Below are 114,377 nucleotides of genomic sequence, written 5' to 3'. Positions count from 1 at the left end.
CACACATATTATAATATGTATACACACACACACGTTTGTTTTTGTGAAAAGTGGTGACATCCCATAGGCGTAATGTTTTTTATACTGTACAAACTGTATATTCTATCACCCTACACCAACCCTACACCTAACCCTATCCCTTACAGGAAACTTTGTGCATATTTACTTTCTCAAAAAAAAAAAAAAAAAAAAAAAAAAAAAAAAAAAGTATGGTTTATAAGCGTTTTGAAAAATGGGGACATGGGTTATGTCCTCATAAGTCACCCTCTCCTTGTAATACCTGTGTCATACCCATGTCATTATACAAAAGCTGTGTCCTGATATGTCACTAACACACACACACACACACACACACACACACACACACACACACACACACACACACACACACACGTTTGTAGTTGTTTATGCTACATTGTGAGGACCAAATGTCCCCACAAGGATATTGTGAATATATTGGATACTGTGATAACCTGAAATTTGTGACATTGTGGGGACTGGCCTGTGATCTCCACAAGGGAAAACAAATATATTATAAATAGTAAATTATTTTTATCTGAAAGTGTAACAATGCAAACAGGTTTTCTGTAAGGGGTAGGTTTAGGGTTAGGGGATAGAAAATATTGTTTGGTCACTATAAAAGTATTAGAAGTCTATGGAAAGTTCCCACAATTCACAGAAACACACTAACATGTGTGTTTATGCGTGTGTATATCTACTGTGTATACCAGTTTAAGTGGACCAGTGTACTCACTCTTGAGTTACTCTTAATAGTCAGCTAGATTTATGACTGTTTGAGGAACTGTGGTCCATCTACAAAAAAAAAAGCGATGATCATGTTTTTTAATGGCTGATTTACTGATTTTTATTTTAAATTAAGCAAGAGCAGCTGTTTGAAGCAGTTTTTTTTTATTATACTGAATAATTTCAAGATTTAAAACAAACAGAGCTGGCTGACTAACTTTGTGAAATTATGCTAGAATTGCAAATTCACTCTCTGACAGCAGGTGGCACTATAGTCAGTTCCCTTCAGAGGTACATTTATATAAACCACACCCCCAATTCGATATTTAGAATTTTAATCAAATTTTTAGAGCATTGAAAAACAGTGAGCTTGCTCCAGTACTTTCTCTGCTGACTTGTCTGTTCTCTCCTCTTGAAGTTCGTGTTTATCGTGTCCCACCTCTGGCCTCTGTTAACGCCCTGTTTACAAACTTTCTAATATTTCCACAGGGTTGGAGCACTAATCTATTAAATGATATAAAAGTACAGTAAGAGTGATTCGAAAGCATAAGGAGCCATCTGTTCTGTAATCACTCTCAAGGTACTTTGATGTCATAAACCAGGGCTGGGAATCTTCAGTCCTGGCGGGCCACTGTCCAACAGAGTTTAGGCCTGCACGTTATCGGTCATACTACTTTTTGTTCATTATTTACTTTCAATCATTACAGGAGAACAAAGCCAAAACCTGGATATTTTAACCAATATAAAAAATCCTGGCCAGGATGTGTCCAGGTAAAAGTGGGTGTATGGTCACTGTAACGGAGTCCGTAGTTTGGGGAAGAAGGAGGTGGGAACCGGCAGACATTTAACAAAAATTACACCAACATAAACAAAACAACAACATAACTAGTCCAGGCATGGTCCTCTCTCATTTTGCGCTGTTGTTATTCCTCCTTTTATCCTTCCAGAAGTGAGTGCCGCAGATGTAGCTCATTATCGTTTACTACACCAGCCTCACTCTGCTCCCATGGCTCTTGGCCCTTCCTGACTCGTCACATATACCCCCACTGCACCTTTCAGGTGATGGTACCCTCAAGAATGCACTCTGCTCTCAACCCCCCCACCCTGGAGTAAGGACCTGGGGTTAAGGACAGACAAGGCAAGAGAAAAGGAGACGGAAGGATGAGGAGAGACAGAGGGGAGAGAGGAAAAAAAACTTGGTCCAGTTCCCTGAACACACTGACACTTGGTCCTCAACCAGCTGAGAGACCCTCACTCATGGTGCCCAGTGGTGGCCTCCTGATGGCTGGCGATGGCTCTTCCCGCAATAGGCACCCAGCAGTGAGCCCCCCCGATCCGTTGCTCTACCTGCTCCTCCCCATCATGTCAGATGGCAGCAGGCCTTGGCCTTGTAAGGAGTGAAATTATTTCCTTATGAAATTAATTCTTTGTGAAGGCAGACTTTCAGGAACTCTCGCAATGCAAATGCAGATGCACCAAAACAATGGGCTTTGATCTCCTCGTGGAGCCAAACAAACAGATAGGAAGATCTGGAAGAAAGACCATTTGCTCTTTGGAACCTTCACCCATCCTTCCCCCCAGGGCACATGGTCCAGGCATCTAAAAGTTGTTATGCTCACATAAAACATTTACTATATCTTCAGGATTCATGCTTGTAAACTTTTCATGTTTGGTGTCATTTTAAAGGTCTTTGTGCGATTGGTAAATTGGTCTCAATTTCAAAGTAGTCACTTATATTATGAGAAAGATTGAAAACTTTTGTAGAATTGTGTTCTGCTGAGGAGGGGGTGTGTCCTCCTTTAGGGGTCTGTGAGAATGTTTATCTCCAGCCAGGTGTGACCCTGATGTTATCACAGGAACCTAAAGAACCAAAAGGTCTTTTATGTTTTTACAACTGATTTGAAGATTTCTTTGTTGTCAGGTCTGAGTATTTAAGGGAAGTGACTAAACACTACTGCACGATTCTGTAGCCAGAAAGCCCGTAGTGTTGAGTGTATTTCATATGCCCCATACTATGTATCTTCCTGAAGTCAGGTATAATATTATGTAATTGTGTTAAACACATTGTGCCTACAGAGCACACTGTATAGTTGTTTGTGCTACTACATGTACACATTGGCTAGTTAAGTTTATTCTCTAAAACACCTGAGTGCTTTGCTATGCATTTTAGACCATGTGTCTTAAATTAGGATAACTGTTACATGTGGGACTATGTTAAATTTGTGTGCCTCCTGCATGGATCACTTGGCCGTTCCCAATATGGCTACAGTGTCTTTGTGCAGGAGCAAAGTTGCAACACAACTACAATGTGATTTACAATTACACTATCCTTTCTTAAATTGGCTTCTAATTATTTTCATTATGTAATTGGCATGATACAATTTTACCTGACTGATAATAAATTGTTATATTTGATTTATTCTGCATTATTCTTAATTCATTATTACTAGTAGATTAAAGCGAAGGTATTACCTCAAATCTGTGTTCAGGATAGTTCATACGAAAGGTTTAATAGATGGAGCATGGGGCACATCAATTGAGTCCATTTCGATTTCTGACTATCACTGTCTTAAATAAGTTGCAGTTTTCGTAAATATATAAAAACTATGCTTTTTGTACGAGTAAGCAGGGCGCGACTGACTTAAAGGTAGATATTTACCCTGCATCCAGTGTTTAAGATCAGACTGATGAGTTTGTGTCCGGGAAGAGCATTCCATCGGCCGAAATGTTACTTCTAAAGCAATACCGGGTCTGCAGTGAACGAATAATTGAAAGTATGGGATTTTCAGAATACTCAAATATCTAAATTAATAAACAATAAATATCTGTGATCAGCTTTTGATAGAAATATTGCTCAAATTTAATGATCACGTGAAATTGGAGTCAGATGTAAAATAAATTAATTTTAAATAAATTTTTAAATCATTTTCAAAGTTTTAAATTCGTTGTTTTATTTTTGTGATTATTATTATTTTTTTCATGATTATTTTACTTTCTTTTATGTAAAGCACTTTGAATTACCATTGAGTACGAAATGTGCAATATATATAAACTTGACTTGCCTAAGCTAAAACATAGAGGGAACAGAGCCTTTGCAAGGGTTGGCCCCAAACTATGGAACAGCTTACCCGTGTCAATTTGAACGGTATCATCTCTTTCTATGTTTAAATCAAAGCTTAAATCTTATTATTTTTTATTTTGTATTTTTTATTTTTTATTATTTTTATCTATGGTGTTTAACAACAAATGAATTTTACTGTGTGTATTTTACTTTGCTGTTTGCAATTCTCTTTGGTCAACCTTTTGGTTGTTTATGTATGTGCTTTATAAATAAATAAATAACTTACTGATTTGATAACTGTTTTGTTTTCTATTTGGCTTTATGTATATACTTTTATTTTTTAAGATTAACTATTTTTTCCAAGCCATTGTTAGATGCCAGTGTTTCCTGTCATACCTATGTAAAGACTTGATTTAAAAAACGGTATCATACAGCAGCTAAATAATTTCTTGTGTTGGTTTTAAATCTGTATTTAACCTCAGAATGATCTCAAAGTATTTAAAATTTAATTATTATAATCTTAATTCAAGTGATGAAGAATTTTGAAAGTCTGACAGTAATCAGTGTTGAATGCTACTGTAAGGTTAACCTTGCCTGCTTTACATGTTTAAAAATTATTAATAGTTGGAAGCATTAGAAATTTAGAGAAGTAATCCGAAAGAGATTAATTAACTGATAAGTAAGTGAAATAGTTACACTACTTTTGCAGTGCACAAATAGGGTTACATTTTAGTAGGGTAACTTGTAATCTGTAACCTCCAAAGTAACCTTCCCAACACTGGAGGCATGTGACTTGGATGCTCCTCTGTCAAAACAGATGTTCAAAGAATTGACATCATGGAGAGACTAAGTGCGTATACCCCCAACTTTCTCAACAATACACACAGAGAAAATAAATGTGTGTTTTTCTATCACTGCCATTGCTGCTGTTGCCTATTACAGTTTCAAGACTTGAGCTATAAGCAGCACTTTTGAGCTATAGTTGGAAACTAGGCTCATTGGAAATACGAACATATACATTTCTGCAAAACTGAACAAAAAAACAAAAACAAAACAAAACCAAAAAAAAATTACATTTATATGTACAAATCACTGCAGTTTCCAGTTAAAATTAACAACAGAGGCAGAAAACTCTGAAAACTTTTATTCCTTTTTACACAAAGTATGATTTACAGGTATAGAGTTTTGATTAATAAAGCAGTTACTTGCAGAATATTATGTTATGACTTCAAAACAATTTTATCATCCTGTGCGATTTGAAAATGTATACTTTTGAACGTTGTCATCACATATACAGCTTCATATGCATGAGTTTTTTAATTCAGTTGGTTTGCTCAGTAGCTCACACAATATTGTGAAGCACATAGGCGGAGTTTCACTTTTATGCTTGGGGGGGCACCCACTGGCAGATGAGCCACGAACACTTTTTTTTATTTGTTCTATATTTCATATATTTATATAATATATATTCGACAGTAAAATACATAATAAATAAATAAATAAATAAAACATTTTTTCCCGAGGGTACGCACAGAGTTTTATTTTATTTATTTTTTTATGGAGGACCAAATGATCAGTGAGAGCAGAACGAATGTGCACACACGTTTCAAACTCAACTAAATGGTAAAATACATATATCAAGAGCATGCTCACAGATGAAAACAAAGAACAAAACAGCATTGGATGAAGTGGATTAGAGCCCTGCAGGGTCCTCAAATATATGCCCTAGCCAGTCTTTTTTCCCCATTTCCCCAAAACCTTATACTACTCTTTCAGCTATTAAAGTAGTTCAGTTTTGTATGTAATGTAAAAGTGAATATATTTAGTTTAGTTTTTTTATAAATTTAATTTAGATAAACGTTTGGAGCATTTTTTTGTTCCTTAAATGTAAGCGGCCAGCGGCAGACAGTGAATTGATCATAGCCTATATGTTTAATCAATTTAGCCTTCTCAAATCATCACATCTTATATATAAATCTATATTTATAACAGTTCAAGCATATTACAATGTTAGTTTAAATGTTTAACCTAGATAAATGTGCGCTGTTAGATGCTTATCCAGTCGTTTGTGTGGAGAGTGGAAGCCGCAGGACATGGAGGCGCCAGCGCGATTAATAGTATTTTTTTCTAGCAGTGGATACAACTTAAAATACGCAGTCATTTTTGCTCATAAAGGTAAGAGTAATACATCATTTTAAACTATAAAGGGTCTAGTTTTATTTGTGTGCACTCACAATATCAACACAAACGTTGTGCTTTTATAAAATAAAGAAAACAAATGCTTTCTGCAGTCTCGGTCTTGAACAGGAGTACTTCACAATGATTTTTTTTTTCTTAGGTTCAATTATGAACCTAAACTCAGTGAATTGCCTCACAGAAATGATAAAAAAAATATATATAGAAAGCTTTAAATTACTTCTTTAAAATGAAATAATTTAAATTGAAAATAGAAACTCTTTCATTGTGTAATCTGTGCATTTCTCTCTAAAGGCACATCCAATGAGAGTCATTTTTTTCATAACCATAATTGATGGATGTCTAAAATCTAAGAATAAGGAAAAAGCCTAAAACAGGCCCGATTATGATTTGAATTTTATTTTATAATTCTGTACAATAAAAATAAAAAAAAAAAAAAAATCATATATATGGCATATGTAAAACTTTGTCCTGTAATTGTATAGAAAATTATAAAAAATATTTTTTTTTTCTTATTTTTTTTTTGTTGTTTTGTTATTAATTTCTTAAAATTTGGAATTGCTTGATGAAAAATTTTTTTTTATATGTGAATTATTTATTATATCCTATTTAACAAAACAAAACAAAAAAATATTATTCATTCAGCAAATGCTTTAAAAACAGCTTTAAAAACACTTTATTGCATTCCAGATGCTTTTAAAGTACTTTTCACTATACATTTTATGGGCAGCTTGAATTTTAAATATTGTCATGAATTATTTGTATTCCCATTTGTAAAATAGCCAACAAATTAATTGTTGCGGGCTATCCCGATCTCATGATGAAATATAGCACGGTTTTCTGCTTCTATTTGGCGTAATATGTATATGCAGAAATTTACTAAATTCATAATTAATGGCATGGCTGGTTCAGTCGACAGAAATGCGGGACACACGGGCCTATAATAACTGCTGAAATGTTTTGAGGGGCAAATCTCAGGTCAGTCTGAGCGCTCATGGTATGCACAGTCATCTTTAAGTTTCTAAAGAGTAATCGACGATGCGATCGCACATTTCACAAGATCTACTTCAGCTGTCACTAGCCAAGGGTGAATAAGCCTTGTGTATGTACTTTAACTAAATGCTGAATCACGCGCCACACTCAAGGCCATCGCTTCAAATCGCCTGTCCAATTCAGCCAGAAATGACTCAGTCCACCACATTTTTATTAGCGAGTTTATAAAGAAAACAACGAATATTTGTTAACTTGCTAAAGCTGGAAAAAATAACGAAAAGAGAGAGTCCTCTCATGTCCTCTCAAGTTAAGAACCATCCGCGACTCGGGAGGATATGGGACTTAAATAATTCATTTAACCAAAAACGTACTTATTCTAACCACTAAAATAATAAAATAATACAAATAAAATGAGAAAATGTTAATTATTTAATTTTTATATTTTATTCATAGTTCAGACAAAATCATTATTGGCTCTCGTCTGCAGCCCCCCCTAAACTCCGCCTATGGTGAAGCATATGAGTGATAAAGAGCTCTGGTATGAACCCCATGAAACTATGGTTCAACAAAACAGCTCAAATCCGCGTGAGGAAGTTAAAATAGCACAGTTGCTTCAACAAATGCATTTTTATAACACCTTTGCACTTGTTTACACTTTAGGGTTGGGTCTGGTGTAGGGGATTTTTCCAACACGATACAGCATTAAACATTAGCGACACTCACCTGATATTTGAATTCTGAACAGCCGCAATATGTAGCCTACTTCAAGCAGCATAATAAAAACGCAACAATAGCCTACATGCCTGTACAAAAATAATAAAAACGTGCCAGGGTCACATCTTGAACGTATGTTTTAGCACCACTCTCTGGACATTTCACTTTGAAACTGCCACAAAACGTGCAGTAAGGTGTTACAGAAATGTATATAGAGGCACGTATTTTCATGAGCCTGGGTTGGAACAATATATAAAAAAGATTTATGTCCTGCAGTGCTACCAGTAAACTTGCTCTGGGACTACTTTCAGTTTCAAATTGTTGCCTGCAATGCCCTAATGCCTGGTAATATCAAACTGTATTTAATCTTTCAGTGGTCATACTTGATCTGAGGTGACTGGGTTTTATTTGCATATACTGTTCTGACATGGCAAGGATTTACATACAGTACCTAGGTCTACCTGTCACAAGTGTTCACTTGCTAAGAAAATGTCAAACACTCTAAGGTTACCTGAGGGCAAGTTTAACCATGTCAGCATATTATGCAGTGCAACAGTAAAATGGGCCAATATAGCCATAATTTATAGACATATACATCATGCATAAATTATTTGCTGATAATATCAATTGCAATTCATGATCATTATAATGATGAAACGTGAGTAGAACGCAACATTCAAAGCAAGTCCAGGCATGAGGAACTGGTATCTGCTGCATAGAATGCATTTTTGTAGGCTTTACATAAACGCATACTGTAAAAGAGTGCTAACATAAACTGTGATAGTATCCTAACAAGCTGCACACATTTTATAATGCTGTGCACATCTGGCCAATTTTTGTTTCTTCTGTTTCTTGTTTGTTTCTTCAAATAATAATTTACATACTGTGAAACATGTTGGACAGCATTTTTTTTTCTGTGGCAAATGTGAAGGATTTTAGTTTCTCGGAATGACAAAGACTTTCTGCCAGTCATTTCTTTGTTAATAAACACAAAAGCTGGGAGTTGGGTGGGGCTTCTAATGTTTTAAAAGTATAAAGTAGGGCAAACGTGTGTAAAAGCCACTCACAGACAGAGAAGACAACCAGGCTTTTGGGTAAAATTCCTTGTTCCAGTGATTTGTTGCATCATTGAAGGTACTTTTACATTTTATTCAATTCAGTAATGCAGTAAGTTAAAGTTCATTAGTCTAATAGGATGGATGGTCTATATTTTACTTGTAGATTCAAACTAGTTGGTGGAAAAACACTTTATACTAATGAACACTGACTGAATTGTATTAATGCTTGTATGAATTTAATTACATTTAATTTATTCGATTATTCTGTAATCTTTGCAAAGTAAAGTACTTGTGTGCTAGTGTAAATTTACTGTAAATTTCTGTAAGAAGTTATTACACACTGTGTGTGCATACCTGAAGCATAAACATTAGAGCATGGCACTAACAGTAGATCAAATGTGTACTATGAATGCAGTGTAAGTTGCTTTGGATAAAAGCTTCAAGTGCCAAATGTAAGTGTAATGTAAATGTAAAAAAAATCAATAACTCTATGGAATTTGTTTAGCTTTAATAGAAAATGTAGACCATTATATCAAAAGACTAGAACAGCAAGACTGCAAGGTGCGATAAGCTGTCAGAGTATATGCACCTCTTAAATGATTTTAAAATGAAGAGAAACAGTTTGGGGCTGGGATTTCTGGTGGCAGGGAATGTCATGTGGTAAATTTGCTGGACATGAATGTGACAGAGGTAACTTTTATCAAAGCATTGCAATATATTTGTATTGTTATTGTGTTTCCCTCTTTTTAAAAAAATCCAGACAGATTTAAAAATGCCTCCTCCAGCGGTTCCACATGGCATGTGCTTAAAAGTTATAAACAACCGCAGCATGAAGGGTGGCATGGGCTCTGAAACAAATCCTCTGAGGTTCATGGATCAGGACTTCAACGTTTTACAAGACTACTGTCTCAAGACAAAGCAGAGATTTGTTGATGAGTTTTTCCCACCAGATCCCCGTTCTATTGGTGAAGGGCTGCTGGAGCCAGATGATATGGCCAGGGTGGAGTGGATAAGACCAACGGTATGTAGGCAGACCTGTGTTTTGCTAGAGGCATTTGGCAGGTATTCTGACAATATTGCACAAAAACGTAGAAGGAGTATAAAATATACAACTTTGTTGAAAGCTAAAAAGAGTCTTATTTTAAAGGCAGCTGACTGTGACAATTTAAATGCTTAAAAAATGTAAAAGACATAATAAACTTGACCTGTAGTTACATATTACAGCAGATTCTGGTCCTATTCAGAAAGATGAAAAAGAAAATAGCATTACTAAAACACCATCAGTCAAAATATCTCTTTCACAGAGTGGATCACTTGACCAATACTGAAGGTGTATTGCTTTTTTTCTTTCAGGTACTGTGTCCAAATGCAGCTGAATTGATTGTAGAGACAGTGTCCAGGTTTGACTATGCCCAAGGAAGAGTAGGTATGTCTGGGTAACCACAATATTGATGATTTAGACCAAGGGTTTCCAACCCACATGTCCTGCAACACACTTGACTAGAGCAGTGGTTCTCAAACCTGTCCTGGAGTACCCCCAGCCCTGCACATTTTGTATGTCTCCCTCATCAGCTCATTAGTAGAGATTGCTAGACCTGAAGTGGGTGTGTCAGATATAGGGAGACATACAAAACGTGCAGTGCTGGGGGCTACTTCATGGAGAGGTTTGAGAACCCCTGGGCTAGAGGTTTCTAGTGAATCTGTAGACACTGATTAGCTGGTTCAGGTGTTTAATTAGGGTTGGAGCTAAACTCTACAAGAGCAGGTTTGGACACCCCTGCAATCAGACAAATCATAAATAAATAAAAAAACACTGCTTTTTCTAACTACTTAAAAAAAAATCTATACAGCAAGTGTTAACTCACTTTGAAAAAAAAAAAAAAATTCTCTTGAAAACAAAGTAAATACGTTCAATAGCAAAACTAAAAATTCAGATGCGAGTTGAGATATGAAAATATCAAATTCACTGTGGCAACTGGTGTTTTTTTCTTCTTCTTCTTTTAAGGCAATTGTTGGTTTCTGGCCTCTGTCGGGGCTCTAACATTTCAAACCAAGTTATTACTTAAGGTCGTTCCAGATGGACAATCATTCAGCCACAATTATACTGGTTTATTTCACTTCAGAGTAAGTTCCTCTCTTTTCCATGACATAATTGACAGCATCAAAACCCCAAGCAATAGCACTTCCTGTATTGTGTTTCATTGTATCAGTTGTTCTATCACAGTTCTGCTAATATGAATTTACAGTTCTGGCGGTTTGGAAACTGGTATGATGTTGTGATTGATGACAAACTGCCGACAATCGGCCGCCAGCTGATTTTTGTGAAATCAAAAACATTTAATGAGTTCTGGCCTGCCTTGGTGGAGAAAGCATATGCCAAGTAAGTGCATGTACATCTTTTTCTGTGACTTTATAAAGTCTCATCAAAAAAGCAAAACAATAGTGCTGTTGTATTCAGTATAAGCACGGCTGTAACTCGACCTCTGGTTCATGTGCAGTAATTGTCCTAAAATTTATGTCTGTTACACTGTGGTAAACGATTTTGCGTTATAATGACTGTTCCAGGGTGTGCGGCTCCTACGCTGACATGCATGCTGGTCGAGTATCTGAGGCCCTCTTGGACTTTACCGGTGGGGTTCATATGCACTATGAACTGAAAACAGCTCCTACTGATCTGTGGGAGATAATGCACCGTGCTTACCAGTCAGGGGTCCTTATGGGTTGTGAAACTCCAGCAGGGGTAAGCAAAGTATTTATTAGTAATTATATCTTACACACATGATCATGTTAAACTAAAAACATTAATGTATTAAAGTAATAATTTAAATAAAGGATTATTGTGATTTCTTTGATTATACAGATTACATTTAAAGATGCTGTAAGCGATGTTAGCCATCTCTCACTAATTAGATGTTCACTAACTAGACCCCAAATTCCCCTACTTTAACCACACACATACACACACTCTCCAAAACCCCTCAAAAATCTTTTCTCTTGTATGCCTAGACAAAAAAAAAAAATTCACAAGGGATTACAGCAACTTTAAACACTTTTACACAGTGCCATCTGTCTCCTGATAATTTTTGTATGTTTTCACATAATCAGAAAGAGAATCGGTTACCAAATGGCATAGTTGTGGGCCACGCTTACACTGTGACAAAGGTTTACCAGGTAAGACTGCACAATTCAAGTCTCAGCATGCATCAGATAATGTCATAAGATCCCAAGACAAATATTTTAAAGACAAAAGATAAGGCCTGGAGTCCAGTCAGAGATTTGACTTTTTTGCTTAAGTCTTAGTGATTCTTAGTGTTCTGCTAAGACAGTAGTGAGAAAGGTAAAATCTATTTGAATGGCTTGTAGAACCATGGTCTGCAGTTTACCCATGGAATTGGTCTATTTTTACACTATTGCTGTGGGTAGTTTTTTTTTTACTCCACAGGTTAAAGCAACCCCCCTCCCCCAATTAAAAAAAAAAAAATAAGAAAAAATGCATCTGGCCTAGTTATGACTATGATTGGCCTAGTCTTAATTAGCATTTGGGAGAATTTTGTTACTCAAACCTGGCAACCCTGACTATTGCCAGCTTTATTATTTTATGTATTAAGATCCATTTATACTGTGTGAAGAACATATTAAGCATGGACTTTAACCACAGGTTGCTTCAGAGAGATTTTTCAGAATCCTTTATAGACTTCACAAGCTTGTTCCTGTTAGAAAGTGTGTGGGAACTTGCTAGGAAAACTCTTTTACCATCCACTCAATGCAACAAATAATTGAAAATATGCATTTTACTTCAAAATTCTTGTAAAAGTATAGCAAAATTGTAAAATTTATCATTTTGTTTATAGTCTATTAAAGATACAATTAAAAATATTAAAAATGTCTGCCACATTTATATACCACTAAATATCTGCAGTTGAAATCATGCTCAACAGGTCATGAGTGGTAGAAACCCAGTTAAGCTGGTTAGATTGTTCAACCCATGGGGAGACAGTGAGTGGAAAGGAGACTGGAGTGACAAGTAAGCTCTGCTTTTATTCTACATTATAGCAGATAACCAACTAGCAGAACAACTGACAGTCATTTTTTTTCTACAAAAAGCAAAGGGATGTAGACATGCAGTCCTTAACACACAAAAAATGTGAAATTTTATAATTGTCAAAGTTATCCTTTGTCCTGATGTTTATTTTGCATATTTCTTTCAGATCACCTTTGTGGAACACAGTGAGCAATGAGGACCACAAACAACTCCTTGTAAATGAAAATGGAGAGTTCTGGTGAGCATGAACCATGTTTTCATTTCCATTCTTAAAATGTACTAAAATACAAAATACATTTTGTCTAGGATACATTTATTTTATTTATTTATTTATTTATTTATTGCAGGATGTCAATGAATGATTTCCTTAGAACATTTGACAACATGGATATCTGCTGTATCTGTCCTGATTTTCTGGAAGGGAAGTCTGCTTGTCACTGGATTTCCAAGTACCACCATGGCAGCTGGATTTCTGGGAGCACAGACGGAGGCGGCATAAGTTATGCAGGTGCTTTTCCTGAATTATAAAGCTGGTTATGAATGTAAATTTGCTTCTAACACCCCTCTTCTGCGATTGTAGACAGCTTCTGTAAAAACCCCCAGTTTTGGCTGAAGGTTAATGAGTTTGATAAGGCCTGCGAACAGGGCCAGAACAATGTTCTGGTGACTCTCATACAGAAACCTGACAAGAGACACAGACGCCACTCTGCACACCATGGCATCGGCTTCTATGTGTTTGCAGTCAGTATTAACAAAAAAGGCAATAAATATATTTGTACTGTGCATGTATGATGTCTTTGTGTTTGAAGAGTAATCTTTATTTTTATTTTGATCTTTCACAGATTCCACCCGGGGCAAGTAAAATATATCAATTATATCACAGTTTCTTGTGTTAATCACATTGGTTTAAAAATATACTGTGTATTTCAGGTTGTATCAATAGATATTATTTGTTATACCTTTCTGACTCATTCATTTTGCATGTTCAGGGAAACTAAATTTTGTATTATTATCTATTAGATGAGATCTGAGGGAAAGCTTGGATCAAGCTTTTTCCTTGGAAGAAAGCCTGTGGTAACAAGCGAGCCCTTTCAACGTGCAAGACAGGTGATGAAATTCTTCAGGCTGGAGCCGGGAGAGTATCTCATCGTACCATCCACATATCAGCCCAAAACGAAAGGAGAATTCATCCTGTCCATTCTCTGCAAAAATGAGATCCACATTCAGTAAGTTGCACGAAGGACTGATATACTGACTTTTTATTTATGCTTGGAAAAATATGGTTATTTTTTTTTTCTTTTAGAAAGGACACAGAAAGAATGGAGAAAGATTTTCTTGTGGATCTTTTAGGCGTGTCTGAGGTACTAATACACAGAATCATTGTGTAAAAGTATTAGTATTCTCTTGTTATTGTTTGAGTTTGTCATTGTGCAATCAGAGAATTAAACACTGAAATAGTTCATCTTTCAGCAAATCTGCAATTATGGGCACCTAAATACATATATTTTTGTTAATGCACCTATAAGATGAAAATAAGACCATCTTTTATAACTTAGCTTTAGGACTCTAAACTCTATTTTAATCTTTACAACTCTTGGTAGATTTCAGCATGATGATGGATATGACAATGTTAATGTATTTGGTCTTGGCGGAATAGATCTGGTGAGCTGCTGGTGCTGTTGGTTATTGCTGTAGTTGTAGATTATTGCTGCTGCTGCAAGCAAGTACAGGAACTTGCTACTGCCAATACATACGGTGATATGGTGCCGTGAGTATTTAAGACATGCATATAATAGCTGCACAAATAGCATATAAAATAACCCCCCAACAAAGCTGGAAGAGGAAAACAATTAAATGTGTATTCTGCTGCTATAAAATATTTAATATAAAAGGTAAACCCCCCAAGAACAAGCAGACCTATTGCCAAGACATATGTACTGCTGCTGCTCCCGAGAGCCGTAAGACAGTGAGTTTGCTATATATGTGAACCTAGGCCGGCATTGCCGAATGGCTTAACGCTATTGAACTATTGCTGTGCGTACCTGATTGGTTGACCAGATAGCTCAAACTAGTAACCTGAGTTAAAAGTGTTTCTGGGCTAATGGAGCCCAGATACATTAAATAGTGGCTTAACGATGTGAACCTGGGTGCTGTACCCTTAGGTTTATTTAACTAACAACTTAAATAACTATGTGTGTCTGAGCCAATAGCTCAAACTTACCTAGGTAGAAATGCACACTGCGTGTTGTTAACAAAAAGGAGTCCCATTGTAGGCTGATAGATTAAGTAACTCCTAGCAACCACCTGGCTCAGGCTCGGGCGGCCTGAGCAAATAGTTTTAAATTTGTCATTCAAGAGATGCAATTAATTAATTATTTTTTCCCATTAACGTTCATCAACGTTGCTGCACTGGGAATACTTACCTTTAACTTATTCATAAGCTAACAAAATATTTGGCAAAAGAATAAATCACTGTACACCCTGTAGTTGTGGTGTTATATGCCCAGGACTAATTCTGCTTCAAAAGCAGCTGCTCATTTATTTTGAAAAATGAAAATATTTATATTGCACATTAAGAACAATAATGTTTGCATTGTATGAATACATCATGCTAAAGGCATGGCTCATTCCAAAATGGTCTTGAGCAGGACACTACAGTGTGTTTATTTTGTTGTTGTGGTGACCCAGGACTAATTCTGGACTTTATTTAAATGCAGTTGTCTACTTTTATATTAATTGTCTAAATTAAGACTTGCAAATTAGTGATTGTGTATGCAAGCTGCTGCTGCTGCACAAGAGACTGAACTGCTGAGGAGATCCATAAATTAGGCATAAGTAGCTTGGCGAATGCCTATTTTACTCGAACACGGTGTCTATGCCAGACAGCTAGAAGCCATCTGAAAGAGTGGTACCTCCAGTCAGAGAGCGGGGCCTGAAAGGACACCCTGCGGAGGCCTGACCCCTTTTTCCCTGAGGTGCACGATGAGATAACAAAGTCATGGAACTCACCGCTCACCAGTCAAGTGCACAACCCGGGATCCTTCCTCTTGTCTTCTGTGGACGGCACTGACCAAGTTGGGTATGTTAAACTCCCCCACCTGGAAGAAGCCGTCGCTGGCCATCTCTGTCCTTCGGCCGCGGCGAACTGGAGAGTGAGAAACAACTCCAGGTGTATCAGGCCAAGCTGCCCAAGTCTCTGGATGAGGACGGGCCGGATCCTGAAGTGTAAAAAGATCTCCAAAGTTCCACAGATCTGGCCATCAAAGCGACGAAGTTGACAGCTCAAACAATCGGCCGCAACATGGGGAATCTTGTGGTCGCCTGTGGCTTACTCTGACCGAGTTAAAGGACTTGGAAAAAATGGCCCTTCTGGACATTCCTGTAAATCCCTCAGGTTAATTCTCCTCCTCTCACTCCCATCTCCCCCATCAATTACTCGTGTGGTATTAAACTCCCCTCCCTCCAATGGTGAGTTATCCCTCACAGTGTGCAGCCCACCTCGCCTGCTATCACATTTCACAGAAGCGTGGCAGGTACTGACAGGGGTATCAGAGTGGGTTATGAAATCAATAAAGAGTGGCTACATGCTTCAGTTCTTCCGCAGGCCACCCTGTATGTTAATGTCCACTGCACGGGAGCATAATGCCTCAGTTCTGCAAGAGGAAATACTCAACCTCCTTGCAAAACGCGCTTTAGAGACAGTGCCCCTAGCAGACAGCGAGAGTGGTTTCTATAGTCGCTATTTTCTGGTACCAAAGAAAGACGGTGGATTCCACCCAATCTTGGACCTGAGAATGCCATCCTGAACTGTTTCGATGATTGGCTAGTCTTAGCCCAGTCAGAGATTGTGCTGCTCAAACTCCTCGCTCATCTTCAGAGCTTTTAGGGCTGACTGTGAATACGCAAAAGAGCATGCTGATACCGAGCCAGAACGTCTCCCTTTTAGGAGTGGAGCTGAATTTAATCAATATGCGAGTGTGTCTGTCGGAGGAGCACTCACACAAACTGATCAGCTCTCTCGCAGTCTTAAAGGTAGGGCACTCTCCCCCACTGAAATGCTTTCAGAAGATGCATGGCCAGATGGCTGCCGCCTCGACACTGTGCAAACTAGGGCTCCAACATATGCGACCGCTTCAGTTCTGGCTAAAGGGCCAGGTGCCACAGAGCACATGGCACATGGGCACCTTGCGCAACGGCAGACCAGCCTTCGGGATGTGGTCAGAAATGGAGAAGTTGTGGCACATAAATTGTCTGGAGCTCCATGCTGTACACCTAGTGCTTGAGTGCTTTCTCCCGGACATTCTCCACCATCATGTTCTCATCAGGACAGACAGCATGACAGTGGTAGCGTCTATAAATCACCAAGGGGGCGTGAGCTCGTGGCCGCTGCTGCAGCTGGCGAAGGACCTTCTTCTGTGGGCAGATCGACACCTCCTCTCCATCCAGGCAGTACATGTCCACAGACGCCTGAATTATGGTGCATACTTACTGTCGAGGGGCGAGGTCATCTACGGGGAGTGGAGATTACACCCTTTTAAAGTCAATACGATTTGGTGTGTATTCAGCAGGGTGGAGGTGGATCTCCACATCAGTGCAGAACACTTACTGCCCACTGTTTTATTCACTGACACACTCTCCCCTGGGAGTGGATGCAATAGCTCCCAGCTGGCCGAAAGTACGCAAGTATGCTTTTCCTCCAGTGAAAGTTCTGCCTCGTGTGCTTTGCAAAATCAGAGAGGAAAGGAAATCTGTTCTGTTAGTGGCACCGAAATGGCCCAATGCTGAAATGCTGGTAGGCCTCGCCCATGGAACAGAGACCTCCACTCTCAAGCACAGTTAACGATATACCATCCAAATCCAGAGTCATGGAGCCTTCATGTCTGGCCGCTCGATGGAGCTTGCCTGTAACAGATGCACTTCCTCAGCGCATGTTGAACACTATCTTTGAGGCTAGGGCTCACTCCACTAGACGTCTTTATGCACACAAATGGAAAGTTTTCACAAATTGGTGCAGGTCATGGGGCGAAGACCCATTCAACTACCCAATACCAATAATTCTTGCCTTTAAGAGCAGAGCAAAAAAAAGGCCCGTTCGAGCCCAATCAGCGAGCTTGCCTGCGCTCTCTCTAAAGACAGTGCTCCTGCTCGCGCTGGTCTCTGTTAAGAGAGCTTGTTACCTGCAGGCACTGTCAACTGACGACTCGTGTATTGAGTTCAGGCCAGATGATTGCAGACTCAACTTAAACCTAGGAAGGGTTATGTGCCTAAAGTGTTTTCGACTTTAAAGCGCATGTCATAACACTGGCAATGCTGAAGCCATTTAATACACTTTTGCTGTGCCCTGTACATGAGGTGCGCATTTGTACCGAGCGCTTTAGACAGTTAAGGCTCTCGGAGCAGCCAGTTGTATGCTTTGAAGGGCACACAAAAGGCCTGCCTGTGTCCAAGCAAAGGCTGTCACACTTGACGCAATTTCTTTGGCTTATGGCTCTAAGGGCGTGAAATGTCTTATAGGGGTTTGGGTCCACTTAACCTGTGGACTCGCATCCTCATGGGCCTGGGCAAATGGCATATCTACTCAGGACATTTGCATGGCAACAGGCTGGTCATCCAGCAATTTTGCTAGCTTTTATAACCTAGATGTGTTGTCACTTGCCTCACATGTGCTGTCATACTCAGCCTTCGTTATGATCTGAGCTGCTTGCCTCAGTGGTTTCGATTAGGTCGTATACACTCCTGTATTGACGTACCACTAATTTAATGCTGTCCCTATCAGCTTATCACATCGTTATGATATTGTTCATCACGTCTTTTAGGACATGATCACCATCATACTCGGTACGGCCGTTGCAACATAACACATAATTTCATTGAAATTAAACAAACTTCGACTAATCTATATGTGATGGTCCCTGAGACGCCGCCATTTTACATTCTTTGTTTCACTTGCGTTAACTCATCTAGTTGCCGTGCCCACTTTTACTTTTACATGGTTTTGATTAGGTCCTGTATGCCTGAGCTGTGTTTAACAAGAGAACAAATATCATTGCCGCTCTCATTACGGTTCCGTGTGTGAAACTTGACATACTTAGTTGAGCCAGGCTCCATCCGTAATTCCCATAGCAATGTCTCGTTCCCTCATCTCAGGGAACCGAGGTTACGTGAGTAACCCAGAGCGTTACGTTAACCTCCCATCAGCCTGCGCCATCTAGAGTTTCATGACTAAACTATGTATTTATTTATTTATTTGTGTGTGTGTGTGTATATGTGTATGTAACTTATGAAACAGTTCAGTTCTAGTTGCCATTTTAGCAGTTTTCTCTTCATTATCTTTTCCCACATCCAGGCCCATTACACTGAAGAGGTGGATGAAAGATCAAAAACTAAAGCACTGTTTCGGCAATATTCTGATCAAGTAAATATGAAAGCTAATATATTATAAAAAATTATATTAAAAACCACTGCTGCTGTGCTTAACAATATAGCTTAAAGCTTTAAGCTCTTTAATGTCTTCTTTGGAAACAGTATGAAGTTGTTGATGCTGAGAAGCTTCAACGGCTTCTTCATGAAAACCTACTTGGATGTGAGTGTTTTAAAAATCCTGTCCATTCTATGTGAAATATACTGTAGCTAGTTTTGAAATCTTACAAATGTATTTTTTTGTGACTAATACCTTTTAGTGCATAAAAACCCTGAAGGATTTGGCTTGGATTCCTGTAGAAGTATAATAGCCATGTCAGATGTATCCTTTATTCTTTAAGCATGTAATTCAAAAGGTAAAAATAATTTGTTGAACGATGATCATCTATATCCCAGGTTCAGCTTGTATTTGCAGTCATATTGTAAAGAAACATGTTTTAGCTCGAGAAATATTCCATGACTGTAACAATAACAATAGTTCAATGTTACTGGAAGACTCCGGGGACCAGAATTCATTCGTCTATGGAACCGTATTTTGACATACAAGGTGAGTGGATTTGAGTCAAGAATTTAGCTATGGATTTTTATTGTATTTAGACAAGAAATGTAGCTATGTATCGAGTTATATTAAGATTTTTTCCCCCCAGTTTTTATCAAGAATAATTTTTCAAGTTTTTTATTTTTATTTTTTTACAGAACATCTTCTACGGAATGGATTCTTCCAAAGATGGTGTTCTTTCTTTCAACGAACTTCAAAATGCATTAGAGAAAACAGGTTGGGACTTAAAAAGTTCATGCTTTGCTCTGGTGAACCATTGTTGAAAATATTTTAATTTTCTTATTAGGTTAGTATCTAATATTTGCATGACCTTTAATATCGCTGTAAATATTACAGCCTGCATAATAGCCACCCTCTGTGTCCAGTGACCCATGAAACTGAACACAGAGGTATTGATATAATATTAATATATGGATATAGCATGTTCATTCACACATTGCAAACTGTATTTACTGTATATCATGGTTATTGTACCCTAGGCCTGCATCTAAATGAAGACATCCTGAATCTCATGTTGGTGCGGTATGGTGGTGCTACTGAACAGATCTCTCTGGAGGGTTTCATATGCCTTGTCATGCGTTTGAACTGCATGGCCAGTGAGTAGGACTCCAGTGTATCGGACAGAAACTGTACAGTATATATATATATATATATATATATATATATATATATATATATATATATATATTATATATATAATGTATGTATGTATATTGTTCCATCCTTTCATGCTCCTGAGCTACATACTCCTGGGTATTATGTTTTGGATTTATCACATATAAACTGTCTTTATTCTTTTCATCAGGAATATTCCAGAGACTGTGTGAAAATGGAAAGATAACTCTTGATGAGAGTGAGGTAATCCTTGTGTAAACATTTTATAATTTCTTTTCTTTTGTTTTTCTTTTTTTTTCATATTTCCAAACACATATACATACTTAATAGTTAATACATTTACAACCTGCTTCTGTGTATCTGTGTTTTAGTGGATAGGACTCACCATGTACTCATGAGGGAATGTCTGCTTGCCAGGAGGTTTGCCAACAAATGCAAGAAGCAGTGTGAAAAGAAAACATCAGTTTGGTGATCAAAAAAATTCAGAGATTTATGAGATATTTAGGTTTTTTTTTCTTTTTTTTTTTGATAAACAAATTGTGATTGTTATACCATTTCTTGTCCTTTTATCCCTCTATTAAAATGCTTTTCTCTTTTTCTTAAAATTCATTTGATTTTATATGATCAAACTGTTTGTAGTAATGACAAAAAAATCTGTCTATTTTTCCTATTTGAAAAGTTATGCATGTAATGTATGTATTTCTCATTGTATACACTTGGAGTCACTGTTGGTGTAAAGAAAAGCATATTCAAGCAGATGCTATTTTAATACTAGTTCTGATGCTATTGTGAAGTAGGAGTATTATTTTTTATAGGGGTTTTTAGGCCACGTGTACTTTAGGTCTAATGTATGTGTAAGGTTTTTTGTATTTTTTGTCTTTTTGTTTTAATTTTCATTTGATTTGGATATTGTAGAACTTTGAATCATTATTTACATGCTAGGAAATGTGTTTTGGTGTCAGTTTGTGACCATTGTTTGTCTGATATCAGCCACATTGATAACATCCATACAAAAGAAAATATTCAGCTGTCTTTTGAACATTTCTAATGTATACTATACTCTATTTTTAGATATAAACTATTGATTTTAAAAACACTTACATGAAAATTGTTCTGCAGTTACATTTACCTTTGCTTGTGAACATTTCATTTGGTCAGTCCTGACAAAGTCATAAAATATTTTTAAAATCTCAAAATTTGCAGATTTAAACTACTGTAGATTGTAAATCTTGCTGTTTTATGAGGGTTGTTTGTATAAGCGAAAGGCAAATGTTAGACTGTTACCTACTTTAGCCAGTCTTTCAAGGAGATCGAGTTTGGAATGTTGTAATTCTGGATCATGACATCACATACCGCAGGTGTCAGGCATTTGAATATTGTTTACACACTGACATGCTTAACCTTATGAAGTTGCCTGAATTCAGGAAAAACAATCTCTACACAAAGTAAGGGGTGGGATGAATGCAAAATGAAAATAAAACAGTATTCCACAGGTGTCAAGCACAAAACCAGACACAGGGAGGAAAAACAGTCTTTTACCATAACTTTCTGACCAACCAGATCCTTGCAGGTGCGATTAATAAAATAGAAGAATATGATTAATTGAAGAACACTAGATAAGCTTTAAAACAGTTGTATCTTTTTTTTTTTTAGTTTTAAGTTTTGCTTTATTGTACTGATACTTGAGTATTATAACACTAAGTAACAGAGACAGGATAATATGAAAGTAGACAGTCACATCTCAATTCAGGTAAATACCTTTAACTTTTTAAATATCAAATGTGAGACCATTTTTGTTTGTATATTTTGATGAGAGTTCTCCTACCAATCCTGTCAAGTTCAAGGGTCAGGACTATCAGAAGCTGATCCAGAAAAAGAGAAATGAGCTGTACACAGATGAGTTATTCCCTCCAGACAGCAGCTCTATTAGCACTCTGAATAAAGAAGCTGATCTGGATTACAATAATGTAACATGGAAGAGACCATCATGTAAATAATAATGTTTGATAAAATAATTATGCACGGATATTTCACTTCAGGGTTTGTGATGGATTGGGGTATGAGCAGTTATGAACAAATGAATGAAACACATTTGTTTGTGTCCCGAATCTCGCTCACGGAAAGCGGACAGTGTCTCTTCCACGGCTCGGTACGCTTTCAACTAATTTTTTTAGTCTTGGGCAATACTGTACGACATTCACATTACATGATTTTACAGATTTTTACAAAAAAAAAAAAAAAAAAAAGGGTGAAAGCGCACCACATTAAAAGAAATGATCATTCATGGTTTTATAAACGCTGACCAAATTCAAAAACAAAACTAAAATTAAATCATCTTTGAGAGCAAGAGGGCCTCCTGGTGTTTTGGGGGACCTACACAGCTTGCGTATTTTGCGTATAGGGATAATCTGAAGCTAAAATGATGTCAAAAAGATGTGCATACGCAGGGCAATATTTGTGGAAGTGTACATAAGACTGTAAGCGTAAATTAAATTTGCATGCACAAGAGAAGCTTTGTAAAGGTGAAAATCGCATTTCAAGCATAAGAAAAAATATTTGCAGCATTTTACTGTTACTCATAAGTGTAATTCATGTATTGTGAAACTGCAGCTTAATGCTAACGCAAAATAAATATGATCTGCATGCTTCTGACTTCCATTTTTCCACGCTTTTTTTACATGCACAACAAGTTATTTAGACATTTGCGAAGAAAAAAAAAAAAAATGTGCCAAAAGTGTAAATGCAGAAAAATGGAAGTCAGAAGGATGCAGATTATATTTATTTTGCTTTAGCATTGAGTTGCAGTTACGAGTAACAGTTAAATGCTGCAAATAATTTTTTCTTATGCTTGAAACATGATTTACACCTTTACAAAGCTTCTCTTGTGCATGCAAATTTAATTTACGCTTACAGTCTTATATACATTTCCATAAATATTATCCTGCGTATGCAAATCTTTTTGACGTCATTTTACCTTCATAAGAATCGGCTCAGTTGTAACGTAGGGAGGGGACAACGGAGGTGGAGGATCCAAATGCAAGGCTTTATTCTAAAGAGCCTGGTCAAAACCGACAGGGTCAAAATATCACAAAACAGTAACATCCAAGGCACAGGTAAAAGAGTAATCCACAAAACAGGCAAAGATCAGGGTAGGCAGCAAACAATCAGAATCAAGGAACCAGTCCAGGGTCAAAAACATTAAGGCAAGGCAAGAAAACAGGAACTAGAAAAACACAGGGAAAACACTGAATCTATGTTAGGAGTGAAAGCAGTTAATTTTGGGACACAGCTTGTGTTAAATTTTCCTCCTAATAGGAAACGGGAGGAGTCTGAGATTGGTTCCTAGGCAGGGGTTATAGGAAATTGAGTCCAGGATGGAGTGGCAAAGGTTATGGGAAGGAGTGCCCTCTAGTGGAGCTCATGTGCAATCTAGTGGAGACGCTGTGACAATCTTACAGTTCTGTCGGTTTGGGAAATGGATTGATGTTGTCATTGATGATCTGCTTCCAACAATTGATGACTAGCTCATCTTTGTGGGTTTGAAAACATCTAATGGGTTTTGGCCTACCTTACTGGGGAAAGCTTAAAAGTAGGTGCCAGCAGATGCTGTGATATAAAGACGGAATTAATTTACTTTCGTTTCTTGTCTCTAAAATATTGATATGTGAAACATATGCCTGATCTTAACTTTGATCTGTCCCTCTTAATAGATTTGTATGTTGTTGTGAGAAGGAACACTGTAACATCTATAAACATTGACAGTGCACATAACATCATATTCACTACATTACATCTTGTCTGTGACATTGTAGCATTTACACTGCACCATAAAATGGTTTTGGATTTATAGGGTGTGCGGATCTTACGCAGTAGATGGCGGATTCATGCCTTGAAATGGGCCTGAAATGTTGGCAAACATTTTTTTTTTCTGTGCAAATGAGAAGGATTTCAGTTTCTCACGATGACAAAGACTCAGGTGAACTACTGCAAATAATTTCATTGTTAACCAACATATAAGACGGGAGTTGGGTGGGGCTTTTTGCAGGTGTATTAAAAGCATAAAATAGGGCAAATGTGTGTAAATGCCAGTCACAGACAGAAGACTACCAATCATTTGGTTGAAACTTCTTGTTCCAGTAATTTGTTGCATCCTTGAATGTACATATACATCTTATTCAATTCAGTAATGCAATAAGTTAAAGTTCATTAGTCTAATAGGAATGGATAAACTATATTTTTATTGTAGATACAAACTAGTTGGGTGAAAACACACTTTATACTAATGAAAACTGATCAAATTGTATCAACACTTGTATGAATTGAATTACATTTAATTTTCAATTGGCTGTAATGCTGTATGCAAGGTAAATTACTTGTGTGCTAGTGTATATTTACAGTACACCTTTATATGTTGTTTTCTAATAATTTACTTTGAAGCATAAACAGTAGAGCATGGCACTAACAATAGATAAAATTTATCTCTGAGGTTCATGGATCAGGACTACAACTTTTTACTAGAGGTGGAAAGTAACTAATTACAAATACTTTCGTCACAGTACTTGAATGCATGTTTCCTACTTTCTTGAGTATAATTAAATTGTGGTACTTTTACTTGAGTAAAATTTTACTAAAATATTCAACTTCGCTACATTTATACTTTTCACTACATTTCGCACTTTTCAAACTTTTGGGGTGGAGCCCTGTGCTTCAGCTAATAACAGACAGGTCTGACTCGGGTGCAAAACCAATCAAAAGTTCCAGTTCAGCTGCGGGGGCGGCCCATTCAAACCGTGCTTTGCTTTGACTGTCAATCGCCGTCGTTGTAGTTTTGAATCAGCATCATTAGCGTTTCAGTATTCAGTATTCAGTATAGAATGTGAGCTATGCTCTGGTTTTAAATCGTAATTTTGCCAGCTCTTGAAATGGATCATACCGTTGATATTACCAGAGCACACGGCAGTATAAGTAAATAGAAAACTCGGTTGATAGAAGGACACAGTTATTGCATGGATGGAGCAAGAACAATGTAAGTGTCTAAAATACATGCAAATGGTTCAGTTGAATGTTCAGTTGAATGGTAAAAATCTCTTTAACAGTGCAGTTAAACTAAATGTACTAGGTTAAAAAAAAACTCAACATTAACAACAACACTGAAATAAGAGTGCATGCATTTTAGGTGTATCTGTACCATGATTTATCTATCAACCAGATGCATGTAAAATCACTTTTTCTGTGTGCATGATTTGGATATGTGTGCACATGGGCGTATAAAAAGATAGTCTATGTATGCACCCTGCCACATTATGGAGCGCTAAACACTCTCATGCAGTGCATGTTTAATTCACACTCAGGTAAGGATGTCTTTATCAAGGAGGGATTGCGATATGGCGCAGTATTAGAAATAGGCCCAGTAGAAGAAATAACTCAGGGGGGCAGGGTTTCATATTTTATTGAAGCATCCCTGGGCGCCGCCATTGGCTAGTGGACCCCCACCCATTGTTAGCATTCCATTGTCTCCCATTCATTTTGGCGTCACTTTGACAGTGAATAACTTTACATCTGAGGCGTTTAAAGACTCCATTTGTCCATTCATTATTTCTAAAGAAACAAAAATGTATAAAAGGCCTCATTACCTTGTATCTTACGTTATGGCCCCGTAGAAGCAGTTTTTGTAAAAATAGGCTAACGATTGCGTCATAACATGCGACTCTCTGTCGCACAGTAGAGAAATTACCGTATGGACAGTAGGAGAAGCTCGCAGGCAATCTTTTACTGTCTATGAGGCTATCGGGGGGACGCAGAGGCATGAAGTCAAGGGAGAAGCCCATAGAGAGTCCATAAAAACAACGGGACAAAATTATTCAACAACGTCTGCAAGATTTGGTGGGTGATTCAGGTTTCTCTTGGCACAGCGGTTAGAAGACTTACAATCGTCAGACAGGTTGCTCACGTGACATTTACGTCATCAAGCTGCGTTTGAGTCTGCACAGTACGCTCGACCCCCAGGAAGTGCGTGCTTCTAATTGACTTCACTTGTCTCCGTTGAATCCAGCGGGGTCGCTGTGTCCATTTCTTTCTCTAAAATGGGGATTGGGGAGTCATCTCATTTATCACCAGTAAAATATGGAGTGGCACAAGGATCTGTCCTAGGTCCTCTGCTATTTTCAGTATACATGTTGGCCCTTGGTAATATTATTTGAAAATATGGGATTAGTTTCCACTGTTATGCTGATGATACTCAACTATATAGCTCAACGAGACCAGATGAAACTTCTAAATTATCTAAGCTAACAGAGTGTGTTAAAAATGTAAAAGATTGGATGACCAATAATTTTCTCCTTTTAAATTCAGATAAGAGAGAGATATAACTTATTGGATAGGGCTGTGATAAGCATAATACGAAGTTTTGATGGACCTTGTTGGGCAACCAAATACTACATCACCAATCTGGAGCCATCTCCATTCATGTCACTCATCTGTGTTTTACAAGTTCCTGTGATCGCAAATGCCTGGCTGGTCAGGTTTGGTGAGGCTTTCTCCAAACTGGCCAAATACAAACGAGACAGCGATAAGTAACAGATGTTAAAGGGGTCATATGATGCGATTTCAAATTTTCCTTTCTCTTTGGAGTGTTACAAGCTCTTGGTGCATGAAGAAGATCTGTGAAGTTGCAAGGACTAAAGTCTCAAATCCAAAGAGATATTCTTTATCCAAGTTAAGACTCTGCCACGCCCCCACATCTCTACGTCACTATGTGAAAATATTTACGTAATGCCACCAAATGTTCACGCAAAGAAAGAAGGCATGGTTTCAGTAACCGAAGTTAGTGTTGAAGCAGCCATGTCAGGGAGATGCTGTGTGTATCTAGGCGAATGCAAAAGCACTTTATTTGGCCTTCCGAAAGTAGATGTATTTAGGAATTTTTAAGATTACTTACAACAGAACAGCAACGCATTTTATGGATGACCGTTTTGTGAACCTAGGAGAGGAGGTAATTCTGGCGCTTCTGAATCAGCTACTGTAAGTATGTTTTGTTATTAGTTTAAGTATTTGCTATTGACAGTTCAAATGCAGAGTTTTGAGTGTCGTGTGTGTGTGTGTGTGTGTGTGTGTGTGTGTGTGTGTGTGTGTGTTTGTGTGTGAGAGAGAGAGAGAGTGTGTGGTGTGTGTGTGTGTGTGTGTAGACAGGGTCAAACAGTGGAGTCAGCTGTCTTTACCATCTGGGCTTGTGTACTGCAAACACATACGAGCTTCATCACTGTATCTGTAACACGTTCCCCTTTCAGGCTTGAACTGATGGTAAAACTAAGGACATTATTAACTGTCTTTACATTTATTTTGAAAGATGAAATTTGCGGTTATGGAAAGGTGCGTTACATTTCCGACAAGTGCTTGCAGTGTTCCGCCAGTCACAATGCATTGGGTCAGTTGGCCAATCAGAGCAGACTGCGCTTGTCAGAAAGAGGGACTCTGTAGAAAACGATGCGTTTGAAAGAGGCGGGGCATAGAGGACCTACAATAATGTACAGTATTTGAAAATAATGTGTTTTTTGTACATTAAAGCATGTCAGCATATTCTGTTACACCAAATACACAAAATAATGATCTTTAAAAAAGCATCATATGACCCCTTTAACAAGAAATGTGGCAACGATTCCTATTTCAAAGGGAGCACGTGCCGTTGAGGAGTTAATGCGCCGCTTGCTTGGCAGCGGAACAATGAACCGTGTCTACACTGGACGCGACACAGGTTGAGTCTGTCTAGTGTCTACACAGGACATTTGAACTCTGTGTCAGTACCTCATAAACAGGACAAGGCTGTTTACTGTCGGGGATTTGTCATGTCGTGCCGCATTCAGTGTAACATCACTAATTATAATGAGTTTTAGTTATTATTTTGCCTCCCTGTTCACGTCTGGTAGACAAGGTGTAATTAACTTTCTTATTTAGGCTACTTTCTTGTTTAACTGTATTATTTCTTTGATATTTATTTTAGTGTTTTGCAGGCAGCATATTCACTGAAAACATTACATAAACAGCATTCTTCCATCTTAGAAACATTGCCAAGCTATGAAAAATGTTACCTATTTCACTGCATGAAAAGAGCTGTATACGGACAAATACGGGATGGGAAATCTCTGCTAAACTGTAGGTTTGCCAGATAAATGAGGCAGAGTGCTTGGAAAGGTAATACACAGAAGTAAACTCGTGAAACATCCAGAAACCTTACGTATGTGGATGTATATAGGGAACTGGTGGAAGTTTCCAGGAATCCTTACAGCTGGTTGTGAGGAGGGGGGGGTGTGAGGTGTGTTGTGTTCTGTGTTGTGTGCGTGATGTGATGTTGTGTTGTGTTGTGTGTTTTCAGAGCTGGGGGGTGGGGGTTGGGGGGTTGGGGGGTAAAAATGTCTCGTAGAGACAGCACATACAGTATTGTGGAACATAAAAACTGTGTTTGCTAAATACGTTTATTATTAATATAATTTAATTAGTCTATTTAAGAAACTTAGCATTATTCAAATTAACTGAAATTCAATCGACACAATTACCATTTTAATATGTGAAAATTATGTCTCTGACTTTTTCATGTTTAATGTAGTCTAGAGGAATGCAACAAATGTTATTTCAGAATATATATTTCCAACACTTTGAAAAAATGTCTCCAACTGCCCTATGTCAGTATGTTGTGCACGTATCTCTCAATGCTGCATTCATTGTATAAAAGAAGCAGTTCAAATGAGACATTTTGTTTCAAAAACATCATGTAACACATTTTGCTAGCTAGGATGTTGATATTCAGTACAATATTCATAAGTCAGTGAAATTTAAAGCTGCTTGTTTTTGCTGATGGTCTCATGATTTGAAGTTCACTGTTTCTATTGTTATTATGATTCTACCCTAACATTTCATTAAATCTTTTAAAATAGAAACAAAGAAAATCAATAGACAGGTCCATAATCTAAAAGTCTTTCACATGTGAATGCAAAACATGTTGGGTGATACAGACTGACAAACTCGGGTAAAAATATCTGCAGATACCTGTCAGCTACTGTACTTCTAGTCCAGAGGGTGCCGAAACTAGGGCACGCAGGCCAAAGTTGGTCTTTTATAATATATCCGTGTCACATTTGACCCTTGGCCACAAAACATAAGTAAACTCATAAGTAGCACATGTAGGTTATATTTGTAGCATTAGCAATAGCCAACAATACATTAAATGGATCAAAATAATTGATTTTTCTGTTGTTAAAAAATATTAGGATATTAAAAAAGTTCCATAAAAAAATAATAGTAATGTAAATATATTTATTGGTGTTTGTGTGAAGATCACTACATTTATCAAAAATATATTTATCATTAGTAGCCTAATATTTGTTGCTAAGGACTTAATTTGGACAACTGGGGATTTTCTCAATATTATTTTTTTTGCGGTTTTTTATTGTTGTATCTCTGCCAAATATTTATAAAGTAAAACTCAAAAAAAAAAAAAAAATGTACCCGTATGACTTGTTATGTGGTCCAGGGACACATATTATAAATTTTATGTAAGTTTAATTGCTATATCAAAATAACTTATGGTATATCATATCAAGGGACACAGCCAAGCGACTTTCCGCAACACACCTTATCCCCTAAACACGCTTGTTAGTAATATAATTTAATTTGTTATTTTGACTGTTGCAAAAATGTTCTCAAATAAACAAAGTCAATAGACATGATTACCTTTTTAATGTGTAAAAATTACTTTATATGTCTGACTCTTCATGGGTTACATTAGTCAAGAGGAATACAACAAACATTTTTTTAGTATATCAAGAAAAAGGTTTATTGTAAAGGTTGACATTTACAGATAATGACAAAAATGAAAATAGACTAACAATGACAAAAACAAATTTCTAAATCTCTACCACAGTGCATAGTGGAATTACAACCGAGACCTTCTCTTTAGTGTGAGGTCTCAAACGCTCTTCCATGATGACATGCAACATATCAGACAGTATCATTTTCCTACAGATATAAAAATACAAACCATATGGAAGCGGTGGGCGGGGTGTCGCGGAAAGCATCCAATGGGGAAGGTTGTGTTTGTAAAGTATCCACTCATAACAGAGTTACGGCCATTATGTCGGTGACGTAAGGGAATGCAACCAATGACATTACAGTATCATTCGCGCGAACACAATTTAAAGGGGTGGTAAAACACGATTTTACTTTTCTAACTTTAGCTAGTGTGTAATGTTCCTGTTTGAGCATAAACAACACCTGCAAAGTAACAACGTTCAAAGTTTTAAGCAAAGGGAGATATTTGCTTTTAAAATTAAAAATCAATTTCTAAGGACTACAGCAAACGGCCGGTAGGGACTACACGACATTCCTCCAGGGTTGCTGACGTCACTAAGCCCAATATTTACATAAACCCCTCCTCCGAGAATAATAGATTAGGTGGGGGGCGAGGCCATTTTATATTGCTGTGGAGAAGATTTTTTGTGGTTTATTTAGTAGGCTGGAGTGTCGTTGCGGGGGTGCCGACGAAACGCTGTTATTTTTCATCCAGATTGCAGGTCCACTTTGTTCAGCCTTCCTAAGGACGGGGAAGTTAAGGATCAATGGTTAAAATTTATTTTTAACTCGGTCCCTCATAATTATTACCCAAATCTCGCTCTCTGTGCTGCACATTTTACGGAGGAAAGCTTCCACAATCTTCGCGAGTTCAATGCAGGATTTGCACAACGGCTTGTCCTGAAAGATGGAGCAGTTCCAACTTTAAAAACAGAAGCTGTTTACGGGCCACAACCTGTAAGTATGATTTATTTTTCGTCCTTGTGTTTTACTGTGATAGTTTGTATTGTTAATTGTAGCCTACGTTGTAGCAAGAAAGTGAACAAATGACAACGCTGTTTGACTCTGCAAACCAGTTTGTTAAATGCTTATTCATACTTAACGTTATCCGACAAACACCTAACGTTACAAACTTTTTTTTTTTTAATCTCAACAGCGAACTTGGAATTAGTGTATATTATTCTTTGATTGGAGCTTTTATGTCTTGTTTATCTACATGTTTGTTTTTCTGCAGGCATGCTAAACATGGTTCTGTGTTTGATTTGTCTACTGTAGTAAAGCCAATGTTTAGTGTTCGTTTTGGGGTTAATAGTTCTTGCGACAGATATTTGGCTATTATCGTTCTAAAAATACAAAAGTAACGGGTTCCATTCAGTAGCGATTACTATAGATCCGCAGTCTTTAAAAAATTAATAAAAAAAATCTCTTTGAGGACTGTAATATAATTTGTTAGAACAATTATATGAAATTCTTGCTTATGAAGCTATTTGTTGTGGTCTAATGATTATTATCAAGTAATTCATTTTTTTTTTTTCCACTCTTTTACATGTCAAATGTATTTTTTAAGCTGTAATTTGATCATTGATTACATATTGTCATTATTTCTTACAGACAACATCTCAGCAGGGTTCGAGTTCCCAAGAGTTCCCCACTACATCTACACTTCATGAAGTTGGATGTCAGTCAGACCCTATAGAGACTGAAACTGTAGCCACAGAGATAAAGCAAAGATGCGATCAGTGGGCACACAACTTTCAATGGGTACATTGAGCAATTTCCACTTAAGGAGCAAAGGTATTAAATACAGACATTAAATGTGTTTGTGTTACTTTATCATTTGCAGTACTAGTACATATTGTTTTTTTTATTATAATTGTTATACCGGCTACTGAAAATTATGTGTATTAGAAAGTGGCTTATGTTTCTCACTGTAAAAAAAAATGTAATAGCATGACAGATGGTTATGAGTAATTGTATTTTTTCCTTTTTTTTGTACTTTTAGGCATTCAGGCAACATATTATGGTCATGATGAAGGCACCCAAACAACTGACATGTTTCCTGATGTGCAGCTGTCTTCAACACCAGTAAGGGGCTCAGTCTTCAGGCCCAGCAAGAGACCTCGTCTGGTGTTAGATGAGGAAGAAGAATCAGAATTAAATGTCGAACCCAATGATTCCACATATAACCCAGATTCTGTTGTCACTGAAGAATCAGAATTGGCGTAAGATATAAATACATATTTACACACATTTTTACCAATAAATTTGTGTTTAAAAATATATATAACATGAAAGCAACTTCCTAATATTTATTCTTTTTATATTGCCTTAGGATAGATCCACAACCCGACCACAGCGATAATAAATACATTGTTTTTGAAAGCTGTCTTCGAGAGCTGTTTGTGTCCTGTCCAGTTTGTAAGACAAAGTGTGTTGTCCAGAGCAGACGAAGGGGGACTTTTGTTGCATTCACCCAGCTTTGTGAAAAGTGTAACTACCACAGACAGTGGCAGAGCCAGCCCATTGTAGGGAGTACCCCACTTGGAAACCTGCTATTGTCTGCTGCAACGTATTTTATCGGTGGATCTTTTAAACAACTAGAGAAGGTATTACAATTACAATAAAATTCACTAAAAAGTATTGTGTTGTTTCAGTATGTATGTACTGTATCAATGTTATTTGATTTCTATGTTAATAGATTTTCAAGGCCATGAAGCTCCAGATGATGCATTTTGTAACTTTTAGGATTCATGCCAGGAATTTCATTGAGCCTACCATAATACACAAGTGGAACCAAGATCAACTGAATCTTATAAGACAGCTGCAAGAGGGAGGAAATGTTGCTGTGGCTGGAGATATGCGTGCTGACACGCCAGGTACATTTAAAGTATATAAAAAAATTCACGCTGTTTATTTTATAGTCTTTGAGTTTTCCTAAAATATTATGATCCTGATGTTCTCAGTTATGTTCTATTATATGATTGATGTTTACAATAGGACACTCAGCCAAATTTGGCAGCTACACCATTATGCACATGGAAACCAACAAAATTCTGGATCTTCAACTAGTTCAGGTTAGTAATTCCTAAGCATTTTTAAAAAAAAAAAAATTGTTACCCTTCTTTAATCTGTTATTGTTTATACTCTTACATTTGAAATGTTGTGTACCCAACAACAGAGCAACGAGGTTGGTGGCAGTTATCATATGGAAAAGGAAGGATTGAAGCGTTGTCTCGATAAGCTGGAGTCTAATGGTTTAGCTGTTGACTACATAGTCACCGATCGCCATCCGCAGATTCAGAAGTAGCTGAGGGACCGCAATATCACTCAGTTCTATGACGTGTGGCACTTTGAGAAAGGTAATTAATTATCTTTGTATTATTAATCAAATACAAAGTTGATTCTTGTTAAATTAATTGTGTTTAACTGTTCAACCTAACTTGTAAATTTTTATTTTTGGGGTAATTTGATTATCTTGAAATAATGATTGTACAACAAAGCATTTACTTTGTATAGGTTTATCTAAGAAACTTGCACAGCATCAAAAACCATGTTTACTGGAGTGCGATTTCCTCTGAGTCTGGGCCAGAAAAGGTGGCGAAGTGGAATTCACTGCAGAACCACATACAAAATGTACATGTTCATGATAACCACCTCTTCCCCAAGTGTGAACACCCAGACAAAGTTTCCAGGGATCCAAAAAAATGGTTCCAACCAGGTATGACTGTATAGAGAGACAAATGACAATAAAATGACAGTAAACTGGTAAAATTGTGATTTTCTACATATTATTTTATCTGTTTGGTTACAGGATCAATAGCGCTCCATAAAGTGGAAAAGCTATTATACAACAAGAGAGTTCTCAAGGATATAGAAAAGCTCAGCCACCACTTTCAGACATCATCACTGGAGGCGTTCCACAGTCTGATTTTGCGTTTTGCCCCAAAGAATGTGATTTTCCCTTTCATTGGAATGTTGTGCAGGTAATAATCTTTGACATATTCAGTGATATTTATAAAACATTGTTTCTAACAATTGTTATGGAAATGTTTTTTTTTTTTATTCATTATTTTATTAATATTAATGATCTTTCCCTATAATAAATAATGTTCTTTCCTAATAAGGCAGAAAAAAAGGTTCAATAGGTTAGGAGCCTTGCCTGTTGCCCTATGTTATCTATGTTATGAGTAGCAGAGATATAAAGAGGTAGAAAGCCTCCCATCTTGGCGAGCACTCTCAGCATTCTCTTGACTGACTGTGCGACTGTGAGCCTTTCTTGCAAGAAAGAAGAAACATTATAATTGATTGAACATTTGTCTCTTATTCTGAATTGTTTGTTTATTTGTCACAATACAGTCTACTAATCATTTTATATTTTATGGATTGTGCAATGATTACAGGCTGTATCTTGCAGCGATGCACTATAATTGAAAATGCTAACTGTGAGCAGGCAACAACAACTGAAGGACAGGCTGTGTATAAGTTCTTTTTTCCAAAGTCCAAAAAAGGGGAATGCACAGCAAAGCCAGTGAAAATAGAACCAACATACAGTAAGTTGTAAAATATGTTTTATTAACAATAATATAAAAAAAAAAACTATAATAAAATAAATATAAGCTTACAAAAAATATTTATAAATATTACACAAATGTTAATTATAAAACAAAGGATCGATTATTTATCAGTAATTATGTAAAACCATAGAGTGACTCAGTATTCTGTTTTGTTACAGACTATGTCGATGACCTTATGAGCCTTCTGATACATAAAGTCTTCGTGACCCCCAAGCCATATGCGGAAGAGCTGCACGCAATCCCCATTCCACCTTCTCTGTCATCAAAGTTTGAAAAACCCTCCAAAGAATGAGGTGATTGCCCACCGTGTGTCACGATTCAGTCGAGGGGTGGCCGGAACCCAACATACTGTCCTGCTGGATCAGGAAACTGTAGGCGGATTCGGTTAACAACACATGATGGGATGACAACCCTCACACTACGTCCTAGGTAGCCCCAGCACCAGCTGACAAAGCTGCGATAGGCCAGATAACGGAAACGCCTATAGCAGGAATAGAAAACCTCAATATTGTATATAAAACCAGTGGTATATTGGAAACATGTGTATGTGATGTGAAAATATGTTTGATGATAAAATTGATATTTTGATAGTTTTTGTCTTTGAATAACATGTCTTGTGTAAATCTATTTTGTATCTGTTGTCTTTTACTTATATTATTTTACACAACATAATTTCAGAAAATTTAATAAATACTTACTCCTCTTCATTTCGGCGTCTCACTGGTCCATAGTCGGCTCTGTAAATATTATTGATATTTTGTAAAGTATATGGATTTAAGCAGTTTGGTTCAAAACCTGGATGCTCAACCATACATGTTGGAGGGTCTGGAACCTCCATCATTCGTTTTACAACCTAAACAGTAATGTAAGACAATGAGTACATACTGTACAATTAACCCATGTTCGCCTTTTAAATATGAAAAAAAGGATTATACAGAACTATTAACACATTATTCATAATATTGGTACTAGCTTATTACACTACCTTCTGTATTTCTTTGCAGCAGATGTTTTCCTCTTCAGTTGGCATTTTTGCACAGTTATTACATGTACAACTAATAAAATATATTTATATTTTTTTAAATAAAAAGGTTCTTGAATACACTTGTTAATAGACAAACACTTATTATTGTTATAAATTAAACATCAACTATTATAATTAGTCCAATTAAATAACAACGTATCTAAAAAGTATGAGTCAACAACAACAACAAAAAAACATACCATTCTGAAACGTCGTTTAACAGCCGTTCTTGAACAGGTTCTGCTCGATCATCTTCACTAAAATTTTCTGGGTCCGATTCGGGCTCAAATTGGTATGGTTTTTTATTGACGCCATTGTTTCTAATACCACCAAAGCACAGACTACTGGTAAAGGTAAGGGGCGTGACGTTTCCGAAAAACGTGCACTAGGCGGTTAGCGAATCACAACACACTGGGCCAGCTAACCAATCTGAGCCCATTGCTATTTTTGAGGGACTGGCTTCACAGAACCCGGAAACCATCAGACCGTTTTACAAGGAGGGACAGAGCAGTGTAGAATAAAGGTAAAATATATGAAAAATAATGCAATTTCTTAAAAAACGAAGCATTAACACATGTTACAGTGCACCCCACAAACACAATCAAGCCTTCGAAAAAACGTGTTTTACCACCCCTTTAATTTTGCAGTGTAGACCACAGAAGTCATTTTTTTGCGAATTGCGACTTGGTGAAACTGACTATTGTTTGTGATTGCGTGTAAAAGAAACCTGAGTTTTACTACTCCCGTGAGTAATAGGGCTTTGCAACCAGCAGCAAGCCCACTGAGCATAAATTATTTAATGAAACAGCTGATCTCCGGTCAGAACGCTTTGTCTCATCAGCTTGAGGGTTTGATGGAGAAGCAAGCTGCAAACACTGTTCTTCTCGAAGATGCTATCCAGCGTCTTTGTGCTCATGAGCGAAAGTTTGACGAGCAAAGACTGCAAGAGGAACAAAGACCGCGGGAAGAGCCATTACATAAAAGGATAAAGAGGGCGCACAACGTGGGCATTGCGGTAAGTTGAGTTTTATTTTAGCGGACAATATAGTAGTAAAGATATGTATAATAAAGGCTAGATGTTTGGCCCGCACCGCATTTGGTGGCCATCTTACCACGGGGAGCTCTATTATTTTTGACCCTTTCGTTGTTGTAGTTGTCCGGCCTTTTAACAGTTTGTCACGTCTGCAAGTTACACAACGTCGTTTGAAAACTTTTGTTTCCAGCCAATGTAACGTTATGTGTGCATGTATTAAAGCGTTTTTTCATTCAATGTTACAGGAAGCTGTAAGGCGCCTTCACATTTCGGAAAACGACCCACATAAATATGATCCACAAACTGGGTAAGACTGCTGTTTTTCTGCTATGTTTATTTGGCCTTTGTGGGCCATGCTGTTTTATGGGGTTTTACATATTCCTTTTAAATGTATTTAATGACACACTTCTCTCTTTCCACACAGAATAAGTTTGCCTCGTAACCAAGCAGTCATGACTTATCAGCTAGAGGAATTGAAATCAACTTTTGCAGATGCAGACCCTGAGTGTATACAAGGTAATTTTAAAATGTTTGTTTAACAATTTTAATGTCCATAATTTTAGTCTCTTATATTTTGTCCATCTTATGATTTCAATAGTGTAGTTTCTGTCACTTATCTGAATTTTCTTTTATTCAGCGTGTTGCAAGACATACTTTGAAACACTTAGGAGAAAGTACAATTTGTCTCAGCCAGAAAAGTCCCAGCTAAGAGATGCCATTAAAACAGGAGCTAAAAACCGACAAAGGAAAAGACGGGTAAGTGTAGAAATTCATCAACTTGTCTTTAAAGGGATAGTTCACCCCCAAATTGAAAATTCTGTTATTTTCTTCTGATAACCACAAAAGAAAATATTTTTAGGAATGTTTGAAATCAAACTGATCATGAGCTCCAATCACTTCCATAGTATTTTTTTTTCTACTTTAAAGTCAATGGGGCTCATGATTGGTTGGATTATAAACATTCCATCTTTTGTGGTTATCAGAACAAAGACATTTACAGGTTTGTAACAACATGAGAGTGAGTACATTGACAGAATTTTCATTTTCGAGTGAACTATTCCTTTAAGTTTGATACATTTCTGGGTGTTTTTAGTGGTTAACACATTGTGTGTTTTGCAGTTGCTGGATTCCAGGTCCAAGGTTGTTCAAACCGATGCAGAGAGAGAGCTTTGGCAGACTGCAACAGTGGAGCTGATGTCTGACGAGGAGGATGCCATTGTTGATGGAAGGCCAGTGTGGATTGTGAGGTCTCCATCTCACAGGAACCCACAATTGTCAGAACTTTGTGAGGAGCTTCAGCGCAGATTGGAGGCAGACAGTGCGCTACACTATTTTGCATCATCAGCGTGTTAAGGCTGATGGATATGGACATTATGGACCTTCCTTTCTTCAACTAAAACTAAACTGCACTGGTTTTAATAATTGCACCACAAACTGCACATTTTCACTTATTCTCTTCTATTTTATCTTATTCTTTGTATACTTATTAGGTTAGATTTATTTAGTTTCATATTCTGCAACTTATTTTCTTTTAATATTGTTTGTGTTTGCTGTGTTTGGTTACATTTTAAATACTTTGTGCTGTGTGTACATATTAAGTAGTTTATTTAGTTTTATATTCTGTAACTGTTATAATATTGCTTGTGTTTGGTTAAATTTTATAAAAGTACTTTTTCCCCTGTACAGTTCCTATAGTTTTATTTATATATTCAATGCTTTATTTATATATTTAATGCTTTAAGTGTTTTGGTTTAATTTTAATAAAAAGAAATTCTGAATCCATTCTGTTTTCCATTTTTGAGGGGGTTGGGTTGTATAGTGGGTGGGGTGGTTATGGTTTATTAACATAGCTGGCCAAAACCAATCAAGTCACTATGCTATGAGGGCTTGGGTTGGGCTAAATGAAAAGCGTGACCAATCAAATACTAGTATCAGGAAATTGACAGGTCACTGTCCCAATAGTTGTCAGGGTTTGGGGTGTGTTTTTTTTAAAACAACCAATCAATGTTGAGAAAAAAAACACCAATAAGGACAGCAGAGGTGTGTCAAGGTGTGAAGTGAAAGGGCTCTTGAGGTGTGAAAATGTCTCCTGAAAACATTCTTCAGGGGATTACTTGCCATGGCAACAAATGGCTGCATATACCATGGGGATATCCCTTCAGCAAGATACATCCGAATTGGTATCATTACGGGAGTTTCCTAACTTGGTGGAATTAGAAGTTTACCCTCAGTGGAACTAGTAGATACTTCCGAAAATCAGTGGAGTATACAGGAGTTTCCTAGTACGGATACACCTCTTTACCCCCATGTCGTTCCAAACCCCTAAAAGCTTTATCGTCTTCGGAACACAATTCAAGATATTTTGGATGAAAACTGGTAGGCTTGAGACTGTCCCATAGACTTTGTCCCATAGACTGCAAAATAAATAACAGTGTCAAGGTCCAGGAAAGTATGAAAAGCATTGTCAGATTAGTCCATCTGCCATCAGTGATTCAACCGTAACATTATGAAGCGACAAGAATACTTTTTGTACACGAAGAAAACAAAAAAAACGACTTTATTCAACAATTCCTCTCCTCTGTGCCTCTCCAATTCAGCATAGCGCCATTTTGGCAATTCTGAGCAGTACGCAGGCGGCGTACACTCTTCTATGCCAGCAGCGCTGCACAGATGCGCTGTTTTCAATCAAACCAAAGTGTAAATACACATAAAAAACGCGTCCTTGTGGTGCGGCTGACACAGAAGAGCGTAAGCCGCCTCTATACTGCTCAGATTTGTCAAAATGGCGCTACGCTGATTTGGAGAGACACAGAGGAGAGGAATTGTTGAATAAAGTGAGTTAACCTATTTGTGCCCAAATTTTTCTGAATGCTTTCATGCATATAGTCATGTTAATAGTGTCCTGTGTGAACATGTTCTGCTTTTATTTTCCCCAGGTTTACAAAAGGAAAATGACAACTATAAACTGCGGCAACTATAGTTGCCGGTGTGACATGACATATAGCCAAGTATGGTGACCCATACTCAGAATTCATGCTCTGCATTTAACCCATCCAAAGTGCACACACACAGCAGTGAACACACACCCGGAGCTGTGGGCAGCCATTTATGCTGCGGCGCCCGGGGAGCAGTTGGGGGTTCGGTGCCTTACTCACTGACTCGAACCCACAACCTTAGGGTTGGGAGTCAAACTCTCTAACCATTAGGCCATAACTTCCCCTCCTCAAAAAAGTCATTACTGCTATGCTGTTGGGAAATGTCAACACCTGTTGATGCTTTATTTTTCATTAAATTAGCCACTGTATTGAATAAATAGCTGGGGTTATGTTTGTTTTCTTCTAAAAGAGACGAAAAGTAATCAGATTTAGCAATTTTGAGGTTTTGGATATGCTAAGGAATTGGGATAAATCAGGAAGATTACTTGCAAAGCAGTCTTTTGTGGTAGAAGTGATGGTTCTACCATACTTGTAACAAGGAGTAGAATTTACAGTTTTAGCTATATGAAGTTTGCACAAGGCTAAATAATGATCTGAGATACCATCACTTGGCTGCATAATTTCAACACCATCAACATCAATTCCATGTGACAGTATTAAATCTAGATTTCGACAATGAGTTGGTCCTGAGACGTGTTGTCTAACTCCAACAGCGTTCAAAATGCCTATGAATGCTGATCCCAGTGCATCTTTTTCATTATCAACATGGATATTAAAGGTATTAAGGTTGTGGGTTCGAGTCTCGGGCCGGCAATACCACGACTGAGGTGCCCTTGAACCCCCAACTGCTCCCCGGGCGCCGCAGCATAAATGGCTGCCTACTGCTCCGGGTGTGTGTTCACGGTGTGTGTGTGTTTACTGCTGTGTGTGTGCACTTTGGATGGGTTAAATGCAGAGCACGAATTCTGAGTATGGGTCACCATACTTGGCTGTATGTCACATCCCTTTCACTTTCACTTTCTCCATATTACATCTGTTTTATTTAATCTCTTAAATTGGTATGGACGTTTTCTGTATTTTCTAGTTCGGGGAACAGACACAGTCTCTATGGTGTGATATCTAGGTGAAAGAGTCTCTATGTGCTGAGAATTAACTGATTTCTGTGACATGAGGCGGCTAGCAGACGGTCGGTTTAGCCAGTCTGTCTGCTTCCTGACCTAGGCCCTAGTTATTTAAGTACAAACTCTAAGACTATGTACCATATTTCTAGAGAGAAGAGCGGCACCACCCCAGGAGGGACGAAGACCATCTCTTTTCAACAGGTCAGGTCTGCCCCAAAAACTCATCCAATTGTCTATGACACCTGTGTTTCAGTAGGGAGGGGAACAGAGCATATTACAGTGTCTGAGAAATAAAGGCAGTACAGACAGAATGCTGTTTAAATGTTATGTGATCTTTCCCAATCATTCTTATACGTGAATGTTTTCATAACAACATAAGCCGCTTAAAATGATTAAAGATGTCAACATTACTGATATTCAAAATAGTTAGCAAGCACTGCTTTGTTTACGTTTCGTATATATGCATTTATCTTGTATATCTTTGTTTCAGTTTCTCCTTTTGAATGACGAATATATACTATTGATAGCTGCTGATATAGACAGTTTAAAGGTGCCATTAAATGCATTGATACAATATTTTAAATTGTTCTCTGAGTGTGTATGTGAAGTTTTATCTCAAAATACCCCACAGATAATTATTATTTTTTTTATTATATTTATTGCTTTTATATTTGATAATTTTTCAAAGGTTGTTGAAATTGCCACTTTTAGGGTATGAGCTAAAATGCACTGTTTTTGTGTTTGTTCCCTTTAAATGAAAAAGAGCTGGTGCTCCCGCCTCCCTTTTCAGAAGAGTGCAGAGCTTCAAGAGCTCGTGTTACGGTTTAACTGGTGGTGACTGTGTTAGTGACCTCACATTGCTTCTAAATGCAATTTTTAACTACCACATTCCTATTTACGATCATTCTGGTAGCATGTGAAGGCTGCATTAGTGAAAACAGGCAGAGATAATGGTAGCTTTAGCAACATTGGCCTTACAAAGAGCCAAGAAGCTTGACGCATGATGCTTACTTTTTCTGGAGTCTGGACGTTTGCGCACAAAGTGTTAGTATCGATCCTTCTGTCAGAAGCAATCTTTGCACAACTCTAGCGCTGAACTGACCCTCGTTTGTGATGCAGTTCAGCGTAAAATGTTAGCACAAACATATAGGTCTTTTCCATTTTTTTTCTGGGACATTTTCTTTTGAATTGAAATTTAACCAACGTGTCCTCAGCGGTCTATGGAGACTCCTATGTTCATTGGTGCATCCCACCACATGACACTTTTAATGGCTCTTTGGCGCTGACATTGTATCTCCAGCAGCTAACACCTTATGCATTCTATGGCACCTTTAATGCATCTCACGCATGTACAGAACGCATGTGTTAGTTTGCCGTCGACTGTAGTCTGTTAAACAAGATGGTGTGTACAAGTACAGCTTTTTGGTCCGACGCTGCCAACATGAGGTGACAACACAGTTGGATTTCGTTGCTGCTAGTTCTTTGAAGTTGGCTTGGTGTGTCCCGGCCTTAAGGTGACTGAAGAGCCCAACTAATGGACACACCAGTCCCCATTATGGTGACTTCAAATGAAACAAACATTAGATTTAAACCCCTGTCAATTCTCAATAAGAACTACTGTACTCCTCTAACAGAAATAAAGTCAGTCTGGTTAGTAATAAGTGAAGCTGGTAATGCTATTTGTGGAGTTGTTTAATCCTCCTCTGCTGAGATCTTCAGAAATGTAATGTCTTGTATATTCAGCTAAATTCATCTAAGACTGTGGCTTAAGTCAGCTGTAATTCATGAGTTTGTCTCTTTTTTTTCTGTTCTCTTCTTTCCTTCAATGATTTTGCTTGTTAACAAGCTTAAATAAGCTGAGAGGACTCTATAAATAATATATGAAGATTTTGTGGCTCAGATAAGGTCCAGTGTGGTTTATGTCTTTGCTCTTGGCTGATATGTGGCTTTGCTATGGCAAAAAGGAGTCCGCCTAAGTGCCATCATTTCACGCTTCATGTTGGCCAGATCATCATTCCACATGTGCGAGATGTGGTCCCAGATCTGGGCCGACAATATGTTGCTATCTGGTCTGAAAGGTCTATATTTAAATATCTTTTGAAAATGCCTTTTGCTAAGCCATTCATGTGCTTGAGTGATCATGTAGTATAGCAGCATGAGTACAGCTGAGTACAGTACAGTTAGTAGAGTGCACTGTCAGGGAATCTGCATTTTTTTAAGGACTACATAGAACAAGCTAATGCTGTGGAATAGTGATAGTACAGGCACTAATAACCTTTGTGTTTTTTGGTAGAACAAAACCTCAAGGTCCCTTTATTCTATTCGTTACCTTTTTAATCAGTTTTCTTTTTTCTGTTTGGCACAGATACAGACATTTGACCATAATAGTGACATAGAAACAATATTTTAATCTGAGAAGTCCCTCAACTTCAGTGGTCTTCTAAAGGCATCATATTGGCATTTGGACATTTGTCCAGGGGCACCATGTCAAGGGGGGGCACCATGCAGGGCTCTATAAATATTTTCAAATAGAATTCCTTCCCTGGTTGCAGAGTGATCGTCTCATACCAACCACCAAGCTTTATCTGTTTCTTTTTGCTTTTTAAAGACATTCAAAGACTTTTTAAAGGGGACATCAGATTAAAGAAGAAGGTGGTGGAGTGAGCAGTAGTTCATTATAATTTAAAGAGCCATGCACCGAAACGTGTCGCTGTGAACAGAACTGTTTTAGACAAGGTAAAAAGGGTGTTGTTTTACATAACCATTGAGGAATTTTAACCAAAGTATGTTACAGACATTTCATGAAGACCCTAAAGGATCCAACCCGATCTCCTGGCAATTCGTACATATTTTACACATTGTACGTACTGTATTTTACAAGGTGGCAAATTTGTAGGAATTCGTACGAAGAACTACACCTAAACCAGCGCCTAAACTTAACCATTACAGAAATCATACAGCAGCAACTGTCATTGAGTCAACTGCTTATCAGACTTGCTCTATTTTAAGAAACCACTACTGTAACTTAATCTGCAAACAGGCCATGTCAATTTTCAGTTGCACCATCAACTCAGTGGAGACAGAAAGTGAACAGATCAAAAAGCGGTAAGTTTACTTTGATTCAGACCCTTTTCAGACTGATTTTAGACACCACAGTCTCAACACCAGCCTCACCCTGAACTTGACTGATTCTCCTATGGAACTGGGGCTGGTTGCATAAACTGTTTAGACGAGTCTTAAAAAGTTAGTCATCTAACTTTTTGCTTCAAGAATGGTCATATTTATTTATTTTTTTAAATTCAGTTATGAAAAGTTAGATTGATCTTATTTGTATTGGAAAAGTAAGACTGATTACCTCTTGGCAACTGCTAGTTGGTCAAACTAGTTCTTAAGACACAGTCTTGACATGGTGGCCTAGTTTATGCAACTAGCCCCTGGAATGCTACACACTAGCAACAATAGTGCTTGTATTTGATAGGCATTGGAAATAATCTTTACAGGACAGTGGCCCTCTAAAAATGGAACTGGTTTAACAGAATGCAATACAATCCCTCGCTTTATCCAAGTTTGTCTAAACTTGTATTCCAAGTCTGTTGGCCTTCTTGCATTTCAGCTTTGTGGATTGTTGAAAGCCAGCAAACATGCACCTAATCTAAAGGCCGAGGAACACTTCATTTTTCTACTTTTGCTCTATCTCACACGCTCCATTGAACAACTCCGTTGACTGTGAGTCTGGATGGATGTTGCTGGACCTTTCTTTCTTCGTTCGGTCACTCGCACATGCTCTGTCCATGTGGGCTTAAGTTTAATCATATGCCAGAATATTAGTAATTTGATTAAGTAGAGTTTTTTTTTCTTTCTTCAGTAAGGCAGGAAGTGTCAATTAATTAAGCTTTTGATGAGGGTATATGCATCATCTGAGGAAGATAAAAAGCTCATTTTGGTACCCAAACTTTGTCTCCCACTCTTTTTCCCTCACCTTGATCTCATCTATCCTAATTTAAGAATCAGACATTTTGGCAATAAGAGTAGGATGGAATAACTTAAAAGAGATTCTTGATTCAAGACCCAGAACTGAAACAAATCCTACAGATCTAAGTCCGATGTGAAAGTTTGTGTTGATCATGTTGTCTTCAGTTTTAGGTACATGTCTCAAGAAATTCAGAGAAATGTACTGGTGGTGAACAAACAAAAACTTTAATTTGACTTTTTAGGCAGTGCAAACCTTGTTGGCAATAGCTATTTCAGCTAACTCCGTCCACTGTTCACCAGATGATTTTATAGTAATATTGTGGTATTGCAAGTACTGTAATATGCGATTTGTACTATTAACACTGTGCGAATGGCATCTGTCATTGTTTGCACCTAGTGTAAACAAAATATAATTTGATGTTATTTATACTTAATACAAGCAGTAGCTATCACTATTTACAGTCCATTATTATTTCTGAAAGTGTGTTGATAGAAGATTTTGAAGTAGTTTGTTTGAACTTCAAATAATTGGATTCTGATTAACTACTTTATACTACAAGATTTGTCAATACATTCTGCTAAAGGATGGATTCTGCTAAAGGATATATTATTTTTTATTATGTCGGAATATTCACATATCTCACTGGCTGTAGTTCAGTGGGGTAGGCAGAAGGCAGGTTATGTGACATACTCGGGTATGTTTAAGGTAAGTAAATTTAGCTTTTGGTTCCAGAGTATGTCAGTAGCCATAGCACCTTACTCTCTGAACATAACCTGTTTCGGAGTAGGTTTTGTTTCAGGGTTAGCTTACTTCAGCACTATCAGCGAAAGCGTGACCTACTGACCAGAGTCCAGTGGGCGTGACAGATTGTGCACAATATTATATATTGTTACAATATAAAGTGCCATGAGAAGGTTTTTGCCCCCTTCCTGTTTTATTTTTTATTTTTGGCATATTTGTCACACTTAAAAGATTCAGATCATCTAATAAATTTTATTATTACACGGAGATAATGCAAGTTAATACAAAAAGCAGTTTTAAATGATGATTTCATATATTAAGGGGGAAAAAGCTGTTCAAACCTACTTGGCCCTACGTGAAAAATTAATTGGCCCCTCCTGTTAAATCATGAAAGAACTGTGATTAACCACATTATTTTAGAAAGCTGAGTTAAATTTCACTAGCCACACCCGGGCCTGATTACTGCCAGACCTGCTGAATCAAGAAATCATTTAAATAGAAGCTGTCTGACAAAGTGAAGCATGCTTAAAGAGCAACACATCATGCTGTGATCTAAAGAAATTCAAGACCACATGAGAAACAAAATAGTTGACATTTATCAGCCTGGAAAGGGTTATAAAGCCATTTCTAAGGCTTTGGGACTCTAGCGAACCACGATCTGAGCCATTATCCACAAATGGAGAAAACTTGGAACAGTGGTGAACCTTCCCAGGAGTGGCCGGCCTAACAAAATTACACCAAGAGCACAAAGACAACTCATCCAGGAGGTCATAAAGGAACCCAGAACAACATCTAAAACACTACAGGCCCCACTTGCCTCAATTAAGGTCAGTTTTCATGATTTAACAATAAGAAAGAGACTGGGCAAAAATGACATCCATGGGAGAGTTCCGAGGCAAAAGCCACTGCTGAACAAAAAGAACACAAAGGCTTATCTCACATTTGCCAAAAAATATCTTTATTATCCCCAAGAATTTTGGGCAAATATTCTGTGGACTGATGAGACAAAAGTTTTTGGAAGGTGTTTCCTGTTATATCTGGTGTAAAACCAACACAGCATTTCATAAAAAGAACATTGTACCAACAGTCAAACATGGTGATGGTAGTGTGATGGTGTGAGGCTGCTTTGCAGCTCCAGGACCTGGACGACTTGGCATAATTGATGGAACCATGAATTCTGCTCTCTATCAGAAAATCCTGAAGGAGAATGTCCAGCCATCAGTTTGTGAACTCAAGCTCAAGCACGCTTGGATTATACAACAGGACAATGATCCCAAACACACCAGCAAGTCCACCTCTGAATGGCTCAAGAAAAACAAAGTCAAAGTCTGGTCTTAAATCTGATTGAGATGCTGTGGCATGACCTTAAACGGTCCATTCATGCTCGAAAGCCCTCCAATGTGGCTGACTTAAAACTATTCTGCAAAGAAGAGTGGGCCAAAATTCCACCACAGCGATGTGAAAGACTCATTGCCAGCTATCGCAAACGCTTGATTGCAGTTGTTGCTGCAAAGGGTGGCATAACCAGTTATTAGATTTAGGGGCAATTATTTTTTCACGTAGGACCAGTCAGGTTTGGACAGCTTTTTTTCCCCCTTATAAATGAAATCATATTTAAAAACTGCATTTTGTATTCACTCAGGTTATCTTTGTGTAATATTAAAATTTGTTTGATGATCTGAATCATTCAAGTGTGACAAATATGCAAAAAAAAACAAAAAAAAAAACAGGAAGGGCGCAAACCCTTTTTCATGGCACTTATGTAATATAACCTACTGTATGTATATGTGTGTGTGTGTGTATGTATGTATGTATGTATATATATGTGTGTGTGTGTTGTATGATATGTTAATTATAAAGTGCTTTTTTAAGTACTAAGTTAATATTATATTATAATGTTGTTATATTTATTTTATTCTAATATACTTATATTTTATTGTCATGGATCTGCATTTTTATTATAATATATGTAATAAAATAAATGTGATATTCCTTATTATATAATTAACATCAAACAAACACTATAGTTCTTATGCTCAGTGATTAAAAGATTAAACGAAACAAAATGATTGCACAACCATCAATTAGGTGGCGATATGCATTAAGCATGTAAATGACCATTGAACAAAAGAAGAAGAAAGAAACAGCATGCCATGGCGCAGTTTTTCTTAGCGTCTGTTTCCATAGTGACTCGTCGATTCGCCACTCTGTTGAGAATGTCTTGAGTCTTAACCAGGAACATACTCTTTGTTGAATGAACTTACTCCCGGATGTGTTTTTGGAACCAACATACCTCGAGTAAGCTTTGGGTTAATCAACCGAATGTTCAGGGTTTAGTGGATGGTAAGTTAACTGTGCTTTCTGGAGTACACCCCTGGTCAGCTTAAACATGGACAAACAAAAATAACTTTTGTTTCTATCCCTCACAGTAAGAAACTAGGATTGAAAAGTGCTTTGTGTTTGTCTGTGGGGTCAGCTTTTGTGCACACTGTGGAGACCAAAATTTGCCAAGTCATTCAGTGGCTGCATGAAACTTGCTGAAATTTAGTTTCAAGTTAAAGGCTACTAGTTTTTATAATAATTTCTAATTTAAAGACTCTAACCCTAATTAATTATGGTTGTATATAGAGCAGAGGTTCTTGGGTCTGGCCCTTGAGGTCTATTTTCTTGCAGAGTTTAGCTCCAACCTTGATCAAACTCACCTGCCTGTAACTTTCTAGTAATCCTGCATCTGATTAGCTTGTTTCATTAGGATGTGTTTCATTAGGATTGGAGCTAAACTGCAAGAAAACTGGACCTCAAAGGTCACAGTAGAGAACCCCCGGTAGAGAGTATACTGACAGTTTATTGTTTTTTGTTTTTTTATGTATTAAAGATGCTGTCAGAGAAACCCCCTTGAATGTGATTTGGTGATTGTAAAAACAATGTTGGGGATTTGATTCCTCAACTATGTGATAAAAAAAAAAAATCATTGGTATGGAAATTGAATGATGTTCACCTCAAACTAATGTTTGAGGTTTATGTTTTCACTGAGCATTAAAGGCATCTTTCATTGGAAGTGCTCCTCTAATGATATTCTAACATCTCAAAGGTTGTGGGTTGAGTAACTTACTTCCTACCATTTGATACTCTATTTTTTATGATTTGTAAATTAACATACAGTACTAAAGGAAAGTTTTGCATTTTCAGTGCATCATTGGTAATCTGAGCTAGTTTTCCAAGATCTATGTGTTTATGTGACATGAATTCAATAGGGGTGTTGCATCAGAGACATAATTGGCGTAGACATAACCAATTAGAGTTTCTGAGATGTCTAGAGACTTTTAACCATATTGAACCTGTTGATCATTAAAGGTGTCCTTGAAGGTCCTGGAAGGGTGCCACGGTTTTGAGCTTGGTAACAATATGAGCTAGACGTTTTGTATTCAATGTGTCAGCCTGTCCGAGAACACCACATTCAATCTCAATAATAGGCGCATTAAATACTCATTAAACACTTGGTAACATTTTATTTTGATAGTCCACTTTAGACATTCTACTAACAGTAAGTAACTTTGTGACTAAATGTCAACTAGCAGTCATTAGAGTATTAGTAGTCTGATGGATCCACACCATACAACATACTGACTATAAGAAACTTTGCAAGTATATGTCAGCTTATTCTACTAACCCTAAACCTAACCTAACAGTCTACTTTGAGAGTTAGTAGATATGTAGTTGCAAACTAATGTGAATTATTTGACAATTACTGTAGTTGCTAAGTTACTTATTTAGTAGAATGTCTAAAGTGGATTATCAAAATAAAGTGTAACCAAACACTTTATTTCCACTATTAAATACCATTAGGTACTTTATTGACCTTTCCCCCTAATATTTTCTCTATTTATTATTAAAGATATATTAAAATACACACTAAAATGGATAGATCAGAAAAATCAGGGTCAGAAAATGTAACTGTACTTATTACTCTCCCAGTCCCAGTTACTTCCTTCATTTCTTTTGTAATTTTGTCAGGATCAACAACATAATGGTGGGTGGATTTAGTGTAAACTGCTTATTTGCACTTTGTAGAAATAGACAATCTCTGTTTACCCCAATATTTCCATATTTCCATACTCAAAATGGATCGGTCAAATTAAACTTAAGTACTCTTACAAAAGGTACATTGACTGCAGCCTTGTGCACTCATGTTGATACACAAGCATAATGCTAAAAATGTGTTTTTATTTGTTTGTCATTCAGGCAAAAGGATTCTGAGTGAAAAATGCCTCCCCCTGATGGGTGCCACCACAACCCAAATGAAGATGATGTGAATTCTCCTACCAGTCCTTTGAACTTCCTGGATCAGAACTACCAGGAGCTGCACCAGACCTGCCTCACTGAAAACACACTCTACAATGATGAGTTGTTCCCTCCAGACAACAGCTCCATTGGCTTGTTTAATCATTTGCCACCTGAGGTGGACATGTCTGAAGTTGCATGGAAGCGGCCATCTGTATGTAATCATTACAGAATTCTTTGTATAGAAATATTCTAAAGTTCTCATAATGGCTTTTACAGCTTTGCCTGGAATTATGAATTACAAATCTCTTCATAGTATGAGTGGCTACATGTCCATGTTTTAAGACATGTTTTAAGTTATAAGAAATTGCACTCAATTTTTTTTTTTTTTTATCAGGAATTGGTTTCAAACCCTAATTTAATTGTAGATGGCATGTCCAGGTTTGACTATGCACAGGGAAGTGTATTAGGTAATTTTTTTTTGTGTATTCTGGTATCATACTCTAGATGCTAACTATACAATGTGTTGTGGACCAATTTTTGTTCTCAACCCAGGTATCAACTCATGTCTCTTCTTAATTTAAATGGCATTAAGCACAATATGATGGGGAACTAGTAATGATATACACCATTATTTTGACACATTTTGTACATATTTCGAATGTGACTTCAGATATGTACATTTTTATTTATTTAGGAAACTGTTGGTTTTTGGCTGCAATTGGGGCTCTAACTTTTGAGAAGGATATCATAAAACAGGTCATGCCAGCTGAACAGTCATTCACCAAGAATTATGCTGGGATATTTCATTTTAGGGTGACTATAATTGCTGATAGATATTTTTCTCACATTATAATTTCTTGAGCACAAGAAAGTAATATTTTCCATGTTTGTAATTTATCACAGTTCTGGCGATTTGGGAAATGAATTGGTGTTGTTATTGATGACCAGCTTCCAACTATTGATGATGAACTTCTTTTTGTGTGTTCAAAAACATCTAATGAGTTTTGGCCTGCCTTACTGGAGAAAGCTTATGCAAAGTAGGTACCATTATTTTGAAAAAAAAAGAAAAAAAAGTGTCCTGTTCATTATCTGTCAGTTGAATAGCTAAAATTTTAATTGACTTACAAGTATGCTGAGGAGTGAACTCAAATAAACTGTCTTTACAGGGTTTGTGGGTCCTACGCTGACTTGCAAGCTGGTTTCATATCTGAGGCCCTGATGGACTTCACTGGTGGGACGCATATGTATTATACACTGAATATGGCTCCTGCTGATTTGTGGAAAATCATGAAATGTGCATTAAAGTCAAAAACGCTTATGGGCTGTGGCTCTAATACAGTGGTAAGAAAGACCTCACCAAATCATTGAGTAAAAGCTTCAAAAATCCACTAAGTATCATATATTTGTTAGATCTTTCCAAGGACTGATCTTAGATTGAATATAAATGATCCCTATGATTTAGTTTAGTTTCGTTAATTTGTACATTTGTACATGACCTGCTATATACTTTTATTAAATGTTTACGTTTTTTTTTTTTTTTTTTTTTATGTAACATTAGACAACACCTGAAGAAAATGAGTTACTTCATGGCATAGTTGCAGAGCATGCTTACACAGTGACAGGGGTTTTTGAGGTAAGACCACACAAGCATCTGGCCTTTTTGGTTAGACTTATATTTTAACTTTTGTTAATAGGACTCTTCTACAATTAAATTGATATTCAGGAACATTTTATACCTTTATGAGGGCAGTAGTATAGGCATATGTCAGTCTCAGGAGACCATGGAGCATGTCATATGAAGATCACCGATACAGAATTCAGATAGATGGATAAGTTGGGTCCTGGCCTTCCTCCATAGCTGCTTAGCCTGAGACTGATATTTGAGGGTCTCCACAAAGTTGGAGAGGCTTTTGTGAACAATATATCTCCACTTCTAGTCTGTCTGAGACAGCAGCTTTCCAAGAGTTTGGGTTGATTTTGAGGCAAAAATCTTTGCACCTCATGTGGGTTCTACGTGTTGAGTAATACAGGAGATACTTCAGAATGCACCCATCACCCATTCAAACAACATGCCCCAGCCATCACATGCATCTCGACTTGAGAAGGGTGTACATGGATGAGATCCCCGCTCTCTCAAGGACAGTGCAGTTGGGGATTCTGCCAGGATGCCCAGGATGTGACGGAAGCAACACAAGTGGAAGGTGTTAGGTCTACTTTCTTGATAAGCATGAAGGGTCCATGACTAACTGCAATAGAGAAGTTTACCGACCACACAAGCCTTGTAGACCTGGACTTTGGTGCCCTCTGTCAGCTTATCATTGGTCTACACTCCCTGCGTCAGTCTGGACAGGTATGCGGAAGCCTTCCTGATGCGCCTGTTTAGCTTAGTGTCACAAGGAAGAGAGTCAGAGGGAGAGGATCCAAGGTACACAAAGTTGTGTATAACCTCAAGTTTGGAGTCAGAGTTTGAGATGTTGGGTGGAGGATTTACATCTCGCAACAACCATGACTTGTATCTTCTTTAGGCTGAGAGCTTTAGTCACACTTGGTTGCATTTTGCCCCTAACATCTTTATTTCTGGCCTTGAATTAAGTGCACAATGTTTATGTACTCATTTTGTGTTAAAAGTAAAATGAAGAAAAGGTAAAAAAGTATATTAGTAAGTACAATTGTGGTTCATTGGAAAAGTGTGACTAGCGTGGCGATTTCTGTGAAAGTGGCTTCATATTGGTGGTCCTTTGTCATACAGTGAGAGAGGTTCAAAGATGGTCATTTTTATCGTCTTGAGACCAGAGATAGTTTGCAATATTTTTTGGCGTGGCGATTTGCAATATTTTTTGAAAGTTTTGTTTGTTTTTCAATATTTTTAGGTTTACTGACCAGCCAATAAAAATGCAACATGAAATCAATGCAGCACAGCGATAAAACATAAAAATGCTTTATCTCAAGCTCTTAACCCTTCCTCTTTCGCTGCTTCCACTTTTTTACAGCACACGTAAAAACTGCAACTGCCAAACTGTGATTCGTCGTGCTCTTTTTGTTTACCACTAGCACCTGCTGATGATATTTTATTCTATAGTAACATGCGTCGTAGCCTATGAGCCACTAGGTATCATCATCGTACAGTCTACATGCATGTCATACCCAAGTTTATTAGATCCATGTGTCATTTGTAATGTTCTTATAGGATTTCTAAAATCATGCAGTTTGTAGAAGGCTTTAAACTCTGCCCTAAACTTAAATGATTAACTAAAAAATGCATTTGCTGAAACAACTGTGGTATTTTGTCACATCCATCTGCCGGAATGCCCTTGACAGCAACCAGAGGGCACTTCTTTGTTCTTGGTCACTGTGTTTAAAAGAAACTTGGGGCTGATCTAGTTTGACAGACCCACCACTGATTTCGGCCAGAGCAGTTGGTATCTCAAGGGCCTCAGCACTGGTTGTTACAGAGTCTGTTCCATTCCATGAGTCTGCTCTTGAACCTGCTCCAGTCTAGTAGCCTTCAGAGTCCAATCCAGAACCCGCACCAGTCCAAGAGCCCTCAGAATCCACTCATAAACCTGCTTCAGTCCAGGGCCCCTCAGAATCCACTCCAGAGCCTGCTAAAGTCTACGAGTCCACTCTAGAGCCTGCTCCAGTCTGGGAACCCTGAAAGTCCACTCATGAACTCGCACCACTCCATAGGCCCTCAGAGTCCACTCCAGAGCTCTCTCCAGTTCAGTAGCCCTCAGAGTCCATTCATGAACCCGCTCCAGTCAAGGAGCCCTCAGAGTCCACTCCAGACCCCGCTCAAGTCTATGAGTCCACTCTAGAGCCTGCTCCAGTCCGGAAGCCCTCAAAGTTCACTCATGAACCTGCTACAGTCCGGGAGCCCTCAGAGTCCACTTATGGCTCACTCAAGTCTACGAGTTCATTCCAGGGTTTTCTCCAGTCTACGAGTCTGCTTCTGAACACACTTAAGTCTGAGTTATTTCCCGAGGTCGCTTCAGTCTACAAGTTTGTTCCAGAGTCAGTTCTGGTCTATGAGTTTGCTCCAGAGGCTGTTTCAGTCTAAGAGTCCACTCCAGAGTCCACCTAAGTCTGCGAGGGCATTCCTGAGTTCGCTCCTGTCTATGAGTCTCCTTAAGTGCCTCCTGAGGTGGCAGCTTCTGCTGCAAACCCCCCAAAAGTGGCGGTGTCCGCTTCAGCTACTCTCTGGGCGGTGGTGCCCACTCCCGAACTCTCTCAAGGTCATCTCTCTCGTAGGCTCCGCTGCAGTGCTCTTCAGCTCTGTCAGTTCCACCGTGGGGATCTTTGGTCCCATCTGCCTCACTGTGGTGGTCATCTGTTTTGCCGTGGGAATCTTCGGCTCTGTCTGCTCTGCTGTGGTGGTTTCTGCTCTGCTCTGGTGGTATTCGGCCCCACCCTGGCCTCCTGTGCTGCCAGCCCCACCCTGGTTCCCTGGTCTACCTTTTGGCTCCAGGCCATCTTCCACCACACAGGCCTGGGCCACCATACCTCCCCCTGATCCACCTCCATTCCACCTCCCTCCTGGATTATTTTGACACATGGTGGAGCATCTGGAATCTGATCCTTAAGGTGGTGGTCATTACACAGCCATCTGACGGAATGCCCTTGACAGCCACCAGAAGGCACTCCTCCCAGATCATTGTTTCTTGTATTGGACTTCAACTCCCATCACCCTTTGCCCGGACTATCAAGGCTCATTGCCTCCTGCTGGGTGTGATTTTTAGCTCACCTTTTAGTTCACTTATATGCGTAATTTACGGGTTGGACATGTCCCCACCACTTTTTGCCAGGGTGATATTGTCCCTACCACTTTTTGAAAGTAATTGAAAAGTATATTGCGGAAGGTATGTATTAAAGGGTAAACAAGATTAACAAATCATTCTTCATAATCTAATTAAGGTGATAAACAAAACAAAAAATAAATTTGACTCCTTAGGCATGTATAACAGCGCAATAACGAGGTGATTTGCAGCTGTCGCACTTTTCGTAATGTCATTATAGCATTTTATTATAAAAATGGAGTGCTTCCTTGTGCTAAGTAGGCGTGCCCTATACTAAAGATTTTTCTAGTCAACTAGTCACACGTTATATTACATTGATTAATATAATAATATATTAACCACACTGTAGCCTAATATATTCCGCGCTCAAGCTCGCGCATAAAGCAATGGCCTCAAAGCACCGGCAAAGTGATTATGAACGTTTCGGGGGAAAAGATGACATTTTAATTATTTATTAATAAACTAGTGCTTTCTGAGTCAGTGTAGGGTGCAAAGATGAGGTTGCCGAATGCAGACGCTGACTCGCCATCTCCACATGGACGTGCCTTTAATAGAAATGCACCTTTTCATACGGACTACTAAAATAAAGGATTTTACAAAATCGAGTGGTTAAGTTTTCCTTTTATTTATTTTATTATTCATATAAAAATAATAATTTATAATAAATAAATTTACTATTAATTGCAGGTTTCCAGACTGCGACCGAGCAATTTTTGTGAGCGACCAATGCATTCTTCAACGCATTAAAAACTGCCATTTCTGTTGCATATGAGAAACATCAAACACAACTCGTTTGAACTGCGCAGAGCTTTTTTGTGAGCGACCAATGCATAGAGGGAGAGCGGGGCACAAAGTAAAACTTTATGACTTTCTCAGTTTGTGTAAATCCACATGGGGTTCAGAATATATATATATATATATATATATATATATATATATATATATATATATATATATATATATATATATATATATATATATATATATATATGTATATATGTATATGTATATAATATATATATATATATATATATATATGTATATATGTATATGGTACATATGTATATATATGTATATATGTATGTATATATATGTATATATGTGTATATATATGTATATGTGTATGTATGTATATATATATATATATATATATATATATATATATATATATATATATATATATATATATATATATATATATATATATACGTAATCCACAGTAATTTTATACTTGTCTAGTATAAATATGTTTCATAATTACAGTGTATACATTTTTCTTTATTTACCGTCAGAAAATGAAAGTGAAATGTGGCAACATGCCCCGTAGATGGGATACACTGTAACATCTGAGGGGCACGTTGTAACATGACCATATGACAGCTTAAAATGTTATCTGATGGAATGAAAAAATATACATAACAAACTAAAATATTTTGTCAATAAAATAAAAAAATAAATTCTGTATAATGTCGATATGGTAACTAATAAGGTGAACATGTTGGTATTCTTGTGAGGTAAAAAATAAAAAATCCTTCCAATCACTGGCAGCAGATTTTGTTTTACTTTACTTTTTGTTTTGTCTTCATTCTGAAAAGCTTATCTTTGCTGTTTACCTCACATTATGCTATGGAGGCTCTCTTTTATTTTTTTTATTTTTTTTGATTCCTCATTGTTTGCTAAACGTTCTGTAATTTATTAGTACTTATATAGTACTAAGTCTTAAAAGGTGAAAGGTGTATGTATAGATGTAAGCAAAACAGACAATTATCTATAATTACCGTCAGTATTTATAGTGCACAATTGCAGGTTTATTAGAAAGCCACACTAAGAAACAAGCTAGAGCAGAGATAAATTGCAAAGAAACGGGATTTTGTGTGTGCCTTGGTTTGAGGTTGTGGATTTTGTAGGTAGAGTCACATTTTTTTTCATTGCTTTTGTAAGGGATTTTGTTTGTTTTTTGTTTTGGGGTTTTGTTTTTTGTTTTAAAGGGAATTTGAACAGAATCACTGTTTCACGGCTGATCACTGAAACGGCCAGCGATTCACTGAACGAGCCGTTTAACATCAAATCTGCGCTGGATATTAATATCCAAAGTATAGTGAAAACACTATTAATTAGCACAGTAACAAGATCGGCAGTTTAACACATTAACTTGTGAGCACAAAACACAAGATACTTCTCTTTTCAATATAAATAAGGCTTTATTAGATAAATCTAAGACATATAAACTAATCTAACACATAAGCACACGCACTCACACATTCACACAAGTTGCAGGAGGATAGAACGTTAGGAAAGAGTGAGTTTAAGAGAATGAAAATGTGAAATCCCAAGTTTACAGCAATACGTGAAATTGCATAGACATGAACAACCATTTAATCACTTAATTAACCCTCGCACTGAGTTCCTCAATGAGGTTAAAATTATATTAGATAACACCAGTACAGATGTGAGTCTGGAGGTTACTTGCGTTGCCTGTTTAACGGGGTTCCCTTTGTTGTCGCTGAAAAGGGGGTTTCCCGAAGTTGGCGATTGGCTGGAAGTTCAGTAGTCGTTGAAGTGACGTCTTGGGAAGCCCGTGGTTGGGCGTAGGCTGAAGATGCAGAGTTGTGGGCTGGTTGTAGTTTCAGACGGGCACGCGAGGTCAGACTCGGAGACACGGTGTTACAAAACTTAACTCAGAACACGAAACTCTCAAACGGAAAAGAAAAGAAGTAAAGTTTGAGGAGACTAGGTGGTGTTTCTTCTCATCGTGGCTAAGTAGCAGCAGGCGTGCAGGCCGAAGCACGCTGGAACGGCGCTCGAAGAACGCTAAAAGTGATGACAAAGCATGACTAAAAGCAGGCTAAAAGCCGGCATGACTGATAGCAAAAGCTAAACAAAAGCTCAAAGCTAAAAGCAAGATTTGATGGTGTCCTGAGTATTTAAACTGGCATTTTGGCCACACCTCAAATGTTGTCTTGACCAATTAGATACTGTCTTTTCTCAGGGTGTTGCATTGTCTGTCCCACCCATTCATAAATCATATGTTATCTTATCAAGCTCGTGGTCCGAATTTTCCCGCTCTTGCAGGGTATAATTTGGACATGATTCCTATAACAAGAATATGATACATTTGACAAATAACTGATGGTCAGAAACGTTTCAAGCAAGAATATTTGAACACACACATACTAAACATGAATATGATCCCTTAAGCTATTCAAGAGTTATTTAAAAAGACATACACAATAAGTGATTAGAAACATTAAAATCAAATGTGTCGGTTACATAAATGATATGGAGTTAAGCAATGGACTGATATCCATTTAGAAGTCTTTTTTGAGTTCATTTTGGTGCATATATGCATTGGAAGGCATTCTCTGTGCCATTCTGGTGAGAAAGGATATGTCCTGTGGAGACCAGAGGGGTTAACAGGTCTCCTTAGGAATTTCAGTCTGGTTTTGCTAGGTGGGGGGAAGTCAATCCAACGATCTTGTTTACTCATGGCTTTACATGTGAGGTCCAGACTGTCCATTTCTTTGATTACTTGCCCCAAATTAGACAATCTCTTCTTCGAATTGAAATTGTCAATAATTGTTCTAATGGTGTTAATGTTGAAAGCTGTTCTGTGAAAGAGTTGGTTAGTTATCTTGCTTCAGACTGTGGTGCTAGGAGTTGATTTACAACATCCTGCCTTTCTGTGGAATTCGGCTCATGTTTCAACCAGGCTCCCGATCGAATCTTTAATTTGTCTGGTTCACGCTACATACCCCCCTTCGATCGGCGAGGTGTTTAGCTGAAGACATCGTCGATCGCTGGAGAAACAAAGGCAGAAGAAGCAGAAAAACACAGCAAACAACAAGACAACACTTTCTATGACAGTTACTGTACTGGTGCAGGCATCAGGTTATTTAGGTACACGTGGTTAAGTTCCATTAGTCAATGTACATTGAGGATAATTTAGATCATTTTGGAAATCATTGTTTTATTTTGATTCGCCAATCAAATTTGTGGTTAACTTTGTTTAGTTCTTCTAGGTTGTCTTAATTTAAACATTTACCATTAATTTTCTAGTAACATCATTTGCAATGAAATGAGTTGACCTATCGTGCATGGAGCTCTATGGCTTCCATTCAGTTTAGAGTGGCTGGCGGATATTAGGTGTGGTGAGTCAATCCTAATATCAGACCTTCGACCCTTGCAGGGTGTCTAGGTGTTTTACCTACTCAGGAAAGAGGGGAAGGAGAAGGATAGGTAAAAGAAGAACAAAAACAAAACAAACAAAACAAAGCTGCTGTGGGTTTTCCTAGCATGGCTTACAACTGCTGTTGAGAACAAAGCTGCTGTGGGTTTTCTGTGTCATGTACCTTAACTTAGTGTGAGATGTTATAACCTATTGTGAGGATGGCTGCATGTTTCTTCATGGAGGGTATATGTAACTTTGTTACACTACAATTTGGACGTTCTACCTGTGGGAAGAATATGTTTGTTGAATGTGTTATCAGTAGATGTGGTTACCTCTGGGTGGATGTAATGTTGTGTGTGTTGAAGGTGTAGTGTATGTGTGGTCAGATCTGTTTCAGTCTGTGTTGTCTCCCCCCTTTGCTTGTATGTCACTGAAGACTGGCTCTCTGCATCCTTGGCTTGGATGAGGGCGTGTTCATGGTTTAATGGGGGTCAGTCCAGCAAGGCAGGAAGTTCTTTAGCAGACAGTCGGAGGTAGTTTGGCATGGCTGTGTGAAGCTGGGTTGCAAAACTTTGTCTCCTATGTTGCACTCTTCTTGTGGTGCCTTCTGGCTGTGGCAGACTTTCTGACCTTCTGTGCTCTGGTGGTTGCTGTTGCACAGACAGGAATGTGGTTCTTGGAGTTGGAGTTCATTTGACAGTTTGTTATTGAGTGATGGGAGACTGACTGAGGTGATGTTCTTTAGTACCACAGATTTTTCATCAACAGTTGGCCATGAAAGACTTGTTCGTTCCGGGTGGTTGTTGAACAGGTGCTTGTCATCTCTGATGTGGTGCACCAGGTGATCACCGGCCTTCCGTTCTGTCGCTGGTCACAGCAAGCATGACTCAACTTTGTGGTCATAAGTGTGAAACTGGTCTTGAAGGAACACTTTCAGTTGTCTCATGACTTGTTCCATTTCTTCTGACGGTAAGCTTTCATGTTCTTGTGAATACTCAGCACTGTGCATGTCTGAGTGGTGCTGAGGTGGGTTTCGTTGTCGCTTACCCACATGACTTGCTCTTGGATGAGTCAGGTGATTACCTTTGGATGTCTGGTTAGGTTTCCAGTTGTTCCTATCCTTTTGGTTTCTAGAGAAGCGTGGCTGGTCCCATGGATTTTTCCAGCGGTTGGGCTGAAAGCGGTTGTGGACATGGGTGTCACATTCTCTGTGCTCTTGATGGAAGACTCTGGTGTTGTGATGCCACTGGGTGTCGTTCAGTGCAAGGCTTGAGTCTTTGTTGACAGAGTTCAAGAGTGTGGATGTTTTGTTACCTTTCTTTGAGGCCATCTTTTGCTTGTTATAGGCCTTCTGTGTTAGGTCACGCACCTGTTGGATGGTCATGGAGTGTGGACAGGCCATGACGCCTAGATGGTGGCTGACTCCAGGGTGCAGATTCTTTAGGAAGAGGCTTTTGAAGTTCACATCCTCTTCAAGGTCAGGCTTATTGTGTGCACCAAAGTAGGCTTGTCGGAGTCTGTTGTAGTAGGCTTGTGGAGTCTCTTGTCGACCTTGTTTGGTTTCCAAGGCAGTCAACAGTCGATGTTCAGACTCTGGGTCTGTAAACTCTTTAATCAGGACCTCACGAAGTCGCTGGTAGTTTGACTTTGTTTGACTGGGCTGTCGATCTAGGAAGTTTCGTACCTCTGGACTGGACGTGGCTCTTAGGACGTATAACCTGTCTCTGTCAGTCACATGAGGTCTCATTTCCAGATGAAATTCGATATCTTGCAGGTAAGCCTGGATGTCATGGCCCTCTGTGGAGTTCGGGTTGAACCTGCTGATGTTTTCAGACAGCTTGTTGAGGTCTTTGATGGTCATCCCGTGTGCAACTCCAAGTTCTTGGACGGGAGGTTTTCCTTCGTTGGCAGGAAAGGGTTGTGTGGCGAAGGCAGGTGAGGTTTTAGGTTGTGGCCCTTCGCTCCTTTCGTCATATGCCAGTTCTTGGACGTGGGACTCTGCTCTGCTCAGCAGTGATGAGGCTAAGAGATGTTTCTCTTTCCTTGGCTCTTGTTTCTGCTTGTAAGCATATTGGAGTTCTTTTCTGACCATGTAGAGCTCATCGTTGGTATCGTCTAATTGTTGGGTCAGATTGTCCGTTTCAGTTCTGTACCTTTCAAGGTGGTCTTTCAAAGCACTGATTTCAGAATTCTTGTCTCTGATGTCATTCTTGGTTTTCTCTAGTAGCTGTTCGGCATACTGGAGTCTGTTTACCAGGTCTCTCTGGGCAGCTGTTGCATGTTGCTGGTTGAGCTGAGCTGCTGCCAGGGATGCTTGGAGCTTCTTAACTTGTTCCGTTGTTTCCTGCTACCTCTCGTTGAGTGCTTTGAGTTGATTTTGAACTTTCACTTCCAGCTTGTCTATGCGACGTTGAGCACATGTCAGCTCCTCTTGAAGGTGGGTGATGTGCTTGTCGCTCAGTTTCAGCTGGGTTGTGAAGGCATAGCTTAGGGAGCTGGTGATCTTGACTAGCTCCTCGTGGTTGTTGTTCTGGCTTGAATCTTGTGTCAGGAATCTTCTCAGGATTAGGATTATTATTAAAAATAATAACAGTTCAAATGTCTTGGGGGTGAGGCTGTCTGTCATGCCTCTTAGCCAAGTGTTCACATCTTCCCCATGGGTGATGGGGTCTGCAGTCTGCGGCATGTTGGCACGCTGGGGAGAAGAGAGACTGACACAGATCTGTGTGGAGTAGAAGCCTATGTGTGGTGGGACAACTAAGTGTTGTGTCAGTGACTGTGAACCACTAGTGTAGTGTGGTGATGACTGTGTTGTTCTCAGGGTGTCTAAGTAGACTAGAGATGCGAAGACTTTGTCACTCTAATGAGGAAGAGGAAAAGAGAGAAAGAGGTGAAAAACAAATTCAATGACAAGCAACAATTTCTGTTTTTCAAATGAGGAAAATTAATTTTCTCAATTAAATGTTATCAAGAAGGTAAACAATATTATTAAATCTCTTGTTTTGGACAAAAGAATACAATAATAATGCTGATATCTCTTTCCTTAGTCTGACAGGATTGACACCATACACCTTACAGTTGGACCGCTCACCAGGGAGGCTGCGAAGGCAACAGTTGTTCAACACGTATCTCTATTAAATTGATCTCAATGTTGTATGAGATGCTAAAACTTGATTTGCGTTTCCAAATGCAGGGAGGTTAGGAAGAACAAAGGAGGGGTTGATTACAATCAAATTCATAAGGGTGATTCGTCTTCTTTGACAAGATTGCGTATTTCATTCACTTAGAATTGATTGATGGTTCTTACATGTCCCTACAAATGTTAAAAGTGAAGAGGAAAGGAAAGGAGAGAGGGGACGGAGATGGTAAGTCTCAGTAGAGGTTATCTTAACTACGAGGAGAGCGTTGTTTTAGTTGCTGCACAACTAATCAAACAAAATAAACTTTAAGTGAAAGAGAGTTGTCTTTCTAATTTATTTGAACTCGTAGTGAGGGATAACAATGTCTCCTTTTAGGGCTCAGGTGTGTCGTTCCCAAGCTAGGATACACAGAAATTAAAAAGTAATAAATGGGCAAAATAAGCAAAAATTTAATTAAAGGAGAAAATCTATAAATAAAACAATAGTGGTTAAGTGTATAACCAAAATAGGAAGCAAGAAGGGTTAAACGCAATAAAATAAGTACAAGTCTGAATAGAATATATTCAGATGGGTAATAAATAAACTAGGTAGAACAAGTTTACTTAAACTTTCAAAGTTCAAGTGTTGTTTGTACCTAAAATAATTAAGCCCCAAAAGAATACCAGAAGTAATGATCATGTGAAATGATCTAAGAGGGAAATCTGAATGATTAAAAAATCAATTTAATGTTTTAATTAAATTTGAATTTGAGAATTAATAATTGTGAGTCAGTATTTCCCTTTCTAGTAAAATGCCAATAAATGGTATCGTGAGAAAAGAGAGAAATAAGAGAGAAAGAGACCAACAAGTGTTAGTTGTGATGTTTAAAGGGTTAAATCACTTCAGCGTTGCCCAAACAAACACTATTCAACAACTGGATGTTAATGCTAACTGCTAACCTTTGAGGCTAGTGGCTTTAGCATAGACTTCAATGTAAATACAACTGTTTCGTTAGCTTAGCAACACCGTGGAGTTTGTTTACATTAGCGTCGATGCGCTGCGCGTGCGCAGTTCAAAGTTGCTCCGGAAGTAGGTTAAGACTTCCGTGTCACGGTCGTAACTGTGGCAACCAAAACAAATTCTAGTGGTCTAGCACATGAATCATTGCATTGCAAGTACAGTTAAGCATGTTACATGAAATGTCGGCGCATTTCAACACTGTACAAATAACAACACCGCATTTAGTTGGTTTTGCGATGTGGCGCTTAAACTCTCAGTTCGTACAGAGTTAACTTTAACTTAATTCAAATAGCAGCTTCGTGCTGTAGTTAAGGGAAATCAGCGATCTCGGCGGATCTGAATCTCCGTGCCAGTTTCTCTGGACGCACAAACACAACAGGTTTTCTTCGCTGTTGGTACACAGATAAAATTTACTTGATCAAGCTTTTAAAACACTCCCATCACACTCGGACACACGCAGTGTTAAGCGAGTTTGCATTCACTTTGTGAACAGGGAAACATTATTCTCTAATATTAACCCAGGGAGTCGAATAGCCTTTGATTCGGCAGTGGAACACGCACTGGCAATCAAACTATGAATAACGAGGCTTTGATAAATAGATTGAGGAACACGCTCAACACTATTCTTTATTCACCGATTTATTTCCCTTTGAATTAACGTTACTACAGTTTAGCTCCGTTTAGTTAACGGTGACTGAGATTCCCTGCCGGGAGTATAGCTTTTGAGAGGCACTGGAACACGCAGTGAAATCAATTTAGCTATAAACAAGGCATTACAAAAATGAGGAACACGCTCAATTTCTACCTTATTGTACGATCTCAGATGTTAACTTTAAGTTCACTTACTGCCGTCTAACAATGAAGAGCAGGACTTGAGTTACAGCCTCCTCTGCGTTCATTCTATTCAAGCGGTCGCGCGCTGCTTACGTCACGGGTCACACACACACACACGTCTCGAATCAGCTTCTCATCTTTCATCCGCAGCAACAGAAAAGATTAAATAACTTGGTTTATGCTCACAATTTAGATTAAACTGCCCGCATTCGCTCCACCATAATTACTGTAAGGGAAACAGGTCAATTTAGCTCAAAGGGAATCATTTAAGATTTTAAAGGGAATTTGAACAGAATCACTGTTTCACGGCTGATCACTGAAACGGCCAGCGATTCACTGAACGAGCCGTTTAACATCAAATCTGCGCTGGATATTAATATCCAAAGTATAGTGAAAACACTATTAATTAGCACAGTAACAAGATCGGCAGTTTAAGACATTAACTTGTGAGCACAAAAACACAAGATACTTCTCTTTTCAGTATAAATAAGGCTTTATTAGATAAATCTAAGACATATAAACTAATCTAACACATAAGCACACGCACTCACACATTCACACAAGTTGCAGGAGGATAGAACGTTAGGAAAGAGTGAGTTTAAGAGAATGAAAATGTGAAATCCCAAGTTTACAGCAATACGTGAAATTGCATAGACATGAACAACCATTTAATCACTTAATTAACCCTCGCACTGAGTTCCTCAATGAGGTTAAAATTATATTAGATAACACCAGTACAGATGTGAGTCTGGAGGTTACTTGCGTTGCCTGTTTAACGGGGTTCCCTTTGTTGTCGCTGAAAAGGGGGTTTCCCGAAGTTGCTGATTGGCTGGAAGTTCAGTAGTCGTTGAAGTGACGTCTTGGGAAGCCCGTGGTTGGGCGTAGGCTGAAGATGAAGAGTTGTTTGATGGTTTTTTTTTTGTGAGTGCAAGATTTTTCAGATTAGGTTATATTGAGTTGATAAAATTTTTTGGTTTTTGGAAACTCTCAAACGGAAAAGAAAAGAAGTAAAGTTTGACGAGACTAGGTGGTGTTTCTTCTCATCGTGGCTAAGTAGCAGCAGGCGTGTAGGCCGAAGCACGCTGGAACGGCGCTCGAAGAACGCTAAAAGTGATGACAAAGCATGACTAAAAGCAGGCTAAAAGCCGGCATGACTGATAGCAAAAGCTAAACAAAAGCTAAAAGCTAAAAGCAAAATTTAATGGTGTCCTGAGTATTTAAACTGGCATTTTGGCCACACCTCAAATGTTGTCTTGACCAATTAGATACTGTCTTTTCTCAGGGTGTTGCATTGTCTGTCCCACCCATTCATAAATCATATGTTATCTTATCAAGCTCGTGGTCCGAATTTTCCCGCTCTTGCAGGGTATAATTTGGACATGATTCCTATAACAAGAATATGATACATTTGACAAATAACTGATGGTCAGAAACGTTTCAAGCAAGAATATTTGAACACACACATACTAAACATGAATATGATCCCTTAAGCTATTCAAGAGTTATTTAAAAAGACATACACAATAAGTGATTAGAAACATTAAAATCAAATGTGTCGGTTACATAAATGATATGGAGTTAAGCAATGGACTGATATCCATTTAGAAGTCTTTTTTGAGTTCATTTTGGTGCATATATGCATTGGAAGGCATTCTCTGTGCCATTCTGGGGAGAAAGGATATGTCCTGTGAGGACCAGAGGGGTTAACAGGTCTCCTTAGGAATTTCAGTCTTGGTTTTGCTAGGTGGGGGGAAGTCAATCCAACGATCTTGTTTACTCATGGCTTTACATGTGAGGTCCAGACTGTCCATTTCTTTGATTACTTGCCCCAAATTAGACAATCTCTTCTTCGAATTGAAATTGTCAATAATTGTTCTAATGGTGTTAATGTTGAAAGCTGTTCTGTGAAAGAGTTGGTTAGTTATCTTGCTTCAGACTGTGGTGCTAGGAGTTGATTTACAACATCCTGCCTTTCTGTGGAATTCGGCTCATGTTTCAACCAGGCTCCCGATCGAATCTTTAATTTGTCTGGTTCACGCTACACTTTTTTGAGTGTTTCTTTTTTAATCAGTTTAATACTTTTTTTTACCTTTAATAAATCTCTTAAACTGACATTGATTTCTGGCTTTGTAAAACAGGTGATGAGTGAAGAAAATCCAGTCCAGCTGGTAAGATTGTTTAACCCATGGGGCGAAGAAGAGTGGCAAGGACACTGGAGTGATGGGTAACAGTTACAGTAACAGCTTAATCTAGCCAGACACAAACTAAGCAGTTGTACATTGCTTGAACACATCATGACATTTCTTAGTATTTGCTACACAATAGCACACATGGTTTGTTTATAAATTTTACAGATCACCCTTATTGGAGACAGTTTGTGAGAAGGTCCGCAACATTTGCCATGAAGTTTTAAATGATGGGGAGTTCTGGTAAACGTGACCATGTTACACCCACCCTCTCAAATTTGAAGTGAGAAATGACTACTTCATATACAAAGTATGAAATCACATTTTACTTATTTTAACTGCAGGATGGCAATGGAAGACTTTACCAACATTTTTGAAAACATAGACTTCTGTTGTCTCTGTCCTGATTTTCTGGATGGCTCTGGTGAATGTCACTGGACCTCAAAACGACATTTTGGCAGATGGAATGCTGGGATTTCAGCGGGTGGTGACATAATTAAGACAGGTATTATTACTCTATGCATATGTATATATTTGCACATAAGGCCCTATCAATCAGTTCCAGCATAGCAAAATGATAATAAAACTTTAAAGTATAAAGACAAGGCTTGTAAAAGTAAGACAGATATAACTTGAAATAAATGCATAGAAAATGAAAATAATGTACAAATCTTCTTTTAATGCTATAGAGACTTTCTGGACAAACCCTCAGTTTCGGGTGAAAATTTATGAGCTTAATAAGGAATGTGCTAGTGACCAGTGTCCTGAAAATATACTGGTGTCCCTCATTCAGAACCATGAAAAGAGAAACAAAAGCAAGAAAATTTTAAGATTGGCTTCTATGTTTTTGAGGTCAGTACTATGCTTGTTTAAATATGCTAGATAATGTATAGTATTTACATATGTCTGAATGTGATGTAGTTTAATTTTAAGTTTCTTTACATTCATAACACATTTATGCATTTAGTAGATGCTTTTTATCCAAAGTGTCTTACATTTTGACAGTTGAGAATCTTGAGCATTGGTCACAGAATCAACAATATTTTACAGTGCCAGGTTTATTAGAAATCCAAACTAAGAAACAAGCAGAGGTGAAATGTAAATAAAAAGAGTTTTTTGTGTGTGCCATGGTTTGCGGTTGTGGAGTGGTTACATTCTTATAGAAGAAGTGTGCCTTCAGCTGCTTTTTGAAAGTTGTGACAGTCTCAGCATTTTCAGTGACATGTTTTGTGCATTAACTGTAATATCCCTTTAACGATGTTATGCCTTTTTTCTCCTCTCTTTCACAGATACCACTTGAGGCAAGTGAAAATTAACCTAAATGTTATACTCTAATGGCCCTTTCAAGATTCTGTTTACATGTATTTATTCTTTTAAGTAGACTAAAGATATGTTTTATTATTCTCTCTTAGATGAGAAATCAAAGTGGGAGGTTTTCATCTGAGTTCTTCATTGACAGAGAGCCTGTGGCACAGACTGATGAATTAGTATGGTTTAGAGAGGTGATGAAATTCTTCAAACTGGAGCCGGGAGAGTATATGATAGTACCTTGCACAGAGAATCCTGGTGAAACTGCCTCCTTCATCCTGTCTGTTTTCTCAAAGAATGAGACACACTTGGAGTAAGTTGTGATGCAGTCTAAAGAACTGGATGTGCTTAAGGCATGTCATATGTTCAGAGTAACCTGAAATTACAGCTCTGTGATCTAAAGTTTTTCTCTTTCCAACAGACATATTCAAGAAACTCCTGAGTAGAATGGAGACATTTTTGATGAGGGTGAGGCAAACATTTTATTGTCTGCAGACTTTATTACTTGTCACATGAATAGGGATCAGTATGTTCTGCTTTTACTTTTTGTGCTTTAATTTTTCTTTCAGTTAACCCCTTTGCGTTCAAGGATCGGTGACGGTCCCAGATTATTGTTGTTTCACTTTCACAGCACGTTAAACATCACACTCTGGACAAACTGTGCAATCAGTAGAAAGATTAAAGACTCTAGTTTCGATATTTGACCACTAAATAAAAAATTGTTGTTAAAACATTGTTGCAGTAACAGTAATTTAGTAATTTATGTCAGGAGTGCAAAATAATAAATCCGTATTATGTCAAATTTTGAATAGAAATTCACCACTCATTCATATTCAGTCACATCAGCAGCGGTTTATGTTCACATAGATTCACTGAACAGTGTTAATAAGGGATTATAGTCCAAAGCTGCATGTACATGCAGATATATGGATATATTTACTTCATATTTCTTCTGACAGAATCATCATTTCTATTCATTTTCAACTGATTTATGCGATCCGCGTTGATATCTGACCACAACAACACGAAAACCTTCTCCAGAGTGCTCAGGACCTCAGACTGGGCAAAAGGTTCACCTTCCAACAAGACAATGACCCTAAGCACACAGCTAAAATAAAGAAGGAGTGGCTTCACAACAACTCCGTGACTGTTCTTGAATGGCCCAGCCAGAGCCCTGACTTAAACCCAATTGAGCATCTCTGGAGAGACCTGAAAACGTTTACCATCCAACCTGACAGAACTGGAGAGGATCTGCAAAGAGGAATGGCAGAGGATCCCCAAATCCAGGTGTGAAAAACTTGTTGCATCTTTCCCAAAAAGACTCATGGCTGTATTAGATCAAAAGGGTGCTTGTACTAAATACTGAGCAAAGGGTCTGAATACTTAGGACCATGTGCTATTCAAGTTTTTCTTTTTTAATAAATGTGCAAAAATGTCAACAATTCTGTGTTTTTCTGTCAATATTGGGTGCTGTGTGTACATTAATGAGGAAAAAAAAATAGCTTTAATGATTTTAGCAAATGGCTGCAACATAACAAAGAGTGAAAAATTTAAGGGGGTCTGAATACTTTCCATACCCACTGTATGTCTGTTTTAAAAACCTCTCAGTGAAGCTCAAGAGTTCTTAAGCTCAAAGCACATGGTGCTTATGAACCTACAAAATATATACCTAGATTGCAATGTACTGTAAGTCATTTTGGATCAAAGTCTCTTCCAAATGCTTATATGTAAATACAAACTACGTAACTTAAAAGTTGCATGTCGGTTTTGTTGTAGGGTTTGTCCAAAGCAAATTACTGTTAACAAAGTCTTGCATCTATACTGTATATAGTCCTTTCAATAGAATAACACCCGTTTTATCCAAATTTCTAATTTTAGTGCCTGTGAACTGTTTTCAGATCATTGAAAATAAAAGTTACATTAAAGTATAATTAAAAGCTTGTTACTGAAGCAAGGCTAGCTTATACATATTTTGATGATGAGCCAAAATGAATGTCATTACTGGCTTAAACCTACTCCCTTTCAATATCTGGGAAATATATGTATCTATTTTTAGCAGCTAACAACTAGCTCTTACTTGCTCTCAATATTTTCCTGACTGATCTTTTGACATTATCTTGTGTGTGGAAGAGCATTACTTCTTTTACTTATACGTATAGCTCCATACATTTTTTTTGCTCAGTAGGAAAAGGGTTGGGAACCACTGACCAAGGGAAATATGTTCCCAAAATAGTCACAGTACAGTGTCTATACATTCTCCTGACAATGAAGGTGTTGTTGATATATGGTCCAAGCCAGGATGTGACTAAAATGCCTTGCTGACCTCTCCTATATATTCTACAACCCTAAAAGGAGTGTCAGCAAGCAGCTAGCAGGAAGGTTAGCAATAATGATATATTGCGATCAGCAGATTGTTAGCATTGCAGACAACACAGCAGAGAACTGGTGATCTCATATTAGTTACCCTGCTGAACACGAGAGAAAGTAGCAGAGGATCTTTGTAAGCAGTAAATGTCTTTGGATTATCAGATTTCAAATGCTATTCTGGATGCAGAGATCCTGTCTCTCTCTTCTCTCTCCAGCAGCCATGGTGACTGAAAAAATAAAAGTCATTAATGCTTGGTTTGGTACTGCACATGAGTTGGGAAGTGATAGTGGTGGTCCAGTTTTCTTGTAAAGAATTTAAGTAAAGAACATTAGAGAGAGAGAGAGAGAGAGAGAGAGAGAGAGAGAGAGAGAGAGAGAGAGAGAGAGAGAGAGAGAGAGAGAGAGAGAGTGAGAGAAAATGATTTCTAGCAGAGAAGAATTGGGATTAGTGATTCTGAAATTTACCTGGCCAGAAGATGCAAAGGTTAGAAGTGAAAGGTACAGTAAACATGCATTCTTCTACAGCTGCCACAGTGAAGTCAGAAACCTGTAGTCTAGGTGATGCTGTCAATTCAATTTAATTCAATTCAAGTTCATTTGTATAGTGCTTTTCACGATACAAATCGTTGCAAAGCAACTTTACAGAAAATTAAGTTTCTACAATATATTTAGTAGTAGCTTATCAGTGGTGACTGTCAGTTAATGAACATACAGTATGGCAGAAATGTACGGAAAAAATAAATAAAAGACATAATCAAACAGACTATGAACACTATTAACAGCAATTATTATATGACACAATCAAACTTATAGCAAAATTTGGTAGTTCTGTATGTTGTTTCAGGGTTGGCATCATCTGATGTCCTCTGAGGGGTTGTCATCATCTTCTTCTCAGGTGTTCTGGATCCAGAATGAAGCTTGTGTAAATCCTAGTTACACAAAAACTGAGAAACAAATAGAGACATAATTAATGTAGCTGCTGTTCCAACCAAGCAAAATTGATTTTTAACCCAAGCTAAAGAATAATAATACACATTTGATCAGATATAACTTCAGTACAAGATTAAGAGATGCATTATTTGAATGCTTGGCCAGAGATGTGTCTTTAATCTAGATTTAAACAGAGAGAGTGTGTCTGAATCCCGAACGTTATCAGGAAGGCTTTTCCAGAGTTTGGGAGCCAAATGCGAAAAAAGCTCTACCTCCTTTAGTGGACTTTGCTATCCTAGGTACTACCAAAAGTCCAGAGTTTTGTGACCTTGGGGAGCTTGATGGATTGTAGCGTGGTAGAAGACTAGTTAGGTACGCAGAAGCTAAACCATTTACGGCCTTGTAGGTAAGTAGTAATATTTTGTAACTGATACGGAACTTAATAGGTAGCCAGTCCAAAAACTGTATAATTGGGGTAATATGATCATATTTTCTTGACCTGGCAAGGATTCTAGCTGCTGCATTTTGGACTACATGTAGCTTGTTTATTGAAGAAGCGGGACAACCACCTAGCAGTGCATTACAATAATCCAGTCTAGAGGTCACAAATGCACGATCTAGCTTTTCTGCATCAGAAACAGGTAACATGTTTTGTAGCTTGGCAATGTTTCTAAGATGAAGGAATGCTGAAGAATGCTGTTTTGTAACATGGGAAATATGATTTTCAAAAGACAAGTTTTTATCTAATATAACAGACTGTACAGTAGAGGAAGTAACAGTACATCCGTCTAGTTGCAAATTGTAATCTAAAAGATTCTGTGTACTGTTTTTTGGTCCAATAAGTTGTATATTTTTATTTTAAGGATTTTGTGTGATGTTTTTTGTTGTAATAATTTTTTTTAATTTTTTAACAAGCTCTGTTAGCTTAGATAATTGAGAAGTTTCATCTGGTCTTGTTGAGCTATATAGTTGAGTATCATCACCATAACAGTGAAAACTAATCCCGTATTTTCTAATAATATTAACAAGGGGCAACTTGAATATTGAAAATAGCAGAGGACCTAGGACAGATCCTTGTGGCACTCCATATTTCACTGGTGATAAATGAGATGACTCCCCGTTTAAATAAACAAATTGGTAGCGATCAGACAGGTAGGATCTAAACCATCTTAAAGCCTGCCCTTGAATACCTGTATAGTTTTGTAATCGATCTATAAGTATGTCATGATCTATGGTGTTGAAATTCTTCATAGAGATCTTTTTTTTGTTTGCTTGTTTGTTTGCAGGAAGGAGCACAATTGAGCAGACACAACTTTTTCTAAAATTTTAGATGGAAGATTTGAAATGGGTCTGTAATTTGCTAGTTCACTAGGATCTACTTGTGGTTTCTTAATAAGAGGCTTAATTAGCGCCAGCTTGAATGGTTTTGGGATGTGACCCAATAATGAATAGTTAATAATACTGAGAAGCGGTTCTTTTGCTACAGGTAACAACTCTTTCAGTAATTTAGTGGGTACAGGAGCTAATAAGCATATTGCTGGTTTAGATGCAGTGATAAGAATATTTAGCTCTTCCTGTCCTATAGTTGTAAAGCACTGCAGTTTATCTTTGGGTGCGATGGACAAAACTAAAGTATTAGACGCTGTGGAATCTAAATTTGTTATTGTATGTCTGATGTTATCTATTTGATCAGTGAAGAAATTCATAAAGTCATTATTATTAAACTGTGAGGGAATATTTAGATTGGATGGCATCTGGTTATTTGTTAACCTAGCCACTTTGCTAAATAAAAACTGTGCATTGTTTTGGTTATTTTCTATGAGTTTGTGGATATGCTCGGTCCTGGCAGTTTTTAGAGCCTGTCTATAGCTGGACATACTGTTTTTCCACGCAGTTCTAAAAACGTCCAAGTTAGTTTTTCTCCATTTGCGCTCAAGATTACGACTTACTTTCTTGAGAGAATGGGTACCACTGTTGTACCATGGCACAGTACATTTTTCTCTAACCTTTTTCAATTTGATGGGGTCAACAGCTTCTAATGTATTAGAGAAGATAGTGCCAATATTGCTAGTCATTTCATCTAGTTCATGTGTATTTATGGGCACAGAAACAGTTGAGATAAATCAGGCAGGTTATTTATGAATCTATTGGTTGGAACAGTAGTTCTTCCTATAGGCGATAATGTGGAGACATATATAGTTAATATCAGTAATACGCAGCAATGGTCAGTAACATCATCACTTTGAGATACGATATCTATATCAGTAAGATCAATTCCATGCAATATAATTAAATCTAGCATAAGATTAAAACGATGAGTGGGCCCAGTGACATTTTGCTTGACTCCAAAAGAGTTTATTAGGTCAGTAAACGCAAGTCCTAATGCATCATTTGTATTATCAAAGTGAATGTTAAAATCTCCAACAATTAGCGCTTTATCAACAGTAACTGATAGTTCTCAGAGGAAACTACAAATTATTTTAGGAAATCTGTATATGGTTCTGGTGGTCTATACACAGTAGCCAGAGGAAGAGATACGATAGTCAGAGTGGATGACCAAAAAGTGTGGACATTTCCAGCGTGAAAAGTTATGGGTGCTGCCACCACAGCACAGTTCAGTGAAGATTCTGTGACGCTTGAATTTTACCTAAATTTAGAATTTCGAAATTTGCTACTACCTTATATAGTGTGAAAAAAATGCAGCAACAGCAACAACAACAAAAAATCAAGCTAAGAAAGAAGAATCTATTTTGTTGTTGTTGTTTCTTTCTTCCAAATCTATGCACACTCCACACTCAGATCAGTAGGTGGCGGTAATGCGCCTTTTTCGCTGGTTTGCCAAACCGCCATAAAACAAAAGAAGAAGAAGAAGATTTTTATTGAATATTAACAAGAACAGAGTATAGTTTACAAACAAGAGTACATATAACCATACATGTCCGGGGTTATAGAAAAAATAAATAAAAATTTTACATGAAATTGTATCTATTAAACAACTGTATAGTTTTTATTGCTTTCAAGTTTTTTCTTTTGGATATTGTTTCTAAATATATTTTAATATCTATTTTAAATTCTTCAAAATTTGGCATTTTTTCATTCCATTTGACTTTATGAATATAGTAACGGGCAATTATTATAATTAAATCAAATATGAACAGAATACTTCTGTCACCATCAAATGAAAAACATTTTAGCATAATATCAGTTTCTTCAAGGTTAACAGGTATCATAGTCTTTCTTTGTAAGTATATACTGAGTTCTTTCCAAAACATTTGGGTCTTGGGACACTCCCAAAATAAATGATTAATAGTCTCAGGGGAAATTTGACAAAAAACACAAATATCTTCCATATTCACTTTAAAACTCTGTACCACAAGTGACTTAACTGGGTAAACCCGATGAAAATTTTTATATGAAACTTCTTTCACTTTATTTGTGATGCAATATTTATGAGGTGTCATCCAAATTTTACTCCAATCAAGACATTTTTTAAATAGAGAATTCAAGTCAAGTCAAGTCAAGTTTGCTTTATTGTCAATTCTTCCACATGTACAGTACATACATACAGAGAATCGAAATTGCGTTACTCTCAGACCCCCGGTGCATACAGATAACACTAACAGTAGAGCCTAAAAATCTAGATCAAATCAAATATAAAATATAAGATAAAACTATACAATAAGGGAATGTAAAAAAGACATAATAGAAAAAATAAAATAAAAATAAGGTTAAATAAAAAAACAGTGCAAGGCACATGGCGAGTAGTAACAGCAAGTATACTTTTAGATTGAAGAAGGGAGCGTAAGAAAATATTATTACATCCAAAACTTGTGAATTCCTTGCCCTGCAACATAATACAAGAAGTAAATTCTTCAACTGTTTGTAGAGAATAATTATTACTACCTTGTAATAGCCTCAAAATTTCCTTGGGAATTGCCTGTAAAACCAAACAGTATTGGATAGGATCGACTAAAAAGTTATGAATATAAACAAATTCAGTATAATTGTATAAAACACCATCTTTTTTGATCAGCTGTTTAACCCAAATAATTCCCTTTTCAAACCAATCTTCCAAAAAATGTATTTGTTTCTAATCCTTATGTATTTGTTGTTCCAAATGGTACATTTATGGGGGTTCTAATCCTTTTGTGTTTGTTGTTCCATGAAAGTAATGCTTGTTTGAGGAAATTTGCAAGTTTAATGGGTATTTTATTAATATCATAATCACATTTCAATATGAACTCAATACCACCTACTTTTTGAAATATAAAGTTAGGTACTGTATACCATATACTTTGCTTATTTTTGGAGCCATTTTATTTTAAATATTGTGTTAGATGTCTTAAAATCTAAACCATTCAATTCTCCATCAATTTTTGATCTACAAATATTTTCTTTTCTAATATAGTGTGATTTGTTCTTCCAAATAAATTTAAAAAGTTTGGTATCTATCATTTTAATTAATGAGGTGTTTATATCTAGCACTTGAGCGGTATAAACCAACCTAGATAAACCCTGGGCTTTAACCAGTAATACACGGCCAGTTAAAGAGATATCTCTCATCAGCCAAGAATTCAGTTTCTTTTCAAATGATTGAATAATAGGTGTAAAGTTTAACTCATTCCTGACTTCCTTATTTTTAGATATCTTAATACCCAGATATTTGACAACTTCTTTAACTGGAATATTGCATATTGCTGGAAATTTACAGGAACCTAGAGCCATAAGCTCACATTTATTAATATTCAGGGAAAGACCAGATACATATGAAAATAATTGCAGGCATTTAATTGCTTTTTCAACTTCAGTGTAGTCTCTTAAGAAAAGGGTAGTGTCATCTGCTAATTGTGTGCATTTGATTTCTTTCTCTTCTATTTTGATACCACGAAAAATATCTTTCTTAATATGAATGGCCATAATTTGTGCAACCAACAAAAAAAGTAATGGACTAATAGGACAGCCCTGTCGAATCCCCCTTTTGATTTCAAATCTATGAGAAGTTCCATATGCCAATTTTACAGAGCTATTAATCTTGTTACATAGGGTTCTGATTACTTTTTGAAATTTGTCCCCAAAACCAAAAAATCAAGGGTTTTAAAAATAAAGTCATGTTCGATTGTATCAAAGGCCTTATAAAAATCGACATATAATAATTTTGCTATCATTATTAATTAAGGTGATTGGCCGCCAATTATCTAGTGATAAAAGGTCTTTATCAGGCTTTGGAATTAGTGATATTAGACCTTGTGTCATAGAGGGAGGCAAAAAACCCTGATCAATAGACTCTTTAAAGACCATTAACAAAAATTTAACTAGATCATCCTGAAATACTTAAAAAAATTCAGCAGTTAAGCCATCATTACCTGGGGACTTGTTTAACTTAAGTTTTTTATAGCTGTTCTAATCTCTAAACTGGATATTTCCTTATCACAAAGGGCTTTAAAAATCTTCATCTATATTATCTATATGATATTTTAGGGGCTTTAAAAAGTTATCTATTTTGTCTATAGAACATGCATTACTAGAATATAATTTACCATAAAAATTTGAGATATATTTTGAAATAAAAATAGGATCCTGTGTTTCATGGCCATTAATATTAAGCTTTCTAATAGATGTATACTCTCCATTCCTTTTCTCTAAATTAGAAAAATATTGTGAATTAGTTTCCCCTTCCTCTAACCAGCGTCTTCGTGATCTAATGAAAGCTCCTTTTGCTTTTATTAGATATAATTTATCTAACTCAGCCTGCAAATCCATTAGCAAATTAGAATTCCTGTCAGTAATGTTACAAATAGATTTAATAATTTCCTCTTCTTTTGATTTATTTAATTTTGCAACTTCTTTACCTTTTTTAATTGCACTAAGTCTAATCTGAAACTTCATAAGCTCCCAATTTTACAATGTAAATTTGTTTGCTTAGCTTGATTCCAAAAGGTTTGTATTATTTTTTTAATCCCATGTTTAAAACTATCTAGTTCCAGTAGTCTATTATTAAGTTTCCAATAAGTCTTAGAGCCTTTAAAAGAAGTTTCATTATTCCATTTAATGAGAAGATAAATCATTTTGTGATCAGACAATATTGATGGTTCAATGGACACTTTGTTAGTATTGTGTTCTAATGAATTAGAAATTAACCAAAGGTCTATTCTTGACTGTTTAGATTTATCTCTATTACTCCATGTGTAGTCTTTCATAAATGGATTTTTATTTCTCCATATGTCAATTATCCCTAAGTTTTCACAAAATTTAGATAGCTCTGAATCAGATGAAGATGGTTTAATTGGAATAGGAATTCTATCTATTTTAGCATCTGGGACAATATTAAAATCCCCACCTAGAATAATTTCAATATCATGAAATATTTCTCTTACCTTATTAATCTCATTTTCAATATCAGAGAACAAATCAACATTATATTTTTTTATATTTGAGGTATATACCGTACCTAACAAAAACATTTTCCCATCCAAGGATACTGTTAGAATTATCCACCTACCCCCATTGTGGACTTTGGTATTAACAATTTTACCTTTGAATGAACCCTTTAAAATCGCAACTCCTGCTGAATGATTACTTCCAAAAGAATGCCAAACGTCACTGCCCCATTGTGCCTTCCAAGAATTCACATCTGAAGAACAAGCATGGGTCTCTTGTAACAAATAAAAATCTACATTAAATCTCCTGCAATACAAAAAAACAGCCTTTCGTTTAGTTAAATCTCGAATACCCCTGACATTAAAAGAACAAAAAGATAATGACATAAACTTTTAACAATTACAGAAAAAAGAGAGAAAGAGAAAACTCTCAAAAGCTAAGGTATATGTAACTCAAAGGGTGCATAGTTCCTATTTATTAACAATTTAACCTGGGAGATTATTATTTTGTATTTTTTTTTTTTTCATCCTCCTCGTCCATTGTCTTTTAAGTTGTGCTTATTTTATGGTCAAAAATCATCCAAACCAAATGGAAAATTGTGAAAATTATGTGGGGAATATTTCGACGCCATCAACAAAGGCTCTAATTCCCACTAAAAAAGCTTTACGACCTTTCTCTCTGGCATCTTTCACCATGGGCCACAGGAGTTTTCGTCTTTCCACATCTAGCGCGGTCAGGTCCTCTGTAAACCATAAGTGCTGCGCTTGAAGGAATTCACAGTTCTTCGCCCCTTTTCCAGAGTAGATCCCGAGTAGACCTGTTCATGAACTGAATTATCGTTGTTCTTGGGCTTCTGCCGTGTGCTTTCCGACCCAGTCTATGAACAATGTCCACATCGACCTTGCATCTTTCCTTTAGTTCTGGAGCAACTGAACTGCAGATTCCAATCACCAGATGCTAAGAAGAAGAAGAAGAAGAGCTGAAACAGTCATTACACATCTCAGAACAGGACATACAGGGCTCAATAAGACTCTGCATTTAATAGGTAAACACACAAATGGTTTATGTACACATTGTAACCAACCTGAATCAGTAAAACATATAATAATAGAATGTTATGCATATGAAAAAAAGATAATAATATTAAAAGAAGTAGTTGAAAAATGTAAACTTAAATTTACTTTGGAAAATATACTTGGAACAGCATTAAGGAAAACATATGTACAGTTAATTTCATATCTGAAAGAGACAGGTCTCCTAGAACGAATATGAAGATCATAGAATAGCAGGGGTTTATAAATAATAATTTTTTGTTTGTTTGTTTTTTTCCTCTTTTCTGTATCCTGTTGTTTTTCTCAGCCAGACTTTTGTTCCACACTCCAGCAGGTGGCGGTAAAGCACCTATTAGTAGGTTTGCCATCCGCCAAAAACGCTTAAGAAGAAGAAGCGCTAAGAACGAACATGGCGACTGTCGAGGAATCGGAAGATTATTTTGTTAGAGAAATAGAGAAAAATGACGGGTCTGTTTTAAGAATGTATCAGTGCAGCAAAGGGGACGTGGGCTGTGTAGTATGGGACGCTGCTATTGTCTTGTCAAAATACCTCGAAACGGAACAATTTTGCAGTGTTCAGTCTGGTGTTAGTACGTGGTCCTCTAAGAACATTATTGAACTGGGCGCAGGAACAGGACTCGTGGGTCTCGTGGCTGCAACTCTGGGGTGAGTTATGAATGCTGTGCCATATGAACTCCTCTATTAAATTAAAATTAATATGTGTGCCATTTGAGAAAATTAATGAAAAAGTATGTTCTGAAAGTTGTAGGACATGAATTCATTCATGCTTCTGAACATTATCAATATTATTCACAAGTGTGGTCCATTTAAAAGTATATTAATAATGTGAATAATGTGCATAGGGCAAATGTCACAGTGACAGATCTGGAAGACCTGCAGCCGCTCCTTCAACTAAACATCAAGAAAAATCAGCATCTCATCCATACAGGCTCAATCACAGCCAAGGTACTGAAATGGTTTGTACTACATTTTATCCTAAAGGATCTTTGAGAAGGGGGGTGTTTCCATTCTTTACAATAAAATTAATAGCATTCAAGGTGCACAACAAGTTTCTATCAAAATAAGTTATTTATATTAGGCACACTAAACACAGACACAAACATATCATTTTATACGAAAATAACTTCATGTAATAATAATAATAATTTTTCATCCAAATACAGTGGGTTGTCACCACTTTATAGCTTCCACCCAAAAATGAAAATTCTGTCATCATTTGCTCATCTTTATATTTTCCTAACCTGTATGACTTGCTTTCTACAGTGGAATACACACAATAATATATTTGTGTTTGAAACTGTCTCTGTATAATGAAAGTTTCCATTATGAAATAATGACAATGAAACATTTTCTTTTTAAAAGGGAGGAAATGTCGAAGAATTTCTACCTCATCCTCATTATATTCTGATGGCTGATTGTATCTACTATGAGCAGGTACTGTAACAATGAATATTACACAATTTATTTAATTTTCTTAATTCTAAAATCTGTGTTGCCATACAGCAATAATTAGATCTGAATAATTAACAATACTAGGTTTAATAGAGCCTTTATATTCTTCAGTCTGTGGAGCCACTGGTGGAGACTCTGAAACTCTTGGCTGGACCAGAGACATGTATCATCTGTTGCTATGAGCAACGCACTGTTGGCGTAAACCCTGAAATAGAAAAGAGATTCTTTGAGGTAAGAGAATTAAACTGTAAGAAACGTTACAATAGTTACATTGTCATATTTAGTGGCACATATTAATGAGAGTGTATAAGACCAGTTGGTCTTTTAGCTCCAACTCCAAGTAATGGTATGCAGATTCTATATATTTAATTGTATGAGTTAAAAGCCAGTTTTATACATCGCCGTGCTAAATCTGATGTTATCTTATTCCTCACTTTAAATACTCTGTTTCACAGCTACTTCTGAAAGAATTCCAGTCAGAGGAGATCCCACCTGAGAAACAAGACCCCGAGTTCAACAGTCCTGACATTCGCATTCTCCACCTGCGACGAAGAGTCGACTGAATAGCTTTATTTGCTCTTCTGTTTGAAATGGCGAGGATGGGTTGTGTGTTTGTGTTTCAGTGGACTGTGGTGTTGTTGGTCAGATCTTTGACACTGAACAATATGAATACAAACTGTTTTTAAGTGCTTATTATGTGGTATGGGAGCTTAATGTGAGCTTATGTGTCTTTCCAGACAAACAGAGTTTAGGTGAATGGTTCTGTGTGTGTTAACTGGCAAAAATAAATCTCACATGTTTTTTGCATACCGATTTAAAGAATGTTAAACTGAGTGTGATCTGTAAATAAACACTTTCTAAAATGAACAAAAAGCAGTTTTGCTGATGCTAAATAATTTAAAAGCCTTTAGAAAATGCTATAAAAGTATCACTAAACATGCGATTGTGTTGTTGCAGCCTCTTTTACAGGATGGTCAGTTTTGGCCATTGTCATTCTGAATGTAATTGAACTAATTACTTTAGAGATAGCAAAGTTGTGGTTGCAGTGTACAGTGGAGATGTTTACAATTAATGGAATCTTTCAGAATTTCTTCAGAATTTAGTAACTAAATTTAGACATACTTTGAATTTAATTGCAATTGTTGAGATTTGAAGCATCTATTAGATTCTTATTAATGTTTGTATTTAAATATTTGGATCATTATTAATTACAGAGGCAGATGTGACAACCTCTCCTTTGAATTGACTATACTGTAATTCAGTGATTCAAATTTGGGGCACTTGGAAGTAGTTTTATGTGTTAAAATTTATAAAAAACTAATTATGACTTTAAAATTTAAAATAATAGAGATTTATTTATTTTATTTTTTTTTGTGGAAAGTGTACAGTTAAAGTATATACATATATATTGGGGTTGTCTTTGGATAAAAATGCTAATAGAGTGTTTTGCTGTGCCAAAAATATTATGGAGTCAATATCAGAAGCTTTTCCAAATGCTAATAGTAATATTACATTACAGATTCTATAATGTTCAACTGATTGTATTTCGGACCGCCTGATCTTACCTGGTATCTATACAACAACAGTATATAATTGGTTTAAAATAAAGCTTGTACTGAATATAGTGGTGGGAACATGGGGACTTGAGAAGAGATCAATAGCTTGAGCTTCTGTATTTTCATGATCTCATATGAATGTAACTTTTGATGTTTGAAGAACAGATGCAGGTTCTTCGTTAATTCTTATATATTTATAAACAACATTTAGCCTACTGGTTTACCAACATTCTCTGTTCAGAGAATGACTATAATTGGTGGTAATTACTGTTACGCAGTTTTACAGGTGGGAGGAAAAACCTTTTATATATAATGCTGCGCCCTTTTCTAAAAACAGCTTTCAGACAGAACAGAATACCAGAGCCTACGGCAGAACAAAAGAACAAGTCGAAAGAGACGCCTGCTCATTTAGGTGAACTCTCAGAGTTGTCGTCGTATCTTAGAAGGTAAAGTATATCATTTATATCTAAAGAATTTAATTTATCTGCTAATTATAAGCCCGCGGACAACTTTAAACTGTTTTGTTTTCTGAAAAAAGCAAACAGATCATTCAAAAAGAAAAAAAAAAATGCCTCCACCTCGTTTGACCAACCTAAATCTCAGGAATGAATCCACCGCAAAAGACAAACCAGGCACTCTTGATGTCCCTTTAAAATTCTTGGATCAGGACTACCAGGAGCTGCTGAAGAGCTGCATCACCAATAAAATGAGATTTGTTGATGACAAGTTCCTGCCAGACAGCAGCTCCATTGACCCACAGAAGAAACTTAAACTGGATCTGGACCAAATCAAGTGGTTAAGACCATCAGTAAGTTACCCGTACTGACTTTCTATCTTAAGATGTTCAGTAACTTTAGAAAAGATCTCAAAGTAAATAGGCATTATTGAGAAAAAATAAATAAATAAATTTATTTATTTTGATTTTTAATTTGTTGTTTAAATGTGTATAGTATGGCTTGTCAGAACAGGTTCACTATTTTGCCAAGACATCTCAACTGTTAAAAAAAAAAATGTCTTCATATGGTATTCATAAATCTCTAGGCCAAATATTATTATATAATCAATTTCCTCTCTTTAGAATATAGTGTCAGACCCTCAGCTCATTGTACAGGGGGCATCCAGGTTTGACTATTCCCAAGGATCTTATTTAGGTATGTTTAATTATATATTTATTTACATCTCCAGTAATCACTGGTTTTTAAGTGATGCCAACCCAATAAATAATGTCACTGTATATACACCAGGAAGACTTTATCAACTTATTGAAAGATCTATTTCTCTAATGTTTTTACCGTTTTTACCTCAGGAAACTGCTGGTTTCTAGCTTCAGTTGGGGCTTTAACATTTCAGAAGGACATCATGGACCAGGTCATGCCAGCTGACCAGTCATTTGGTAAAGACTATGCAGGGATATTTCACTTCAGAGTGAGTTCTTTGGTCTTTTTCAACATAACTTGATTACATTTTTCTTTTTTCTTTTTTATCATGTATCAGCCATTAAGACTTGTGTTTTGCAAATTCTTAGTTCTGGCGATTTGGGAAATGGATTGATGTTGTCATTGATGACAAACTGCCAACAATCAAAGGGAAGCTAATTTTTGTTCATTCAAAAACGTCTAATGAGTTTTGGCCTGCCTTATTGGAGAAAGCTTATGCCAAGTAGGTTCCAATATGTAAATATTTTAATTTTCATTGAACATAAAAATATGCTTTTACCATAATTATATGAGTTTTTGACCCTTATTATATGTTTTGTATGTAACACATTAGAATTTAATCTCCAAGAATCCAACATTATAAGCATGTTTGCAATGCCTCTTACAGGGTGTGCGGCTCCTATGCTGACATGCATGCTGGTTGTGTATCTGAGGCTCTGCTGGACTTCACTGGTGGCGTCCATGTGTACTTCAAACTTAAACAAACTTCCACTGATTTGTGGAGTCTGATGGACCGTGCAGGTAAAGCAAAGGCCCTCATGGGCTGCAGCACTTTTCGTGGGGTAAGCAGTTCCAGTGACCTCAGTCTGAAACTTTCATACATATTAACTAAATATAAACAACAGTAAGAAACAATACAGAGCACCGATTATACATACAACCATATTTTATCTTTGTGTCACTAATGATATAATCTATATCTATATATTTATCAGGATACATCTGCAAACACAGTATTACCCAATGGCATCGTTCAAGGCCATGCATATACAGTGACAGAGGTTTTCAAGGTAAGTTTGCACAAAATCAAATGTCATTTAAATGTCATGTAATTAGGTCAGTGGTAGGAGAAATACAAATGCTTTGTCTCCCAGTGCAAATTCCTACACCTGGGTTCCCCTCTTATAAAGCCGGATTTGATGTTCATGGTTCCTGGAGCGATTTCTCCTGTTTAAGCCATGCCAGGGTGTGGAGCTTTGCTCTTATGTCCAGCAGTTATTGAATTTTGTTCTTGAAAGTTCCTCCTCCCAATTCTCTTTAAGGATGTCAAGCACACAACACGGTCAACATCCATAGAGCAGCTCAAATGGGTAAAACCCAGTGGAAGCTTGAGGAACCTCTCAGACTGTGAATAACGAGCTTAAGCCGCATCCCAATTTCTAACTTACTGTTAAACTTACAAATCATATATTTCATGTCTGATTGATTTATTCAGCCAGACCATCAATTTGGGTATAGTAAATGTTAGTACGAATCAACTTAATTCCTAACCATTCAAAGATTCATACAGTCAATTCATACAGTATTCATGACATACAGTTGAAGTCAAAAGTTTGCATACACCTTCCAGAATCGGCAAAATGTTAATTATTTTACCAAAATCATACAAAATGCTTGTTATTGTTTATTTAGTACTGACCTGAGTAAGAAATTTCCCATAAAATATCTTTACATATAGTCCACAAGAGAAAATAATAGTTGAATTTATAAAAATGACCCCATTCACAAGTTTACATACTGTATGCTTGATTCTTAAATTCTGTGTTGTTACCTGAATGATCCACAGCTGTTTTTTTTTGTTTGTTTAGTGATAGTTGTTTATGAGTCCCTTGTTAGTCCTGAACAGTTAAACTTCCTGCTGTTCTTCAGAAAAATCCTTCAGAAAGGTCCCACAAATTCTTTGGTTTGCCAGGATTTTTGTGTATTTGAACCCTTTCCAACAATGAGTGTATGATTTTGAAGTCCATCTTTTCACACTGAGGACATCTGAGAGACTCATTTGCAACTATTACAGAAGGTTCAAGTCCTCACTGATTCTCTAGAAGAAAAAAACCATGCATTAAGAGCTGGGGGTTGAAAACTTTTGAACAGAATGAAGATGTGTACATTTTTCTTATTTTTTTATTTTTTATTTTTCATTTAGTACTGCCCCCCAGAAGCTACAGAAGATACTTATATGTTTCCCAAAATACAAAATAAGTTAAATTTACCCTGATCTTCAAATTCAAAAGGTTTTCTCTGCCCGGCTCTTAATGCATAATTTTTCCTTCTGGAGCATCAGTGAACTTTTGAACTTTCTGTAATAGCTAATAATCCTGAAGCTGTTGAGCATAGGCAAATGGATGGCTGCTTTCCATGAAGGCTATGGATTGGAACTACTGCCAGTGCTGTTCTGACAGTAGAATCTGACATTCTACAGAAAAGTAACAAGCCCACATTAAGGGTTCATAGACTTTCATTATAAGCATTTTGAACAGAAAGTATGTGAATTTGACAGGTAACATCCCAAGGAGAACCAGTAAAGCTGGTGAGAGTGTTGAACCCTTGGGGAAAAGGCGAGTGGACCGGTGCCTGGAGTGACAAGTAAGAGTCACATGAATCTCACTAATCACAACATTGATGTACAAGTGTCATTGTATATTTACTAATAATTACTTTTTGATTGTGTAGCAGAAGAGTAGGTTAGTTTTGTGACACGGTCGCCGTGATTTTGCCAAGTAAGACATGTTCCTGGATCAACATCTTTTGATGATCATGGATCAACATTACTGTCCAAAATATAAACTTAACCCAATCCCTACCCCTAAACCTAACCCTACCCATAATTTATTCCTAAAATCAGTGTGAAATGATAGCTGATTAACAAGAGTGTAGAAGCACCTAACTCTGATTGTAAGCCTAAAACAGATATTTCCTGAAAAGATATCTCTATTCTGATCGGTTGATTGGAATGTTGTTCCAGGTTCAACAAGGACGTTGATCCAGGAACATGTTGTACCTGGTGAAATCACGCTCACCTTTGTGACACACTATCACATTGCAAAACCATTTTGTTGCATAGCTGTACGTGCATCCTGTCACCGGAATCCACATTTAATTTAGTTTCATGTTTACTGAAGACCTGCAACACAAATTTATTTATTAAAAAAAAAAAAAAATGTGTTCATAGTTCTGAAACGATTTCTCCTCCAGAGCGCAAGAGGCTGTGCTATATTAGCCATATAAGTGTGCATGGAAATAGTAGAACACCCTGGTATTTTTAGGATACTAATTTCAGCATATGATTTGGGACACTAATTTTAATCTTGCATACTATTCCAGATCTATACTTAGCTTAACTTACTAACATTAAAGGGATAGTTCACCCAAAAATGAAAATTCTGTCTGTTTCAAAATATTCTGTTCTGTTTCATTTCGCTAATGACATCACAAATTTATAATTGGTAATAAGTTTAGAATGTTTTTATCCTATATGTTTTCAATATGGAGTTACAGTCCTTTTAGAAGGCGTTCACACTAACAGTGCTTGTTGTTTTATTTCACCAACGGTCACTGTCATTCACAACACCAGCATTCACCTGTCACCAAAAAACAGCTTTGTTTTCTTTTGTTTAAAGGTTGTATTTGTCAGTCTTTTGTAATAGACTGTCCTTTTCATGAACAAAAGCCAGCTCATTAGTGACATCATCTTCTAGTTTTGGTGGGGAAAAGTACAAAAGCACATAATACTTTCAGGATAAAATAAATAAATAAAATAAAAATTATGTGTTGTTTCACTGTAAGACATTCCAGTCTTTTAAAATAAAAAATAAAAAAACTGTCTTTATTATAATAAAAACATTTAGAAATAGATGGTTAATATTAAAATTGACTTTAAGTTGGTGCATCCATTTAAGCTAACTCTCAGTCCATCAATCCTTGCTGTGCAATTGTTAACATTTGCTATTTATTTTCATCAAGTCAGTTATACACTTTTAGAGAAATAATTTATTAAAATTACTAAAAAAATATATTCAGCTTCAAAGGTATCATTTTATTTCTAGTGCTATATCCCTGGTAAGGAATATACTCTCAGTCACACCACTGGATTGAGATATCTGCACAGCCAATGTTATTGTGCTATAACAAAACCCAATCTATTATTTTATATGTTTTTTTTTTTTGTTTTTTTTTACTTTCAGGTCATTATTGTGGGACAATGTGAGTGAAAGTGACCAATCCAACTGTCGCTCCTTGGCCACTGATGGGGAGTTCTGGTGGGCATTAATTGTACTTTCAGATTGATCATTTGCTGCATTAAATATGGATAAAAAAAATAATTCAGTAACACATATTTTACTGTAGGATGTCAATGGAGGACTTCACTGAAAACTTCAGGGACATTGATATTTGCTGCCTCAGTCCCGATTTTCTGAACAGTTCCTCTAAATACAGCTGGACTTCCACATGCTATTATGGCAGCTGGGATGCAGGGACTACAGCTGGTGGCCATCGCAGTAATAAAGGTATTTAATGTCTATAATGAGAGCAAGCGAGGAGTGAGTGAAATCTTAATATGTTGAAGGCCTTATTAATGTTGAGAACCATTAAATGTTCAACAAGTAAACATATTTGTGTAATGCTTGGGTGTCTACATACTTTTGGTGATTTAGTGTGTATATGTGTAACACAAAGGTCTGATTCTTTGGATGTGTTTTAGAGACTTTCTGGACAAACCCTCAGTTTCGGGTGAGGATTGAGGCGCTTGATGAGGAATGTGCTAGCGGCCAGTGTCCTGAAAACATACTGGTGTCCCTCATGCAGAAACATGAAAACAGATACAGAAGTCTTGTTTCTTACTTCTTCATCGGCTTCAGTGTTTTTGCGGTCAGTATTATCAAAAGTCAAAGGATACATCTATTTTTGTTTTCACTTATTAATGTTGTGTTATTATTCTATTTTCTACTTTAACAGATACCACCAGGGGCAAGTAAATTCTAATACATACATAGATTTAATTACTCTATTAACTATATGTATCTCTAAATAAAGTGGTTATGTAAATACAAGTTTATATTTCATTCCCTTTTAGATGAAAGATGAGAAGTTTCCAGCCAAGTTCTTCTATAATAAACGTCCTGTGGAAGCTAGTGAGAAATTTACCCAAGCAAGACATGTGATGAAATTATTCAAGCTTGAACCAGGAGAGTATCTCATTGTACCATCTACTCTAAATCCTAATGAGTGTGCAAAATTCATGCTGTCCATCTTCTCAAAGAGTGGATCCCTTAAGAGAAATTAGAAACCTGTCATGACATTGTATGAGATCATTAAAGAACAATCAGTGGGACACCAGTTGAATGGAAAGACACCGGTGCATTGATTTTATATTAGTTATTTTATTTTCGTCACATTATTGCAAAACCTATATAGAAATTTCACTTAATGTCTGTTTTACAAATGGGGTTTCTTAAAATCATTGTTTAATGCATATATCTAAATAGAATGTTGTGCATACAAACACTATGCTTCAGAATTCCAGGTTTAGAGGAATACACCAATGTTTTAGCATTTTTGTCATTTGAAACTAACAGCTTGAGTTTGTATTCGTGTGTATTAAAAACTTGCTTAAAGAAAACAAACATACATTTGTTTTGTACTTTATTTATGCTATTTTATATCTCTTTTCATATTACTTTATCTATTTCATGACTTTCTACATAGTTATTTTTCTCATTTTAAGTTACTTTTTTTTCCTATTACTGTTGTCATAGCCGGCACACAAGCTGTGATAAATGGGGGCTCGTCCAGGATCTTTTGGAAATTCTTATCTTATCAAAATTCTGCATGTATTAAAGGAAAAGAAAATCAAAGCATAAAGAAAGAAAACATCTTAAACAAATGAACACGAGATTGGTGGCATCCGCCACAATGCCGGTGAAACACCTCAATGATGGTGGTACCACTCACACAACCTCTGATACACAACACAAAAGAAAATCAATGAAGAATCCAAACCACAAATATAACCCACACTGAGTTCATAAGTAACACTGTTATAACTGTCACATAATCTTATGTTGTTTGTCTTATGTTCATAAGAATTCCCATGAAAAAAACACCTGATCATACATGATATTCCCTCTTCTGCACCAAATATGAACAAAATAAACTACATATTAATTAAAAATAATACATAGATGGTTTATGGGCTCATATTAAGTCTCAGGTGTGAAAATGAGAATTGTGAAGAGATCAGTAACTTGAGTTTCTGTATTTTCATAATCTCATATGATTTTAACTGTTTTTAGGACCGGTCAGATGCAGTTTCTTTATTAATTATCTGTCATATAAACATTGGCTTTTCATTCTAAGTTAATTGTAAGAGATTTGAGATTCAAACTGCTTTTATTTGCCTATATTGATATCTTTCTATATTGAGTTAAGTCTATACATGGTGGAATTTACTGTTATGTAAATTATACAACAATGGTGGGAGGATTTTGGAATCTTTTGTGCAATGGTATACCTGTGCCATGACGTGCTGTGCAGAACAAAACACTGCACACTTCCTGAAAACATCATTCAGTGTGAGCACAGCATTCCAGAGCCATAGGGCAGAACAAAGAGAGTAATCAAATCTAGTAGGAGAAGACTGCTCATTTAGGTAAGTTGTTATCCTTGAAGGTAAAATATACTATATCTTCAAAATTGAGTTTATTCGCTAATTATATTGTATGTCTCTGAATAACTATCAAGCTATATTTTTCAAAGGGGCAAGATTACACTCCCAAACTAGTCAAACAAGTCTAGAGTCCCTTATCTTTTAGGTCTTTGAAAACAAAACATAGCAAAACATAGTGGTGTAACATATCAACAGACGTGACGCCTTCATCTGTTTTTTTTTGTTATAGTTTATCCTAAGAAACAGACATTTGCGACTGAAAAAATGCCTCCACCTCGTGTAAACAAGAAACCCAAGAATGAATCCACCACAAATAACAACGCGGGCACTCTCGACGACCCTTTGAAATTCTTGGATCAGGACTACCAGGAGTTGAAGAAGAGCTGCATCACCGATCAAAAGAGATTTGTTGATGACAAGTTCCCTCCAGACAGCAGCTCCATTGATCCAAAGAACAAACTTAAATTGGATCTGGACAAAATCGAGTGGTTGAGACCATCAGTAAGTTACCTGTATTCACATTCCATCTTCAGTCCTTCAGTAACTTGTTTGAACAAATCATTGTAAAGTACTGCAGAATGTCTCGTAGGGCTTGTCAGAACAGGTTCACCTGACATCTCTCAGCATTTTTGATTTACAATTGTGGGAAGACATCTCAAGTGTCTTGAAAGCAGACCCAAAGTGCCTTATATGAATTTAAATGTCCTTTTCTGGTATTCCCATTGGGCCAAGTTTCATTGTATTTTCACTTTTCATAATTTTTTTTTTTTTTTTTTTTAGAAAATAGTGTCAGACCCTCAGCTCATTGTACAGGGGGTGTCCAGGTTTGACTATTCCCAAGGATCTTATTTAGGTATGTTTACTTATGTATTTCTAATAGGCATATACATCAGAAAGCATTTGGTCAACTCACTGAAACATTAGTTTTGCTCATTTTTCCTCAGGAAACTGCTGGTTTCTAGCTTCAGTTGGGGCTTTAACATTTCAGAAGGAGATCATGGACCAGGTCATGCCAGCTGACCAGTCATTTGGTAAAGACTATGCAGGGATATTTCACTTCAGAGTGAGTTCTTTGGTCTTCTCAGTATAACGGAATGCTGTTTAAAATTACATCAGCCCTTATGCCTTATGTTGTGCTTATTTTGTATAGTTCTGGCGGTTTGGGAAATGGATTGATGTGGTCATTGATGACAAACTGCCAACAATCAAAGGAAAGCTCATTTTTGTTCATTCAAAAACATCTAATGAGTTTTGGCCTGCATTACTGGAGAAAGCTTATGCCAAGTAGGTACCAGTATGTTGTGGTAAAATAATTTTTCTTCAAATTATGCATTAAGTTGTTTATTTATTAAGCATAGAATGATTTCACCAAGACTTCACTGCCTTCAGTAAATGGTTTGTATGTAACCTTATTTTAAAGGTGTTTTACAGATGGAAGTATTTGCCATTTTAAATTGTCACAAAAATAACAGTCATTTTATAATCATCAAAAAGTTGAGTATTTCAGCAGCATATGTAGTATATACTTGATATGTAGAATGACTTTTACAGGGTGTGCGGCTCCTATGCTGACATGCATGCTGGTCGTGTATCTGAAGCTCTGCTCGACTTCACCGGTGGCGTCCATATTTGCCTTGAACTAGAAAAACCTACTATTGATTTGTGGAGCCTGATGGACCGTGCAGCCAAAAACAAGGCTCTGATGGCCTGCGGCTCCCAGCAGGGGGTAGGTGGTGACCTCAGGCTTGATCTTTCATTGCTGTAACAGATATTATCATCATGACCATCTAATTCACAGTCATTGAAGAATTTTGTTAAGTTTTGCATTAAAGTCTAACTAAATCTAAATGAATACAGTAAAATTTACAACAATGTTATATATAAAACAATATATATATATTTTATTTCCTGCTAAATATTTCACTTTGGCAGCATTACTAATATTATATGTATGTTTTTCATACCATACCAGAAAAAATCTGAGAATATATTACCCAATGGTATTGTTCAAGGCCACGCTTATACAGTGACGGGGGTTTTAAAGGTAAGTCTGCACAGAATTAAATGTCAGATCACAGTACCATCAGATTACATAGCTTTCAAAAATAACCCAAGTTTTTAATAACAAGTTAGATCAACTGCATTCCAATTTTGCTTTTAGGAACACATCCCTTAATTTCTTAAAGTTCAGAATCAAGCTATTTTTTTCTCAACCATTTGCATATTTGATGTTTGACATTTTTCACAAAATTCCTTTCAGAAATGTGTTTAAGGTAAAATTTGGAAAAATTAAAATGTCAGTTGCCATACACATTTAGATGATTGATAGATAAAGGTAGATTGATAATTGTTCCTTGGACAATTCCATAACAAAAAAGCTTGAATCCCTTTAGAAATGTCAAAATCTAGTGGTCTGACAATTGCAACCCTTTCTGAGTTTGTTCGCCATAAACAATGTTTAATTCAATCATTTTAACTCATTTTAACTGAGAATTTGTTTTAAAACTCCCAGCACTTTAATTTTTGCTGCGTTCCCAAGTAGTGCCCTCAAGGATCTATTCTGGAACCTGTCTTCACATGTAATTGGAATGTTTTCATTAACCATGAGGTTGATTTTCATAGTTAATACTTATTCTATATTCTTATACTTATTCTATAATTATAATCCATCCATATCGACAGGCTTATAATATAAAAAAGGTGTTTAGCAACAACAGGCATGCTTTGTTCTGATATTAATAGTTGTTGTAATAGTGTACACCAGTGTTTATTTACTAATTGCCCTCGGCTCCAGATGAGCTCCACCCTTTGGTATGTCCTTTGTACATTTGTATTCATCCCTGTGTACATCTTACGTCAAGTCTGTGGTTTTGCAAGAATAGTTTCTTGAAATGTTTGTCCTCAAAGCGTTGTGTACAGACAGTTTAGTCCTGTGGTAAAAAGATATTGCATAATGATCCTGGTGAAATACTTATGGCATATTCTGAGTTTAGGTGATATCCAGAATAAGTAGCAACCAATGATAAGGGGTTGAAGAGTTTTGAATAAAAAGTTTCATGTCACGATGTAACAGGTAACATGCCAAGAACAACCAGTGAGGCTGGTGAGAGTGTTGAATCCGTGGGGAAGAGGCGAGTGGAACGGTGCCTGGAGTGACAAGTAAGGGTCACAGACAACTATTATAGATTAACCAATCACAACATTAATCAAGTGACATTGTTTGTTTGTAACACTGGATAATTCATGACTATTTTGTTACTTGGATTCTTAAAGAGGTTTGAGAGTTGTATTAGGTTTTAGTATGCTAAACAACAAAGTTAGCTGGTTAACTTATAAACAGTAGATCTTTAAAAGTAATTATAGGCTTGAAATAATGATTGACAGAGCCAAATGATTAGGCTCCTCCTATATGTTTGGAACTTCATTGAACAATCTTTGAAATTGTCATACAGACAAAAAGTGATGTCACTGAACTGGCTTTTGTCTGATAAAGGCAAAGCCTATTACAAAAAAAAAATGACTAAAGGAAACCTGTCACAATAGAAAGGCATTCATTCATATAGTCATTCAATGAATGAGAGTTAGCAAATTCCGGTGATATGAATGACAGTGTCTGTTGGTGACGGAACTTTGACGCTTGACAATTTAATCTCTGTAAGTATGAATATAATTAAGACTGTGATGACAAACTTCATGATTTAAAAAAAAAAAGAAAAAAAAAAGATTATTAACTGTTATCATTTTGATAAAAGAAAGAAAAAAAGTTAAAGAAAGAAAAAAGAACACCTGATATATTTTGTAATAAATTTGACAAAATGCCAAAAAAGGCAGCATCCACACAAAACCCCAGTAGTGCAATTTTTCAAAATGTATTAAAATTGTTACATTGTGGAAAAAAAGGACCCAAGAAAAATAAATGAATATGGTATTTAGTATGGTAGACATATTATTTCGGTGCCATTGAAAAGCCAGCTATAATCTTTTAGAGAAATACTAACATAATATACACAAGAAGCATATTAATTTCTTTAGTAATGAAAAGGTCAAATATAGCTATTTGCAGTAATACTCACCTGAATATACTCTCAATGGATATCCAGGAGTTTTCTTTCCATTTTTCCCTTTTTCTTTATTTGCTATATTATTTCCTTGTTATTACTTGTTATTCACTCTTTACTCATGGAGCACAAGCCCATGTAATATTTTAATATGCTGTTGTATAACTTTTAGTTCATCATTGTGGAACAAAGTGAGCGAGAAGGAGCTAGCAAAGTGTCGTTCTTTGGCCAATGATGGGGAGTTCTGGTGGGTATTAATTGTAGTTTTACATATGACCTCACTGCATTAAATATGAATCAAATGTTTTCAGTAACGCACTTTACTGCAGGATGTCAATGGAGGACTTCACCAAAAACTTTGAAGACATTGATATTTGCTGCCTCAGACCTGATTTTCTGGACAATTCCTCTAAATGTATTTGGACATCTACATGCTATAACAGTATCTGGGAATCTGGGACTACAGCTGGTGGCTGCATCAATAATAAAGGTAGCTCATATATGAATGCATATATATATATATATATATAGAGAGAGAGAGGAGAGAGAGAGAGAGAGAGAGATTCATGTAGACTAGTTGTCTATAGACAACTAGTCTGCATGAATCTCTCACTCTCTCTCTCTTTGGGTCGTTATTAACCCAAGGGATGGGTAAATATAGGACAGAACCCATCTTGGGTTAATTTTACCCAGCAAATTGTGTTGTTTATTTAACCCAGCATAATGGGTTGATTTAACCCAGCTATGGTTTATTCATTTTTACTATATTAAAGGGATACTCCACCCCAAAATGAAATTTTTGTCATTAATCACTTACCCCCATGTCGTTCCAATCCTGTAAAAGCTTCTTTCATCTTCAGAACACAATTTAAGATATTTTGTATGAAAACCAGGAGGCCTGTGACTGTCCCATAGACTGCCAAGTAAGTAACACTGTCAAGGTCCAGAAAAGTATGAAAGATCCATATCACCATATGCTGTGTATGCTCTTCTGTATCAGCCGTGCCACAAGGATGCACTGTTTTCTTTCAAATCAAAGATAAATACATGTAGCAACAGCACATCCCAGTGGTGCGGCTGATACAGAATATGCAGCATACGGTGATATGGAGAGACACAAGGGAGACTGTTGACAAAGGAATTGTTGAATAAAGTCATCATTTTTGTTTTCTCCGCTTACAAAATTGTATTCTCATTGCTTCATAACGTAACGGTTGAACCACTGATGTCAGATGGACTATTCTAACAATGTCTTTCATACTTTTCTGGACCATGACAGAGTAATTTAACGATTTTATTGATAAAGAAAAATGTATACAAACCTGTATTTTACTGACGAATGCATCAATTTGATGGTGCTTAGAACTGCTCTTCCCAGAAGAGAATGCAAAATCCCTGCGATAAATAACTGCTGGGTTACGTCTGACCCAGGATCTGAGTATTAGAAAAAACTACCCAAACATTAGGTTGTTACATTTGACCCAGGAGCTGCAAAATAACCCAACACTGGGTTGTTACATTTGACCCAGGAGCTGCAAAACAACCCAAACAGTGGGTTGTTACATTTGACCCAGGAGCTGGGTAACACAAAAACTACCCAAAGACTGAAAAAATAACCCCAAAAAATGATCCAAAAGGCTCAACCCAGCATTTGGGTTAAAAAAATAACCCAGGATTTTTCGTCAGTTGAATTCCTATATAAGTACGTCCAAAGTTTTAGATACATTTCAGTCAGGTTTTAGATCACTGCACAGTACGGAACTGCATTGTTGAAGGTTAGCAATGACCTTTTCCAAGTTCTCGATACTGGTTCATATGTTTTGCTGGATTTAAGCGTGGCATTCGATACAATTGATCATAGTAGTCTGTTACATCGGTTGGAAAAGGTGGTAGGTATTCAGGGTGTTGCTCTGCAATGGTTGGCTTCTTATCTCAAAGACAGAACCTTCTTAGTGAGCATTGGAAAGTTTTCTTCTTCGTCGGTTCCTTTGTCATGCGGTGTGCCCCAAGGGTCCATTTTAGGCCCTCTTCCCTTTTCACTTTACATGGCACCTTGGGTGCCATTTTTAAGAAATATAAGATCTCCTACCTTCTTCTATGCTGACGATACACAGTTCTATCTTCCAGCAAAATCCGAAAGTAGTGATTGTTTGGGTGTGCTCTTCAACTGTTTTGAGGAGATTAAATGTTGGGTGTCTAATAATTCTCTCTCTGCCAGTGTACAGCCTTATGTAAGAAGTCTTGGGTTACATTTTATTCGTTACTCAACAAAAATAAGAAACAAATTAGCACAGTGGTAAAGGGCTGTTTCTTCCATCTGAGATCAATTGCGAAAGTGAAACAGTTTCTGCCCCATAAAAATTTGGAGACTGTTATCCATGCTTTCATAACATCACACCTGGACTACTGTGGTCTGCCTAAAATGGCGATCTTTCACCTGCAAATTGTCCAAAATGCTGAAGCGAGGCTTCTTACTGGAACAAAAAAAGAGGGATCACATTTCTCCAATTTTAACATCTTTACACTGGCTTCCTGTAAAGTTTAGAATTGATTTTAATAGCTGTTTTTGTGTACAAGGCTTTATCTGGTCTTGCACCAAAACACATTAGTGATCTTCTGATTCCTTACTCTCCTCAAAGAGCACTTAGGTCTAGCAATCAGCTTCTCTTAACTGTCCCATGTTGTCGCTGTAAAACCAAGGGTGGTTGGGCCTTTTCAGCTGCAGCTCCTAAACTTCGGAACAGTTTGCCTGTAAATGTGAGATTTGTTCCTTCACTAGCAAGTTTTAAATCTGTTCTCAAATCTAATTTGCTTTCTCTGGCTTTTGATTAAGGTTAGTTTAAGGGTTTGATGTCAAATTGCTCTGATTCTATTTTTTTTAATGTGTTTAATTTTCATATGATGCATGTTTTCTTTTTATGCTTTTTATATGTTCTGTGTTTTGTTGCACAGCACTTTGGAGCAACTCTGTTGCTTTTAAATGTGCTATAGAAATACATTTTGACTTGGCTTGACTACTAGCATGAATACTTTATTAATAGAAATATTAGATACAGCAAACATATGCAACATGAAATTAATGATCCATGGTATTTGAATTAAATGCTGAACAAGCATTGATTGTGCTTTAAAACATGATTATGCTTTTAGGGTGTCTACATACTTTTGGCCATATGGTGTGTGTGTGTGTGTGTATACTCTATGTACCACAGAGGTCTGATTCAATGGATGTCTTGTAGACTCTTTCTGTACAAACCCTCAGTTTCGGGTGAGGATTGAGGCGCTTGATGAGGAATGTGCTAGTGGCCAGTGTCCTGAAAACATACTGGTGTCCCTCATGCAAATCCAGGAGAACAGATACAGAAGTCTTGTTTCTAACTACTCCATTGGCTTCGATGTTTATCTGGTAAGAATTAACAATTACTCTACTAGACTCACAGAAAATCTCACTGAATACAGTAATTTTGATTCCCACTTATTAATGGTGTGTGTTCCATGTTTTTCTACTTTAACAGATACCACCAGAGGCAAGTAAAATAAAATTCAAGCTCACAGTATTAAAAACCCTATAACCACGTTTTGTTTGTCAATAAATATATTACTTGATATGTATAAAATAAACTGATAATATTTCATTCTTCTTTAGATGAAAGATGAAAAGCTCCCTGCCAAGTTCTTCTACCGCAGACGTTCTGTGGAAGGTAGTGGGAACTTCATCAATACAAGACATGTGATGAAATTCTTCAAGCTTGAACCAGGAGAGTATCTCATTGTGCCCTCTACTTTCAATCCTAATGAGTGTGCAAAATTCATGCTGTCCATCTTCACAAAGACTGAATCGCATACGAGAAAAAAGAAACCTGCAAGGACATATGTGTGAGGTTATTATAAATACTGTTAAGTGTCTTGCTCAAAATAGCAATTTAAATGCTGAACAAGCATTGATTGTGCTTTAAAACATGATTATGCTTTTAGGGTGTCTACATACTTTTGGCCATATGGTGTGTGTGTGTGTGTGTGTATACTCTATGTACCACAGAGGTCTGATTCAATGGATGTCTTGTAGACTCTTTCTGTACAAACCCTCAGTTTCGGGTGAGGATTGAGGCGCTTGATGAGGAATGTGCTAGTGGCCAGTGTCCTGAAAACATACTGGTGTCCCTCATGCAAATCCAGGAGAACAGATACAGAAGTCTTGTTTCTAACTACTCCATTGGCTTCGATGTTTATCTGGTAAGAATTAACAATTACTCTACTAGACTCACAGAAAATCTCACTGGATACAGTAATTTTGATTCCCACTTATTAATGGTGTGTGTTCCATGTTTTTCTACTTTAACAGATACCACCAGAGGCAAGTAAAATAAAATTCAAGCTCATAGTATTAAAAACCCTATAACCACGTTTTGCTTTGTCAATAAATATATTACTTGATATGTATAAAATAAACTGATAATATTTCATTCTTCTTTAGATGAAAGATGAAAAGCTTGCCAAGTTCTTCTACCGCAGACGTTCTGTGGAAGGTAGTGGGAACTTCATCAATACAAGACATGTGATGAAATTCTTCAAGCTTGAACCAGGAGAGTATCTCATTGTGCCCTCTACTTTCAATCCTAATGAGTGTGCAAAATTCATGCTGTCCATCTTCACAAAGACTGAATCGCATACGAGAAAAAAGAAACCTGCAAGGACATATGTGTGAGGTTATTATAAATACTGTTAAGTGTCTTGCTCAAAATAGCAATTTAACAGTTTATGGTCTGGTCACCCTCCTACTACTTTCACCAGTGTACCAGTTTTTTTTTTTTTTTTTTTTTTTTAATCTCTGTAACCACTCAAATAGGATTTGGAGTACTGGTTTTACTGTTTTTCTTTGTCTTCTACACCCCTTCTCTTCAATATTTTGTTAATCTGTGAGCTGTGAAACGAATGTTACCATTGTTGTTTATTTGTGAGGTTTTTGATGTTCTATCTCAATGTAACTGTATGGTTCAGGTCAGTCAGTCACCAAGAGTTTTAAATGAAATGTCATTGCTTAGCCATTCAGAAAGTCATAATGAATGAAGCCTAATACATATGCTACTCAGCAGTCAAATTTAAGTATGTCTTCAAGTGATACAGCACAATTCTGAAATGTACACTACCAAACAATAATAAAGACACATATTATTAAAAAACTTTATGTAATCGGTTATTTTTTTTAAAATTTTGTACAAACTATATGGTTCCAAATCTAGTTCTTTATTAAATATGATCAGTGTTTTCACTCCATTTAGCTTCCGGAGGGATATGTAGACTGTAACATCGTAGGTTTTCTTACACTAGAGGGCAGTAGTTTACTAAATAAATAATGGGGGTCGCCACACAGAAACGTGCGAGCACAGGAGTGTCATTTACAGCTGATACTGAGATCCTTCTCTTGTGACACAAAATACAAGTAGTCAGCAGAGAAGTATCGCTGTGCATGTACACCTGTAATGTGAGTCTCAAATGCATCTCATCGGTGGACCGAGGTATGAGTCAGATTTTCTGGGTGCATTTCTGGTTTTGTACCAAAATCATCACTGAAACAAAGTGTTATTTTCACAGAGCCCCTGTGGGTATGCACAAACCTGTTCTTGGAGGGCCACTGTCCTGAAGAGTTAAGCTCTAACACTAATTAAATACACATGGACCAAGCTCAAGGTCTTCAGACTCACAAGAAACATCCAGGCAAGTGTGTTATTGTTAAGTGTGTAAGGGAGTTATTTGGAACTAAACTCTGCAGGATATTGGCCCTCCAGGAGCAGGATTGGACACCCCTTAACTACAGTACTATAATGGCAAGAAAAATAAAAATCTTCCCATTGTACTCTAACTAAATTAATTTATTTTCATGCAACATATAATTTAAATAAAGTATTTTACTATAGTAGATAAATAACCACTAATAGATTAATTTTGGAAGGGCTTGAAATGTTTACCTCATATTGCATCAGCTCATATGGACCCAAGTGCAAAACCAGGTGTAAACGGGGTGTTAGGTGGAACGAAAGAATTGGAAGATACTATTTAAAGTGATTATTAAACTATTATTGAGATTATTATAAAAACATTTAGTAACATTATATTTTCTAGTCAAGCAGATGGTGTAAGGATGGTTTTTAAACTCTAGATAATGTTTTACAGACCTAAAGCCTCCTGTTTGCATGCATGAGCCTCTTACTACAATCACAACATGTGTATGTTGACATAACACACAAAGCACACTGAGCCACTGCACGTGTACAGCATTTACTTGTTTTCATGTTTTGCATTTTATGTCAGCTTTCTGTCATAATTTTAAAATTGCGCTTTTGGTTATGTGTTAGCTTCATAGAACATGCAATCAAAAAATCTAATTTCACCACCCATTTTTGGGCCCTTGAGATGGAACACCGGTTAGTAAATTCCTTCAGGATGTGACCGTCAGCCCTCAGGCTCTTACTTCTGGACATCAGCTGTTAACATCTCTCTGCACCCTGCAGAGGACTGCCAGGTCATGGAGTTTGCTGGGGTTAAACCCCATTAAAAGCCATTAAAAGGGGAGCCATCTGTGCTGTCACCATAGCTGATTCTCAGTATAATCCCATAAACGTAGCCTTTCAGGTTGCATTTATAAAAATAATTTATATAAAAACTCTTAAGCCTGGCTAATCTGTGACATCACTTATTATCAATACATGCACACACATCAACAATACTACAAGAAGAAGTTGTTAAAAAGTTAAAGCAATACTTCCTTAGTATTTTTTCATAGCATTTTTTTCAAAATATTTTCTTTTGTGCTCTGCTCAACAGAAGAAACTCGTACAGGTTTGGAACAACTTGGGGTGAGTAGAGGATGACAGAATTTTCCTTTAAATATGAAATAGGAGATAATTCTTGTAACATTAGAACACTCACATAGTTAAAATAAATAGAAAACACAAGTAAAACTAATTAAAAATGATATTATTAAATACAAACAAAGAAACAAATAAATAAATACTATGGGTGAGATCCACCTCTTGTCAAGTAAAACTACATGAATCAATCTCCTCATGCTTTTCCCCAAGGCCACCAACAGGTGGCACTGTACAGACTACAGTAGGGCACATGCACCTTGAGAGTGTGAGGCCTACAAAAAGCACATGTTCGAATGTTCAAGGACTTGCTTTCTGAATTACACATGACACAACTGAAGATTGTTTCAGAAAATTCAATTGAGGTCAAATTCAGAGTGAAAATTTCTGGTTTCATGTAAATGACTATGGCTCAATACTAGTTCTCATTTTTAACAATTACAGCTCACATTTTGACGCAATAGATGCCTCACTTCCCCTGCAACAGTTACTATGGGAAACCTACACTTCCTCTTTCTCTTTGGCCCAATCATGCCAGATGTCATGGCACTTTCTACAAATAGGGTACGAAGCAAGGCCTGAAACTCTTAATATAGTCTAATTATTATTAGTATTATTATTATTAAACAAACGAAGAGTGAAAAGAGGTGCTTAACCAAATACATAAATAATAAAATAACACAAAATCCTTAAAATTATATTAATCCAGATATATGTGGTTTTGTAATTATTAGCAATAAATATTAAACAAACACTCACAACATGGTGTCGGAATGATTAACTGGTTATCTTTCTACAATAACTTGGGTAACAGGGTTGAATAACTGAGCTTGACGAATGTAATAAAAACAATAAAAATACAATAAGCAGAAGTCAGAATACATAATTTGTAAAAATAAAGAAGTCTTCCAACCATGTAGAAAGAGTTAAAACGTTAGACTTTCAAATGTCTAATAATTATCTAACTGAATAAATTAAACATTTTTTTTTACTAAAACGAATAGCGATATTTCATTACATTTTTAAATAATTAAAAATATTTTACTGCAGTGAATTGAATATCAGTTCATTATATCAATGTCAAAACAGATTATGTCAAAAGTAAGATATTTTGTGATTTTAATGTTTAACACAGAGGTCAAGAACTGAGTTCTCTTGGGAAATCACTTACATATGTTTGATGCAATAAAAACCAAATGCATAAAAAAAAATTGATGTTAAACTTCTCACTACAGAAACCATGGGATCTAATGCATGGGATGGAAAAGACTACCATATTAGTGGAAAATAAATGTTGCTGTATAAAACACTCCACAGTCACTGGAACTTCAGAGTATCTCTGAACTAAAACACACTTAGCTGAAGGCAGTTACCTTAATAGGGCAGTGAAACTGTGCCTCACAATTCATTAGATATGAATCAAGGACTGCTGACTGCTGAGAAGCACAACAATAAAAGGATCATTTTACATGCATGCGGAATATTCATTGATCTCTACTGAAAGACTGTGTATACAAACAGAGGCTGTTAAGATGGTAACTGATAGGCTGAAAACAAATGATTAATAATACAAACCAACAGGATGGCTGGCTTTGACACTGACTTCTAATGAGATTACTCAGCACAGCAGGAAAGGATCTGTGACATACGGTTTTACATCATGGGCCATCTGGGCCTCTGATTGGTGGACAGTGACATCATGTGGAGTGGTTCTATTCTGTTTTGCAACTGACTGGCTGATGGCAGGTGTAGAAATGTGCAGGCACACATACATTTACAGTGCAAAAAAATAATAATAATAAAAAATAGTGAAAGAATGCATCTAAGAGACACATTACACATCCATAAATCATATTATAGGATTATTCTGGATTCAATACAACTGAAGCACTATCAGCAATATTTGTTGCGTAATGTTGACTACCGGTAAATATTCTTTAAAAAATAAAAAGGGGTGCGGCATGTACAATGGAAGTAAATGGGGCCAATGGTTAACCTTAAAATAGTATTTCAAATATATAGCAACTCGATACAAACAATGAATGTCAACATGATTCTACTTGTTTTAAAAAGAAAACAAGTAGATAAAATAGAAATAGAATAGAGATTGCTAGTGTTAGAGTGTTAAGTGCTGATGGAAGAAATGTCTTTAGCCATTTCTTGAAGATGGCTCAAGGATCAGCCGCTCGGATGGAGTTGGGCAGGTCATTCCACCAGCAGGGAACAGTTTAAGTAAACATAAGTTAAAATGAATTCGCGCCTCATTTTTTTTTCTCTTTAAAATATTGTCATGCAGAATAAGGCATTCATATCTGCTTTATAAGTATACTAACAGCCATCAAGCAGCACTAATAAACTGACGATTGAAGTATGCAATAAGTACACCTCAAAAACAATATGAGAAACAGCTTTGATTAAGATCTTAATCCACCCAAAACTCACTTGACTTAAAACTGTCAACCACAGCCAATGTAGCCACACCCAAACAGGGCCTTATCCGTTATGCAGTGTTGCCAGATCTCACAGGAAAATATAAGCAACATAAAAAGTTGCTTATTATAAGCATACATGGCAACATTGCAGTTTTACCCAAAACAATTATGTTGGTCTTAGGTTAGCAGTAAAGGGCATTAAAGCCCCGAGACGCCTGCAAGTCTGACAACACCAAAGCCATTGTTTACTGCAGAGAAATGTTCTAATACATTGTTCTTCCTTCAAGACACAACCTTCAAAAAAGAAGGGGAGTCAGTTTCATAAAAGCAGCCCTGCAAAGAAATAAATAAGTTAGATAAATTACAGCACATACTAGACAAGCAAAATGACTAGAATTAAGGCAGTGAAAAATTAATAAAAAAAGTTTCAGACTTCTGTGAGGTGAATTGCAGTCGACTTTACAAAGCGATGGTGTCGGTAGTGTGGCATTGCATATGCATGTCAGTGGGTGGCCTGCAGACAGATCTAAAGCTGCTGTCACGCACACACTGCTGCTGGTGTGTGTGAACTAACATTAGGAAATGTGCTGTGGCCTGTCAAAGCCTGATGATGCTCGGTGTTCGTGAGAGCGTTGGGGCAAGGCCGTTATAATCAAACCTTGAAACTTAACCCACAGTCTAAAGGAAGTGGTTAATAGATCCTGAAAACTGTAATTTCTAACTGTCAGTTTTGAATTCAATTGTGCTATAAAACACTGCTACACACTAGGCCTGTCAATGTGACCATTTTGTTGTAATAATTTACAAGTTTTTGTCTTTTCAACTTTACTCCCAGTCTTCAAAGTGTGGTGCTTATGGGAGCTGTAAGTAGAGTTGAAGAATGCTTCCTGTCTCAGTCTATGTTTTAATCACAATGGTTTGCCGTGGACTGCAGGCGAGTGATGTTCGATGATATGGAAATCAAATAATAATAAAGGCCCAAAAATGAAACTTTGCTGAACATTTACTCACCCTCAGGCCATCCAAGATGTAGACGATTTAGTTTTTTTAATCAGAACAGATTTAGAGAAATTTAGCATTACATCACTTTCTCACCAGTGAATCCTCTGCAGTGAATGGGTGCCGTCAGAATGAGCGTCCAAACAGCTGATAAAAACCATCACAATAATCCACACAACTCCAGTTCATCAGTTAATGTGTTGTAAAGCGAAAAGCAGGGATTGTATTAAGCAAATTCATAATTAAGATGATCTTAATCTCCATGCATTTCTATTGTTTCAAATACATATACATACTTTATACATAATATTGCTTTCGCTAGTAAAAAATAAATAATAAATAATAAATTATTAAAAGTCTCGTCTGAATCAGAAGAGAAATATATAAACTTCGAAAACAGTTCAAAACAGTTTAAACAAATATGTCGGTAAATTTTGATGTGAGAGGACAACACAAATGACTTTTTCACTGAGGAAGCATTATTACGGACTGCTATTTTGTCTGGAAGCGATAGTTTGAAGTTAAAAATAAATGAGTTGTGAATTATTGTGATGTTTTTATCAGCTTTTTGAGCTCTCATTCTGAGGATCCATTAGTGAGCAAGTGATGTAATGCTAAATTTCTCCAAATCTGCTCTGATGAAGAAACAAACTTATTTATAGTACATCTATGATGCCCGAGGATGAGTGCATTTTAGTTTCTGGTCATTTCAATTTACTTTTTATAGGTACGTTTTGTAATTCTGTTTTTTTTTTTTTTTCATCTTCCAGAATACAGTTTTCAGTTATCTACGTTTGGGGGATTAATTAATCAGTATGAATAAAAATTATACAATATAATTTATTTGATAACATTTTTCAACTGATTGACATATGTTTTAGTCTTATACTGAAAGTCATAACACATACACTAATTGGTTATGTACTGTAGGGTTCTATTTATTTATTTATTTTGCACTGTGACTCGTTAATGTTCTCATTTAGGGACTTACTGCATAAATTAGCCCTTTTTTCCACCTGCAGGTTGGCCAACACATCACTGACATGACATTCAAGTTTCTCATCCTAGTTATTGGGGGGAAAATATGCTTTTTGTCTGAAGAACAAAGTGTAACTGACTGACAAGTTTACACTTACAGTAGCCTTAAAAAGTATGTGGATACTTACAGACTGTGTATACAGCATATAAATGTTTTATTATAAAATATCAAACCAAGCGCCATTTATTTATTAAGAAAAAATAAATAAATAAATGCACAGCTGCATTTTTCAAAAACATTTCACAAAATATGTCTGACAAGTCTTAATTAAACATAAATGTATTTAGTTGTCAAAAGTTGGTGGAAAGTTCCTCTGCCTAGAAACCTGTGTGAACTTGAGGGGAACTGACTTCAAATGTCGACTAAATATAACCCTGAGATCTTTTGTTTAAAAATAACTGCAAACTCATACATGCAAGTGTGACCTAAACCTGCTACAATTCAACTTGAGATTGAAATATTTCATAAGTGTGTGTGTGTGTGTATATGTGTGTATATATATATATATATATAAGAAAGATTTTCATGCGAGTGCTCTCGATTATCATGGACAGCAGTTTTCAGTGCACAGCATACAAAACAATAAATAATAAAATAATTCTCAGCTGGATACCGTTTTCTCCATTCATAGACCACAAACACTTGGCAGCTGAGGGCTCGCTTTTCTCAAGGCCAAAACAAAATTTCAATAAAAATATTGTATTCTAGGCCAGCCAGTCAGAAGTTCTGCATTCGTAATGTCGGTGCAAAGAGACAACTCCCTTCTCCCTTCCTGTCTGTGGCTTCTGTTTGAACTAAGCTTTTTGTGGATGACTTTTGGCATATATCAATGTCTATAAACTGGGTTATGTTTGCATGGGTACCAGACTGGAATGTGCCAGTATAGAATGCAGATTAAACATGAGCAGATCTTTTCTTTTTGAAAATTTCAGATACTCTTTATGATAAATTCTTCCACTTTTTAAGCCCAAGCAACATTTACACATCCTCTGCATCAATTTAATACCTCCAGTTTGCAATTTGCATGAAATATTCTGACATGAAAGGAAACGCGGGGGTTTTAAATGATCTCAGTGCTTGTCTTTGCATGTGGATTAGTTTGAGTTTTTTTTTTTTTTAAAGGTCTGTAATTATGAGTTGTTAGGCGTGAAAGATCTAGCCCTAACTCCTCTTTCAAATCAGTAAAAGCTCAGTAAGGCTATGGCCTGCTATGGGTACAGATGGCTCCATTCAGTCTTCTGAACCACAACAGGAAGAGCGCTAACTATAAACCTCTTCCTGTGTCAAATGAGGAGCAGTGGTATGTAGTGTTTATGAGCACTTGAGCAGGGCAAGACACTTACTGCTAAACTGTGAAAACAGATTGTGAAGCCATGTCAGCATACAGATGATACTGTATATCTAATCAAATGATATGTCAAGTGATATATCTAATCAGATTTATGAAGTGCATCTTAAGTAAAAAGTTTTATACATAGCCCTAAGATTATCAAGATGAAAGGAAAAATATAATTTATGGAGCACAACGTAAAATATTTCAGCAAAATCTAAAAATAATAAACCTGCAATAATAAGCAAATTAATGAATAAATCCTAAAAGAAAAAAAAAGATATTAGATTTAAAAAAAAAAAAAACATCAGAACAAAAGAATACAAAACAACATTTGATCTAGACTTACAAAGAAACAAAAACTGGGCTAAACACAAAACAAAGTCTTACAAAAAACAAGAAATAAATAACAAAAACATGATGGGGTCTTTCAAAAATAAAAACAGAAGAAAACAAAACATGACAGGGTCTTAGGGAAAAAACTAACAAACAAACAAAAAACATAAAAGGGTCTTACAAAAAAAAAAAATATATAAAACACAAAACAAAGCTTTAGTGTGTCTAACAAACAAATTCAAATTAAAGAAATTGTTTTCAAAACAAAACAAAACAAATGAATGGGTCTTGCCGCTCTTATTATCATTACCATGACAGGGTACTCTAGGTCTTTTCCAGGGTGTTGCTAAGGTTGCTAACTTCCTATCAAAAGAGCTTACCCAAGTTTCTGTGAAATGTGAATTTGTGTAATCATGCACACAGCACAGCACAGTCACAGTTAAAGTTCTAGTTCAGATAACGGCATCTGACGTAAATTGGGTAGACTCAGTAGGTCAGGTTTGTTCTGATCAGCCTTTCACCAGAATGAAAGAGAAAGATCTGACTCAGGCATACTCACACTTTACAGTAAGAGCCTCGTAAGACTGTTTTCACAGCAACGTGAAAATCAAACAGGCCTTTGAATGAGTTTGTCTGGTGTAGTCTAGAATGGGTGGATCTGCGCTGTGCCCATGGTAACACCCTTTTACCAGAGTGAGTTACAACTGAAAGGAACACCAACTGAACTAACTGACGTACTTTGGATCAGCGAGTTGACTCATATGTATGAACACATCATGTTTGAAAAGACTGTAGACAGAGAGGTAGAAAAATAATGCAGGTATGCAATAGCTGTTTGTTGCAATCAAAGTCCAGCTTTAGATATTGGTTATGGGATCTTAAAGGGATAATTCACCCAAAAATGAAAATTCTGTCATTAATTATCTCATGTCGTCCCAAACCTATAAGGCCCCCGTCCATCTTCAGAACACAAATTAAGATAATTTTGTTACAATCTGAGAGCTTTCTGATGCTGCATAAATAGCAACGTAACTGACACGTTCAAGGCTCAGAAGGGTAGTAAGGACATTGTTAAAATAGTCCATGTAACATCAGTGGTTCATCTGTAATGTTATGAAGCTACGAAGATACTTTTTGTCTGCAAACAAAATTAACTTTATTCAAAAACGTCTTCTATTCCGTGTCAGACTTTGACGCACATTCATGACAGTACAATGCATTTCTTATTAAAAAAAAAAAAAAAAAAAAAAAAAAAGGGACTTTATCTCATATTTTTTTGCAGTTCTGACTGTTGTCTCACAATTGTGAGTTTGTATCTCACGATTTAAAACAAGAAATTGTGAGTTATAAAGTCAGAATTGTGAGATATAAACTCACAGTTCTGACTTTAGTTCTTGCAGGTCTGGTCAATTTCTTCTACTTTTTTTTTTTTTTTTTAGTGGCGGGAACGGGCTTCAAAAAATGAGTCACCATGGGAGGCACCCCATTAGTTACATAATCCATCCATCATGTCTGAACAGTGAAACAATTCTCACATTCCACCTTCCCATTCATCTACTTTCCCTCTGCCTGTTTTCCTCTCAGGAAATCCAGCTACAGTATTCCAAATATTCCCATAGGAATGCTTCCGCAGCCAACAATCCTCCAGCTGCATAACATAAGTCAAACAAATTGTGAGAAGGAGAAGAAAAAAAAAAGGTTGCTGCATAATGTGACCAGCCCTATAATCAAGGCTATAATGAAAGGGCAATTCCAGTTCGTTTGGGAATGAATGGCGATCAGATTTGCTTTTTGAAAAAAAAAAAAAAAAAAGACAATAACCAGTAAAAGAGTTTCTGTGTACATGCTGGGCTTGGTTTTAGGGAGTTAGCCTTTGAGGGTTTTAGAGGACTGTATCACAAAATACTCATTAGATTCCTGAAAGCTGAGTCTGTGCTAGTGGTTCCCTGTATCGTCATTGCTAATATTGATCCTAGAGGTCGGCCTTTGACCTCTCCCACCATTCGCTTTTGCGTATCCAGTGTTATCTGAGAACATCTGTAGCTAAGGGTCAGAGTACACAGAATGTAAACACTGCACAGAGCCACTAACACATCACTGTACTCAGCGCACATATGCGAGTTACACTTCTGTTTCTGTTAAAATAATAAGAGAGTCAATTTTCATCATTGTTCTAATTTCCTGCTGTCAAAACAAAGATACAACATTTGCAATACAAAATAAATACATGAACCATTATACTTATATATAGTCTTCTGCAAAATATGACAGAGCCTGTTCAGTGCCTTCATGAAATATTCAAATAATTTTTTTTTTTTTGAATATGTAAAAAATAAAACAAAGTACCAGGATCCTTTTGCATAACATACAAGCTTGGTAACTTCCCAGGCAATCTAACAGTGATACAATAGGAGACAATTAACAAATATTAATGTGCAAAGATTTCCACCTTGTAATCAGTGTCAATAGAGTGCTGCAAGGATGATATATTTTTTTTAGGGCAAGCTGGAAGTTAGCATCTCCCTGGCTTCTACCTTATTTCAGGCATTTAACCACAAACCCATTCAAAAACCCATTGACGTCAGGACGAAGGAACTGGAACGCATTTCCAGATTTTAGCCGACAAAAATACATCATATAATATTATTGGCAAAAAAATTTTTTTTAAAATAACTTATACAAACATTATATAAAACTAATAATATCAACAGCATGACTGGTTCACTCAGATGCATAGCAATGGTTAAAAAATAAATAAAACTTCTATATGCCAGTTAAGTATTCTATTAGGTTTTGCAGTTACCAAACCTGTCCTACAGAAACTATCATGCAGCAGCCTACAGTCAAGCTGTACAAACAATCATATTTACTCGTACTGACTGAGAGGTTAGTGTGTTAGATTGTTTGATAAGATTATCTAGAGCGACACACAATTATGGATTATAAACCGAATGCTATCATGTGCTTTTTATGAACATTTTGCTTCCCGTCTAATAACCTACGTCATAAAACTTGAAACTCTGACTTCATCTATCCTAATTAACGTATTATTAGACAATAAACACACTCCTATTCCATCCCCCTTTCTTTTTTTTTTTTTGAGGTGGGGCCAGACATCTGAACTACAGGCCTGACTGGGCCAGCAGAATAAAAACCTTATTTTATGCACCCTGCTGGAACAGGCCTTTACCTGACAAGATAATTTCATTCTAAAATAACAATGAATCAACACTATAGTCCAAGAACCAAATTTTGACCGAATTACTTAAAAATCACACTGATGCCAGACTGAATGTGAGAACCACATATGGAAAAATAAGTTATTAGGTTCTTACCCTCTCATTTAATTATACCAGAATGAGCCATATTCTCAAAATATCTTCTGTCCCACAGAAGAATGTCACACAGGTTTGGAAGGACATAAGGGTGGGTGAACAATATATGACACTTCGATTGCACAAGGAGGGTTTTTTTTTTTTTTGCCGCACTTAATTGTTACAGATCAGAATCGGTTTTATTTTCAAAGGTACAAGCAGTGCATAGGAATAGAAAGCGTGTCTGAGTACATACTTAAAGTGAAATAAGTCTCCTTAAAAGAATAACCAAGGCCATATGGGCGGCACAAGTGTTCTGATGTGTGCATTTTTGTGTTGCCTTACACATACAAGAGGAGACTATTAATAGCATGTGTGTCATTAGCTGAACACCACCATCAGCAGAGCCACGAGCACCAACCAAACTCCTATAATACAGTCAGGCCTGACATCACCCTGACCACTTCCCTTTTAGATATCACAATGAAACTAGCTCTGCACTAAAAGTTCCTGAGCAGGCAAACACACACACACACACACAAAGAATGTGATGAAAACTGCTGATTTGAAAATAGAAGGAAAAAAAGTGTTACTGAATATACATAGTTTTCAGCAGGGACACATGAAATTGATCAAAATCTCTTTAAATAAATGCTTTCTATGGAGAAAAAAAAAAAAGAAAAAAGAAAAAGGAAGTGTGATTCACATTTTCCATAAAGCTGCACAACTGAGGTAATGGCTGCTGAAAATTCAGTTTTGCTATCACTGGAACAAATTACATGTTAAAATAATGGCTATAAATATTAGTTTTTACAGTATTTTGCTCAGTTACACCCTTTGTGAGAATGAGACTTCTTTCAAAAGCATGTTTATATATATATATATATATAAAAAAGAGGGAATTAATGAGATCATTCACACTTGTGACCTACAGAGTTATTCATAAACCCACATGCGGCAAACTACATCCCAAATAAGAAATATAAGAAGCAGCCATAAAACATGGTGTGTAACAATCACCTGCTTTGTAAATCAAACAGTTCTGACCTTGTAAATATGACACGCTAAAGTCTCTATTATGGTTTAACAGCAGGTCTCAACAAGTTGGCAGAAGCCGCTTGATCCCTCAGAACTGATTACAATCTGAAAATCTGTATCCACTCCTTTACCAGTTCAGTTTTTCTCACATTAAAAGGAAGTGCACCAAAACTTCAGTAAAAAATGGAGAACCCCCCCCCCCCAAAAAAAAAAAAACAACCGTCAATATGTCAGCAGTCAAGCTCATTTCCGGCAATGTGAGTGGCTGATGTGGCCCTTGTGGCTGCAACTGATTTGAATACTGGCATGCGACGCAGAAGAAACAGTCTAGTGGTTTAACAAACATTCAAGATGGCGAGCAAAGCAACAAGTGATCACAGCACTTGTTATTAACAGCTGTGTCAGCAAGAGCAGTATTTGTGCTGTCCAGCACTGGCCGCCCATTACTCTTCTCTGTGTGCAACAGTTTCGCAGCTGTGCGGCCTTTAGAGAGCAAGGGGGGAGACATCCTGTTTTTACAGTGGGATTTGCTGGGGGGTGTGGAGCCAGCCTGCAAAACAGCACAGTCCAGACACAGCTTATTTTGGGAGATTAAACTAAAATGTTCATATAATAAATATTTGCGATAAGACGTTAAAGGAGAATCTAAGAGTTTGTGAACTGTGACGTTGCTCTTAGGCTTTCAGAAATTAAATCATTCACTGAAAATGTGCCAGTTCACACATGTTAGAAAGGTGGCTGCAGTCCTGTGTGCGAACACATGAAGAGGTCAAACATTAAACCCAACACACATTCTTTAGAATCTTATCTGCTACGGATTCCAAAGTGCTTGGAGTCCCAGATTTGGAAAATATTGTGCAAATAGGAAAAGATTTTCCATGTGCACTACCTAGAACAAAACAAAAAAGAAATGGAGGAATTTTAAAGCAGTGCTAAATTCATTTTCCATCTGACTTTGGTTTGGCTCAGAAAATGACGGTGGAAATTCCAGTGCATCGATAGGCATCAAAGACAGCATGAATTAGTCAGAACAAGAATGAACTAAGAGCGTTAAAATGACTAAGTTTAATTTGAAGTTACAATTACATAGCTGTTTCTGTACATGTTTCTCAAAATGATTAAAGCAAAGAGAGGAAATGAATAGAATGAAATATTTCTCTCCAAAATGACAAATCCAGTCCACTCTACCGCAAGCACTACACTTGAAATGCAAGAATGTAACAATCCCACATTTTAGAGACACATGAGTGTAAGTCAAAGACAATCTGGTCAATGCAATAAGCCTAAATGGTAAAAGGGCTACAAAAGGCACCCCTCGATGTTTAAAATGAAGTTTCTTTAAGGTTGAACTTGTTTTAGGCTACAATGCAATGCAGACAAAAAACAAAAAAACAAAAAAAAAACAACACTTTCTGTGGTTTTTCAAGCTTTCGAGAACAAGACTTCATTCGGTTAGACTATGCTGTGTGAATATAAGTTATGTCTGTGGTAAGTCCGCCTTCTGCGATTAGACTTTTGCATAAAATGTTCCATGGACTCATTTACACGTTGATTATCATTGGATGTCAGTGATATCATAACTATGGCACGGTTTAAAACCTGTTACACCACAAAGCTACCTACAATTAGTATGCTACAAGCTCCTCAGCAACACTGTGCTTTGCTACAGTGGATGCTTGGACAGTTTTGATACATCTCGGTATAAAATGCCTTTAACACACTATTGGACCATTTGCTGGGACAAACTCCATTTTTTGACTCTGACATCTCCAAGAAAGAAGCTGAAGGAGAGAAAACAAATATAGAAAACCTACAATCAAAGAAAAAAAAAATAGAGAATCTTCATTCAGGAATGCTTTATCATGTTAAGCAATAGTCCAAGATTTGTGACACTGGTATGTCACAGTGTACAGGAAACTAAAAGCAAGCCAAACCCATTACGTTGTTTCAAAGAGGGCCGTCTGAAAACGAACCAAAAATAAATGTTAACTCTAAATCAAAACAGCACGAATATTCAGTGGAGAGTGTGATTTTTTCCCCATATTGAGTTTATTTGTCCTAAACAGTCAGTGCCAGTGTCATTAAGACTTGTAGTTAGATGTTAACCAAGTTAAGCCTTCGTACAGTCCGTCACCGGTGGTCGCGCACGACGGCTGCACGTACCAATTCCTATCCCGGATACGTGTCAGTCCCAGCTTCTCCTGGATCTCGTGTGGCTTCATGGCGTCCGGCAGGTCTTGCTTGTTGGCGAAAATCAAAATGATGGCGTCTCGCATCTCGCGGTCGTTGATGATGCGGTGGAGCTCTTGCCTGGCTTCGTCAATGCGATCTCTATCAGCACAATCCACCACAAAAATTAACCCTTGCGTGCCTGTGTAGTAGTGTCGCCAGAGGGGACGGATCTTATCTTGTCCGCCCACGTCCCACACGTTGAACTTGACGTTTTTGTAGGTGACCGTCTCCACGTTGAAACCGACAGTTGGGATGGTGGTCACAGACTGGCCAAGTTTCAACTTATAAAGGATGGTGGTTTTTCCGGCGGCATCCAGCCCGAGCATCAATATTCTCATCTCTTTGTTACCAAATATCTTTGACAGCATCTTCCCCATCTTGTATACTGATCATAAATGGTAACTTCCCTCCAAAAAGAAAAAGTTTGATATGGTAAAGGCCTTCTTTAAGATTTTGTCTTGGGAATGTCAAATTTGGAAGTAAACAGAACACGTGTATAACGTTATCAAGAAACTGGGCCCAAAGTCACAGTGAATTAAATGTAGTTCCAGCCAATACTGGTCACTTAGTTGCTGATTAAACGACGGTAAAGTTACTGAAAACTTTCAGTAGAAGTGAAAAGGTCAAAACTCGATTTTCAGGGATTTTTCTTCGGTTTTTAGGGTGGTGCCACCCTCGATAATAATCCACACAAATGTGACAAAAGCAGCGATTTTTCAGTGCTTTTCCTGTGTCTGGTAAATTCTGTGAGGCCTCTTTAAGAGCCTGCGGTCTTTTAAGACTTCCTCTTGGCGTGTGAATGTCTGTCTCGGGGGCTCTTTCACGTCCTTCCCCCCAAATGTAACTGGATAGCAGCTTTAGTCGTTCAGAGCCTCGGCGGAAACGCGTTCATTTGGCCGGCCGGTGGGTCTGTCATCTGGTCCGTCTGAAGCGGAGCCGCGTCGATTTCAACCGTCCCGAATTCGAATTTTGTCTCACGTGCCCCTGAGAGACAAGAGATGCTCAGAGGGAGTGCCAAAGAAGAGCAACTTAGCCTGCTAGCATAGCCAGCCGGCCGACCAACCCACAGAAAATCGCCACCACACACTTTTTACACATATTTTCGACAGGTTATGTAAAATATAACAATTAAAAAGTTCTTCTCATTCATTTTAGAGCGACTAAATGCACGTTAGTTACCTGCGGAGGCCCAGCATTCTCTAGCAGTCTCAACCCCGGTGTTCACTCCTAAAACCAGCCGAGTTCAGTTCAGTCAGTGTGAAACTGACTACGTCAACGCGAACCAGCGGAAATGGCCGTTGCAGCCCGATTTTCATAATAAAGGTCTTGGCAAACGTCATTAACTGTTCGACTTTACTTTTAAAACATACATTTAAAATACACACATATTATTCTGTATTACACAGTCTGAGACACAGAACGCGGGGCAGTTTGCAATAGCGACAGTATTAGTTGTTGCTGTACAATCAGCAATAACACAGGACAAATATAAGTACAAAAGTGAATAAAAAAATAAAAATCTCAAACAATAAATTATAACATGGATGTTATGTATTGAGATAAAAAAAAACGTTGACAGTGCTCATGAAAGGCTTGATAACGGGATAGTTCACCCAAAAGTGAAAATTCTGTAATTATTTGACATCACTAAATCACCAATGGACTGACTTTAGCAGGAAAATTACTCTGTTATTGTCCTCTTGCATTAATGACAAACTATGTTCTTCTGTTTACACTGAA

The 114,377-nt window shown here is 36.9% G+C and overlaps 9 protein-coding genes and 1 long non-coding RNA gene across 12 annotated transcripts; 8 read left to right on the top strand and 2 right to left on the bottom strand.

Annotated features, from left to right (window-relative positions):
* Positions 1 to 8,732: 8,732 nt before the first annotated feature.
* Positions 8,733 to 20,895, top strand: LOC109100891 (calpain-1 catalytic subunit-like). 2 transcript variants are annotated; one of them, XM_042742730.1, is made up of 22 exons: positions 8,733 to 8,842; positions 9,527 to 9,787; positions 10,120 to 10,192; positions 10,772 to 10,890; positions 11,013 to 11,146; positions 11,332 to 11,506; positions 11,872 to 11,937; positions 12,705 to 12,790; positions 12,975 to 13,046; positions 13,156 to 13,316; positions 13,389 to 13,549; positions 13,651 to 13,662; positions 13,829 to 14,034; positions 14,112 to 14,169; positions 19,155 to 19,223; positions 19,334 to 19,391; positions 19,489 to 19,550; positions 19,707 to 19,775; positions 19,925 to 20,003; positions 20,267 to 20,383; positions 20,593 to 20,645; positions 20,774 to 20,895. In XM_042742730.1, the coding sequence occupies exons 2-22, from the start codon at positions 9,539 to 9,541 to the stop codon at positions 20,798 to 20,800; spliced, it is 2,106 nt and encodes a 701-aa protein (XP_042598664.1). In that variant the 5' UTR covers positions 8,733 to 8,842; positions 9,527 to 9,538; the 3' UTR covers positions 20,801 to 20,895. The 2 variants fall into 2 exon arrangements, with proteins under 2 accessions (XP_042598664.1, XP_042598665.1); XM_042742731.1 differs by having other exon boundaries at positions 8,768 to 8,842; positions 9,531 to 9,787.
* Positions 20,896 to 32,258: 11,363 nt separating this feature from the next.
* Positions 32,259 to 33,775, top strand: LOC122140182. Its single transcript, XM_042742729.1, has 5 exons — positions 32,259 to 32,464; positions 32,575 to 32,848; positions 32,941 to 33,118; positions 33,240 to 33,316; positions 33,421 to 33,775. The coding sequence occupies exons 1-5, from the start codon at positions 32,295 to 32,297 to the stop codon at positions 33,547 to 33,549; spliced, it is 828 nt and encodes a 275-aa protein (XP_042598663.1). The 5' UTR covers positions 32,259 to 32,294; the 3' UTR covers positions 33,550 to 33,775.
* A 1,339-nt stretch (positions 33,776 to 35,114) lies between these two features.
* Positions 35,115 to 36,129, bottom strand: LOC122140181 (P2X purinoceptor 7). Its single transcript, XM_042742728.1, has 3 exons — positions 35,802 to 36,129; positions 35,515 to 35,669; positions 35,115 to 35,297 (listed from the first exon to the last, which is right to left on the bottom strand). The coding sequence occupies exons 1-3, from the start codon at positions 35,844 to 35,846 to the stop codon at positions 35,135 to 35,137; spliced, it is 363 nt and encodes a 120-aa protein (XP_042598662.1). The 5' UTR covers positions 35,847 to 36,129; the 3' UTR covers positions 35,115 to 35,134.
* A 564-nt stretch (positions 36,130 to 36,693) lies between these two features.
* Positions 36,694 to 38,226, top strand: LOC109094056 (uncharacterized protein C14orf93 homolog). Its single transcript, XM_042743115.1, has 5 exons — positions 36,694 to 36,855; positions 37,119 to 37,180; positions 37,298 to 37,389; positions 37,511 to 37,629; positions 37,993 to 38,226. The coding sequence occupies exons 1-5, from the start codon at positions 36,694 to 36,696 to the stop codon at positions 38,224 to 38,226; spliced, it is 669 nt and encodes a 222-aa protein (XP_042599049.1).
* A 9,574-nt stretch (positions 38,227 to 47,800) lies between these two features.
* si:ch211-202f3.4 (calpain-2 catalytic subunit) lies at positions 47,801 to 68,479 on the top strand. The gene is given in 16 exon segments (XM_042742727.1): positions 47,801 to 47,987; positions 49,887 to 50,139; positions 50,323 to 50,395; positions 50,623 to 50,741; positions 50,832 to 50,965; positions 51,095 to 51,269; positions 51,487 to 51,561; positions 66,001 to 66,086; positions 66,217 to 66,291; positions 66,393 to 66,553; positions 66,738 to 66,860; positions 66,863 to 66,900; positions 67,338 to 67,349; positions 67,461 to 67,669; positions 67,778 to 67,824; positions 68,316 to 68,479. Coding segments are annotated over 14 exon segments (1,536 nt in total). The 5' UTR covers positions 47,801 to 47,987; positions 49,887 to 49,908; the 3' UTR covers positions 67,803 to 67,824; positions 68,316 to 68,479.
* A 9,972-nt stretch (positions 68,480 to 78,451) lies between these two features.
* Positions 78,452 to 80,496, top strand: vcpkmt (valosin containing protein lysine (K) methyltransferase). Its single transcript, XM_042742726.1, has 5 exons — positions 78,452 to 78,749; positions 78,947 to 79,061; positions 79,467 to 79,538; positions 79,668 to 79,787; positions 80,012 to 80,496. The coding sequence occupies exons 1-5, from the start codon at positions 78,493 to 78,495 to the stop codon at positions 80,117 to 80,119; spliced, it is 672 nt and encodes a 223-aa protein (XP_042598660.1). The 5' UTR covers positions 78,452 to 78,492; the 3' UTR covers positions 80,120 to 80,496.
* A 936-nt stretch (positions 80,497 to 81,432) lies between these two features.
* On the top strand, positions 81,433 to 87,946 carry LOC109107060 (calpain-1 catalytic subunit-like). Of its 2 annotated transcripts, none has more exons than XM_042742721.1 (13): positions 81,433 to 81,558; positions 81,644 to 81,920; positions 82,191 to 82,263; positions 82,419 to 82,537; positions 82,638 to 82,771; positions 82,937 to 83,111; positions 83,265 to 83,339; positions 84,827 to 84,912; positions 86,511 to 86,585; positions 86,674 to 86,834; positions 87,029 to 87,195; positions 87,283 to 87,294; positions 87,401 to 87,946. In XM_042742721.1, exons 2-13 carry the CDS (start codon positions 81,681 to 81,683, stop codon positions 87,608 to 87,610), a joined length of 1,527 nt encoding a protein of 508 aa, XP_042598655.1. In that variant the 5' UTR covers positions 81,433 to 81,558; positions 81,644 to 81,680; the 3' UTR covers positions 87,611 to 87,946. The 2 variants fall into 2 exon arrangements, with proteins under 2 accessions (XP_042598655.1, XP_042598656.1); XM_042742722.1 differs by having other exon boundaries at positions 81,445 to 81,558; positions 81,651 to 81,920.
* An 898-nt stretch (positions 87,947 to 88,844) lies between these two features.
* Positions 88,845 to 96,972, top strand: LOC109107059 (calpain-1 catalytic subunit-like). Its single transcript, XM_042742725.1, has 13 exons — positions 88,845 to 88,975; positions 89,223 to 89,494; positions 89,774 to 89,846; positions 89,938 to 90,056; positions 90,144 to 90,277; positions 90,545 to 90,719; positions 90,966 to 91,037; positions 92,067 to 92,152; positions 93,224 to 93,298; positions 93,381 to 93,541; positions 96,291 to 96,457; positions 96,567 to 96,578; positions 96,698 to 96,972. The coding sequence occupies exons 2-13, from the start codon at positions 89,258 to 89,260 to the stop codon at positions 96,929 to 96,931; spliced, it is 1,545 nt and encodes a 514-aa protein (XP_042598659.1). The 5' UTR covers positions 88,845 to 88,975; positions 89,223 to 89,257; the 3' UTR covers positions 96,932 to 96,972.
* A 574-nt stretch (positions 96,973 to 97,546) lies between these two features.
* LOC122140180 lies at positions 97,547 to 98,905 on the top strand. The gene is made up of 2 exons (XR_006156873.1): positions 97,547 to 98,567; positions 98,644 to 98,905. It is a non-coding gene; the product is annotated as an uncharacterized LOC122140180 (long non-coding RNA).
* A 12,542-nt stretch (positions 98,906 to 111,447) lies between these two features.
* Positions 111,448 to 113,954, bottom strand: arf6b (ADP-ribosylation factor 6b). The gene is made up of 2 exons (XM_019085334.2): positions 113,817 to 113,954; positions 111,448 to 113,621 (listed from the first exon to the last, which is right to left on the bottom strand). Exon 2 carries the CDS (start codon positions 113,012 to 113,014, stop codon positions 112,487 to 112,489), a length of 528 nt encoding a protein of 175 aa, XP_018940879.1. The 5' UTR covers positions 113,015 to 113,621; positions 113,817 to 113,954; the 3' UTR covers positions 111,448 to 112,486.
* Between the last annotated feature and the right edge of the window lie 423 nt (positions 113,955 to 114,377).

Source organism: Cyprinus carpio, chromosome B17 (assembly GCF_018340385.1).
Source record: "Cyprinus carpio isolate SPL01 chromosome B17, ASM1834038v1, whole genome shotgun sequence".
In the NCBI taxonomy this organism is placed as follows: Eukaryota; Metazoa; Chordata; class Actinopteri; order Cypriniformes; family Cyprinidae; genus Cyprinus; species Cyprinus carpio.
This window is presented reverse-complemented; position numbering and strand designations above follow the sequence as displayed.

Bases quoted from the DNA above. Each gene is read 5' to 3' on its own strand.
- arf6b (XM_019085334.2), bottom strand. From the start codon at position 113,014: ATGGGGAAGATGCTGTCAAAGATATTTGGTAACAAAGAGATGAGAATA.
- LOC109107059 (XM_042742725.1), top strand. From the start codon at position 89,258: ATGCCTCCACCTCGTGTAAACAAGAAACCCAAGAATGAATCCACCACA. The intron at 89,495-89,773 runs GTAAGTTACCTG...TTTTTTTTTTAG, and splicing joins TCGAGTGGTTGAGACCATCA to AAAATAGTGTCAGACCCTCA. The intron at 93,299-93,380 runs GTGGGTATTAAT...ACTTTACTGCAG, and splicing joins GCCAATGATGGGGAGTTCTG to GATGTCAATGGAGGACTTCA.
- LOC109094056 (XM_042743115.1), top strand. From the start codon at position 36,694: ATGGAGAAGCAAGCTGCAAACACTGTTCTTCTCGAAGATGCTATCCAG. The intron at 37,390-37,510 runs GTAATTTTAAAA...TCTTTTATTCAG, and splicing joins AGACCCTGAGTGTATACAAG to CGTGTTGCAAGACATACTTT. The intron at 37,630-37,992 runs GTAAGTGTAGAA...TGTGTTTTGCAG, and splicing joins ACCGACAAAGGAAAAGACGG to TTGCTGGATTCCAGGTCCAA.
- vcpkmt (XM_042742726.1), top strand. From the start codon at position 78,493: ATGGCGACTGTCGAGGAATCGGAAGATTATTTTGTTAGAGAAATAGAG. The intron at 79,062-79,466 runs TTTGTACTACAT...TCTTTTTAAAAG, and splicing joins CAGCCAAGGTACTGAAATGG to GGAGGAAATGTCGAAGAATT. The intron at 79,539-79,667 runs GTACTGTAACAA...TATATTCTTCAG, and splicing joins ATTGTATCTACTATGAGCAG to TCTGTGGAGCCACTGGTGGA.
- LOC122140182 (XM_042742729.1), top strand. From the start codon at position 32,295: ATGTTTCCTGATGTGCAGCTGTCTTCAACACCAGTAAGGGGCTCAGTC. The intron at 33,119-33,239 runs GTACATTTAAAG...TGTTTACAATAG, and splicing joins TATGCGTGCTGACACGCCAG to GACACTCAGCCAAATTTGGC. The intron at 33,317-33,420 runs GTTAGTAATTCC...ACCCAACAACAG, and splicing joins TGGATCTTCAACTAGTTCAG to AGCAACGAGGTTGGTGGCAG.
- LOC122140181 (XM_042742728.1), bottom strand. From the start codon at position 35,846: ATGCCAACTGAAGAGGAAAACATCTGCTGCAAAGAAATACAGAAG. The intron at 35,670-35,801 runs GTAGTGTAATAA...ATTACTGTTTAG, and splicing joins GCTGCAAAGAAATACAGAAG to GTTGTAAAACGAATGATGGA. The intron at 35,298-35,514 runs GTAAGTATTTAT...TTCCTGCTATAG, and splicing joins AGACGCCGAAATGAAGAGGA to GCGTTTCCGTTATCTGGCCT.
- LOC109107060 (XM_042742721.1), top strand. From the start codon at position 81,681: ATGCCTCCACCTCGTTTGACCAACCTAAATCTCAGGAATGAATCCACC. The intron at 82,538-82,637 runs GTGAGTTCTTTG...GCAAATTCTTAG, and splicing joins CAGGGATATTTCACTTCAGA to TTCTGGCGATTTGGGAAATG. The intron at 86,586-86,673 runs GTGGGCATTAAT...ATTTTACTGTAG, and splicing joins GCCACTGATGGGGAGTTCTG to GATGTCAATGGAGGACTTCA.
- LOC109100891 (XM_042742730.1), top strand. From the start codon at position 9,539: ATGCCTCCTCCAGCGGTTCCACATGGCATGTGCTTAAAAGTTATAAAC. The intron at 12,791-12,974 runs GTAAGCTCTGCT...TATTTCTTTCAG, and splicing joins AAAGGAGACTGGAGTGACAA to ATCACCTTTGTGGAACACAG. The intron at 20,384-20,592 runs GTGAGTAGGACT...TCTTTTCATCAG, and splicing joins GCGTTTGAACTGCATGGCCA to GAATATTCCAGAGACTGTGT.